The sequence below is a fragment of the Pygocentrus nattereri genome, chromosome 23 (assembly GCF_015220715.1).
Source record: "Pygocentrus nattereri isolate fPygNat1 chromosome 23, fPygNat1.pri, whole genome shotgun sequence".
In the NCBI taxonomy this organism is placed as follows: Eukaryota; Metazoa; Chordata; class Actinopteri; order Characiformes; family Serrasalmidae; genus Pygocentrus; species Pygocentrus nattereri.
In genome coordinates, this window is record NC_051233.1 from 7332345 (window position 1) to 7459844 (window position 127500).

The window sequence follows — 127500 nt, forward strand, 5'->3', positions numbered from 1 at the left end:
ATGACCTGACTGAGTGGTTCTGATTGAAATAGAGTTATTCATAGTGTTCCTGCCTTCGTTCCACTCAGCACATTCTCAACTGTATGAAGCCATCAAGCAGCTGGTGTCAATCTTGCATTAAAGCCTCTACATGGCTTTCAGATTGACTCCATGGCTGTTAGGTGGGGTTAAGAGAAAAGCACTTCAGTGGGGCAAATTTGTTTGACTGTTCCATCACGTTTATGAGGAAGATTTATTGGATTCATTGGAATTATCTCCAAGAATGACTTCTAAATTATGACTTTTATACTTAAGTGAAGGTAGTAATACCCTACATCTGTATTTCTTAAGTATCAAAATAAAAGAATTTCTCGGATTTCTCAAAAATTCCTCAGATTATTCAGTGATTGAGCTGTCTGAGTCTTTCAGAGTGGTTTGGTGTGAAATGGTTCAGATTTCTTTACAGGGGTGGTGATAGGCAGCAGGGGTTGCCATGACTACAATGCATATAGCTATTTTATTTACTGTCCAAAACCAGCAGTGAACCCGCACGTGTTTTCTGAGGTTTATATACGTTTACACAAAGGTAGTAAACTGTCACCGAGGTGAGACTCTCAAGAGTACGTCTCAGTACCTTTAGTCAGGGAACATAACTGTATCATAATCTACTGAAATGATATTTTCTAAGTTGTATTGACTCCAAACACCTTATGAAAAGATACAAATATGTACTTTTCACCTAGAAAAAACTTATTTAAGGTTCACAACTGGGCCTTAAAACCACTGCTGTACCTTGGAGGAAACATTTACATTGTTTGTGCCTTGATGAAGAAAAAGTTTACCTCTACAGAACCTTTTTTTCTAAGAGTGGATGGAATGTTGAAGATGATAAAATAGTGGAAAATCTGAAAAACTGATGCTTTCTTGTGGGACACACAATGACCTGCATGTATCCCTCCACCTTGAATGGATTTTGAGAATATAGTCATATGAAAAAGTTTGAACACCTCCAGTCAAATGATGAGTATTGCTGATTTATATATATATATATATATATATATATATATATATATATATATATATATATATATATATATATATATATATATAATATATATGGAGCCTATCCAAGCAGTCATTGGGTAGAATATATATATATATATATATAGTGCTAACATTTTGATGTGATTCTCCCCTTGTTTTCAATCAACAAATCATCATTTGACCATGAATCATCTCATAACCATCACATAATGAGAAAAGTTACATATGTTACTTGCATTAAACCTCTTAAAATTCCCAGGAGCTGCTGACAGGTCCAGCAATACTTTTCCTTACTTCTGTAACTTTAAGGGTGTCACGCATTGGCCTCATCGATTGAACTCCAACTCCCAGAATGCTCTGGGAGATCCTGTGACTCTGGACTCAGGCTCATGGTCCTATCAGCGCTCACAGTCCGCAGACTTTTAATTGATGCCACCTGTGCCTCATTATAGCACAGAGTACAAAAGCCTGGCCGTGACAGTCAGTCAGTGCGAGGTATTGTTTTCTTTGGAACTTACTGAGTGTGTTCTCCCTGTTATCTTATGTTTGACCATGATTTTGACCTTTTGGATTTGTGTTTTTGACTACATCTTTTGCATCTCCCTTTTTGGTACTTTTGCTGGTTGACTGGATTCATTTTTGGACATTTGGCCTGAACTTGGACTACTCCTTTGTGTTTTGCCCCTTTTTGTTGCCTTGGCTGCTAAGTTGACGATTAAACCGTCTAACCTCTCATCCGCTAGCGTCTGGGTTTCTGTCAGTTCGCAACAAAGGGGCCCTTATGATGGAAATAATAGGTTAATGTGGTTTATAAACATATAGAATCCATACATTATATATATGGTAATTTAGATGCAAAAATGACCTTGGTTAAATTCATTATTTTTGTAATATTATAAAAACCAACTCATTTACATTTGCCCCCAAATCCAGCCTACAGCAGATTAGCCCCACCTGACTCACTTCAGATGAAGTGTTTCAGCCTAATGTGCTTTCTGAATGAGGCACAATACAGGGCACCCAATCACAACATAGCTCATTTGCATATATCAGTTTTTAAAAGCAAAGTAACAAAAACATTTGTTTAATGAGTGAAAAATGAACTGTGACTGTTTTTGTTGTGTTAATAGAGCCATGTGTAGTAGTTTTGTCGGAGGCGTGGCTAACGGCGCTAACCCCGGACACGGTCGTCACGCTGGACGGCTTCCAACTCATATGTGTGGACAGGACAACGGAGAGCGGGAAGAGGAAAGGAGGTGGGCTGGCAGTATTTGTGAATGATAGATGGTGTAAACCCAAGCACATCACTATTAAAGAGCAAACCTGCTGTAAGGACATCGAGCTGTTAGCCGTGAGCAGGAGACCCCTGTACTTGCCGATGGAATATTTGCATGTAATCGCGGTAACTACGTATGTCCCCCCCTTCGCCAACGCTGAGACTGCCTGTGAGATCCTGCACTCATCTGTGAGCAGACTGCAGACACAGCACCCACAAGCCCTCCTTCTCATCTCCAGGGACTTCAACCACACTTCTCCGTCCTCCGCTCTGTCCACCTTCACCCAATATGTAACCTGCCACACCAGAGACAATAAAATACTGGACCTATTTTATGCCAACACAAAGGACTCATCACCCCTCCCTCCCCTGGGAAGATCTGATCACAACCTGGTTCATCTCCTGAATGTGCACAAACCTCTTGTACAGAGGGAACCAGCAGTCACCCGCACAGTAAAGAAATAGTCTGAGGAAACTGAAGAGGCTCTGAAGGACTGTTTTAGCGCAACAGTGTGGGAAGTGCTGTGTGATCATGAAGAGGAGGACATAGACAGCCTCACATACTGCATAACGGACTATGTGAACTTCTGCGTGGTGAATACTGTACCCACCAAGACTGTACGGTGTTTCTCTAACAGCAAGCTGTGGAGTAACCCTTACATAAAGGCTCTTCTGAAGGAGAAAAAGAGGGCCTTTAGATTAGGGGACAAGGAGGAGCTGAAAGCTGTGCAGAAGGAGCTGAGGAGGAAGATGGAAAGCTAGCTATAGGAGGAAGATGGAGGAACAGCTACAGCAGAATAATGTCAGCGGAGTCTGGAAAGGCCTTAAAGCAATCTCCGGCCACAAGAAGCCTGACTCTCAAGCAGTAGGGGACCAAAAGTGGGTGAACGATCTCAATCTGTTTTTCAATAGGTTTGATCACTCACCCTCCCCTCCCACTACACCGACATCTCTGCTGAAACCCTCCTGTCTGGCACTTCCAGCATGCTGCTCTACCCCATCTCTCACACCCACCCCCAGCCCCACAACTTTCAGCTCCCACCCACCCCCCACTGCTTCTTCTGCTGGTTGCCATAACCCTCAGTTCACACATTCCAACACTCAGCACCCCCCGCCAGTCTGACCTTCACAATGGCCCAGGTGAGAAATGAGCTCAGGAAGATCAAGGCGAGGAAGGCTACAGGGCCGGATGGCATCAGTGCCAGGCTCCTCAAGTCCTGCGCAGATCAGCTGTTTGGGATAGTGGAGCACATTTTCAACCCAAGCCTGAAGCTGGGGAGAGTACCACAACTGTGGAAAACATCTTGTGTGGTGCCACTGCCGAAAACACAGCACCCAAAGGACCTCAGCAGCTACAGGCCGGTGGCACTGACATCACACCTGATGAAGACACTGGAGAGCCTGGTCTTTAGACAATTCCGCCCTATGGTGAGCTGTGGAATCACCTACAGATCAACGCGGGGAAGACCAAAGAACTGGTGATGGATTTCCGCAGGCGCACACATCCCCCTCCAGCAGTGAACATCCAGGAAACGGACATTGAAAGAATGGACTCTTATAGGTACCTGGGTATGCACCTTACCTATAAACTGGACTGGTCAGACAACACTGCTGCACTTTACAGGAAAGGACAGAGCAGACTCTAAATGCTCAGGAGACTGAGGTCATTTGCAGTGCAGGGGCCACTCCTGAGGACCTTTTTTGACACATTGGTGGCATCAGCCATCTTCTATGGAGTGGTCTGCTGGGGCAGCAGCATCTCCACTGCAAACAGGAAGAAACTGGACAAACTGATCAGGAGGGCCGGGGAACTCCTCTAGTCCCAGTGCAGGCAGTGGGAGAAAGGAGGATGCTGAACAAGCTAGCATCCATGCTGGAGAACTACTCCCACCCCATGCGTGAGACTCTGGCAGCACTGGGCAGTTCCTTCAGTGACCGGCTCCTTCACCCCAAGTGTGTGAAGGAGCACTATAGCAGGTCCTTCCTTCCTGCTGTTGTGAGACTGTTCAAACAGCACTCCTCCCAGTAGACCACACACATGCAATATACACACATACAATATACACACACAATATACACTTATACTCAGAATGCAAATATTTTTCATTATGCAATATGTTTATAAGTGCAATACAGATCTTATGCAACTCTCTTTTTTAAATTCTTATTCTTATTTTGTTGTAAATAGAGATTTAACATTAATATTATTTTTTATAATGTTTATAATGTTTATACTGTTTCCCGTTCTATTACTGAGTGCCTTACTTCTATTACTCTGCTGCTGTAATACTGTGAATTTCCCCGCTGTGGGACTAATAATGGATCTCTTACCTTATCTTCGGTGCCCTTGGCCAGGTGTTTTGTTGATTGTGAAAATAAGTATACATCCACTACATGATGCAAATTTAAAAGCATAGTTATTGTTTGTTTGCCGAGTTTCACATTTTGCTTCAAAAATTAAACATAAAATGTGGCCCGTGTACAAAATAGCACATGATTTTTTTCCTCCAATACGTTAAGACTCATAAAATGAATAGAATTTATGAACTAAAACTCATTTCCAGTCATAAAACCAAGAAAGCATCATTTCATCAGGGTCACAGATGTTGCATATGAGTGCACACACAAATTGAAATGAAAGAACCTCAAATAAAACAATAAAATACAAGAAAAATGTTGGACCTGTGCTGGATAGCGTTCACAAACCCGTTAAAGCCACCGCAGACAGTTTGCATTGTAGATAGATGGATAGAAAGTTAGATACTTTATTGATCCCGAAGGAAATTTAGCAAGTTAGTAGATGTAGTTATTCAATAATAAGCCTGAGCCTAAGCATGTGATAAGACTTTGTTAAAGGGGTTAAAATGCTTTCACTTGCCAAAATATTACCTTTTATTCACCAATGCATGCTGTTCTATTGCTGGTTGATTGTTCAGTGAATAAATTCAGACTCCTCTTCATTGGATTGTCGGAATGTGAGTTGTTAAAGAAAGACACAGTGAGGAAGAACCAGAAATGTACTGCATGCAGAGCTGCTTTCTGTGTGTATTTTACATCCCAACTGCTTCATTTTCCAACTCTTAGAGGAGAAGTTTCTCCTTTGCTCCTGCTTGAGTGAGTTTCCTTGGAAGTACATGCTGTTCTGCTGGAGTTTGCCGCTGCACACTGTGTATCAGTGGCAGAAAGCTGTAAAGTCTGCACGTCTGCTCGGCTGTCTGTCTGTCCGTCTCATCGCGAAGCATGGCGGTTTTACAGTAGCTGGTGTTGAGGATTGTGCGCAGAAGCTTTTTTCCTTCAGAGTTCCTCTGATGTTCCTCGTCTCTGAAGTCAGTCTCCCACCGGCTTAGACAAACACACACCCCGCTGCGCGAGGCCGCTGTGAAAGCGTCTGCGTTCAACACGCTTCTCGCTCACTTACACTGCATATCTATATCAAGCTGTGGATTAAGATTCATTAGCGGGGTATCTCCAAAGTTTGGGATGCCGTTTCCTCTATGAACATCTGAAGTGCGGATGAGAGAGGGCGTCTCTGAGCCGCCTTTGCGAGTCAAGTACAGCATGTTCAGTTTGGAACGGAGCAGATTTCTTGTTCTAGCATCACTAAGCTTATTAATTTCATACTGGATGATTTTTTGCTCGGAAACATCTGGAATAAGCACTTGACACAAGAGGAGCGTTTTTTGTAGACGAGTGGTAAAAATAATACAGAGACAGAACAAATATAGTATAGTATATAGTCATATTATAATCATTTATACTACCACTATAGTAATGCTGTTGTCAGAAGAGAACCTTGTATCTCCATTTTTGTCATTTTTCAGTTTTTGACATAATTTAAAAAAAGGCCTGTTGTTCTTTATATTGTGTGTAAATTTCTTGATGAAATTTGAACAGGCAAAAATAAATGGCTTAGATAAACCTCTGGTTCCATTGACTTCTCCAGTAAAGTTACCATTTATAAGATACTGGGTTTTCTTCCAACAACAGCGATATATTTTTCTGATTATTGTTCTTATTTTTCAGCCTCATTTTTGCCCACTAACTTGTCACAAAGTTTCCAAGATATGGACACTGTTCCAACTCATCTATGATCAGTCTGATTGAGCATGGTGTGCTTTCAAGGTCTAAAATACAGGGGCTCCTGCCTGTGGACCAAGTAAATCTCACAAAATCAAATTGTGCACCCTATTTATCATTTGAGATATCACCCACCATCCATAACCTAACGACCACTTGGGATATCCTAACAACCATTTAGCCACATCTTAGCAACCACTTGAGATACCACAGCAACTTCATAGCAAGACCATAGCAACCACCTAGAAATACATACACCTATGACCACTTCACGACAGCTGAACTCTGCATGGAAAAACCCATGGGCTGTTAATGGAATAATCTTTGACTCTCATGCTGTTCACATGGACCACCAAACATACGGCCTGGCAACTTATGTTCTTAACTAGAAATAGGCTGGTCATTTATTGGCGGAACACTTACTTGGTTATTATAAATAATAAATTATTTTCTAAAAACCTTGTGTATTTTATCGTACTTTGTTAGCCACTGATTTATATAAGCAATAAGCCACTTGAAGCAGTGCATTACAGTGGTTTTATCACAAAGAAGGGAGCTTTATACCGCTTCATATTGTGCCTAACAACACCCTACCTATGTAAATAATTTAAACACCATATTTAATAGAAACACTACAAAGACAACATATCAAATGTTGAAACTGAGAAAATTTATTAAAAATAACATTGAAAAATATATGCCAATTTTTAATTTGATGCCAACAACACGTATCCAAAAATTTGGGATGGGGCGCAACAGCAGGCTTGTGAAGTTGTGTAATGTTAAAAAAAGCACCTGGTGGTTGATTGGCAACATGACTGGGTATAAAAAGGGCATCTCAAAATCTTTCAGAAGTAAAGAAGAGGAGGGGTTCACCAGTCTGTGAAAGACTGCATGGACAAGTAGTGCAACAATTTAAGAATAACATTTCTCAATGTAAAATAGCAAAGAAATTTTGCTTTTCATCATATACAGCACATACTATCATTAAAAGAAAAATCTATCTATATAAGGGACAAGGACAAAAACCAGTATTTGCTGGCCATGACCTTTGAACCCTCAGACCCTGCAATAAAAACAGACATCACTGCATGGGCTCAGAAACACTTCTGAAAAACACTGTCTGTGAAAACAGTTCGTTGCTGCATCCACAAATGCAAGTTAAAACTCTTAAAAGCAAAGAAGAATCTGTACATAACCAGGATCCAGAAACACTGCCACCTTCTCTGGGCCCAAAGTCATTTAAAATGGATTGAGAGGAAGTGGAGAAGTGGCCTGCGGTCTGCCAGATTGACATTCTTTTTCAGAGAAGGCCTTGCATATTTCAGCAACACAGCGTCAAACCACATTCTGCATGTATTAGAACAACATGGCTCCATATAAAAGAGTCTGGGTGCTAAACTGGCCTGCCTGCAGTCCACACCTGTAACCACTGCGAACATTTGGAAAGTTATGAAATAAAAAATACAATAAAGGAGACCCTGAACTGGTGAGCAGCTGAAATCCTATATCAAACAAGAATGAGAAAACATTTCACTTTCAAAACAACAGTAATTGGTCCTCCTTTGTTCCCAAACACTTGAACACAATGAAACACAGGGGTAAACAGGCCACTGTCCCAACTTTTTTGGAACAGCTTCTTGGCATCAAATTCAAAATGGGCATATTTTTGATATGTTGTCTTTGTAGTATTTTTGTTTAAAAATATGGTTTACATGATTTGCACACCATTGTATTCTATTTTTATTTACGTTCTGCACAGCGTCCCAACTTTTTTGGAAATGGGATGAATGATCTGTTTCTAGGCTTTGATATGGTCTTATAAGTCTAACCCTCATCTTAAACTCAGTAACCGAAATGCTAAAATGAATTGGTTTTGCCTACATTTTTAAAAACAAAAACAAGTAGCATGAGCCGAAATCTCCTTATAAAGCACGTTTGTTTTCTGGTTTAATAGAGTCAGACCTGAAAATGGAAAGACATTTTCATGCTCACTAAATGAGCTAACAATTTGTCTGTAGCTCTGACTCGGTTTGACGCACTCAGATATTTTCATCATGGCTCAGTAGAAGATAACATCACTTCCCTCTTTTCTCCGGCAGTCTCTCATTTGCCATCCATACATGATGTAAAACCGTATGGGACATCATGCATACATCTCCAATAAAGATCAGCTTTGGAGACACATTTCCTTTACTGTACAGCACACTTTGGGGACGCATTGCGTTTAGTGATTTTCCATCAGCAGAAGCTTTAACAGTTTAGCTGTAGTTGTAGTAATCCAAGGACAATGCTGTCATTAAAAATTTCCCCCAGCTGCTTAATGCAGTCACTGACAAAGACAGCTATACCTGCACCATGGAGCATCAACTATTCATGACATTACTCCTCAGAGAGTATAACCCATACAAAGACGTGACGTGATTTACAGTCAGTGGGAAATATTTTGTCATGATTAATTCCATCAATTTTCATTCTGTTTGTCTCTTTTCTGTAGCTACACTTTGGAAGCAGCCCATATCCTACACTATACTAATATTTTATGATTTTCCCTGATGTTCGGTCATGATGTTTCTGTCATAATTCATTTCATCTGACCTCTCTTTAACCCTTAGATTTAAGACAAGGTGTTTTGATAAGACTGACCTCTGTTCTGACTGGCTGACCTAAAGTGCCTAAGGAAGTGTCCTTATGACTTTAGTGTGATTGGGCAGAGCCAAAATACTATAGACTGAATTGGTGGATACAGTTATATTCAATAGTTTGAATAGCAATGAATATGTTTTTAAATAGTGGCATAACATTAGCACAGGCCACATTTTATGTTGTTTATTGTTTTTCCCCCAATACATTTCAGCCAAAAATAGTAATTATAGAGGATGTGTGAACCTATTTGGGTCATCCTGCAGAAACGATTACTTTTTTATCTATCCAGAGGAGTCACTGGTGTTACTGATCGTCATTGGTGTTACACGTAAGAAAGGTAACGCCAGAGACATTTTTAATGAAAAAGGCATTTTACACAATGGTGGCTACAGAGCATCAAACCACACGTTGTCAGCCATGAAATGTCCATTTGTGTCCAAATGTCCATTTAATCCATTTGTGTTCGATTTTTTCACAATTATCTAGGAATAAAATGGATCACACCAGTGACTTCAGCTAAGAGAGATTCATATGATAATCACGAGCTAAATGAGAAAATCTCTGATAACTGAAAAGACTCAGTGGACTCACCATGTGCTTTTCTTCATATATTTTCAGAAAACAGGTTAAATGAAGTCGTGATGTCATCAGTGTGACTTTTATTTCAAAATACGAGATTTTTTTGTTAGGCAGTAACACCAGTGACTCCACTCCTGAGGACCACAACTTTCATTACATATTTTATATGGTGTTTCTTTTCTTTATGTCATTTAAATCATATATTGCATGGTCATATTTAGATTATTGCTGTTAAAATCACAGAAAAAACATGTTTTTTACCTCAAAATATGGCCTCGCCCTTTACACATGACTGTGAGGATGAGCACTTCTGTAGTGCTTGAAATGCTTGAAAATGATTGATTTATGAACCAATATTGCTAAGTTGCAGCTCAAGAAGGTGTAAATGTTAGCTCATTGTTTTATTTTAAAATAAAGAACATGTTTTTCAAGTGTAATATATCTGTAAATGCTAGCGACACATAAATGGACTTTTCAAAAAAATAAGTCATTTGACTGTCCAGCTTTAAGATAGATGCTACTCTTTTGAGCTATGCTAGCACAATCTTTCCCCATGTTTATGGATAAAAACACATCATACACTGTCACAAACCACATAATCAAGTCAAGTAGAGATTACCAAACTACTTTACACAGTTTGAGGCGAGTATGCACAGTTTTCACAACACTAGCGCTATGCTAGAAGCTAGCTAGTCTTCATTACTAGCCACATTAGCCTCGTAGCTCCAGTGCAAAAGGGAAGAGAAAAACTTTGTGACTTGGCTGATTCACTGTATTCAGGCTAAAGGCGACAATTGTGTAAATTAGATTTTCCGTGACAGTGTGAAGCCGGTGGTGACGCACACGCCTGGGCGCAGCGCCCTAGGAGGCAGGTAGCGCTATAGCACTTTAGCAGCAGCTAGTGTCTCAGCAGGGTGCAGTCAAGCAGGCCTTCGAGCACAATCTCAGGAGAACTCATGATATCATTTGAGCTTTCCTCTGGGCTCACACACACGGGCAAACATCTGCACTGACACAGCAGACAAAACACACTCTCGAAGACCAGGACAGAAGCAAACACAACTAGAAGAGCACACTGCGCCACCAGCAGCCATCTGGAAAGACAGCAGCGCTGTGGAGAACGCTCGACAATTGTAGTGGCAGTCTTTATTATTTTCAGGTCATATGCAAGTGCAACACGGTTTGATGTGCTCAGTGGTGAACTGTGACTGTTAAAACTGGGCCATGGTAGTCAAAACTTGATCAAAAACAAGATGCATGATGTTTTTGTGGTAACATGTGGATGGTCCACTGTAGATGCTTTGTAAATGCTCAGTATATCATTAAGTAAAATTCAACTAAATATCTATTAAATGCAACTGAACTTTAAGTTGAGTGTTATTTGGAGGATCCACTATAGATGCTCACTCTGGTTATAAGTAACATTAAACTAAATATCCATTAAACGCAACTGAACTGCATGTTCAGTATGAAAGAGTTTATTATATCTATCCCTAAACCAAAACCTAACCCTAACCTTAACCTCAAGGCTAAACTTACACCTACTCCTAACCCTAACCTTAACCATAATGTTGTTGATAATCAACTGAACATCACCGTAGTTTTTAGTTTTTAAGTATCCAGTACATTGAAGGATTTTTGAGCATGAGCTCCCTGTTTATGGTTTTGCCACAGCATCTCAATAGGATTCAAGGCAGGACTTTGACTCCAAATACCTTCATTTTATTTCTTTTGAGCCTTTCAGAGGTGGACTTGTTTGTGTGTTTCAGATCATTTAGCTTTAGGTCACAAACTGACGGGCAGACATTCTCCTTCGGGATTTTCTGATAGGAGCAGAATTCGTGGTTCCATCAGTTATAACAAGTCATCCTGAAGATGCAAAACAGCCCCAGTCCGTTGCACTACCACCACCATGCTTCACTGTTTGTATGATGTTTTTAAGGTGGAATGCAGTTTAGCTTCACTCCATATGTAATGGGACACTTCTTCCAAAAAGTTCCAGTTTTGACTCGTCAGTCCGCAGAATATTATCTCAAAACTCTTGGGGGTCATCTAGATGTTTTTTGACCAATGCAAGACAGGGCTTAGTTTTCTCTTTAGGCAGCAGTGGTTTGTGACAAATATGCAAAAATAGAAGAATTTGGGACACCGTACATGTAGTTTGGCTGGGGGTCTTCAAACTTTTGCATATGTCTGCATTTTTCCTTTGTCTTTGTTTTATTTTGTACTGCAAAAAACAATATCTGAGCAAGTGACGTTTTATATCTAGTCAATATGTCTAATATTTCTCATTTTGAGATTGATGGAAGGCTATTTAAAGATGATCTAACTTGTTTCTAGATATTTTACTGTAATTTTATCTTGCGAAAGTGTCTTCTATTGGCAAATCATTGGGCTTGTTTTAAGAAATAATTCAGATAATTCTGCTTCTTTCAAGAAATAATATTTGAGTAAAACTACCTTATAATTGAGTAAGACAGGATCAAGAATTCTGTGAACTTTCTTTCAATTTCTTTAAAAAAGCTAAACATGAATACAAGCTGTAAACAAAATGTTAAATAATCTTATTATAGTCTTATTTCATGATGAAAAATATGAGCTATATTGACTAGATTTAAGATGTATTCACCACTCCATTCCTAACAACTACCTGAAACGACTGCCTAAATTAAGGCTTGTATTCACAGTCATTGATGTATCTAGAACGTCCAGAAGGCCTACTGCCAAACCTGGTCCTATTTTAAATCGAAACATGAGTGGTTGATTCCTTGGTCAGTTCCTAAGTATTAATTAAATACAAGAAGGATGATGATTTAATTACAGATATAGTTTTTTTCTTTTATTTCACAGAAATCAATAGTCCTCTCTGGAGGCCAAGAAGCCCCTGAGGGTCTTAAGTGTGTGCTCCAAGGCAGGCAGTGATATGGAAAGCCCTTCACGGGAGAAAACACTCCATAAAAATGAATGCCATGGTGGTCTTATCAATTATGTCTGCAAACAGTGATTAACCATTGATTTTATTAATGAGCAATTTGTGGCAAAATATGTTATTGCAGGGAACGCTGATGGATGGCCATGTGGTTGCAGCATAAAATCATAATCCTGTATTGACTGAAATATCCTGAGGGTTAATGTAAAGAATGAATGCAGCAACATTTCAAAGAGCAGCAAAAAAAAAAACCAAGTAATTCCACTAATAAGCTTAGATCTGTACGTGCATTAATGTGGAAAATGTACTAATTAGGCAGAAGCAATTAGAGACTGGATAAGCCTCTTCGCAGTACAGCCATTCTGAAGGGTTCAACATCATGTCTGCTGTTAGTTACATCTGAAAACAAAGGACTGTATTCAATTCAAACCACCTTTACATTCATTTTGTAACGTTCTGGATTACATGTGCCATTAAAAGTGAATGCACAGAGGAAAGTGAAATTCATTTGCTCACCACACGGGGGCAGAAAAAATCACTCATACTTTGCAAAGAATTTTTCCACAGGAGTGCTGATCTACAGTCATACCTTTCTTCATATCCTGACGAAGGCTGTTTTGCATGACCTCCAAACATTATTCTTCAAGCTCTAAACATGACTTATATCTACAGTGTAGACGGCGCACTGCAAAATATCTTGGCAAAGCTTCTTAAATGCAGTTAATATCTAATATTTCTTATTCTAAGAATATTATACTGAGATTAAGCCATTGGCATTGACATTATTCAAGATAAATACATTTTTACTTAGGTAAAGTAAAGTTATATGATCCCACTGCACTGGCAGGTCATTTTACTTGCATAAAACATTATTTCTTAATACAAGTTAAACTATTTTTGAAATCAGATCATTTCACTGGATAAAATCACCTAAAAGAAGTTGAAATGTCTAGAAATAGGTTAAATATTCATATAGTATTCTTAGAACAAACTCTTAATGAGAAATACTATACGCATTGCATGCATTTAGGATGTTTTCAGATGCCAGTATATTGTTGAAGCTCAGTTTATTCCGAATTTATGTAAACTTTTATTTCTTTGAGGATTTTCAAATTATGCTTTAACTGTTATGTATATTTAAAAGGATAATAATCTACTTTTTTTCAGTTTCACTTGCATTTGGTTCATAAATACCCAAGTCTCATCTAATATCAATAAGTGCCTACACTGCAATATATCATATACAAGCAAACATCTTCAATCTAGTCTAAATACATAAACATTTCTCATGATGAGAATGTTGTAATATATATATATATATATATATATATATATATATATATATATATATATATATATATATGTACAGCTATTTAAAATATTACTATTAATTTGTACTTGTTTAAGTCATTTTGTCCAGTGTGTTATCTACCAGTAGAATATGACAAATAATGACAAATATTAGACACAATATATGGCCAAAAGTATGTGGACAGTTTCAGTCACACTCATTGCTAGCAGGTGTTTAAAATCAAGCATACAGCCATGCAGCCTCCACAGATGAACATTGCCAGCAGTGCCACAAGTCAGTTTTTCAAATTTCTGTCCTGCTAGATCTGCCCTAGCCGACTGTAAGTGCTATTGTGAAATGAAAGCATTCACGAAGCAGTTGACCACACAAGCTCACAGAATGGGGCTCCCAGTACTGACACAAACTATGAGTAAAAATCACATCATCTGTTGAATCACCCACTATAGAGTTTCAAACTGCCTCTGGAAGCAACACCAGCACAAGAACTGTGAGTTGGGAGTTTCATGAAATTGATCACTATGTGCAGTGCCCAGTGTCGACTGGAGTAGTGTAAAGCCACTGGGCTCTAGTGCCAACAGTAAGGTTCGGTGCAGGAGAGATAATGTTGGCAAAGGGGTGACCAACTCCTTAATAATGCCCAAGGTTTTGGAATGTGATGTCCAGCAAGCACACGTACAGTGTTGTGTAAAAGTATTTGCACCTCACCTGATTTCTTATTTTTTTGCTAATTTATCACAGTTAAAATTTTCAGATCATCCAACTAATTTTGAGGTAAGTTAAAGATAACATGAGTAAACACAAAATGTAGCTTTTAAGTGATCGTTCTGTTTATCAAAGATAAACATTTATCTAAAACCTATTTCACCTATGTGAAAAATTACCCTCTAAACCTAATAACTTGTTGTACCACTCTTGCCAGTAACAACTGCAATCAAACGATTGCAATAACTAGCAGTGAGTCTTTGACATCATTATTTCATTAGAGCTACATTAGAGGGTTTTCAAGCTTGACCTGACTGTTTAAGGTCTTGAGATGAGATTTGAATCGGCCACTCTAAAACCTTAATTTTGTTTCTTTTGAGTCATTCAGAAGTGGACTTGTGTGCTTTGGTCATTGTCTTGCTGCATAACCCAAATGCGCTTGAGCTTCAGATCACGGACAGACAGACATTCTCCCTCTGGATTTTCTGATGGAGAGCAGAATTCATGGTTTCATTAACTATGACAAGTCAAGAAAATTTTGAGTCTTTCCTATTGTGAAATCATGTACAGTGACCTTAGCTGAGGCAAGTGAGGCCTTCAGTTTTTTAAAAATTCTTCTGTGACCTCTTGGGTTCTTCTGTGACCTCCTGGGTTCTTCTGTGACCTATTAGATGAGTCGACGATGTGCTCTTGGTGAAATGTTGGTAGGTTGGCCATTCCTGTGAATGTTCACAATTTTTCCAAGTTTTCTCCATATATGGATAATGTGTGGTCAGATAACATGGTCAGCCTTATTAATTTGACTTTTGATCTTCTAGCTGCTTCACACTGCCAGACAGGTTCTATTTAAGTGATGTTTTATTTAAGTGATGTAAGTATGTAATACTTAATGATTGGTCACTCTTCTCACTTGGGAGTTTTAGCATTTTATTTGTTCTGATGTTGACAGATGCTGAATGGCCTAAAAAGTTCTAGGGAACATTCTTTCATTCTGGTTTGCGTGTGTGTGTGTGTGTGTGTGTGTGTGTGTGTGTTTTTTTACTTATTCATTTATTTTTACCAGGTACCTTGTACCCATTAAGTTGCTTGTTCGACCATGTTCATTTCTACTTATTATTCCAATGATGGAACAATGCTTTAACTGACGTATGGGTTTAGGCAACTCTAGCCACTTTGGCATATCTACATCCTGTATATGTCCAGCACAATCAGCAGACAGACTTTTATCATCCAGCTGTCTATGTTTTAATTCCTACTTTTGTAAATTTCATCTATGATTACAATTCCAATATACGGCGCCGCCCGGTGAAGGGTGGCTTCTTTTTCTGAGTCTTGGCTCCTGTCAAGGTTTATTCCTCTCACTATCTTTGGGACTTTTTCCCTGATACTGTCACCCCTCCTCATCAGCAGTGTGGTTTCTGTGAGGCGGCTTTGTTTGAATGTCTATTGTAAAATAGAGGAAAACAAATATATTGTAATGCAAGTAAAATAAATGGAAATTGAATGGATTCATAAATATGGGCCTGATTTAGTAGACCCTGAGCTCATAATCAGCAGAGTGATCTGAAGCCAGTCGTAGAGAACGATTGTGTCACACAGTTACAATGACAAAATAAAAGTACAGGCAGTACTGTTTGATAGAAACAGTTATTATAACTAGCTTTGCCTCAGAAACTGCTAACATAAGGGCGAAATCAGTGCTGATCAAATGCTTAGAGGCAGTGTTACTGAAAGATGTACATACTTTGTAATGTGTTCAGAATTTAATATGTAGTAAACCTTAACTGGAGATAATTCAGCATCGATTCTGCAATCTTAGGCTCATGTATATTTGATCATAATCATATTCAATAAAATATGTGTTGTTGGTTGTTACAGTGCACTAATATAAGCCTTGCATGACAACTGACATATAGGTGGCTTTTTCAATTTTATGTCCTTTAACCTCAGCAACAGTTATGATGAAGCCTTTACAGATGGCTACATAAGTTTATCTCATGCTATTGTTAAATATTAAAACTGAAATCTGCTCAGAAACTCAATAATTCAGTAAATTTTCCTTCAGAAGTTGGGTAAATTGACCAGGAGGATGAATTGATGACAACTAGAATAGTGCATTTCCTGAAGAAAATTCAGATTGCATCATTGCTAAGGTGTTGAAAGGCAGTTGCTATGGTAAAAGTGTTGGTGGCTAAGGTGTTGCTAAAGGTTTACCGTGCTGTATAGGTGTTTAATGAGTGGTGATTACTAAATGGTGGCTATGTCTTGTTAAAAATGTATGGGAGTCTATGGGAGGAAAGAGGAATAATAAAACAACACATAGAGGCCTGCTGCTGCTGGCTTGAGCTTGAAGACTATCCCTTAGTAACATGCTGTCTATTGGCAGTTGGGCAAAGGTACTAATAGTGCTTTGGTGTGGGTGAAAATAAATAGGACTCTATAGGAGGAACGAGGCAGGAAAATGTCACATAGAAGGGTGGAAGTCCGTATGGCTTTGAATTAGAGGTTGGAGACCTGTCCTGAGTAAATACATGTGCTCTGGTGGCTGTCTAGAAAAAGAAAGATCAGAGCTTTGCTAGGGGCAAAAATCAATGGGAGTCTACGGGAGGAACAAGGGATGAAAAGTAGACACATAGGGGAGTACAGGTCAGTATGGCGATCCAGTAGAGTTTCAGGACCTGACCTGAGTGAGTACATGCACTTTGGTGGCTGTTGGGCAAAGAAATAATTGAGCTTGCGTGTGGGCAAAAATGAATGGGAGTCTATGAGAGAAACGAGTGATAAGAAAAAATTATGAGTGCAGGTCAGAATAACATGGACAACAAAATTGGGGGTCTGCTCTGAAATAATAATAATAATACTATTTTTATTTATATAGCACTTTTCATGCATTTTCATGGCAGCTCAAAGTGCTTTACAGACAGGTGATAAAACATAGTTATAGAAGAGATCACTAGGATTTAATTAGAATCAGTAGAAAATGAAAAAAGATGAAATTACAAGATAAACACCACATGACATTCAGTTTTAATTAAATGCTCAGGTAAAGAGATAAGTTTTAGGTGCTGCTTACAAGTGAGCACTGAGCTTGACTGTCTATTAAAAACTGCGATTGAGTTCCCCAGTTTAGAAGCATAAGAGCATAATATGCTAGAAGTATAATAGCATAAAAGCATAATAGCATAAAAGTATAGACAAAACAAAGCTTTTCGGTTGAGCAGAAGTACAGTAGATGGACATTCAATTGTTACCCCATTCATTTCTATGGGAAAAAAATCTGCAATTAAAAAAGATTGTTGAAGAAGTGTACGTCAGATCAAAAAGCTGTATACAAACATACCATTCCCAATCATGCCGAACATTCCAAAGTTGGAACAGTGATGATAACTTAAAAACTGGGGGACGAGTTCAAGGACAAAAATATGACTGAAAAATAATAATTACAAAAAGAAGAAGAAGAATATAAATCATCTCCATAAGCTCCATTTTAAAAATATGGTTTGGTGGATTAGACTTTACTTGCCCTAATACAAGCCCTGCAAATTGTCCTTTTAACACAAAATTAATTTCCAAAAATTAAACAACATGCAGATAAAACACACACACACACACATTTTCTAAGCCGCTTCCCCCTCAGGGTTGCTGGGTGGGTGCTGGAGCAGATAAACCAGTGACTGGTAAATCCACTTTGGCAAAAACAGTACCATGAATATTATTAAATGTTTTAACTTATCACCTTCATTGTTTTTTTAATATGCAATATGCTATCAACAGAATAAAATCTGATAATAAAAGCAGAATAAAATCTGATACCTTCCTTTTCTTTTTTGTTTTTACAATGTGAAAAAATCAGCTGCTACCTTCATTATGGCAACATTTCATAATGAATGGATTAATAGAAACCTTCTGAAATGACCAAGAATTGACCTAGAAGTCTTGTTACACTTAAAAGTTAAGATTTTTTCCCTCATGTCTAAATAAGTTTCCTGGAGATTCAACATTAAAAAAGTATGCAATGTTCTCTGGGCCAAGGAGGAAAGAGACCATACAGATTCTTACCAGCATAAAGTTCAAAATCCATGATCTGTCATGTTTGGCAGCAGGGTGTGCATGGACTATGAAAGCACTGAAGATATAAACACATTTTGCTTATTTCAACATGACAATGACAAGAACCTTTCTGCACTTGTTACACCAGCATGGCCTCATAATCAGCGAGTGTGGGTGCTAGACGGGCCAGTCTACAGTACAGACCTTTTGTGTGGAAGCTCAAAATGTGACAATGATGTACAGTTGCACAACTGAAGACTTTCAAAACTGGATCAATCAGTGTCTCCAGTTGGTGTTGTTAAAAGGAAAGGTGATGCAACACGGTGGTAAAACATGCTCCTGTCCTGTTGTGGAATATTTTGAAAACATTGAATTAGGAATGGCCATGTACTAACAATAAACACAATTAAGTTCATAAGATAAAAACATCAAATATCTTGTCAAACAGAAATTACTAATCACTGCTTTGTATCTTTATTAGTATTTCACATACAGTCCCAACTTCTTCGAAACTGAGGTTTTTAGAATGACCCAACAGTGTCTAAAACAACAGCTAAATATCACAAAATGATAGCCTCTAGCCCCTCTATGTGCATTTGGCTATAGGCCTACATGCCCCGGCCTTTCTGACACTCTATATGCGTGTGAAAGAGGTGTTCTGTCACTCATGGCTGTACTGGGACCTCTGATTTCTGTCTTTTCACCTCTAGAGGAAACCTTAAGCTGCAGTTGGTGGAAATTTTACAGCGATAATGAGCAGATTAAGTGACAGGCCATCCAACTTTCTTTATTTATTTAGGTGGTTATTTAGTTGTTATATACTAGGCATCCTCCTACAGCACTCTGAGCAGTGCTGTCAATGACTATCTAGGATTTAAGGTCATGCTCCCACCTTCTCATTGTAATCACAGGCCAGATGCCTTCAAAATGACAAGATGTACTTTCCAGCAGCTCTGGTGATGTGGTAGGGGAATGACTGCACTGTCTGGCAGAACACTAGCTCATTTAGGCCTGAAGGGCAACTTACAGGCAAAAAGTGAAGGCCTGTAGAAGCACTCACAAATTGGTGGTGTAAAGACCTCTTACTTCTGGTATGTGGCGACATCACTGGAAAATTGAAATAAGTAATATTGTATTTTGATGGTCTCGTATAAATGATCTACAGATGCTTAAATTTTTAACAAACTCTCTGGTGATACTCAGTTGATTATCAACAAATTATGGTTAGGGTTAAGGCCATTGCACAGCGCAGTGCATAGAGTGCTGCTATAGGATGCAGGCCCAAAAAGGCCAAGTTCAAGATCATTTTTACACACATATAAATTAAATGAAAGAAAGTGTCAGCATCACTTACTATGCTTGGTATCAGTTTACTACCTCTTCACAGACATGAAGATATAAGATGAAAAAGGCTAGTACAGAAACGTTAGCTGAGGTGACTTACTGTTAGTATTTGTCTGTTTATCTGAAAGACTGACTGGCCCCTGATGTGTGAATTTGTTATTAAATGACCTTTATTAGTCCCACAACAGGGAAATTTCACCTCCAAACACTAGAGGGCACACAGCGAGCACACTTGCCCAGAGTTTTGTGTAGCCCTATCCACAGCACCCAGGGAGCAGTTGGGGGTTAGGTGTCTTGCTCAAGGACACTTCAGTCACATGCTGTCAGCTCAGGGGATCGAACCAGTGATCTTGCAGTCACAGGGCTGGTTCCCTGTGACTGCAAGACCACAGAAAGCCACAGTAGTTTGCTTTCTGTGATCTCAATATGGCTTTAATGCAAAATGCTGGCTAGCACAGTGTGACATGCTTAGAAATGTAATGGTGCTCGGACTCATGGAATGCCGGTGCACATTGCTGTACTGTGTTGGCACTGGTGCATGTACCTCCATTGAAAAAAAGTGTTTTTGCATTTTTGGATGCTGCCCCGCCTTCTAATGCATCCTGCACTTGCAAAAGAGGGTGGTAAAATTTACCCCACATTTTAGCTCAGAAGGTATTGTAGCAGGACAACAGAGCAGCAGCAATGAAAATGCTGGACTATGTGCAGAAATGTACCACTTTTCATTCCCTTTCCCAGGAATTGGACTGTCAACAGGAAGGCTGATGTCTCACTATTCATCACCTTAAATGCTACAGCTTGTACAGGCACCAGAATGTAACTGCACCGTTTAAGATGGAACAGAAAATTCACAAAACAAGCAGGTGAATAAGAAGCCAACTTCAGCTCTCACATCTTTAACAGGATCCCAGACAACTTTGATACCAATTTGTTAGTTTGCTCTACACATTTCACTCCAGACGGCCAGGGCCCACCAAATTTTTTTGCACATTTCTATAAACTAAGAATAGCTTAACCAGTTTGCAAGTCCACGTAAGTACTGAATAATACGCCTTCAATTTTAAAGTGTTAAGTAGCCGCCATTCTGTGTGATTTCATGCACGTTTTGATGTCAAATCTAGATCATCTTAAATTGAAAGTTTCATAATGTGCTAACAGCTGTATTTTACTTTGTGCTGTTGTCAAGATCAAAAGCAAGTAGCTAGTATAGGTCACGTTAGCTACTAGAAAGCTCCAGCTAGCACTGCTGACTAGTGCTGACACGAGGGTTCATTTTATTTTCCTATTTCGATATGTTGCTTCTATATGAGCCATTGTGATGCCTCACTGTAAACCAGCCAGTCGCAGAGATCATCAGATTATTCATGAGCCTGTTTCACTCTAGGGCCAAATCATACGGTTGTAAATGGGCATTGTGAATTTCCCCGCTGTGGGACTAATAAAGGATTATCTTATCTTATCTTATCTTAAAACTGAATATGGGCACTTTGCCCTGACCAGTCACAGATCTTCTGTGTAGATATCACAGAACAAAGCACAAATCTGAATAAATGCATTCTATGGCACGTCTAAGGAGAGAAGGTTTAGGTTTAGGGTTAGACTGAACAGAGTCTCCTGCATTCAACTTCATGTTCAGTTGTGTTTAGTTGGCATTTACTTAAATTGATTTTAAAGACAGACTATATATCTGTGAAGCATCCATGGTAGACTATAAAAATGAAGGAAATGAAAGACATTTTCTGGCAGTTTTCAACATTTTTCAACTTTCTTCAAGTGCATTATCCATTGAAAACAATAGATAATTTCAGTGAATTTCCCAGTTTTATATAAAGGACAGAAAAACTAAAAAAAATTTTGACATGAAATTGTTATAGGAAAAGTCATTGGGCAGTTGCTGGCAAAAGAAAAATTATTGCAGTTTTTTTTTTGCATAATAACAAACAGCTTTGTCGCTGGAAACACCTGATCAGTGTATTAATAGATTAATCCAATTAAAGTATAATCAACATACAAGGCCTGGAAGCTGCTTTTCTTGGATTAAGAGCCAGAATTCTCAGTTAAATCACCAGAACAGGCACTTGAATGCAATCTGTTGAGTTATAGTACTTTTTTGAATGCATTTTTGTATTAGCAATGAATACAAAGCTCACAAGCAACCAGAGACCAAAAGCCAATCAAAAGTGATCCTAGTCAACCTCGTTAATGTTGTTAAAGCTACCTCCTTGCAAATTATGCTTTTGCTGTTGATGTGAGTGAATAAATTACCATTAATATGTTTTAATGACTCATTTTAATTGTTAATTAAAGTCACATGTTTTTAAAACAATTCCAAGACTAATTAACTCTGAGGGGCTGGAAACTGTCTTTCAATGAACATGTTGATTATAACTTGCTCTTTCCGAAGGTATCAAGTCATTCATGACACATACTGTATATGAGCAATATGTGAAAATGTAACAGTGAGCTGAAACCTTTATTAGTTGTTGTTTTAAAAGTAATTAGCACAGACCAAACTGGCAAAAAAGAGAATGCTGCTATAAGTAATACATATCAAAATAGGAGAGATCCAATATGTTAAAATATAATACAGATGTAAAACCTTTATTAGTTATTGTTTTAAGACTAATTAGGCCAGACCTTGTTCTTTCCTAGTACTATTTCAAGGCAATTTTTAAGACTTCATCCAAATTTTAAAGCCTCAATATCTTAGAAACTAATAAAGCTACAAGCTGAACATTTTGCACATTATCTGCTTTTTGAAAATGGTGACATTATAGGGTTAACATTTGCATACCTGATGCAATTTTCCTTTGTTGAGCATTCAGAGCTCTTAATATGTGGCTAATGGCTGGGTTGTTTCTGTGTGCTCAGCAATTTGGGGTGATTTGATGACTGATAATGTTTATAATTCAATCTGGCTTTAAATGTCTCAGTATGTGCTAATGTCCTAGTAAAGATATAAAAATATATATATAATTAAAACGCAGACTTACTTTGCTCTGCTTTAAGCTTTAGCTCAGCTATAGCTGCTTTTCTCGCATCTCTGGCAGGAAACTTTTCCGCAAAAGTAGAACCGTTTCTTGTAAAATGCCTCTCAACATTTTTACAAGGCTAAACTCATCTTCTTTAGCTTCTTGTTAAAATTTTCCCATTGCCTAAATTTTATATCTGCCGTCAGAAAGCATTTTTTATGCTTTAACTTGTCTTTATTAAAGAAATAATAAATGAATAAGCAATTATATGATATTATATTATGTACAAAATTGAGGTGAGATGACCCCTATTTTTGTTTGGACTGAGTTGAACTGAACTCTTTTTTCATGCTTTTATGCTTTAATTTCTGTCTATTAAATAAACAATAAATGAATAAGCAATTATATTATATTATATTATATTATATTATATTATATTATATTATATTATATTATATTATATTATGTAAAACATTGAGGTAAGATGACCCCTATTTTTGTTTGTAACTGTAAAATTTAGATTTTTATTCTGACTGTATATTGTTTTCTGTTTATAATGAATTAATCAGTGTATACGTACAATTTTTATGTATGTTTAATGATTTTTTTCACTCATTTGTTAAGATCCACATTTCCCCCCCAAGCTGATGGATGATGAGTAGTTTCTGTATATAATTCTTCATTTTTCTACTGTTGCAAAACAGTACATCATTCATTTATACATATTCCTGCATCAGCATTCAATCATTTCACTGTGAATGAAAGTTCCATATATAGGCTGAATTAAAAAATATATATGTATGTATATTCTTAGTTTGGTACTATAACTGTGTTCTCTCCATTTCCATATGAACGCAATTTTAGCCAACAGTGGCTTCATTTCAGAGGCCATTACATTGTCCTATAGTATATTCTCCTTACTGCAGAGATGGTACTGATCTCCTGCTGGCTGAGCTGTGCTGAACCACATCACTGTATGTCCTCTCTGATCAATACACCCTGTGCAATATATCACAACAATTACTGTAATGGCATTTTACTTTACATTATAATATTGATGCAACTCAGAGTCAGTTTATGTCTATAATATGTGCTTTTAGTTTACCTTATACCACTCAGTGCTTGCTATCTTGTAAATACAGCAAATCTGTCTCATGTCATGTAAATTTGTAAATAGATATACTTTTATTTTATAACTCTTGTACTTTAACTAGTAGTTAACAAGTTGCAGTTGTAGTTAACAAGTTTAACTTTAACTTGCTACTCTTGCTACTGCAATTTCCCTCCAGAATCAATAAAGTTCTATCTATCTATCTATCTATCTATCTATCTATCTATCTATCTATCTATCTATCTATCTATCTATCTATCTATCTAGCTAGCTAGCTAGCTAGCTATCTATCTATCTATCTAAATGGCATCTTTGATTAACTTAATGAAATACTTAGTTCCTTTTTTCTCTTTTAAATTTAATGAAAGTTTTAAAAACATAAACATTCTTTGAAGACACCCAAACACACAGGACAGATATGGCATTTAGTAAAAGTGGTCACAGTCTGCAGAGTAAAGTCACTAGTGTTAAATAAACTCCTGCTGTGAGATTGTTTTGGAGTAAAAAAACATTTTATTTTGAATTCTACAGGATTAAATTCAACACTGGTGATTTTACTTGGAATGCTCCAAAGAAATTATTAGAAATGGGGATATACAATACAAAATCTGAGTTGATATAGAAGAGAGCTAATATAACACAAAAAGAGATACACATCAGATTTTTGTGAACACAATAAACATAAACACTGAGGTTGTATCCACATGTAACCAGATATTGTGGAAAACATACTTTTTTGACCTCTTGTCTACATTAAATTGGCATTTTCAGTCACTGAACACGTCTTTTGAAAATTGGGTGGAGATTTTTGAAAGCTCAGTTGGACTCATGATGGACAAAATGCAACTTTTTAAAAATGCTGACATCATTCATGCTGCTGTTTTCATTTATTGAACATTCAGAACTCTTAATATGTGGCTAATGGTGAGGTTGTTTCTGTGTGCTCAGCAATTTGGAGTGATTTGGTGATTGATATTGTTCATTTGGCTTCACTTGGCTTTATGTATTTGGGTTCATTGTTTTTTTAAAGGGGGTGTCAAATGAATTGCAAACATTTAGAAAATCTCAGTGATTATGAGATATATAATTTAATGATCATTAACCAGATTCAGTAAAGAAAAAAACTCTAAAGTTCAAATTGAGTGAATAGAAACAGCAGTGGGTGGAGCCACAGCAACATAAACACCTCAAGGCAGCATGTGCTAGGCTTCCTTACACTTTAAAGCTTTTATTTTCTGGCAGGAATCTGTGTCAAATATTGAGCTATAGAGGTCTGATGGCCTGCCAGTCAAAGCCATGATTTTTTTAGTAAATCTCGGCTTCAGCTTCACTGTGCACTCTGTATTTTGTCCAATATTCATGCTCAAAGTATTCTATTTGAGGCATTTGACTTCAAATTTTGTGGGGTATTTTCAGCCTCCACTGGGCTGGATTGATCATCTGAGTGTATTTGAGTACTTTTTTTTTAAATTCTTTGTTGCATGTGTGGATGGAGGGATTTTCTAAAATGCTCTTTTTATAATGTAGGGGAAAAAAATCAGTTTTTTACAACGTCTGGGTTTTTGTAGATGAGGCCTCAGAGTATTGCACAAATGCTCAAGTGGCATTTTCCTTCATTCTGACTCTCCATAAAAACCCTTTTTTTGATCGTTCTGCCTCTTTCACAAGTTCATACACTCACATAAACACAAATACACATCAAACAAACAATAGTTTTCAAATACATCAAACAAATTCACATGAAACTGTTTCCTTAACTGCTGCAAAACATGTTACATAAAGAGAAGATACTTGGTTCAGGTTCTTAACTGACCTGATCTCTTAATGCACATCTTTATGAAGCCTTAATCAAATTGGGGAAAATAACAAAGTCAAACACAAAAATTCTTCACATCACCGCTGTCTTGAGAAAACGTAACTTTTTAACGTCATAATTTAGAAATGCCAGCTGCCATTTACGTTTACATTTCAGGTTGAAAGGACAAATTCAAACTTTGTGAAACGTGTTACATTATTTGTTACCTTAACAAATCTGTGAAGTTCCATTCCTGACAATTTTTTAAAACAGTGACATAACAGGCCAATTTATTATTGAATATTGGGCTAACACGCATGGTTTATTACTTTTTAGAGAGCAAACGTCTGAAAAAGGTGCCAAAGAAAGGCCCAATAAAAAAGAACAAATCTTACATTTATACATACAATTTAGAACAGGTTCACTGATGCGGTACAACCGCTTACAAACCTCTACGTCATTTACATTTCGAAGTCCGGCTTACAAACACAACATTGCTTTAATTAATATGAACATAATCAGGAGGGTTATGACAATAGTAATGAAGTAACATAACATTATAACAGTAACCAGGATAGTTTAACAGTAACCAAGAAGACTATTTAAAAAATAAAAAAATCTAAACAAAATCTAATCTTATTCATTGGTCTTGGATGTTTGGTTCCAGAAACCTTCAAGGAATACTTCAGCGTTTTTCAGTCAAAACAACTATTAAGTAAAAGTTATTCATTTTTCAGGAGATGTTTCTGAAGAAGTTAGATATAAGATAATCAACAAGCTACAGAGAAAGCAGCACTCCTAACAATCACCTGGAAGACCTGGTAGACACCAACGCTGAAAATCAAACTGTTTCAGATCTGAAAACATGAACAGGTGTTTCTGTCCATCCTTCCACTGTGAGAAGACGTCAAAATCACTAAATGTGTTTAACTACTTCAGAAAATGATCAACCAACTTCTAAGACTGAACTTTGGAGGTGTGTCTGCAGATTTTGTGAGAAATTTTTGCTTAGTGAGGCTTCTGTGTAATTTCCTGTTAATGTTTTTGCTTTTTTTCTGAAGAAAAAATATGAATAACTTGTATTTAATATGACAGCTGGGATAGGCTCCAGCACCCCACTGCCATCCAGAAGGGTAAGCTTTTTAGAAGATATGTGTGTGTGTGTGTGTGTGTGTGTGTGTGTGTGTGTGTGTGTGTGTGTGTGTGTGTGTGTGTGTGTGTGTGTGTGTTTAATAGCCATTTTGACTGGAAATGAAATGTGAACAGTGGACTTTCTTTTGTACAGTACTGTCTCAGCTTCATGTGTATTGTTTGGCAAGTTACCACAAATAATAAGTCCGACACATTTCCCGGTAGCCAGAAAAGCACCGCTCAAAATAGAGTTATAATATAAACCAATGAGCAGTTTCTGGATTCTGTTATTAAGCACAAATGCAAACGTATCATTTTGTAGAACATTTATTATGAATTCATCAAAAGGAATTTGTAAATGAAGCTGTAAGTCTATATAATTGCCCAGTTCTTTCCGAGGGGGAACTAGTTTTGTGGTCATTTGTATTAAAAGTGGTTTGCAAGTGAGTTGACTTCATCTGATCACTAAGGACAATGCAAAACCTGAGAGCAAGCAAAGTAACCGGAACTACTTTTTAAATTGCTATAGATTACATTTTTTTTTAAATAGATAGAATTCAACAAATGCCCATTGGCTTCTACTCTACATTTCAAGTCAAGCCCTCAGTACAAGGAAACACTTCGAAATGACTGTCCTTGGAAAGTGACCATGCAATACGGATGAGGCTGAGGGAGATTAGGCTGAAAAACGCTGGGATATTCCTGTAATCAAGGTTTTACAGATGCATATCTCGTTCTTTGGTACTAAGCAAAGTCAAACTTTACAGTGATTTACAGTAGGACAGCTATTGCAACACAGTGGCACAACTCCTGTAGCAAAACATTTCACAGAAAACAGTAAGAAAAGGAAAAAATATTAGAAGCTACTTCGTTTTTATCTTTATTTCACTAGATCAACCCACTGTCAAGCAGACATGTAACAATCTACATAAATTAAGAGGTAGCCTTTTCCCAAAGTTTTTCTTCAGTGTGAGAGGCAGCCTTTGTGGTCAATTTTACAAAAACAATGCACCAGAACCAGACAAGTTTAGGTGTGTTAGGATATTTTTGGTTGATTTGTAACCCTTTCTGATCTGCTACTTGAATGGAAGTGTGGAACGGAATAAGCTGCCCCCTGCATGTGACCTCAGACATGTTGGCTTTTGCTTTCTAGTGCTGTAATTGGTGGTGACAGAGGGGCAAAACGGTCCGGTTTTTAAGGCTCCCCCGAGTCGACCTCGAAGTTCTTTTTTTTTCTTTTCGTGGAATCTTATTGTGCCTCCGTCCAAGAGGCACAATCTGTTGAAAAGAATGCGACGAATTTCCTGTTAGTTCTTGGGGGATATGCTTTGTTTTTCCTGTCTCGGGGAGCCGAGGTTTTTTCCTTTTTTTTTTCTTGCTGACTTCCTGTCGCTGGGTGGCTGGAGAGGTGGGAGTTAAAGGTCCTAGTTCAGGGTTAGCCCTGCTGCCCCCCACCCCAAAACCCCCACCCCTGGGTTGCTACAGTGTTTGGTAGAGAGAGAGAAGGACGATGTTAGTGTCCCTCTCTGGATGGACTGGCGAATGGATGGAAGGTTGGGGCAGTAGAGCAGATGAGTTGGGTGGCTCAGTTTAGGCCATGCTGCTGGTGGGTGTACTCTGGGTGCTGCCCATGCTGCCATTGGCGCTGCTGTTCTCGGAGGGAGAGGGGTTAGTTGGCACTGGCCGACGCTTGGCCAGAAAACATGGACATCCTGAGGAGGGAGAGAAAAGAAAGAGAGGCAAGAAGAGAGAAGAATAAACAAATAAATTCTATTTGCTTCAGCATTATTTGTACAGCACGTTTCATGCATCATTAAAGACCTGTACACTGACAATCTCAAATTTGCTTGATATTTTTTAGGAAATAATGCCACAGGCAGCGAGAACAATTTTAGCTTGTATCATCATTCATTTCAGAGATTTCAAGACCTTAAAAAGTGTATATTTTTATCTCAAACAGTGAAAAAGTCGCAATTTTTAAAAGGTCATAACTTTTGTGCTGTTGATGTTAGATCCCAGATTTTTTTTTAATATTCTTTGGTTTATGATGTTTTTAAGAAAATACAGAAATGGATGAATTTTTTTTTTTTTGGTGCGCAAGACAAACATTTGCCATGGTCATAAAATGGTCACTGAGCCACAAAAGCAATTATAATGCTAATTAATTGCATAATTTCCCACATTTTTACCAAGGCATACAAAATCAAACTTGCAGAAGTTTTGCAAGTTAAAACACAACAAAGAATAATCCCTGACAATTTCATGCATCTAACATCAGTATTTCAAAAGTTATGACTCCTCGAAATTGTCATCTATCCTTCAGACAAAAATTAAGGCCACAGACACTTAAAGCATTTATATCTTAGAAACTAAAGAAGATATAAGCCTAATATTTTGCTTACAATGTAATGCATACAAATAAATGATTTCATGAAAATATTAAGCCAACTGGTCAAGGTGAGTCACGAGTATTTTCTTAAATGTAGTTATTTAGGGTAATTTTTTTTATTTCATTTCTTTTTCATATGAGCACTGAGAGCACTGTAAAAAAGAAATAAAATACAAACTTTGTGATGGACATCTGTATATTTGTTACTTAAAAAATACAAAAAGACCTGAAAACGAATAGCTCTGCAGGCGACACAAGCCTGAGAGGAGCAGAGCACAAAACAAAAAAAACATTTGCTGTACAGTTTCCTCGCAAAACAGATGCTATCCTTCGGAAAAACCCCATATATGTGGTGTTAACTGCTACGGTCATGGTCCATCCTGCCCTGTGTCATTCTGTACCTGAGAGAAGGGTCCCTGTAGAGCCTATACCCAGAGCAGCAGGATATCCTGAAACATGCAAATGCACAAGTTATAATTACAAAAACATAATGCTTCCAATTACACTCTCACTCACTCGTCTATTTAGTGTAAAAAGTGGTCTTTGATAGAGAATAACCAGCAGGGTTCAGCACTGCCTGATAATTGAATAAAGAAAAATATTTACATAATTCTGTCATAAAATTACAATTTATATCAAATTCTGCACTGAAAATGTAATGTAATGAATGGAATTGATGTATAAACATCATCTCAACAGAATAAAGCACTTTATATCACATCAACATCTTTTCTTCTTTTCTCCTTTTTTCACAACTTCCAATGAATTATTTGAAATCTGTGTTAAAGAGTAGAATCAATATATACATAAACAGGCTTATTGAAATCTTTGAACACCCCCAGTCAAATCACATGTTGTGTTGATTTCCAATGTGACACGTCCTCTACAGAGAACACACTAAAATATGGAATTGATCTGTAAATTTAAATGTACATTTTTGGCAAAAGTGTATATAAAATTTCTATATATATTTGCATAGTTTAACGTATTGGGGGGAAAAATGTGTACATTAAATGTGCCATTATCCCCCCAATGTATTAAATGTGTCATTTAAAATTTAACAGAAATTTAACAGAAAATATTTGACTTAGGACACAAACATTGGCACACTCCTTTATCTGCAGCATTTTCTTCTGATTTTCATTGAAAACTTTTGAATGCTAGTGTACTAGCATATAATGCAATATATGTTGATGTAATATACGCTATTCATGTGGAAATGATGTACATGTTCGAATCAAGTAAATTTAATGCAGGACTTTTTTCAGAACTCAGTTACTGAGTTGCTGCTCATTGGTGCTGGATCTTCTGATAGGAGCAAAAATGGCTTTTTCAGTGTAAAGGATAAAAGGAGAGAAACAATGACAGAAGCAGCAAGTTTTTGTCTACACAGTCTATTTTTGAACAAATGAAAAATGAAGCAGGCCATCGTTTAAAAATGTTTACTTTTACTTAACTGTTTCATCTTATTTCTAGTGGCAAATCATCTCGAGGCTTGTTTAGGTCACCTTCGCCGCACTTTAGGCCTCTTCCCTCATAAGCTAAAGGAGCAGAGATGACGCCTGCTCAAACACTCTACCAAACATGGCTTTTTATCACATATCCATTACTATAAACATGCTGCACTGGCGTCAGCTGCTGATCAAACATGGGATGTTACCTGTTCGGATTTTGATGAACCAGAGGGTGCCGATGAGCAGGACTCCGATGAGAAATCCTCCAAAAGCGATGCCCAGGACAGACGGGAGGCCAAACTCCAAGCACAAATCTGGAACATCGGGTGAATTACTTATTTCAGAATTATTATTTATATGTCACAGCATGTTTTTAATATCTGTATTTTATCTGGTTTCTACATATGACCCCTCTGGCAATCCTTTTAATGGCCATTTCAGTGCATTTCATCTCTTTTTAACTACATCCATGTACCACTTCATCCCATTTGAACAAATTCCAGCAAACAAAATATTGTATAAGGTTATGAATATATAGGGGTGTACAGTATCCCCAGTGAAAAGCATAATTTGTGTGTGTGTGTGTGTGTGTGTGTGTGTGTGTGTATGTGTTTTAGCCAAGTCTACGATATGCTACACATTTAAAAATGTGTTAAAAACAAAGTTTTAATGCTCATTATTTAATATTCCATGCATGCGTATTCAAATGCAGCCAAATGCAGCCAGTTTGCCAACTATACCTAAACAAATAGTCCAATATATTTGATACATCGTAACTTAAATACATAAAAAAATAACCATAGTAACCAACTAGTCTACTCTCAGTTTCTCAGTTAGAAAATAATCATCCTAGTTATTCATTCTGCCATTGGACAATGTATAACAATAACACCACAGGGTGAAAAAGCAAACTTCTACTTATTATTTTTAACAGTTGTAAAGTTCATAATAGGGGATACAGTAAAAAAAGTCTGACTGGTGGTTGCATTACTTCTACAGTTATTTACTGAACCACATTAACAGTAAATAACAGTTGTAGAAGGTGATTACAGTCACATGCGCCACAAGATTACTGTGATTTAGCTGTTATTCTGCTATATACGTACATTAATGAACTGTTATTAAAATACAGTACATCTCCTGTATTTTTACAGATCAACTGTAAAAGTAAGCAACTTAGCAAAAAAAGCAAACTTAACAAAAAAGGGTTTTACCAGAATTTCTTTTACATCAAATATGCATTTTTTTTAATTTTGCAAATAATTTAATTTTGCTTATACAGGCATATGCAAAACTTTGGGTGCCCTTGGTCAAATGGCATGAAAATAAGTGAACACGTCCTCTACAGAGAATACACCTCTGCACATTTCAGTGCTCAGTTACTGTTTATTTGCTGAATTTAACATAGTGGGGGTAAAAAAAACACAAAATGTAGCCTGTGCAAAAGTTTGGGCACAATTTATATTTTGTGTTTTTTTCCAAACATGTTACTAATAAAAATACCATGTTTAAGTTTGTCATCTGTTAACTTCTTTTTACTTTTTAGACCAAACATGTTCTTTGTCCAAGAGTCTTTAAACATTTGCATTTAACCACAGCTGGTAAATACAGTGGGTTGCAAAAGTATTCGGCCCCCTTGAACTTTTCAACCTTTTGCCACATTTCAGGCTTCAAACATAAAGATATGAAATTGTAATTTTTTGTGAAGAATCAACAACAAGTGGGACACAATTGTGAAGTGGAACGAAATTTATTGGATATTTTAAACTTTTTTTAGAAATAAAAAACTGAAAAGTGGGGCGTGCAATATTATTCGGCCCCTTTACTTTCAGTGCAGCAAACTCACTCCAGAAGTTCAGTGAGGATCTCTGAATGATCCAATGTTGACCTAAATGACTGATGATGATAAATAGAATCCACCTGTGTGTAATCAAGTCTCCGTATAAATGCACCTGCTCTGTGATAGTCTCAGAGTTCTGTTTAAAGCGCAGAGAGCATCATGAAGACCAAGGAACACACCAGGCAGGTCCGAGATACTGTTGTGGAGAGGTTTAAAGCCGGATTTGGATAGAAAAAGATTTCCCAAGCTTTAAACATCTCAAGGAGCACTGTGCAAACGATCATATTGAAATGGAAGGAGCATCAGACCACTGCAAATCTACCAAGACCCGGCCGTCCCTCTAGACTTTCAGCTCAAACAAGGAGAAGACTGATCATAGATGCAGCCAAGAGGCCCATGATCACTCTGGATGAACTGCAGAGATCTACAGCTGAGGTGGGAGACTTTGTCCATAGGACAACGATCAGTGGTACACTGCACAAATCTGGGCTTTATGGAAGAGTGGCAAGAAAAAGCCATTTCTCAAAGATATCCATAAAAAGTCTCATTTAATGTTTGCCACAAGCCACCTGGGAGACACACCAAACATGTGGAAGAAGGTGCTCTGGTCAGATGAAACCAAAATCGAACTTATGTTTGGCGTAAAAGCAATACAGCTCATCACCCTGAACACACCATCCCCACTGTCAAACATGGTGGTGGCAGCATCATGGTTTGGGCCTGCTTTTCTTCAGCAGGGACAGGGAAGATGGTTAATATTGATGGGAAGATGGATGGAGCCAAATACAGGACCATTCTGGAAGAAAACCTGTTGGAGTCTGCAAAAGACCTGAGACTGGGACGGAGATTTATCTTCCAACAAGACAATGATCCAAAACATAAAGCAACATCTACAATGGAATGGTTCACAAATAAACGTATCCAGGTGTTAGAATGGCCAAGTCAAAGTCCAGACCTGAATCCAATCGAGAATCTGTGGAAAGAGCTGAAAACTGCTGTTCACAAACGCTCTCCATCCAACTTCACTGAGCTCGAGCTGTTTTGCAAGGAAGAATGGGCAAAAATTTCAGTCTCTCGATGTGCAAGACTGACAGAGACGTACCCCAAGCCACTTGCAGCTGTAATCACAGCAAAAGGTGGCGCTACAAAGTATTAAAGCAAGGGGGCTGAATAATATTGCACGCCCCACTTTTCAGTTTTTTATTTCTAAAAAAAGTTTAAAATATCCAACAAATTTCGTTCCACTTCACGATTGTGTCCCACTTGTTGTTGACTCTTCACAAAAAATGTCAATTTCATATCTTTATGTTTGAAGCCTGAAATGTGGCAAAAGGTTGAAAAGTTCAAGGGGGCTGAATACTTTTGCAACCCACTGTACATAGAGATTAAGGGTAAATGTTAGTGACACAGTATTGATATTTATTTTGAAATATTAGCATTGCAATGTTAGCAAACTCGACATCGGACTGAAAAGAAAATCAGCGACACTGCCCATCTTTACAGAGAGAGGACAGTCATACAGGACACCGGGGACCACAGTCCTCTCTACTGGCTCTCCTGACTGATCTCTTTCCTTTTCGTACTCTGCAGAAGACACAATGAGGAGGAAAGTGATGGTGATAGTGTTTTGGTTTTTTTGTTTTTTGCATGGCTGCAGTCGCATCTGCCTCACTACGATAGAGTGACTAATTGCACTTCGACTCAGAACAATGAAGATCCAAATGTTTACCTAAAACATGTCTCGTACACTGGAGAATGGCTCCCAGGGGCTTAGAGAAGACTTTGCTTTCCGTGCCTTGTATCAGGTCAGCTTTTCTGTACAACAACCCCCACCCCACCTCTCCACCCCCCAACAGCCCTTTCTTTCCTTTCTTTCCCCCTCAATATGGCGAAAATGTCTTCATGAGACATTGCAGTTGTTTGTGCTTCGAAAAGTCAAAGCTGAGCAAACAGAGGCAGGAAGTGCTGGAGCAGGTGGCTGGGGGGAGATGAACTCCATGTCCCAACAGCCCCTCCAAACAGGATGGACAGCCCTGGAGAAGGCAGTTCCTGCCATAAAAAACATAGCAAAGCCAAAGAACGTAAGACACCTAGCATGTCTTGGCCAACAGCATTTGTGTTGTTTTGGCTGATTTAATTCCATTTTAGCTGAACTATGGCTTCAAGAGTAAAACTAAAATATGCATATCCTTGAAGGTGCAACGTGTGGCCTCAAGTGCTGAGAATTGGACACCAATTGCAACCAACTAAACACCCCTTCCTTTCCAAGCGTGTAGTGGAACCCACAGTGGTTTACGTGTTTTCTGCTGTCACCTGTCCTGGTTCTGTTTTGCTTCTTTCACCCTCCCTCACTTTTTTTTCTTGTGCTAAATACCCTAAATTTGCCCAAATCCGGGTTCTCAGAGTTCTCACAATACAGAATGTTTAACCAGCACGACAAGCAACCACTGATTCCTCCTCTTTCTACGTCTTCCAACCGGGGCTAAAGCGTCAAATTCAAGCTGCCAGTTCAAAGTAAAAATGCAAAAGGTGCCACAGTTTGGTTTGTCCATTCAAAGCCACCATAGAAACATGGTGACACAGCATGTTGGAAAAGGACCTGCTCCCCATGTAGATATGAAGGGCTCCTTCTGAGCTAATGAAAACACAATGATTTGTAGTTACGGGTCACTATACACTAATGAGAACATGGATTTGTATCCACTATAATCCATTTTTGCTAATAGAACCACCTTAAATCTTACCCAATGCACCTAAAGATCAAAGAGCAGACTTTTTTAATTCTTTGGTGCTTCACATGTCCTGTGATATCCTTTGGTTAGTTTAGTGTAGTGGGTAACACCTACTATGCTGTAGACTGGGGTTCAATTCCCACCTGGGAAAACACCCTACACTATACCAATAAGAGTCCTTGGGCAAGACTCCTAACACTACCTTCACCTACCTCTGTAAAAATGATCAAATTGTAAGTCGCTCTGGATAAGAGAGTCTGCCAAATGCCGTAAATGTAAATAGCCTAATAAGTAATAGTGCAGAAACCATATAAAGTATTCTACAGCAAAATCAAAAAGCACTAGCAATATTTTGGAAGAAATCCTTGCATTTCCATTTTTGACGTTTTTCACTTTTATGACATAGTTTGAAAATGCCTGTTACCCTTTACATCGTATGTAAATTTCATGTTGAATGGATTAAAAGAAACAGTCCAAAATGACTTGGAATAATATCTGGTTCCACTGACGTACATTAAAAGTAAACTATGTTTTTTCTTTCTCCTGTAAAGTTACCATTTGTGAGATACCAGGTTTTGTTCCAACAACAGTGATTTAATCACAAAAACTGGTGTTAACATGGTTCTGTAAGCTACTAATAAGGACAACTGTGTAAACTTTACTTTTCACCAACTTATGACGTGCGTTTTTCTGACCAAAGAGTTCAAGTCTGCATTATAAAAGAACAGTCTGAATTGAACAAGAGAGCAGCAGCTAAAGAGCCTCCAGTTATATGTACATTATGGATATCACAGAAATGCTCAGTGTAAATGATGCATTTTATCAGACTCATTCCAGTGATTGGATCACCCTTCAGATCCTGAGAGCTTTCACTGGACTGGGAAATCTGCTGTTAGCTACAGCATCAGTGAGTTGGAATTACTTTACAGGAAACTCAAACTTCACTCTCTGATGTCACTTTCCTTTTTTTAGTTAAGTTTTAAAATGATTTTTAGCATGTTTTAGTTACTGTTTAATTTTTATAGTTCTATTTTTATTCATAGTGTGTGTGAATGTATATGTCTGTCTGCATGTCTGCGATAGACTGGTGACCTGTCCAGGGTATATCCTGCCTTCCACACCACGACTGCTGGGATAGGCTCCCGCTCCCCCATGACCCAGAAGGATAAGCGGCATAGAACGTGTGTGTGCATTTTTATTCATTTTAATATTGCCAAACTATTGTTTTAAATTGTTCATTACTTTACTTAGTTCATTAATTATATTTTATTTACCCATTTTTATCTTATTTACTACATTGTTGTCATTTTTGGTTTATTGATTTATTTTTTATTTACTACTATGATTTTTATTACTTTTAGCATTTGTTATGTTTCTGAATCCCTGATTTCTGTATTGGTTCTGCCACATTGTAAATGAGGGTCCTCCCCAATGTACTCCAAGTTTAAATGAAGATTGATTGATTGATTGATTGATTGATTGATTGATTGATTGATTGATTGATGTCCTCTGTTGTCAGAAAGTGAATAACAAAAGGCGCGGCGAGTCTCGTCCATTCGTGATTCAAATGTAGCGCCGAAGTGATGAATCCACATCCTCCAGTGAGGCTAAAATTGAGAATGTAGCAGGAAAAAATAAGCCGTGAGCCAAGATGAGAGGTTTTGTGAGCGTAGCAAAAACACGACCCCGTGTCAGGCTTCTTTTCCTTTGCATTTCTTTTTTTTATATAGTGCAAAGTGAAATATAATGGGCTTCCCTCCTGGCTGAGGAATGCGTGGCTCATTCCTGACTCATCTGCCCGGGGACTCTCTTCCCCCTTTGAAGACCAACACCTTCCCCTCTTTGTGCGTGGCGGACAATAGCGGCCATTGCCCCGTGTTTGGACGGCCACGCGCGCCGGACCTTGGACACAATAAATCCCCCACTGGCTCATTATTTCTGATTGCGGCCACAAGGTCAGTTAACAGGCCTTCCTATGAACCTTTCCCCCTCTGCTCCCCCCCCCCCACATCCTGACCTCATCTCCATGACCACTGTTTACGTCAGTAGCTACAGCGAGCACGAGCCTCGGCCGGACCTGCATGGAATACTTCAGTCTGGAGAGTTGAGCCAATCGAGGTCCAAGACAATGAGGTGTCATCCTGTTGTCTGGGGTCGCAACAAGTGCAGTTGTTCTTTTTCGTGATCTCATTGTATTGTCATGGTGTCTTGCAGCTTATCTGCAAACGCCTCTGGAAATGTTTGCTGTCTAAAGTTTCCTTCTTTAGTTTTGCACTGGAGCTACAAGGCTAATGTAGCTAAGTAATGGAAACTAATACTCCACCAATTAGCATGGTGCTAACTGCATTTCTATATCACATACTCGTCTCCAACTGTGTCAAGTTGTTAAGTAATATTAAATAGACTTGCTTATGCGGTTTCTGGCACGAGTGATGGGAGGTATGGTTGGAATTTAATATCATTGTATTAGTCATATTTCTGCTGTCAGTATATATAACGATACATAGATTCTTACAAATAAAACCAATTTAGGTGCTTCAATAAACCTATTTTTGAAGGTAAGCAGTGGTTTATTATTCTGAGATGTCCCTTCAGTTTTCAATAAGAATCACTTTTAATAACCAAAGTATTTCTGAAAAAACAATATATAGATTAGAAGATTAGGTTCTCCTTCTCCTGTAAAGTGACCATTTTGGAGATACAAGGTTTTCTTCCAACAACAGCGATATATAATTATAATATAAATATGATAGTAAAACAAGTAATAAGTCATTTGATTGAGGGTATTCAAACTTTTGCATACGACTATATATGCATTACTTTCTGTAGCACAAAATAATGGTATCTGAGCAAGTGAAAGTGTCTTAAACGTACCTTATATAACTAACTTTTCTTAGAATATGGAGAGTTGTATGAATAATAAAAAAATATTTAAGCTGTTTGCAGAGATTATGATTAATATATAAAACATGATTCTGTCCAGTTCAGTGATCTCCCACTAATGCTTAAGGGAAGTAAACACATCTGCCAGTGCAGTTCAGTCATTTTACTGGACAATATCACTTTATATGAGTAAGGATATATAGCAATATGTAGCAAGATCGAATAATTTAAAACTGTCATATGGAAGATTTTACCAAGTTGGCTCTGGCATTTTTTTCCTCTTGGGCTTCTGGATGCGGACAGCTATGGCATTGCTGGGATTCAAACTCACAACCTCCTGATGTTGGGATGAATTATTAGTCAGCTGCACCACATCAGACTATGCCATACAGACAAAGACACAAAACCTGAGTTGCTTCATGTGTTCCTGAGTGGTGCAGTTGGCTAAGCCATCACCCCCGACAGGAGGTTGTGAGTTTGAGTCCCAGCAATACCACAGCCATTCATAAGTGTGTACCCAAGAGGAAAAACGTCTAGCAGGATTGTGTGATGGAAAGAGTCCTGGCTAAAAAATGAATAGAACTTTTGACTCAACTAAGAAATTTGAGTTGTGTGAATTCTACCAAGTTGGCTCAATGTCCTAAGAGTTCTAAACACATTTACTGAACTGAATTTTGACTAAAATCCTTCTCCTTCGATTGCTCCCAAAACCTTACCTATATATATTTTATTAAAATAAATGAAAAATGATTAGAGTTTTTAAACACAACTGTCACTGCTGGACTGAGAACAGTCTACCAACCAAAATATCCTATGGGCAGGGTCCTGTGACCACTGATGAAGGACTTGAGGATGACCAACGCAGACTGTGCAGCAGCAGATGAGCTGTCGTCTCTGACTTTACATCTACAAGGTGGACTGACATGGTAGGAGTGTCTAATAGAGTGGTCAGGGAGTGGACACAGTGTTTATAAACTCCAGCAGCACTGCTGTGTCTGATCCACTCAGACAACACACATGAACACGCCACCACCATGTCAGTGTTACTGCTGAGAATGACCCACCACCCAAATAATACCTGCCCTGTGGGGATCCTGACCATTGAATAACTGCGTGAAAAGAGGCTAAAAAAGTATGAAGACCAAGGAAAAGTATTCCATGAAAGATTAAGAACCGTAGAAATCTACTCACTGTTTGGTGGACGGTACGTCTGGGTGACTTGCACATCCGTCCTTACCAGCACAGGCGGTGTGCACAACTGAAAAACAAACAGATGAATAAATGAATGGTGGTGAATAATTAGCTAAGAACATACATTAGTTTCTATGAGAATGTGTGTTCTGAATGGGAATAAATTAATGCTTCTTAATTCGGTTTTATCAGGCCAAACAGCCGACATGATTAGTCTAAATTTTTCATTATTCCGCTCTGCAGAGACACGCGTTTGCCCCTGACTGGTCAGTGGGCAACCATAATTCTTGTATAATGGCCACTGATTAATGACCACTGGCTTGTTAATGACATGCACATTAGTAAATTTGCTCTTGGAGGCCCCGAGCACACTTGGGCCATTTAGAAATTTAGAGTCCTGTGGAAAAAGTTGCTTAGAAAGAAATTTTTGCTCTACAAATAGTCAGATTGATCTTTCTAGATAATGTGATAATGTGGCTGAAAGTAGGTGCAGATAAAGCACCGCAGAAACAGTCAGCACTCTAAAACTGTGGGCTATTTCTTACAGAGGTCGACTCAACACTGGAAAAATGAGAAGTCTGCTCAACTTCAAATGACATAGCAACTGATTACATGGCTTTGAGTTGGAAGTCTGAGTTCACACAACTCAAACTTCTTAGTTGAGTCAAAAACTCTCCCAGCTACTGTTTCTAGGTCTGTATCTCAGTTAGACAAAACTGAACCTGTGTTTTTTTTACTCATTCACCCCACTAGCTGGAACTCCTCCTAACACACAGTCCCATTTGGCATTTCTTTCCTCTTGGGCTTCTGGATGCGGACAGCTACGGCATTGCTGGGATTCAAACTCACAACCTCCTGACGTTGGGATGAATTATTAGACGGCTGCACCACATCAGACTCTGCCATACTTTAAAATTAAAATAACAACGACACAAAACCTGAGTTGCTTCATGTGTTCCTGAGTGGTGCAGTTGGCTAAGCCATCACCCCCAACAGGAGGTTGTGAGTTTGAGTCCCAGCAATACCATAGCCATTCATAAGTGTGTACCCAAGAGGAAAAATGTCTAGCAGGATTGTGTGATGGAAAGTTCTGGTTGGTAGGGAAGTTGAGTATAAAAAACAAGTTCATTTACCAAAGTGAGATGCAGAACTAAAAACTGAATAGAACTTTTGACTCAACTAAGAAATTTGAGTTATGTGAACTCAAGAAAAGCCATGAACCCAGTATCATGTTGAGTTGAGCTCATTTTTAACAGCGAACTAAGGCCTTGTTTGTTGTGTTTGTTTGTCTGTTTGTCTTTTCTCTGTTATTTTCCCCAGTAGCTCATGAAAAAATGTTTCTTATGACAGATTTTTGGTACCACATAGCAATAAGCAAATAGTTTAAATGTGAATTATTAATGTAATTAGTTCATTAGGATCATGCCTTCAAATAACTATGACAGCTCTGACAGAAAATTAAATATGGCAACAGTGATCTGTTGTTTGCCAAATAGCAGGCCTTCATAATCTTACTCCATCAGTCAGTATTAAATCTGTCGTCATCATCACATATTTTTATCCTTTAAATATAAAAAATTTTAAATCCTTTAAATGCATTTATAATACAGTTTCGGGGGTAAGGACCTAATTACCCATTAATAAACTAACTTTAAAGCATGCATACACCCTTTATAAGGGCAGCCTTGTTGTATTAGTACAGGTTGGTGATTAAGATCAGTCACCAAAATTTGTTACATTTATAGACCACAGTTGTACAGAATAAAATATATAAAGCACAGATAAAAAGACATCCATGCTTGAATGTGCTAAAAGAAATATATGAATAAACAAACTAGTCAGTTTTAATACGTTTTACGCTGTTACATTATTTGTTGTTTTATTATATTTTGTTGTTTTAACATGCATGTAAGTGCATTAAATTGTTAATGATTAGTTACATTCATGGATTTTTGTCTTTAACGAAGCAAAATGTATAACATAATTCATTTTTCTTCTATCGGTCTTCATTGTTATCTTGATGTAACAGATGAATAAATCAATGAAAAGCATTTCCATAGCAATATGAAAAGCATGCTGAATATGTACGCACGCTCGCTCATTGCGTCCAGTATTAAAGGCAGCATGCTCCATATGCTAATCTGTTTTACTGACCAAATTGGACATGGAGACTCACTGACTACCCTGGGGTGGATTTGAATCAGTTAAAGTGCCTAAAACTAAAATAGAATGCTCTTTATTTTGTTATTATGATGATTTTGCATGCTTTTTGAATTTGTCAGCCATCAGTGTTCTTTGCCTACAATACCCAGCATGCACTCCATAAATATGTCATTGCCCAGAGCCATAAAGAAATGCCCTGTTGTGTTTAGAGGCTAATCCTTCTCATTAGCACATTAACATTTTCAACAACTGTCACAATTGGCCCCTCCCAGTCGCAGTCCTATCCATGTGTTTGTGTTGTGTTTTGGTCTAGTCAACCTGTTTTCTTTGTTTTGGTTCTTAGTCCAGCCCCCTTGTTTAGTGATTGTTTCCACCTGTTTTCCGCCTGTCCCTCGTTATCCTTGTTTGTATTTATGCCCTGTGTTTGCCCCTTGTGTTTGTTGGTCTTTGTGCTGTTTGTTTGATTTGTTTGATGTGCTGTCTGTATGTTTAATGCTCGATCTGTTTTAAGTGTATTGTTTAAACTCTGTGTTCATCATGTCTGTCCCGCGATGTTGGCTGTACGAACTCTGTTCTGAAAACTGTTCTGACTACGACCCTGGATTTGCCCAAAATAAAACTCGCTTGTCTCAGCATATGTGTCTGCCTCCTCGCTCCACGTTACAACAACCTGCCCTCATTTATCCGTCCCAAAGTGCTTATCCTAGGGTTTCAGTCACATGATGTTTCTGTTGTTTCCATATTTGGGACCGAATTTCTGCTCCGCACAAATGCAACTGGAGGTGAAAGTTGGCTAAAATCATTTCATCTTACTTTAGAAGAGAAAAAACGTCTTGACAAAGTCATTAAAACAGGCTGCGATCCTTATACAGTTTCCCTCCTGAACTCCTGATCCCACTTAAACTGGTGGAAAGCTACCTGAGATTTCTATATATCTCAAACACAACCCCTCTCCCTGTTCTGAAGAGTCTCTCAGAGCATTTAAAAGCACAGAAGCCCACTGTTTCTTCACGTCTGGGTGGGTAAAGGGTCCCATGGTGTTGCATAAAGAGGAGAAAGAACTCTGTGATCATAGGAGGGTAACAACATGAGCTAATTAACACAGATGTGAACAATGTTGCCTTTAGAGAACTTTAGCTAATGTTAATAGCCGAGAGATAAACAGTCGTCCCCCTAACGGTGCTGCAAACAGCCGGTATAACTTTACTCTCGGTTTCTGGAGATTTAAATGACATTTGAATGAAACATGAACATTAAATATAAGACTGAATGTTGTGGGTCGGAAAACTACATTGTGATTCGACATATGTGATAACTGTGGCGTCCCTAGTTGAAATACCTGATATTATTAGCTAAAAATTCCTTTCTTGAGCTGAACAAGGCGTGAACAGCAGAGACAAATGCTAAACTATTGAAGGCATTGCACCACACAGTCACTCCCTGATTCGGTCCTCAAATTGGCGGCAACTGTACAGTGTGATGTCATGCGTAACTCAAGAATAATCTCAGTCTCAGGACTACCGAGAGTGGCACTACTGTAGGAGGTATCTAATGTGTAGACAACTAGATGTTGTCCAGTGTGTCTTAGGCTTGTTCCACTAAACGCTGTAGTTGGTGCCACTGACACTTAAGTTCCTCTTGCTCTTCTTGATCTTTAGATGCATGCTTAGCCCAGGAACCTGTTCTAGATCTACCAAAACATCCTGTCGTTGCTCATTTTATATGGTGTCAAAAGCAACTTACAGACTTGTGTGTAAAGCAGCGCACGACCCTGCACTCTAGATCCCAACTGTTGGAGGGCAGATCATCGAACACATCGAAGGAGAAGCTGAACCTGGCACTGTTGCTGCAGTCGTTAGGGCTGCAGGGCTCGTGTTTAAAGGGCATTCTCCATTCCACTGTCTGCAAGCCTTTAGCGTGCACAGAACACTCCTGTACTTCGATCCTCATGTTCAGAGATCCATGGACATGACTGGAGATCTGTCACAGATAAAAGAGCAGAGAAAGTGATTGATACAACTCTTCATCATCATCATTAACCACTTAATCCAGACAGGGTCAGTTGGGAGAGCAGAGAATCCCAGACAACCCTGCCCCCCTCACAACTTCCTCCAGCTCATTCCAGCCACTCCCAGGCCAATTTAGAGATATAATCCCTACAGCAGGTCCTAGGATGATCCAGAGGTCTTCAGTAAGCTGTGCCTGGTAAACCCTCTGGTTTAGTTTTTGCCATACGTTTTTACCTGCCCATACCTTTTTCATAACATGGCAGTGTTTATTATTTTTTATACATAAAAAATGTTAAAAAGTCAGAAAGGAAGACTCACAGTTGAATGTATATGTAATATTATAGCTAACAATTGCATTTAAATCTGTAGCGCAATCTATCTGAATGGATGGGCCCACTTTATAGTAATGTCTCTAATAACTGCGTAGTTACACATGAATAACATTCAAAAACATGGTAACTACTGATGATTTAGTCAATGTTACAGATGGATTACAGAAGTACAGCCTATGTAATTACACAAGTGTATCAACTTCAGTTTTGCATCATGTAATTACACAAGTGCATCAGCTACACAGGAACTTTCCTGTAGTGCAGTATTAAACATACTTTATAATAAGTGGACAGGTCCTGTGCAGTTGTTATGTAGGTACTGTGTAATAAAGGAGTGGTAATATAGACATTGTTTGGGGTTTAATGCAACACATTTAATTAATGACATAGAAATGATATATTAATATAAGGGGTCATCTGCTGTTCTGTCACATCATGTCACATTAACTTAACAACAGTTAAGTTAAGTTACCAACCGGGGAATTCCACCTCCGCATTTAACCGATCCGTGAAGTGAAACACCACATACACACTAGTGAACACATACACTAGGGGGCAGTGAGCACACACTTGCCCGGAGCAATGAGCAGCCCTATCCACGGCGCCCCGGGGAGCAGTTGGGGGTTAGGTGTCTTGCTCAAGGACACCTCAGTCATGGACTGTCGGCCCTGGGGATCGAACCGGCGACCTTCTGAATGAGCTGAAACTGGTTATAGTGTCACAGAACTAGCAACAAAAATGCTGGCTAAATGTTAGGAAAGCTGATACAGTGTAATGACTAATAGTAAGTTCTTATATATTTGTTTTTACTGCTGGAAAAATAAACCTCTGGAAAAAAATGCACTGCATTTATGCTATTAACCTTGTGTAATTACATGTATAGGCTGTTACAACCATTAAGATACACTCGTGTAATTACTTAAGCTGCACTTCTGCAAATCCATCTGTAACAGTGACTAATTAGTAGTCACATTGTTGTTGCATATGTTGTTCACATGTAACTACACAGTTATTAGAGACACTTAATATAAAGTTGGACTGAATAGAATAGTAAACCAACGCTAAAAACTTTGGCTTTTAAGGAATAAAACTTGGCTTTTAAGGAATAAAATCTTGAGAATAAAAGACAAATTGGTATAAAAAATTTTTAAAAAGTACACTTACGCCTGGTGACCTCTGGTTCCTATCACCACCACTGTAAACAAGCTCTACATTGGACTGTTTCTGATGCAGAATGTTTTTTAAAAATCAGTCCGTTAAAACTGCTTTACCTTAGCATAGATCTTCCATTTGGACTGTACTTGGGTGCCGGGGGCCATTGATGATGCGTAGCCCGAAGAGTTAAACAGCTCCATGTACATTCCAGAAGACTGTGTCGTGCTTTTCATTGGAGGGCTGTCTGTAACTAGAAAGAGAGGCAAAATAAACTCATTAAAAATGTGATCAAAAATCATGTTGTCTTTTCTTTCCCAGTGCTTCTGGAATATTTTCATATGCTGAAAAGTGATGAATTAACTTGATGCAAATGTATACATCATTACATGAATTTAACATATATCAGCACAATTGTGTCTTATTTACACTTAGAAGCATGGAATTTGACCATACGATTGTTTTTGAACTACGCAAATTTAATGCATTACGTTTTCCAGTCTACTGTTTATGAGTGGTGACAGAAACTGCAATGCTGGATCTTTGAATGAACTTAATATTCCACAGTCCAGATATAAAGAACTTCCAACAGATCAGCTTGTATAACCTCCATATAAAAGGAATGACCAATAGAATGGGACACACATGACCCTGCCCAATGCCAAGCGTGATCTAGAGGGGTACCCAAACCCCCACCCCCCCACCCTCACCGCTGCCAGCTTTGGGCTGTGGAGCAGTAAGCAGTGGAACTGCATTCTCTAGAGTGATAGAACTCCATCAAATATCATTGGGAAGAATTTAAGTGATCCTGAACTGATCAGTGAAGATCGGTACCTGACCTCACTAATGCTCAATTAAATCCTCACAGCAATGTTTGAACATCTAGTAGAGCCTTGGCAGTAGAGTAGAGGCTGTTACTGCAGCCAAATGGGGGCAAACGGTCCAGAAATGCTGGAAAAGCAGGTGCCTACAGACTTTTGGATGCATAGTGTATCAGTGTCAATTTAGTGAGGAACTTGTTGAGGTGTATCACCTTACACAGAGCTATCATTTCTGTTTTAGCTAGCTGTATTTCAAAAGGGAAGAGAATCAGTGGTGTATTACCTGCAGGGTGCTCTCTCAGGGCAATGCTCACTTTGATTTCTGGGCTGTTGACGTGAATTTCTGTGTAGCTGGTGAAGAATGTGACATTGTAATACGTGAATGCTTGCTGCTTGATCTCCCTTGCATCGTCCGAGATGTTCCTTATTGGTCCTGCCCTCATATTGTTGATGTCTACAGGGTTGTTGGACTGGACAAAAGGAAATTCAGAACACATAACTGTCATCAGTCATGGTAATAAGACTAATAATGTAGTAAGTAGTGCCCCACACTCCCTCAAAAACTCGTCAAAAATTAATATGAATGTCTGAGTTGATAACGTCTGTTCATCCATCTATCCATAGCAGAGCTTCTACTCTGTCATCTATCCATCCATTCATCCAGAACAAAGCCTGTTTTCTTCCATCTATCATCCATCTAGAGTAGACCCTCCATTCTTCAATCCATACATCCATATTACAGCTTTTACATTCCATCCATACATCCACCCAGAGTAGAGTCCATCCATCCATCCATCCATCCATCCATCCATCTATTCATTCATCAATTTATAGTAGGGCCATCCATCAATCCATCCATCCAGAGTGGAACTCTACTCTTCCATTCAGTGCCAGTTTAAGGCAGAGTGACCCCGCCATGAAAACTCCATCTTCACTCACCAGCAAAACGGCATCCTTAGCTTTGATTTTCCACGTGGTTCCAATGGGACCCCTCAGAACCAGTTTAACTTTAGAAGGGTCAACATCCACTGTTACAGTACTGAAAAACAATCCCAGTCGCCACAAAAGCTCCATTATACTGTGTAAACGTTACATAGACTAATAGAAACTTTGAAAAGCAAACTTTTCAAATCCTTGTTTATACACTGCTATACAGAAAAGGTCACAGGTCACGTTTTTCATTTCCAGTCAAAAAAAAGACATTAACTACAAGTTACGTATTTCATTAAGTACTAGTTACAGATATTTCTGAGAATATGAGATACAAGATAAATCTAAAATAATTATCAGCAGCAGCAGCAGCAGCCTATCCCAACGTCTACTGGGCAGAAGGCAGTATAAACCCTAGACAGGTTGGACAGTCACATACATTCACATCGAGTTTAGTATCTCCAATAAGACTGACTGCATGTCTTTGGATTGTGGGGGGAAATTCAACCAACTTCTAAGACTGAACTTTGAAGGTGTGTCTGCAGATTTTGTTCAGAAGCTGAAAGTGAGTCTCTTGAAAAGAATGGAAGCTGTAATGAAAGTAAAGAGTGACACACTAAACACGATGTTACATTCGGTTGTTGAGGTGTCTGTGTAATGTTCTGTTACATGTGTTGTCTGCTTTTTCACTGATTTGCCCATTTTGACTGGAAATAGAAGTGTGGCCCAGTATCAGTAATAACAGTGGGGGGGTCTTCTTCTGCTTAAATATGAGCGTGTATATATATATATATATATATATATATATATATATATATATATATATATATACACACACCTTTATTTATTTATTTATTTATTTATTTATCAACCTCCTTGCTATGGTAAATATGTACTGATCATAGTCATAAAGGGTCAGCTTTTTCTAGTTGACTCACCCAATGCTAACATTGTCGGGAATATTGATAATATGCAGCTCGTCCAGAGAACTGTCGAAAAAGCAAGATTTAACTGCTATATTTTTAGATCCCACTTTGAAAAAGGTCTTCTGCTTTGGGTATTCCAGTCTCAGTCGGCAAACACTGGGCATTTCCGGCACTGAAAAACAGAGCATGAGGTTTAGCTCATAATACAAACTTGGACACATTTATTAAGAGCCAAAATTATGGGAAACGTGAAATATGATTATGTACTTTTTTTCATATATTTATAAATGTACTGTTCACTCCACTGTCTGTAAAATCTACATATGGAAACAAAGCAGCCTGTTGTCACAAAAACCTACACATATGGCTATTCAGCCTACAGCAGTTCAGCCCAACCGTTCATGCTGAAGTTATATGAAGTATCAGTAGAGATCAGTACAGATTTGCATACATTAACATTAAAGCAATAGTTACAAGTTGCCTTTTTAAATGCTGAGGGGTAAAGAGAGGTGGGTAATGTTGTACAATACAGATGTGCCTTTACCTGTGTTTTTGGTCACTGTGAGGTTCACTACATCTTGAAGTGTGGTGAATGATGTGACCCCTCCAAACATTTTTACTGCCCAGTCGAGGAGTTCGCTTCCCTTTAAAGCTGGTGCTGTCTGGGTAGCTCCCGGATAAAGGGTTAAATGAGTCCCATTTGTCACCTGCAAATTAGATGAGGGTTTTTATATTAAAGACTTAATCTTTATAAGAATAATGATAACTAGACTTTGTAGCTTAATGTGCTTAATAAGGGGTAAAATACAAAAGACAAAATATCGCTGCTGTCAGAAGAAAACCATTTTGTCGTTTTTCAGTTTTTGGCATAATATGAAAAAGCCTGTTGGTCTTTACATTGTGTGTAAATTTCATGAAGAATGGACCAAAAGAAATGGTCCAAAATGACTAGGAAAGACGTCTGGTTCTATTGACTTACGTTGAAAGTAAAGTAGATTTTTTCCTTCTCCTGTAAAATGACCATTTTGGAGATACGAGGTTTTTTTCCAACAACAGTGATATATAAGATCACAAGAATATTAAAGCAAATGTACCCATCCATCCATCCATCCATCCATCCATCCATCCATCCATCCATCTATCCATCTATTTATAGATGTTTGGTCAGCTATCATGACCAGCTTGGTCATCCTCACTGACCTGCCACTTTATTCTTGTTTACCAGCTTGGCCATGGAAATGATGCTGGTTAACCAGTTTGGTCATGATGATCATCCAACTTAGGGATGCTGGTTAACCAGCTTGGCCATGCTGGTCGTTCTTGCTTATGCTGATTAGGTTGACCAGTTAAACCTTCCTCATTGCTCTGCTTGGTTACTCTTGTTGACCAGCTTGGTCATGCTGGTTGTCCAGCATGGTCGTGGCCATTGACCTGCTTGGTCTTGCTCGCCTAGCTGGTTGACCTGCTTGATCTTGCTTGTTGACCATCTCAGTCATGCTGATTATACTGGTTAACCAATTTGGTCACAATGATTATGCTAGTTGACCAGCTTGGTAATGCTGGTTAACTAGTTTGGTCATGCTTACTTATGCTGATCTTACAGGTTGACCAGTAAAACCTTCCAACTCAAGAGACAAACACACCTTTTGGCTAGTCTAGCTAGATGTCCAGCTTGTCAACTGCTGTGACCAGCTTAGACCATCTGAAACCTGCTACTAGCAAAAGCTTTGGAATTTTCAGCAGGAATAAAATGACAAAAAAAGGAAAAAATGGGCAATAAAGAGGTAATCATAACAAAAGTTTTAAAAAAATGGTTAATGTCTGGTCACTTTAATGATTCACATCCATTGCAATTGTTCTTAGAACATTCTGACCTCTCGTGGTACATTCATGATTCTATTCATTCATGCTTTGAGGATTACATAATGACCAAACTTCCTCTGTGCTGCCCAGAAGCTGTCTCGTTTACTGTAAAGAAAAAAAGGAATCGTATATGAAGAGATTTGCTTCACATTTGCCCGCTGCACTGGTCAGCCTCTCTCTTTCATTTATTCCTGTCTCTGTCGGTCTGCGAATTTGGTCGTTTGAAACTGAATGTTTATTATTGTCCAGTGTCCACGCGCTGGTTGCCCAACCCCTCTGGTGCCACAGTCTTTCCTTCACTTCCTGACTAGGGACGGGAAATGGGACCTTTTTAACTGTGTGCGTCAGTTCAAGCGGCTGGAATCTGACTCCATGTGGGGATAAATATATACATACACTGTCTACACTAGCCTGACCACCGCAGACAGAAAAACAGACAAGAGATAAAGACGTTCAGAGATTATGTCATGCTGCACTGAAGCCGAGTCCAACCAGGAAAACCAATGGCAATGCAGAAAGTGGCTATTTCTGCTTCTTAATCTGCATGTCTCCTTTAATGAGGTGACCTCTTAGCCACTGCATTCATTCTGACATGAAGAATGTGATTTTACGAAGCTGAAGTTTTGTAGATTTTTATATCGCTGTTGTCGGAAGAGAACCTTGTATCTCCATTTTTTTTTTTCGTTTTTCAGTTTTTGACATCATTTGAAAACTCCCCCTTACAGTGTGTGTAAATTTCATGACAATTGGACCAAAAGAAACAACCAAAAATGAAAAACCTCTGAAAACCTTGGAAAAACCTCTGGTTCCATTGACTTACATTTAAATTGAAGTAGGTTTTTTCTGCTCCTGTAAAGTTCTCATTTTGGAGATACGAGGTTTTAATCTGACAACAGTGATATTTTTGTGCTACTATTTTGAGAACACATGAATAAGAATAGACTTCACCCTTCAGTGGCCTTTTCGACAATGAAGCTAAAGCTAACCCAACCTATGTAACCTGGGCTAGTTAGCTCATTCTCTAGCACTACCAGCATTACAACCTAACTTTTAGCATGTTGCCTGTTTGATTCCAAGCACAGAAGTATAACAGGAAGATGCCAAACGTTAGTAGGTTGTTCACAGATGTGACCAGGTTGGTCATACACTGCCTCTCTGGTCATCCAACTAAGAGTTATCAATAATAATAACTAGATTAAGTGACCCTTATTAGTCCCACAATGGGGAAATTTCACCTCCGCATTTAACCCATCCGTGAAGTGAAACACCACATACACACTAGTGAGCAGACACACACTAGGGGGCAGTGAGCACACTTGCCCGGAGTGGTGGGCAGCCCAATCCGCAGCACCCGGGGAGCAGTTGGGGGTTAGGTGTCTCGCTCAAGGACACCTCAGTCATGTGCTGTCGGCTCTGGGGATCGAACCAGCAACCTTCCGCTCACCAGCCTAACCTCCAGCCCACGACTGCCCCAAATGCAATTAGACGATATGTATGGGAAAACATCCAAAACGGTGGGCACAAGTAGATCAGGGACCAGGATCGTTAGTTGACTGATTTGCATACTGTGACGTTTCATGGTACTTTGGTACGAGGACAAGTCATCCACATCTATAGCAGAGTTGAACCAGAGGGTGTGCTGCAGAGACATTTTGACATTTTTCCAATTTGGAAAGATGTGATCACATTTGAAGCTAGGTTGGTGTATATGTTATTACAGAGCAATGCACTTCAGCTATTCATGAAAAAAAGGATGTTCTAGTTCTTAAATATGAGAATGTATGACAGGTTAAATTGCTTCAAAAATCACAACTCACTATTTGATTTTTCAAACTTTTATGGCTACTTGAAAAAATCTAACTCGGCTCTAACATGAAGTAAAAAGTTCAACTTACAACTAAATACACTGGCAAGTGAAATTATCTTAAACTTATTCTATATATCCAATATTTCTCATGTAGAGAAATTTTGCTGTGAGAGTGTTATAAGATTATTTTACTTATTTATGGACCGTTTTGCTTAAGTCAGTAATCTCACAGTACTGGCTGATAATTTTGCATGTATGAAGTGAAACTGCATTAAGCAAAATGTTCTGGCAATACAGTGAAATCATTTGAATTACTCACTTAAAACAACTAAAACATCTAGGAATAAGTATCATAAGCTTACAACAAGCTCAATGTCACACTAGTTTTTGCAGCGTATGTGAAAACACTTCATATTTACTACAATGAGTGCAGAGAGTTTCTTAACTCATTTCATCAGGGTAATCAATAAGCTTTACGAAACCAGATCACTGTTAATCAGTAGATGTAGACAGGTTTGGTTTTCACTGTGAGTGAAGCAGTCATCTTTGATTGATGTGTTCTTTTCATGTGGTTTTTTGGTGGATGGAGAAAGAAAGACAGGAAGCTGTGTGGACAAGCACTGTAACAAATCACAATGAAACACAAGTAGGGGGGTGCAGAGAGGAGCGGAGGGGGTGATGGAGGGATGGGGAGAACGGAGGAGCCTGTCTGACAGGCGTTTGTCTCTGCAGATATCAAAACGAAAAGCAGGAAGGGTCCCGGCCCGAGGTGGCCCGATCCCAAACACATTCCGATTAGACTTCCTTCCCCGCTGCGTGACTCAGTGAAGAGAAGCTAGCCAACTTTAGCCTTTCAGCACAGCGCTGCCATTAACCTGGCCAAGACCTTTCAGCATTAACATAGTCCAGACCAGCTGAAGACTCCATCATATCACTATTATAACCCAGCAAAGGGAAGAAACCTGATTAAACTGACAGCACTGAGCAAAGGATGCTTAGACAGCAAAGCAAGCCCTGATTAAACGAAGGGTCAGGCTTTTTGGAACGTCGCTCCAGTCGGCTGTCTGTACATCCTGCGTGCCCTGCATCCTGGAAGGCATAAAGCACAGGTCAAGCCTTCAGTAAAAAAAAAGTGCATGGAAACTGACAATAAAAGGTGGGGACCAGGTGGCCAAAGCAGCTTCCTAGAGCAGCTAGTTAGGCCTAAAATGAGCATTTAATATGCTATTTGATAGAGTACAGCATCATGTCCTTCAGCCTCAGAATTGAAGATTTTGTACCATTTTCATGTTCTGGCTCATCAATGTTCTCTCAATACAGTACCCAGTATGCTTCACAACCACTGGGAATCCCTAGAAGCCGCTAAGCCAAATGCTAATAAATAAGTCATTCTGTGGAAACATCAATTATTGTATTACACTTGCAAAACATCTTAGGGTTACAATTGATTTATATGTTAAAATGAAACAATAAGTTAGCAATATTGGTTTTCAAATCAATTATATAGAATTCCAGGCACCACTATAATCTATAAGCTATACATAACCATGAAAGATATGATATAAATGACATAAAGAATATAAACACCAAATAAATATTATAAAATTTAGAGTGAAAGTTGTGGTCCCCAGGAGTCGTGTCACTGGTGTTACAGTGTGACAAAAAATCTCTTATTTTGAAATATAAATCACACTGGTGACATCACCTGACTTCCTTTTACCTGTTCTCTGAGGATCTAGAAAGAAAAGCACATGGAGAGTCCACTGTGTCTTTTTTTAGCCTTAGAAATTCTCACTTAGCTCATGATTTCATGTGAGGCTTTTAGGTGAAGTCACTGGTATGACCAACTAGTGTGAAAATATGTCATTTAAATGGATTAAATGACATTTTAGTAGAGATTCCATGATTCACAACACATAGTTTGATGCTCTGTAGCAGCAATTTGGTAAAATGCCTTTTTCATTGAAAATGTCAGTGTTACTGTCTCTGGTGTTGCCTTTCTGATGTGTAACACCAATGGCGATCAGTAACACCAGCGACTCCTAGGGAGAGATAAACATGCGGACGTTTCGGTAAAATAACCCTAAAACACCTGCTCAATACACTCTCTTCTTCAAGGGTTCTTTAGCAAGAAAATGGTTCTAGATATGACATGAACACTCAGGAAATGCTTTGCATGATTAAAGGATTTTTTGCATCGTGAAAGGGTTCTATGTAATTAATCATGCAGGGTTAATCATGAAGGGTTCTTTAAAAATCCATGGTTCCATATAGAATAAATTTCACTCTTCTTAAAAGTGTATGATATATATATACATATCACTGTTGTTGGATTAAAACCTTGTATCTCCAAAATACAGGAGAAGGAAAAAACATACTCTACTGTTAATGAAAGTCAATAGAACCAGACGTCTGTCCAAGTAATTTTGGGCCATTTCTTTTGGTCCATTCACCATGAAATTTACACACAATTTAAAGGACAACAGGTGTTTTTAAATGATGTTTAAATTATGTCAAAAACAGAAAAATGGCTAAACTAGATATAAAAGGTTTTGGTCTGATTTCCAACATGTGATACATGCATGTATGGCCATATACCAGAGTTCTGTATAGGTATAGCTGTCAATTGTGATTGGTTGGTACACTTTTTTTTTCATATTAAGAATAAACAGAGACTTCTTTCCAAGCAGTTAGGATGAGTCAAGGACACCCACTGGCTTTTTCTTCCCTATATTGAATAATATATATATATATATATATATATATATATATATAGAACCTTTTCACCATATGGAAAAATACCCTTAAGCAACTAGAGATTCTTAAGGTTCTGAATGTTCAAATCTCTTGCTGTGTCAGTGTATGTTCCCTGCTGGGTTTCTGTGAAAAGAGAGCGAACAGACAATCCGTTAGGAGTGGACTCAGATGGAATCAAGCTGGTGTTCTGGCTTGTTTCGGACTGGATCTTGTCTGCAGAAATGGATGGCCAAGGCTTTGTATAAGGTTGCACAAGTTCAGGCTTGAAAGGCCATAACTCAGTGCAGTTTAGTGTTTACCCTGATTCTACACCTCAGACTGAACTCATCAAGGCCTTTCAGGGGCACCAAGCTTTTCAAAGGAATAACTGACCAAAAGCTTTAATACATTGTGCACGGTGGATGTTACATGAAAACTATGAATATACATGTCGGAAACAAAACCTCATGTCTCCAAAATAGTAACTTTACATGATAAAAGGGTTAAAGAACCTTTAACTCCATCATGAAGGAGTTCTTTGGATTGATGGAAAATGCACATGATTGTGATATAGACAGTTCTATATTGAACCACTTCCAAAAAGGTTCTATATAGAACCATCTATGGCACAATTTCCATCAAGCTGAACAACGCTTTTATGATGCAAAGGGTTTTTTGAGTGTCCATGGTTCAATACAGAGCCCTTTTCTTTACTTAAGAACCCTTGAAGCACCATGCTTTTAAGAGTGTACATTCTGGTTAAATGGGGAAACTCCTTAATTGACTTCATTCCTAAAACAAAACTCTGCCACTAACATTAGACATGTGTTATTGTTTCACATGTTATTCTTTTGGGTGGTTGTTTACTTCCCAGCATTTTCACATATGGGTACTCTCCACCATTTCAATATGTTCGCCCTCGTAATGCTCACTGAGGCCCGAGGCCGTACAAACAAGGTTAATTGGTTCTCCAAACAGGCCCCTGGGGGTTGCACAGCTGGAGTGAGGTAAGATTTGTCAAACAGCTGGCAGCAGCTCACATCTGGACATTTGTGTCTGTCTTCCCAAAAAAAGTACAGATCAAGTCTGTCCCTGCTTCTGTCACTGGAACAGCAATGCATGTGAATGCAGTTCTTTGGTCATCTTCCATAATTGAGCTGTTCATGCTCCACTCATGAATGCATTCTTCCATTTTCATAGCTGGTTCTCTGAGTGAAGGTATAGAACAAAGGTTCTCAAACCTGTCCCCAGTGTAAAAATCTATACTGTCTGGGGGTTCCTGAGAACTACGGCCATAGAACAACCACTTTTGTGGTACCTTAAAGCAACTTTGGCCAAGAACAAAGGTTCTCAAACCTGTCCCCAGTGTAAAAATCTATACTGTCTGGGGGTTCCTGAGAACTACGGCCATAGAACAACCACTTTTGTGGTACCTTAAAGCAACTTTGGTCACTACAGCCATGTTTGTGAGCGTGAAGAACCTTTGAATGGTTGACACCAAGTTTTCCTAGAACAGGGGTTGGCAACATGTGGCTCTGGAGCTGCCTGCAGCTGTTATACTGCCCTGTTGTGGCTCCATGGCAGAGACATTTAGGTAAAAATAAAATAATCCTCCTTTGCAGTAAAATAAAGCTCTGCTAATCGTTCAATACAGTTTAACAATAAATGATCTTAAACGCTGGAGCTGATTCAGAACTGCTAATTCACCCTTTAACCCTGAAAATTGACTTATTTGAGTTTATAATCACTCCAGCTGGTTTCCTGATACATTTCATCTGCAACAAGAAACTGTCAGACACTAAAAGGTCACGAGGCTGATGTCAGTTTCTCATTTGCCAACTTCTAGTTGGAATTTTCCCGTTCCACCTTAAATGGTGCAGCAGTTACATTCTGGCACCTCACCATTTAAGGTGGAGGTGGAGGAAATTCGAAAAAGAAGCTGGTAAATGAGAAGCGACTTCAGCCTCGTGACCTTTTAGTGTCTGACAGTTTCTTGTTGCAGATGAAATGTATCAGGAAACCAGCTGTTGAACGTTGAGAGACGTTTTACAAGAAATGGTTCCACTTTTGCGGAAAAGTTTCCTGCTGGAGATGCAAGAAAAGCAGCTATAGCTGAGCTAAAGCTTAAAGCAGAGCAAATTAAGTCTGCATTTTCATTTATGTCGTATTTTTTAGATTACACTAGGACATTAGCACATACTGAGACATATTTACATCCAAGATGGTAAAATGTAACAAAGTGTGAAAAAGTATGTAATAAAATGTAACATGTGACAAAGACAAAGGAACTGGTGGTGGACCTAAGGAGGGACCCCTGTGTGTGGACAGTGGACACTGTGGAGGATTACAAATATCTGGGAGCGTATACTGACAATAAACTGGACTGAGCTAAGAACACTGACGCCCTCTACAGGAAGGGCCAAAGTCGTCTCTATTTTCTGAGGCGCCTGAGGTCCTTCAGCATCTGCCGGACTTTGCTCAGGATCTTCTATGAGTCTGTGGTGGCGAGTGCTATCCTCTATGCTGTTGCATGCTGGGGAAGCAGGCTGAGGGTGGCAGATGCCAACAGACTCAACAAACTGATCCGCAAGGCCGGTGATGTTGTGGGTGTGGAGCTGGACTCGCTGATGGCCGTGTCAGAGAGGAGGACGCTGTCTAAGCTGCAGGACATTATGGACAATGCCCCCCCCACTCTACAACACAGTGATGAGACACAGGAGCTCATTCAGCGCAAGACTCATTCTGCCAAAATGACCACAGAGCACCACAGGAGGTCATTCTTACCTGTAGCCTTCAAACTCTATAACTCCTCCCTCAGTGTGTGATACTGCAGTTCCTCTGTGCAAAGCTCAATACCAAACTGTTCATATGTGTAATAATAATAATTGTGTGCAAAAACTCAGAGGTGCAATAATTTGAGCTGCCTTATACTAGATGTTTAATATTTATTATCACAGTCACTGCCACTTTATTATATTCACAAGAACTTAAATCTTGTGTACGTATTGCAAATTTCTATTTCTCTTTTGCTTTAAATTATTAAAGTATTTTATTATTTTATATAAATGGTTGCAACTGTAAAAACTGCAATTTCCCTCTGGGATCAATAAAGGATTCTGATTCTGACGTAATGCATTTAAAATGTGGCTCCCAAGGTGGTTTGGATTTGTTGGAAGGACAAAAAGGCTCTAAACGTTTGAGTTGCCCACGCCTGCCCTAAAATCTTTACATTATGTGGAGGTTCTTTAACCTTGAAAGAGTTTCTTTACACTCATACATCTCATTTACTAAAAACAGGATTCTCAAACCAGTCCTCAGGGTGGGATATGAGCCAGGTTGGAGCAAGAATATGGATCATCTAAGTGTCCCTGAGGTGAGGTGTGAGAACCACGGTTCTAAACAACCATCCACTGAATGGTGTTTTTCTTTTGTCTTTCTTTCCTGGCTGATGGAGTGAAAGTGTTTGATACCTACATAAAGGATTAGATTGGGTGCTTTCTGCTTGATGTGTACGTAGATATTTGGTGACACTGTGCTGGTGAAGATCAGGATGGCTGGAACTTCTGTAGCTATACTCATTATTACATGTCCATCAGCCTGTAAAGAAAAAGAAAGTAGACGTTAGCATATAATCTTTAAAAGTAGAGGTTCAACAACAGAAAAAATCATTCTTCCAGGGAGCAGAGGAAAAAATGCACTTTTCTCTTTCTCATTTTCTGGCAGTTGTTAGTGTGTATAGACCTAGTATCTCAAAATAATGACTTATTATTATGAAATAATGATTGAATGACAGTCATTTAGTACAACAACTTAGTTTCTTAAAATAGCAAGTCAAATTTCTGAGAAAAGAAATCATTTTTTTGTGAAAATTTCATTATTTCAAGAAAATCATTCAAGTCATTATATCACAATACAAAGTCAAAGATCTGAGAAGTCTTTATTTTCAGATAGTAAGAGACATTTTTGAGAAAAATAAGCAATTATTTTGAGAACATCAGCCTTTATTTTCAGAAATTGAGCCCAAATTTCGGTATACAGCTGCCAGAAAGAGAGACCACAGGCTTTAGTTTTTGGGCTTCCATAAAAATGATGTTGAAAGTTTACTTCTTAATTTTGCACGAGAGTTACGAGGCTAACAATTAGTGGAAGCTTCTAGCCAGTAAAAAGCCAAAAATGTACAGTTTTACCCTTTTATAAGGTAGGAAATTTTACTTTAGGTAGTAGCAAATTTTGTCTACATTTTTATAAACAACGCCCCATGTATGTCATGAAAAGAGTAGATTCCTGAAAGTGGTCTATGATGCACCTAAATATGTTACAGAATATACCACTGAACACATTTTACACTGTGTTAAAATTTCATAGTTGAATTATTTAATGTCCAATCAAAGTTTTTTCCATCTCTTCAAAGGTTACCATTTCAGACATTTAACATTTTGTAGCAACGTGTATCAGTTGTGCTGTTGTCAAAACTGCTAGAGCAGAGTCCGTGTGAAGACCGAGACTTTTAGTAGTTGAAGCAGAGTCAAGATTGGATGGATTATGGATTAGCACACACACACACACACACACACACACACACACACACGATCTATGTATATATGTGTATAATTACAACATTGATATATAGTCTAAGCCTTGAAGCCTGTGGTAGATATAATCACAAAGACAACTGCAGTATTCAAATCATGTAATGATGCAGAATCCAAATAACTATTCCTTAAACAAATGAATGAGCAGTGCATACAGTAGTTAAAACTGGGGCTAGCAAAGCAGGACTGCTTATTTCTCATGGATCACACAATGAAACGCAACAACCCGGCTGAGAAAACAAAGGAGTCTGAGAGATGTGCCGGACTGTTGTGGAGCAGATAAACATCAGAACAGGCCTTTTGCATTATGTTTACATCTCGGCCCAGGCAGCAACAGAGCATTTGCCGCAGTAACCAGCTGAAGTCCGAGGCCAGCCGGCAAACAAATTCCCACAGGCCCTTTTCCTGCGATTAGGAAGAAAAGAAAATCAACCACCATAAACAGTCAGGGTCCTCCTGTGACCGTGTTGTTGTTTTGCAGGCTAGCCGGGCAGACTGGCAGACGCGCTGTAGCGTGCAGCAAACTTAATCTCCACACACACGCGGACTAAGCCGCTCCGCTTCACTCCAGCTTTACCGTGCGGTACGTCTTACCTCAGACGGAGCCGCACTAAAAAGCTTGCTGTTGCTTCAGCATGTGCAGCATTTCCCATTAGCAGCACAGTGGGTGGCCAGCAAGACCTCCATGCTAATGTGCTTCTGCCAGGGAGGTACACAGCAAACGCACCAAGGTTAAGAGTCCATACGGGACTAAAAGTTCCCCTAAAGGTGTCATTTAAACCCTTTACACAATCTACATTGAATAACAAATGGCTTTTTATACCCAAGAAACCACTAAAAATGGCATCTCTACACCTTCAGCCACATGCAGATTGCTAAAACATATATGAATATGCATGATTATGCAAATTCGAAATGTCCCATCGTCCTTCTACCCTGGATTATGCTGTGCTATAGTGCGCTAAGGCAGTAATTACCAGAAGAAAATGTACAAAACGATCACTCTATGAACACAAGGACCACACAACTAGTGCTAAAATACATCCTTACTTATTTTCTCAGTGCAGTTTTTGTTGTGAAAATGCAGACTGATCAAGAATTTGACAAACGGCACAGCTGGATACGGTTAAATGTTGGCTCTCTTTAAAATCAGTTATTGCCTTTCTATAGGCAACATTTTAATTTGTACCTATTTGTAAATTACAAATCTATTATTTAGTTTCTGATAATGATTGAGTTATTAGTGAATTAATACTGAATTATTCAGCAACTATTCAAGGTATTCGATGTCTATAAGAAATCATTTATTAGTAGTATTTACTACGAATTATTCAGTAACTACTACGCATGTTTTAGTAAAATATTCAGATTTCACTATAAATTATTCAATCCATTCTGTAAATGTTTCAGTATCTGCTATGAGTTGTTCAGTAACTATTCAAGGTATTGTGTATATTCGATGAATTATGCAATATCTACTATAAATTATTCAGCATGTACTATGAATTAAGTACCTCCTATTAATGAATTAGTATGTACTATGAATTATTTATTATGTACTATAAATTATTGGGCTATCTACTATGAATTATTCAGTATCTATTATGAAATATTCAATATCTACTATAAAATACACAGCATCTACTATGAATTATTCATTATACACTGTAGATTATTTGGTATCTACTATGAATTATTCATTATCTACTATAAATTATGCATAAATTGTTCATTAGCTACTACAAATTATTTAGTATTTACAATGAATTGTACTATGAATTGAAAAAATGTGCATAAATGTGCTATAGATAGTTCCATATAGAACCTTTCTGAAGAGTTCTATATAGCACCCAAAAGGGTTCTTCTGTTGTTACAAGCTTGACACTGTAACAATAGAAGAACCCTTTTGGTTGCTATAGACAACAATCTACAGCACATAGGTCTGAAGTACCCTTTCATGATGCAAAGAACCCTTTAATCATGCAGAAGGTTCTTTGTTTGTTCATGGTTCTATATTGTAACAATAGCAGAACCCTTTCTGGTGCTAGATAGAATCATATACAACACACTCTCCATCAGTCTAAATACATTTCACCATGAAAGAAACATATTCATGTAAAGGGTTCTGAGTGTTCATGGTTCTACACATTACTTTTCATTACTTTACCTTTGAAGAGCCTTTTCAAAGTGTAGGTCAGGAGTGGTCGGCCACCTAAACTTATTTAGGCGTGAATAAGGCTCAACACAAGCTGCAAGCCAACAAGGCGGAGGTGGGTTTCTGATAAAGAGGCCGGCTTGTGTGATCTCAGATTCATTCGGAAGTGCTGTGAGGACGCTGCTAATGGTCACCACACTACAGTGCAATCTGAAAGAACAGGAGAGTGGCTCCAATGGCAAAATGCCACAGAGGAGTCATTTACAGAGCTCCACTGTCCCACTGGAAGCAGCTTCCACAGGAAAGCCAAGAGGCAGCTAGCTGGAATGCCACATCGACCTTCAACCACCATCACCATCATCGCTCAGGCGTAATCGTTCACACTGCTCCCGTCGCCTCTAGACATAATCTTAGGATTTAATGCTTTAGAAGTCACAGCTGTAAAGCGTGCTGCACTTTCATATGAATTCCACTGAATCATAGCTCACTGAAACAAGCAGAGAAACTGGTACAATGTGCACATTGTAAAGTTTCAATTAATATCAGATTTGCGTCTGTAAGTAAAAGAGGAAATAGTTTATTATGGTTTGAAGTTGATGACTTTTGACATCATAACAAAGCCAGACCACATCACCTCAAGTAAACAGTAAAGCGGAGAGAAATGATCCAGAGTGATGTTCTGCGCAGAGATGATTTGAAAATGTGGTGCTAATTGTCATAGCAGCACCTCAGGCTTCAGCGATATGTAATCATTATCACTGTTTTATATCACAGAAGGCTGTAATATGCTAATTGAGAACTCTAACAGTTCCTTTTTTAGCAGGTGCTGTGAGTAGCCTGACTTTTCAATTAGTTTGTTCTGAGTGTGTTAATGAACGAAGGCAGGCGCATGATCTAAAGCAGTGGTTTTCAACCCATGGGCTGCAGCGCCCTGTGGGCCGTGGCGGTACTGCAAGGGGGTCAATGACGGCTTTTTAAAAAATTAATAAATAAAAATAAAAACATCACCACATTATAGATATTAAACCAATCATTACGAATATGCAGGTTTACAAAAGTAAAACGTCAAGAAAACTGGAAGGAGAATGTTCATGAACACACTTTGTTATCTTCACATAGACATTGCCCAGGTGGTTGCTAAAGTGTTGCTAAGCTGTTGCTATGGTATCTACAGTGGGTACTAGGGTGTTGCTAAGCCATTGCAGTGGTCTCCCAGGTGGTTGCTAAGGTGCTGCTAGGCCATTGCTATGGTACATAGCATAGATGTTTGCTAAGGTGTTGTTGGGTGTTTGCTACGTTACCCTGGGTGGTTGCTAAGGGCTGTTGCTATGGTATCGTAAGTGGTTGCTAAAGTGTTGCTAGGCAGTTGCTACAGTATATGAGGTGGTTACTAAAGCAGTGCATGGTTCTTACGATGGTATCTACAATGGTTACTAGGATGTTGCTAGGCCACTGCAATGGTATCCCAGGTGGTTGCTAAGGTGTTGCTCTGGCATTGGTATGGTATATCAGGTGATTGCTGAGGTGTTGTTAGGTGTTTGCTAGGTTACCCTGGGTGGTTGCTTAGGGTTATTATTATGGTATCATAGGTAGTTTGGTATCATAATCCCAGGTGAATGCCAAAGTCTTCCTAAGTAGCTTCTGTGGCATCCACAGTGGTTGCTAAGGTGTTGGTATATGCCCTTTCTATTTTATTTTAAGTGATTGCCAAGTGAGGCTAGGCTGTTGCTATGGTATCCCAAGTGGTTGTTAAGGTATTGCTATGCCTTTACTGTGTTGTCCTAATTGATTGCCAAGTGAGGCTAGCCTGCTGATATGGTATCCCATGTGGTTGTTAAGTTATTGCTATGCCTTTACTGTGTTATCCTAATTGGTTGCCAAGGTGTCACTAGGCTGTTGCTATAGTATCCCATGTGGTTCCTAAGGTACTGCTAGGCTGTTGCTGTGTTATCCTAGGTGGTTGCTACTGTATTGCTAGGCCATTGCTACGGCATCCCAGGCATTTCTATGATATCACTAAGCTATTCAATTGAAATATTACATCAAAGCAACCATAACAACTCTAGAGGAGAAGATAAGGAAAGCAAAATAATAGAAATACATCTTCTGCACAGAGATCATTTCAGTGTATGGTGTTAATTGTTATAGCAACATCTCAGGCTGCAGCAATATGTTATCACTATCACCACATATCACAGAAGGCTGTAATATGCTAATTGAGAATTCTAACAGATCGTTATAGCACCTGTTAGCAGTTCTGACTTTAGAAACCAATTTTAATAAATTTTCTCTGGGAAACAGTCTGACACAAACTATAAAATATCTACATTTAGAGTAAATAATTTAATTCAATTTGTATTTATTCTGTATGAGAATGTCAACATTCTGTATATGTATTCAACCTGGCCACAGGAGCAATGAAAGAGAGTATTCGTGGGCCCAACATACAGCCAGAGATCACCCTTCATTTGTTTAATTTCCAGTCAAAATGCATATTAAGTATATTACTTGTTTTTCAGCATCAGAAATAAACAGAAAACCCACAGAAGCTTCAACAACTCCATAAAATATCATATTTTTCCTGTCTCTTTTTATTACAGCTCCCACTCTCATTAGGAGACTATCTTTCAGTTCCTCGAGTAAATCTGTGGACACACCTCCAAAGTTCAGACTTAGAAGCTGGTTGATCATTTTCTGAAGTAATCAAACACATTCAGTGATGCTGAGGTCTGGACTCTGGGGTGGTCAGGCCATGTTCAGCTGCTTTGTTGGATGTGGCCGTCTCCTTTTCTCAGTGAGGTTCTTCTTGAACAGTTACACATCCTTTCAGACCCATAGCGCTGAGTTGTCTTCTCACAATGGAAGGATGGACAGAAGCACCTGTGGATGTTTTCAGATCTGAAGCAACTTGATTTTCTCCTCTCTCTCAAAGATGAAAAGTACTATTTATTTAAGGAGGACAGTTTTGGTGGTCTTCCAGGTCTTGCACAGTTGTTTTTCACTTATTTCCCTTTGATATCCCCCTTTCTTATGCAAGTAGATTATCTTATATTTAATCTTCTCAGAAATATCTCTTGAAAAATGAACGCCTTGTAGATCATGGCTGACTAGAAATGTAATAAGTGAGTGCTCTCTGACTCTTGTACACTCTTGTACCACAAAGCACAGAACCTCGCCAGCTGTATTCAGACTGTATCACAGCAAACAGAAGTCAAAGCTGTGAACTGCAGCTGCTGGTAAAGCTGCCCTGACGTAGAGCCCAGCACTGAATAAGCAGCCTCAGATCCACAGCCACTGCTGCAATGACGACTGTCGGAGCTGTAACACAGTGAGCCATTCCACATCCAACAATCCAATCTAACAACTCAATTTCTTCGAGAACACTCACTAGATAATCCCACAGCCCAACAACAAGAGCAAAGGGGGCTTTGGTGTCACTCTCCTGTGGCGAACCTATTGACAAGAGCGGAGCGTGGCCATATTCTCTTATATAACAGCACATCAGCACAATGGGAGAGGGAGAGGTATGAATTTTTCATGGAAGAATAACCACAGCTTCAGTTCATTCTGTGTCCCTTTACAGCACTTGGAGAAGGTGAGATGAGACGGGATGAGAGGATTGGGGGTTGGGGGGGTTGGGGGGTTTAGGCATTATAATATTGTTTCTGACTCCACTGAGGCTTGGGCCAGTTTTATAGAGACAGAAGGCGGATCTTTTCTGTTTGACTGAACTTAGTGACTCTAGTGACTTGTCTTATCTGGACAAGTTCTTTTACAAATGTGGCAGACACAGCTGTATTGTAGGCCTGATACTGTAGGCCTACTACACGCTTTCTGGCCGCTTTAATGGAAACACCTCCCTTGTGGCTTCACCTGCTGGTACAAGGTGGGCGTATCCAATAAAGTGGTCAGCAAGTGGAAATACAGGGGAAGCTTTCCAAAAAAAAGTAGACAGCAAATGGAAGTAGAAGGTAGGTGTTTCCAATTAAGTGGACAGTGAGTGGACGAACAAGGGAGGTGTTTCCACCAAATGGCCAGGGAATGGAAGTAGAAGGTTGGTGTTTTCAATAAAGTGGCCAGTAAGTGGAAGTAGAAGGTAGGTGTTACTAATAAAATGGCCACTGAGTGGAGACACAAGGTAGGTGCTTCCTTAAAAGTGGCCAGCAATGGACAAACAAGGTGGGTGTTTTCAATAAAGTGGTCAGAGAGTGAAAGTAGAGGGAAGGCGTTTTTAATAAAGTGGCCAGTAAGTGGAAGTACAAAGTAGGTGTTTCCAATAAAGTGGCCAGTAGTGAATGAACAAGGTAGGTGTTTCCAACAAAGTGGGCAGTGAGTGGAAGTAAAAAGTAGTTGTTTCCTATGAAGTGGCCAGTGAGTGGAAGAACAAGGGAGGTTTTTCCAGTAAAGTAGCCACTGAGTGAAAGTAGAAAGTCGGTGTTTCCAATAAAGTGGCCAGTATTTAAAAGTAGAAGGTCTGTGTTTCTAATAAAGTGGCCAGTAGCCAGTGAGTGGAAGTAGAAGGTGGGCCTTTCTAATAAAGTGGCCAGTGGCTGCCATACAGGGGCTGATAGGAAGGTCTACAGCACTAATTCATTATGAAGGTGGCTGAGATGTAAGCTTGTGCCAGAGTGTCCATCTGGACTGAATCAAATGAAGGCCATTCCAGCTTCTGAGACTATGGGCAGGCAGGGGAGGGGGGGAGGGGGGTGGTATCTGGTGAGACTTCATCCTGCCAAATCCACTCCTAATCTCCGCTAACCACAATGTAAACACTCCCACCTGGAAGACTCCTATGTAATCTTTCAGGACCCCGGCCAGGGCAGGATTTTGCACGGATCCCCCTCCAAATATTTGTCAGCCTCGGGTAGAGAACAAATTACACGCGCTAGGAGTAAAATTAAATTAATATCGGATGAAATATGCATTAGTTATAATGAAACCGAGCACTGTGTGTGCTAATGAGGTACGCCTCGGGTGGGGAAAAGGAACTAGTGACGACTGCAGGTAGAAAGAGTGAAATAATATTGAATAAATAAGCGAATTTATACATAATGTTTTTATTATTAATAAAAACTCATAAATGGTAAATAAATACATACATAAATTGCGAGTTAATATTTAAATGAATGCATACATAGCTTCAAAAATATAAACAATAAATAAATAAATAACATGTTTTCAAGCTATTATTACCAAAGTAGGACTTTTTTCCCTCTTATTTCTTACAATGGCCTCCTGCTCCACTTTACTGCACTTTGAACACTTAATAAGGAAAATGAATTCATTTAAAAATCTAATTACGACAGACAGAGAGGAGTTGAAAGCGGATTTTTTTTTCTTTTTTCTGACTGATAATCCTCCCTTCTGTCCTGTTAGCTTTCTCTCCTCGCTGTTTCGTCTGAGCAGGAGCAGACTGCTGGAGAGTGGAGGGGAAGACTTTCCCTTTTTTTTTCAGGCCTTTTATATTACATTGATTTCACTGCTGCTGGCTGGTGCATGCTGGAGCCCACCACTGAGCTAATAAAGGCTCGCCACAGTCAGCCCCACAGCGCCGCACGCTCCACACATGCTCTCCCTGCACACTCCGCACATACACAGCAACAACTGGGGCAGCAGTGGTTTGCCATCAACAGGTCATTAGAAACGCTTGCTGGGGCAGCAGGTGGGAGATAAGAGCAGCAGATGCTGCAGGAGAATTTGAGCACATAGACAACTGAAATACAAACATATGATATGATGGTAATTAACTGGTATGCTCTGATCAGAAACGCGAGGGAAATGGAAAGTCAAAGAAAACGGAATTTCTTGTGATTGCACTGGTGAATCAATTCCCAGGTGGTTACTAGAGTGTTGCTAACTGGTTGCTATGGTATGTCTGGTGGTTGCTAGGCGGTTGTTAAATTATTATTATATAGATTATATTTAGATTATTTGCTTGGGTGTTGCTAGATGGTTGCAAGGGTGTTACAAGTGATTAATAGGGTGATGCTAGGAGGTTGCTATGACATCCCAGGTGGTTGCTGGGGTGTTTTTAGGTGGTTGCTGTGGTATCCTAGGTGTTTCCTAGTGGTTGTTATGGTACCCAAAGTAGTTGCTAAGGTGAGGTTAGGTGGTGTCTATGGAGTTCAAAGTGTGTTGCTAGGTGGTTGATATGTATTTCCCATAGTTGATACATAGTTGTTGTGGTGTTCCAGGTGATTGCTAAGACGTTGCTAACCAAATGCCATGGTATCTCTGGTGCTTACTAGATGGTGGCAAGAGTGTAACAGGTGTTTGCTAGGGTGTTGCTTGAAGGTTGCTACGGCACCCCAAGTAGTTTTTAGGCTGTTTGTAGATGGTTGCTGTGGTATCCCAGGTGTTTCTTAGTGTTTGCTATGGTATCTCTGGTAATTTTTAATGTTGCTGCCAGGTGGATGCTATGGTACAAGTAGTTGCTAGAGTTATAGTATTCGATGTGGTTGCTATGGTATCTCTAGTGGTTGATAAGGTCTTGCTAGGTGATTGTTATGGTATCTCTGAATGTGTTCAGGATGGTGAGAAGAAGAAAATGCTAAACCAGCTTCTAAGACTGAACTTTGGAAGTGTGGAAAAAAAATATCCCTGCAAATTAAATAAGTGAACACATCCAGTTACTGTTCATTACAACATAAAATGAAGCCTTTGCAAAGGTTATGGTACATTTTCTGATTCATAATTTTATGTTCTACTTTTTCCCAATGTGTTAAACTCAATGTGTAGATAAATATCACTTGTACACTAAACTCGAAAAATGCTATTGCTCTCCATAAAGGTAATTTATTTTCATATTTTAAGATGATGATAGACATACATTCAGTCATATGAGTTCCACACGATTGACCGTTACAGTTTATTACCAGCGTGTGCTCATAATAATGGAGATTTTTGTGCACCAACATTCAGCAAAGCCAACATTTGGAATTGCACAGGCCGTCTGATCTGTGTTGGACAGTACATGACGGCTGCTCGGTTTGATGCCTGGTCAAATGGTCCCAAAGGTCCCTCTGTTTTTGATAGCTGGCATTTTTTATTTCAAACTGTTCGTCTGTGAGCACTCACAGTTATCTCCGAGCTGGAGGCCGGCTTACATTTAATTAGTCTCGTAGGAGGCGGGCTGTCAGACATGCCCACAAGTACAAAGCCCGAAATATAAAAATATAAATATATAAATAAAAACCACATACTTCTTAGAGACTGCTTTTACTTTGCCCATTTAATCAGGAAGCATATACTTGTGCATAAAGAAGAGCACAAAGAGAATATTAGAAGTACAGCTTGAGGTAATGGAAGACAAGTCCATTCAGCCTTCAGCAAATTACTCTACTATTACAGCAGAATCGTGAACTCTGTCAATGTGAAAATGATGCTAATTAGAAGGACTATATTTGCTACAGCTAAAGAGACTTTAATGAGGGCTAGTAAGGATGATGCTGGATTTGAAAAGCTCCAAACATCATGACATGATATTGGGAAAATGTCTCTCACTAACATTAATAATAGGCCTATCATATGAACAGGACCACTGAAGGAACAGTTTGGTCAAAAATGTACAAATTCACAAATGTACTGTTATGTAAAACTTTCATCTTAACCCCAAATGCAGAGTTTGGTGCCTGAAGTCTACTTCTTTGGTTTTGCACAAGGCTAATGTAGCTAAAACATATTGCGATTAGCAATGTACAGACTACATATCTAAAAATCTAAGGCTGCTTTCACATTACCAGGTTGAAGTGACACAAATCCAAGCTTTTGCCCTAATGTGATGCAGATCTGATGTCTTCAGATCAAATCTAATTTTTTCAAATCCCACATGAGCCACTTTCATATGTGGCCCTTTGTATCTGGTTCATGGCCATGTGACCTGAATGTGATGCTCAGATGTGCATTTTTTCTCCTGCACGTGCGCCATCATTCCGCATTACTCTGGCAGCAGCGCCAAACAAACGTTAAAGCCTGTAAACGGTGGAAAAGCAGCTCATCTCACCTTTTTCTCCTTCGTCTGGCTCTAATAATGAATCTGAGAGCTGATCAGAGTTAATGATCTTCTCAGCGAAGCTCGTTCTGCTTGTTAGTTTGTGCTGATGATGCAGTGATTCAGTCACATGACGTTACTGAGTAGGATGTGCGCATGTGGGTCATTTCAGGACGCCGGTTTGTTCACATTAATGAACAAACGTAAATGAGCGCGATCAATTTTGTCAGGGAGATCAATATGAGCAAAAAATCTGATTCAAGCAATGAGGCTTATAATGTGAATGTAGCCATAAACGTCTTTTAAACCATGGAGTGTTGTAAAGGAATCTCTACTAGACCTATTTTTGTGCTTTCAGACATTTTATCACGTGAAATTACTATAATGTATAAACAAGGACAAAAATGAAGTGCATGGCCAAAAACAACATTCTTTCCCTTAATTTGTGTCCATTTTAAAAAAGCTCAATCATGTTTTGAGGCAACACCTGAGTGAGTAGTCTGGAGAAATTCCAGTAAGCTGGTAACTGTTTGCTGTTAGCTAGTAAAACGTTATTTGTTAGTAATTTCCACAAATGAAAGAAAGTAATTTGCTGTGATTTATTAACGATGGGCCAAAAAATAAATTTCATATTAAAACAATAAAATATAAACTCCTTTTTGCCATTTATTTTTTCAAACATCTGCGCAAACATCTGTAATTTGTATGGTCTCCGAGCTGATGGGCAGGTAAACCTGGTTTTGAGGCGACAGTGTGGTGATTTCAACATGCAGTTACTGTGATGCTAATTGCCACTGTTTAAGCTTCCATGACTCTGTTAGCTACATTAGCTTCATAGGTTCAGTGCTAAACTACAGAAGCAATCTTCAGACACCACACATTTCTTGGCTGATTGCCAACACAATAAGGTAAGCCGTAAAAATTAGATTCGATTTTTAAATGAGATTCCAGGAAGATTCCAGGAAGATGTACAGTCATGCTCAAAAATAAAGTCGAAGGTGTGCTGCGTTATTGTGATGATTAATGAAGCAGTCAGGTTCCTGCATCTATATTTAATTCCCAATTTAAAAGGACAATCTGAAGTGGACGGAAACGGCCAAAACGGAAAGAACAAAAATCGAGTGAGGCCTTAGTGTTGTTTACAGAAAACAGCGCGGCCTACCTGGCCCAGCCCGACTCTACCTCACTGCACTCGGCTCGAACAATGCACCTCCTAGCGCCTGAGCATTCACCCTTGCTATTTTTGTTCCTGTGCTTTCAAGATACAATTGTTTTCCTTTTGCGCCATTTTTTTTTTTCGAGTGCACTTCTTTTTTTTTTTTTTTCAAGGTTTTGCTGATGCATAACGGTTTCCCGTTATTCTTTGCTTCTCCCTCCTCTAACCCAGGTCGGCTCCACTGTTCCAGTCTAGGCTCGTTGCCAGGGGCCCGAAAAAGCTGCCAGAGAGTGACATCAATGAAGGCTGGAAGCGCCGCCCTTTGAGCTCAGTCTAGCCTTAGGCCTCTTCCTCTCTGGCCCTTAGCAACCAAACAACGTACACAAGCAGCAACTAACTTTCTCTCGCTCTCTCACGCTCGCTCTCTTTCTCTCCCCGCACAAAACAATGCGGTGGCTTCCTCCCGTGCGCGCCAGACATACTTAATCGGTTTTTATTTAGGGCTCATGTTTAGGAGTTTACGCTGCCCGTCAGTTTGGAGACACTTGTTAATTACAAATCAGCGGATTACATTTGACAGACGAACCAGGTGCAGAAATCACATGTATATTATTGACAGTATTAGCGGCAGTGCTAGCTTGAGAGGAAAGCCAGTGTTCCCCTTGTTGTGATGTCAACACTCAAACCTTTCAGGCGTTTAAAAGGCTCGTATAATGAAAACTGCATTTTTCTCACTTACTCAAAATAGAAGTTTGATGTAAACACTGTTAAGGTCTCAAAACGTACAGTCCATATTAGTGGAAACTGCATTTTTAATTCCCTGTTTCTGTGATGTCACAAAAAAACAAGACATTTACATCTACCCACCTAGTCAGTCTTCAGCAATACATCTCTGCCAGCTCATGTTGAGGTTTAAAGAAGTGTTTCAGACTGAATTGCTTTTTTGGATGTGGTACAATGGAGGGCAGCCAATCAGTACACAGCTCATTTCCATATGTGAGCTAAAAGCATGGTAATCAAAATGGCCCGGGACGAACAAATGTTGACGAGAAAGTGAGTTTGATAAACTAAAGATACTTTGATTACCATGAAGCTAAATATATCCAACGAATAGCACATAACTGTTTTATGCTAACTAAACATACGCAGGCTTTTTTTTTTTTTTACTTTACTGATCCGTCCATATCCATGAATCCATTCTGTCTTAGCTACTGGTGCTATGCTGGACAAGCTTTACAGAATGTTGTCATCACAATATGAGTATCTTACATCAGTGTCATTAAATGAGTCATTCCATTTATATACAATGCTTATAGTTCTGCCTCGTACCCCATCTTACTCAGTACGATTCTGCAGACAAATATTTTTGGACACTCCTCTTATATTACCATCATACAATAATCTTAGCAACACATTAGCAATCACCTGCGACACTGTAGCGATGGCCTAGCAACCACCTGGAATACCATAGCAATGACTAAGCAACTCATTACTTTTACAGCATTTGGCTGTAATTTGTAATTATTTGATCATTTTACACAGGTAGGCTGAGGTGGTGTTATGAGTCTTACCCAAGGACTATTATTGGTATAGTGTAGGGGGCTTGAACCCCAGTCTACAGTGTAGAAGGCAGAGGTGTTAACCACTACACTATACCATCCAAACTCCTTAGCAACCACCTGGAATACCACAGCAATGACTTTGCCACACCTTAGCAACCACGAGCAATACGACAGCAACAGCTTAGTGACATCTTAAAAACCACCTGGTGCCATTGCAATGGCTTAGCAATACATTAGCAGCCACTTGGGATACCAATGTAATGGCCTAGCAACACCTTAGCAACCACCAGGAATAATAAAACACTTTAATAAGCACCTAGAAATACCATTGCAGCATCCTGGTATCATCTTAGAAACCACCTGGGATGACAAAGCAATGGCTTACAAACTCATTAACAACCACCTAGGATTACACAGCAATGGCCTAGCAACACCTTAGCAACCACCTGGGAGACGATAGTAATGGCTTAGAAAAATGTTAGCAACCACCTAGGACAACACAGTAATGATCTAGCAACACCTTGGCAACCACCTGGAAGTCCATAGTAATGACCTAACAGCACCTTAGCAGCCACCTGGGATACCATAGCAATGGCCTAGCAACACCTTAGCAACCACCTGGGTTCCATTAGGAGCAGCCTAGCAACAACTTAGCAACCACCTGGGATACATTAGGAACAGCCTAGCAACATCTTAGCAACCACCTGGAATAGAATAGCAACAGCCTAGTAATACCTTGGCAGTCACTTAGGACAACATATTAAAGGCATAGCATCACCTTAGCTACTGTCTAGTATAGTATAACAATGACTTAGCAAGTATATGTTAAATAAGATTTTTTTTTCGTGCAATTTTAAGCCGTCTTAAAATCAAACTTTCCCCTTATAGTTCTTAATATTGTCACTTATGGCAAAACATTGCACAAGTCACATATTCAGTGAATATCCTGCAGCATTGACCTTAAAACTCATCACTAAATCACTATATAACTAAATTTATGTTGAATGAATTTTTTGCCAGCGCTCTGGGAAGCTTGTCCTATCTAGCAACAGTTGCTTTTTGTGGGCAGAGCATAAACAGACCGACTGAAACATTCAAGTTTACTATCATTCCAGTTTGTGTTCATTAATGTCAAAGTGTCCCTAAACTAGGAAAGAAAAAAAAACATGCTTTTCTTTATCTCCTCCACACAAATATGAGGCCAGACTCCAGAACAACTGCTCTCTCTGTTCTACACGTCAGCTGACACAATGCAGGAGGCCTTGCTGTGCACTTGAACGTCATGACCGTTCTCCAGCCATCCACAAATACTGCCACAGTCACTGGGGAACAGGATACGCATGCACTCTGGAATGCCCATGGCTTCTTTTTTCTCCTCACGAGCCAAACTCTTTTGTGCTCCTGCGGCGTTTTCGTGTTTTTTTGTCTGGTGACCGGCGTCCGCTGCCAGGCTTTTTCTCTTAATGCCATTTCAGGCAGTTTTCATTTCCTTCTGACCCCCTGGAGAAAGAGCGTGAGTGGGGGAAAAAGCAGCAGTGTTCCTCTGGGTTTCCTCTGATGAATTCTGACCTACTCCGGCATCTCTCTCCGCTTTCTCAGTCGATCAGGGCGAAGAAGAGCATCTACAGATAAATTAAGATGCTAAAATCCCCAAATTACCTCATTTTAAAGGACCCATATCATAGAAAAACAAAACTGTGTTGCGGTGGAACTGCTCTGGAGTGATGGACTCATAGAAAGTAATACATTTAAAGTAAAATAGTAAAATATGTGGGTTTTTTTCTTATATTATATTATATATACATGAATTTCCATAATTTATAATAAACGGATAGATTAAGATCCTAATATTCACCTACCGCCCCATTTTAAAGGGCCCATATCACGGAAAACCAAATTTGTGTTGCTTTTTTTCAAATAAAGGAGGCTGAAGTTATATGTAAACATTATTAGTGCGTTCCAATCGGAAAGCTGCTGTCTAAGTAAAGGCAGCATTTGCACACTCCCGAGACAAGTGCTGCCCCATTCGGAAGGCAGCATAAGGCAGCGGCCTTCTAAGGTGCCTTATTTTGACCAAATCTGAAAGCAGCATCACATGTATTCTTGCCGGTGAAGGCAACCCCACAGTACTCTTCACCTGCTGAGAGTTCCCAGAGCCGGTTTATGAGTTCTACACGTTCTCTAAAGATCCATCGCTCCGGTCTGATCAACATGGTGAACAAAGCGGCCGCTTTTTGCCAGTTGAGGAGTTTACAGATGTAAGTTATTTCTTCATTTCTGTCTTTACTGTTTAGATTAACTGTTTTATGTGTGTAAAGTATTGACCATATTTGTGTTTGTAGATCTCTAGAAATTGTTCCTGTGGTGAAATTCTGGCAGTTTGCTTGTCTAAGCAGGTTCATTAAGGTGCATGAGGACAGAATGAATTGAAATGATTCATAAATTAATAGTCACGATTGTCTGTATTTATCTGGGCTGCTGAGTCGAGTATGTAATGATAGATATGACTCTTTAAATCTTCCTGTTCTTCATATATACATTTCCACAACAGTGTCGATGCAGGAAAACAGCTGCTGCAGATTGAGAGCCGTCCGTTTACGCCGAGATGATCCACCGTTAGTTGGAGGTGAGTGTAAGCTAACGAGCCGCTGCGAGTAAACAGATAAAACGTCAACAGCGCAGTGAACGTTATGACCAACTAAGGTTCCTTTTTGCTGTCCAACAAGAGAGCTGCCTTTGAAGGAACACACTATATATCCCAGTCCATTTTGAATTTTGTGATGTCACAAAAACAACACATTTACAAACAGTATGTCTGCTAATTTAGTCCATAGCAGTTTAACACCACCCATTTAGTCTTAAGATGTGTTCCAGCTCCGAGTGCTTTCTGAACAAAGGACACAGGACAACCAATCTGAGAAGAGTCTATTTGCATATGTCTTAAAGGCACAGTAACTAAAACAGCGCGTTTAATGCTAAGAGAGTTATGTGAAATGAATTAAGGTCATTTCAGTAAGCCTGCTGGCATGCTTTGGGAATAGTGCTGTGGCTCCCCACAGAGATACACTTTCTCTTTCTCACCCGCCCACGGTAACCTGAATCACCTCAGGGAGCCGTTTGCCGCTCAGCTACATCCGGCAGGCGCTGGGGCTTGCAGCGCCGGTCAGTCGAGATGTCCCGAGCGTTTGCATTGGGCCACATGGGACAGCTAACACTGCTGGTCATCTGGTATCAATCTTAACTCTAGAGAGCTTTGAGAAAACAAAGTCTGCCCCTCAGGAATGGCGCAGTCTAAGCAAACATTTGCAGAGACAGTTTGTTTAGACACTCGGATCGTGGGTATTAGTTTTGGGAATTTTGTGAAGAGTTGTGATAAAACGGCTCAGAAATGCAAAACACAGTTACGCTCCAAAAATGATCTGAGCTGACGAATTTCACAAAACAGTATTTTCCTAGCTAAACAGATCTACACAGATATTTCAAAGTCAGTGCATAAGTCAGTGTTTGAAACGTAAACAGAGTCATTCAGAGTGGTTTAATGCCAAATGGTTCGTTATAGGGACTCCGATTTCTTCACAGTGGTGGAAATGGGACACAAATATCTGTCTACAACATAAATATAGACATTTTATTTACTATCCAAAAGCACCAGTGAACCTACACGAGTCTTCTGAGCTTTTATATGGAATGTTGATGAAATAATACGTTTTCTTTGCAAGTTTACCCGGCATGCACCCCTTCATCATTACTGTCTTCAAAAAAGAGTTTTAAAAAGTCTGAAAACTATTGCATAAAAATAATGTGTCAGACATCAGGCAGTGAATTCATAACCATTTCATGTGATAACTTTCTTTGAGGGAGCTTTTAGAGGTGGACGTCTGGTTCCTATCACCACCACTGTGAACAGTTCTGACTCAGTAGGTTTTCTAGAACAGAGCATTTCACAACCCTGTTACTACTGGATAGGTCTTATGACTTAAGTTACAGAGTTTTATAGAGAACTCCTTTGTGGAATTATGTGTATGAGATCAGTATTAATATAGAAACTTAATTTAGACACTTGCATATAAATAAACATATATACTCTTCCTAGGAGCATTTTCTGTGTAGGAGGAAAGTAAAAACTTACAAATATATTTCCAAAAGTTTGTAGACACCATTTTTTTCTGAAATAAACACTATTAATAGGGTGTTTCCCCCCCCTATTAGTTTATACTAGATGTTGGATTTATGCTGCGAGGATTTGATCTAGCATTAGTGAGGTCAGGTACTGATCAGGTCAGTTTTGGATCATTTCAACTCATCCCAAAGGTATTGGATGGAGCTCCATCCCTCCAGAGAAAGCAGTTCCCCTCTAGACCATGCTTGGCATCAGGGATGGGCTCATGTCCAGGTGCTACAGCGCATCCTATTCTATTGTTCAGTGCCTTTTCCATGGAGATAATGTCTGTGTCCATAAAGTAGCTGATATGACTAACTGCAAGCACTGTCTGGATACTTTTGGATATGCATAATTAAGCTTAAACAAACAGACAGAATAAAGATTTTCTCACCAAACTAATGTTAACCTGTGATTAAAGCAAGCATCAGCTAGATCAGTAAAACTCCCAGCACTGGGCTGTGGAGCAGTGGAACTGCTCTGGAGTGATGGAGCTCCATCTAATACCCAAAGGTCCCCAACTTTTCGTGATTCACAACTTATTATTGATGCAGAACTAATAGAAATTACTACTTGCTTTCAAAGTATATATATTGCTTCAAAGTATACATATTGCTGTTGTCAGAACCTTGTATCTCTAAAATTGTAACTTTACAGGAGAAGGAAAAGACATTTACTTTTAATGTAAGTCAATGGAACCAGACTTTTTAACAAGTAAGTTTCGTCCATTTCTTTTGGTCCTTTCTTCATGAAATTTACACCTAATATAAAGGATAAAAGACATTTTCAAATCGTGTAAAAAACTGAAAAACTGCAAAAATTAAAAGATTTTTTTTCTGACAGCAGTGTTATATATATATATATATATATAAACTGTGTGATGACATTTGAGTGTTATATATGTATGTATGTGTATATATACACTATACTATATGTGTATACATATACTGTGTGATGACATTTGACCAGGGTCACCCAAACTTTTGCATGCGGCTGCATATATCCTTTCTATAAGCTTCTTCTTTAGAAGGTATTAATATTTCACCTTATATTACCCATATTGAAAAACGTAAGTAGGCTCACATGAACTGGCTGATCAGAGAGGTCCATATTAGTCTAAGAGAGGATCATATTTGTTGCAAATTCATTCATCATCAACAAAACTAACTGACCTTCTCATTAGCTGTGTTTCCATTCTCCTCTGTGGTTGTAATAGTGGACGTGGCATCAGAACAGAACAAACTGCACTTGTTTTAAGTTGGCGTGACTTACGGCATGACTGAAGCCCTTAATGTTAACAGTACCAGTGTTTACTGAGGCTGGCATAGCTCACTGTTTCGCAACTCTTGCATGCTTTCTAATCTTGCATGCTTTCCTTGCTGTGACGCATTCAGTTCAGCTCATGAAGTGCTGAGCTGATGATTTGAGCCATATGTTGGGAAAACACTGAAGTGAGCAGTAGACCAAAAAGTGGAGTTAGGAACGCTACATTCAACAGACTTTACTTGTTTCTTTAAACAGCTGACCACTGAACCTGAACATGGACGTGAAAAGGCATTTTCTAATTTACATTACTGACATTCAATGAGAACAACAGTGTCTGCATGTTCCAACCAATGAGTGTATATATCATATATATTATATTTACAGTTAATGGTTCAGCTCTTCTATGATTGTAGGCTCTCACTCTTGATCATACAACTCATGGTTTCTTGTTACAATGGAGCCTCTTGAGGGAAACTGGAGCTCCATCAAGCTGTTGCTTTTGTCAGTTTGCTGCTCATTTATTTATCCATAGTTCTACTGCCAGCACTGTCCACTTTAGGTGCTGAAAGTATTCATTTATATGCTGTATGTGAGTGAGAGGCCTACAGCCTCAGCCTGCATTACAACGGATGTTTTAAAGGGTCAAGCTAAGAAGATGCACTAATTTCTCTTTGTTTTTCGCTCTAGTGGTCATACATGTGGCCAAGTCTGTCACAATCATAAAATTTTAGCTGAGGATGAACTGCCAAATAAATGACTGAAATTGATAAGTGAAAAGTGTGTTCATTGCATCTATTCATCTACTGTAGAACAAGCCTAAAGTGGCTAAATTGTGTGACCCGCTATTATTATTACTAGTAATAGTAGTAGTGGTAGTAGTAGTGTTGCTAATACTATTACTATTACATTCCACTTGCTATTATGGCCTTCCTCATTGTCCAGTGTAGTCTACTAAAGGTGCTGAAGGTATCGCTTCAAAAGCAGTTTAATAGCTGAAATTGAATGATAGACAGATGGTTTGAAGCACCAAATTAACTTCACTTGGACAGCCCTAATTTCAACACATCCCATTTATTCTATTTATATGGGAAACACAGACAGACTTACTGGTTGCGTGTACTGCAGGTTGATAATATGCACTTCTTCTTTGTTCTCTGTGGAAAAGCTTGACCAGCACCCTTCCGCTAAGGCCTCCACAGTGATCGTATTTTGGGTCCCATAAATGTCATCTAGTTTACATATCGAATAGGTATCTGAAAAGAAAAAGAAGGGTTATGTAATATTCCACAAAGACGGACAAAAACAGAATTTTGGCTTTTAGCTGGCTGCCATTTCATTTTTAGCTATGCCAATGCCTTTTTCGTCACTTGAATAGAAAACAGCACGTCAGAAACTACACATGCAAGTATGTTTGACATTACTTAACTACCCGACACAGTTTGAGGCAAGTGCTAGATGTTTTTATTTCATTATGTATACAAGGATAACTTCTTTACTTGTTAGCTGCATTAGCCTAGTAGCTCCAGCACAAGACATAAAAAGCAAACTTCAGACACCAAAGATGCTGGCTGACCATCTACTTTTGAGGTAGTGGGGAATTCTGTATTTATTTTGTTGGTCAAACTATCACTAAAAAGATTAACAGTGCTTAGTCACTGGAAAAGAAATGAGGAATTCTGTACTTTCCCAAGGCTGGGAAGTGTCAGGTGCTGAGCAATGACTGAGCAAAGTCCACACAAGGCAAGAGGTAAACAGGTCATTAGTGGCACGTTTACAGCAGTATATCCACTCTCAGAAAGAGAGAGTAGACGCGAGGTCTGCTGATTTAATAGAAACTCAGGAAAAGTGTCTAATAAATAATCTCCAATAAATACCGACCTCAGACTGTTAAGACGCAAGCGTCTCACATTGTTTTGAAATCTGAGAGTCGTCAAAATCATTTATTTTCTTTATCTGTGTCTTTATTCGGTGCCCCCAGTGAACTATCCCTGTCAGTGGCCAATAAATATTACTCAGAAGTAAACCGCGTCCTTCCTCAGGAAAAAGGGTCAGGTGTCATTTCCTAGCCAATCAGCAGTGGGCTCAGTTCTTGGGCCTGGTTGAAAGATGGAGGGTTTGATTGGCTAGTTATCCCTAACCCATGGCACCAGCAGGCAGGCGGTGTTATTGTTCTTGGTCTTGGCCTGGACCTGCTGCTGACCAGGCTCGGACCGATGCTCAGACTGTCTGTCTCCCAGACTCTGATTTGTCTATTTTTCTTTCTGTCTGTCTATAAATAGTCAAAGTTGTCTTTACTTCTTCACTATAATGGTTATGCAAGTCCCAGACCTGCTACGATCATGAAATTTTAGCTGATCTTAGCTGAATAATTGCAATTAATAATAAATATCAATACTTCTTCTATAAAGAATAATGAAAATTTGGGGTAAAAAAAAAATATATAAACCAAAAAAAATTACATTATGGAATGTGATGCTTTCTTGGTGGGATTTCCAGCACTGTGGGAGCTGGTCACAGGTTGGAGAACCACAGAGAGTCAGTCCTGCAACAGAGGAGGTGCCCAAAACCCTCTTAGAACCCAAGCTGACCCATAAGCTCTGTTATAGAGACAAAACTGGGCCTCATCTTGAAGAGTGGAGGGTGCAATACAAAATGCAATTATTATACACAGTAACTATGAGGGCACTTGTGCGATCTGAGGGCAAAGTGGAGGCTCAAATCTGCTGAGAAGCCTGCTTACACTGGAGAAATCTGCAGGCTACCTTTATTCGTAGGCTACATCTGTGTCTTGTTTTGAAGCCCCGCCTCGTCGTCATGGTTTCCAACTGCATCCTGTTTACTTTGTATATACCTATATGTCCTTTGCTTCCGTTTGTTCTTTTGCTCTATAGTTAGTCGGGTTTCCTTTTAGCATTGTGTTTTCAGGTCTTAAGTTCTTCCTCTCTTTCAACTCTTTACTCTCCTATGTGTTCTTAAGGTTTTTCAAGCCTTCATGTTTAGACCTCTTCTGTTTCTGCCCTGCCTTTGTCATATGAGTAGCACTGCAGTCATAATAATTGATAAGATAAGATAACATATACTATAGAAAAAAATAAATAAACAAGGCGTCCGTTAGCAGAAAAATATAAAAAATAAAAATAGAATTAAGAAACTATATAAATTTACAGTTTACACATGCAGTTGTATGGATATTGCACATTTCTGAGCAGGTAATGACTGGATTTCGCACAGAAATTGTAGATATTGCACAGTAATGATTACAGATATTGCACAGAACTTGTGTATTGCACTTGTACCAATCTATCAGCAGCAGATATTGCACATTAATTAGAGGTAGGATAAGACACCGGTCTATGTGGTGTGTTTGTGATAGAGTGAGGTGTGAATCCATAGTGTGCTTAAGACAGATGGGAGTGTCTGAGTCTCTGCTTGGGGAGGTTTTGATTGTATAACTGGTGAACACATAAATAAAAGAACTTGTTACACTGTGCTCATACAGTTCAGTTCTCCAGAGAGGAAGTTCTCCAGAGGGTTTCGGGGCCTTCAGGGAAGGCCTAACAAATTTAGTTAATTTGTACTTAATTGAATCATTGTGCTTGCTGTATTTAATCCCTGCAAGTATTGTAGCATTATTCTTATGTCATTGTTAGATTTTGGTTAGAAAGAAAAATGGCCAATTCTTGAAATGCCCAATGAAATATTGTCCAATCAGGGCCTTTTGTCTGTCGTATCTAGGTAGGTAAAGCCAAGTGAGCTCTCCCACAGGTTAGGACTTCAGGAGGTGGACTAAAGGCTTTACATGTTAGATTAACTACAACATTAACAACATAATTAGGAAGTGACATGTACAATTTCATGGCCTTCTGAAAGTTCGAGATAGGTCACTGACTGTGAGTATGAGCCACAGTTTACCAAGTTTCAGTTAGTTGCCAGGAATGGAAAACAGTGGTGGCAGCTCTATGCCAGGACTCCTTACTCAAACTGATGAATAAAAGCTCCTTTAAATATCTGACCTGGTACAGTTGACAATTAGCCTACTTGGCACACCCTGACTCATTTACAGATCTGTTGATACTGTTTATTAATGACCACTGCCCCCAGTAATTAAATTCAGAATAGTTTAAAAAGCTCAAATACACGTTAAAGACTGTTACAAAAACCAGCAAGACGTCTGCATGAGCGGCCAAAGAAACCCACAAATGTGAGTATTTTCTCCATTAAAAAATTACAGTAACTGTCGTATCTTAGTTTAATGTCGTTTCAATGTATTATGGTCACTTTTTTCATAACAAGCACAGAAAATCGCTAATAGCATGCTAATGTCTCAGTAGCTAGCTGGCTAACTTTCTAATTCCACCTTAAATAGTCCTGAAGCGCTAGAATGTAATTGGTGCACCATTTAAGGTGGAACGGGAAAATTCGAGCAAGAAGCTGTCAAATAGTTTCAACTTCGTATCACCAAAGAATTAGTGGTGGGTGATAATAAATAATTGTCGTACAGTGAGGAGCTGAACTTTACCCTTCTCTGCCGTCACTGAAGACGGGCCGGGTCGCCTACAGAGCACACTCAGAAACAAGGAGTAGAGGTAAAAAGAAGAAATGGGATTGGGCCCAAAACTTTCATGCAAACTAGTGGGAGTGAAAAGACTGAAAGTAGGTGGATGCCAGCCATGCAGTGGCTTTCTTGGCTACAGAGTCTTTTTACATTTCCATTTCTATTCATGGCATTTATCCAGCGCGACATGCTTTTTTTCAAGTATATCTTGTAGGTAAGAAGTCAGTCGAGAAGCAAACGCGTGCTGAATCACTTCCACAAGTCATGGGCTAATTAAGCGTAAAGTCACACTAAGCACTAAGTCAGAAGTTAGTGAGCTTTGGCAGAAGTTCACTCTCTCCCAGCTTCCACAGAGCAGAGAAGGATGAAGCAACAGGAAGCAGCCGTGTTTGAATGGACAACAGGAAACACTATGTTTAGAAAGACGGCCTGATGATGGCGGTGGTCATGGCAGAGGCTCGGCCGTGACGCACTCGCTCGCTCCGCAGGCGGCACACTTACTGTTTTTTATCCCCAACAGAGCGCTTTATATGTCCTTATAAAATCAGCTCGCATCCTGAAGACAGGAAACAGCTTTCATGTCAAGCTGCAATGCTAACAAAACCAGAAGTCAGCTTTATTTCCCCTGTAAAGGTCTCCAGGTAGCAGTGGGGGGTGTGCTGAAAAGATGAGCCCTATGGCGTCGCTCTCAACAGAAAATAAGCCGGGCGTGAAGTGGAATTCCACTGATTTTCAAAGATTAAAAAAATTAATTGGATAAGAGGTGAACAAAGTCATTCAGAGCGGTTTAATGTCCAAACTGTTCACAGTCGTGGAGGATAGGGACCAGACGTCCAGCTCTAAAAGCTCCCTCACTACATGAAATGGTTATGATACACCGTCTAATCCCTGAGACATTGCTTAATGATAGATCTGACATTTTAAACCCTTTTAACAGCAGAAGGGTGCAGGCAAGGCACTGTGAGCCAAACTAGTGCTCAAAAAAACATGTTTTTTTAGATTTATCACTGTTTTACCATCATCAATATTCACTGGTAGTTTTGAATAGTAAGTTTTTGTTTTTTTTGTATTATTGGGGTTTAATACAGTTTTAATATAAAAAGTCCTTTACTAAAGCCTGAGTAATTGAAGAAAGAATATAGAAAGGGTGAAAAATGGCCATATAGAACTAAATATGACTGTTATTCACACATAAAACCACACAAATGTTATAAGTGGGCCTTTATTTTATATTGTTTATTATAGTATTACAATGGAATGCAGTCATTTCAACTCCATTTCACAGTAGTGGAATGGAACTGACCACACTGTACGTTGGCGTGGGTGTAATCGTTCAGCATTTAGCAATCCCTTCATGACTCACTCACTTTGTTCACCCCTTTGGCCGCAATAGAGACTCCCTTATGAGTGTGTGTTTTGGCTCGGATAAAGGTCTTGGGGTCAAACAGGAAAATGAGACACACTCACGCACACGCGTACACGCTCCGAAAAAAAGCAGGCCTGCCGAAAAAGCCCCTGTAATGTGTGTATGATGTATGGAGACAGCTATGTTTTTATCTCTGCTCTGACAGTGAAAAATCGAGCAGTGCATCCGAGACCGAGTGGAAGCGGTCAGCAGCTCTTTGCATGGGAAAGAATCGTTGAGGCTGCTGATAAAGTAGATAGAGTACAGCTAGCAGGGCTTATAGCTCATTTAACACAGAACCGTTTAGTGAGAGCGTTTAGTGACATCGGCATTTCCTGGGTCAGCTTCACCGGTCAGCGCAAACACAACTAAAGTCCTCAGTGGCTGATGGCGGTGACTGATAGATGTGACAGAGCCGAAATCTCTGTGAAATTCCTCCAGAGTGTGAGATAAGTCTGTCGGAGCTGAGGGCTGGGCGATAGAAATGGACTTTGATATCACAATATTGTCTAAACGTGGGACAAGAACGATATCACAACCAAATTAATATCAATAGTTATTGGTCATTCAACAGAAACATCCACATTTTTATCTTTTCAAAGGAGACACTGGGTTTACTAATCGTCATTGGTGTTACGCATGAGAAAGGTTACACCAGAGACATGAATGAAAAATGCGTTTTACAAAAACGGCTCCTACAGGGCTTCAAACCCGTTGTCATATGTATGTAGTTTAATCCATTTATAGTCCATTTTTACCCAACTACGTAAGAAAAAAGCAGGTCACACCAGTGACTTCGGCTAAAAGCTTCATACGAAATCATGAGCTAAATAACAAAATCTCCAGAAAATAGGTAAAAGGAAGTCAAGTGATGTCATCAGTGTGATTTTAAGGTTTTTGTGTGTGTGTGTGTGTGTGTGTGTGTGTGTGTGTGTGTGTGTGTGTGTGTGTGTGTGTGGGTGTGTGTGTGTGTGTGTGTGTGTGAGCTTCATGATGCAATAACAAGGTCAGTAGCACATATTTGTAATCTATTAATAAGAATAAGGTTATAATTTTGTTTATTTATTTGAAAAATAAAAGTACATATAACGTGTTGTATGTATATTTATGGTACTGGCCCTTTAAAGAGTCCCTGGTTTTTTGCAAGGCTAATCATGATTGAAGCACCTGTCAGCTGCGTGTGGCAGATGCTTTTTTGGAAAAAAGTGTTACATTAGCGGTTCCACTGACATCAATGCTCTGAGTGTGTTGACCATCCTGTTAGTCCAAGCTCCTGGGACAGCCATGGCAGCTCCTCATTAGGGCTTTAAGGCGGCACCATATTAATAATTTCACGCTCGTCAGACAGACATCAGAGCACATATGGTGAAACTGTGAGGCACGCTGTGACGCTGTAGATAAATACGCTGCTCTGTAGTCACATATCAGAACAGAAGTGCTTTGAACAAAACACTTTGTTACACAGAATCACTTCTTGTTTTCAGAGTGTTGTCAGGACATTGCAGAGGTCAGCATGAAAGAAGGAAAAATTGACTAAGCCCATCTAAATCTCAAAGCGCTTCCAGTTACAAGGTAATGTTTTCACAAAAGTGTCCTGAACTGGCAGCAAAGGACTACATCCTGGAAGCGGCGATTTCCTTTATTGAGTCTCCTCAGAAAGTCAGAGGTTGCTGACCACTCCTTAGGCTGAACGGCTGCCCAAGTTGGTCAGCTATTGTTTCCTCTTCATAAATATCGTTATTGGCAGCACACTGATAAAAGGCTTAACGAAGCCACACAGGTTCACAGCTATCGACTTTAAAGAGCGGTTTGGTTAAAACGCTAATGTTGCTAAATTGAATGAAACCACATAGACAGCAGTTAGCATTATGCTAGTGAACTCATGCTTCTCGGGGAGCTCACACTGAGTTTAGGGAAGTGCACAAGTACTCGAGTACTCGGTTAACTGCTCGAGGTGCCAGTATTGGAAAACTAAAATCTATTGATTACCGAAACTGAGGTCCCACTCTATAGTAACTGTCTCTAATAACTGTGTAGTTACATGTGAATAACATATGCAACAACAATGTAACTACTAATGACTTGGTCACTGTTACAGATGGAATACAGACGGACATCTGATGTAATTACATGGGTATAAACTGCAGTTTTGCCTCATGTAATTACATACATGTTAATAATTGCAACCGCCTTTTCTCTCTTATTTTATTGTGTAATTACACAAGGGTAATAAAATACATGTAATTACATTTGTAACCACACTATCAAAAAATAAACTTGTGTAATTACATGAGGCAAAACTGAAGTTGATATGCATGTGTAATTACATGGGCTTTACTTCTGTAATCCATCTGTAACATTGGCTAAATCATCAGTAGTTCGTGTTGTTGCACATGGTATTCATGTGTAACTACACAGCTGTTAGAGACAATATAAAGTGGGACTGAAACTGAACTTCAGGATGCATTCAAAAATGATGGACAAAGTTCTGTTACATTTAATTTCAGAATTTATGTTTTTGTAATAGCAACAATACAAGGCAATAATCACTGTGTTGGGAAAGATGAAAATTTCAACAGCTTGCTAAATAAAGTTAAGTAATAAAAGTTGTAAAATTAGAAAACATCATACTTCATAATTTCTCGAAAGTATTTAAAGGGATTCCATTATAACCAAAACTTTTTTTTTGGAATATGTAAAGTATGTGGGTGGGGCTTTTAGAACTCCAATCTGAAGTTTCTCCAGCAGTGTGCACTATTAACATGAAAGTCACTCTAATTTGCATCAAGAAACAGCTACAAACCCAAATCAGCAGGATCTAATAACAACCACGAACCCACACCATCAGGATTTAACAACAGCATCAAACCCACACCAGCAGGATCTAATAACAGCCATTAATCCACACCAGCAGGATGTAACAACAGCATCAAACCCACACCAGCAGGATCTAATAACAGCCATGAATCCACACCAGCAGGATCTAACAACGGCCACAAACCCACACCAGCAGGATCTAGCAAAAGCCACAAACCCACATCCGCAGGATCTAACAACAGCCACAAACCCACACCCACAGGATCTAACAATAGCATCAAACCCACACCCGCAGGATCTAACAACAGCCACGAACCCACACCAGCAGGATCTAACAACAGTCATGAACCCACCCCAGCAGGATCTAACAACGGCCACAAACCCACCCCAGCAGGATCTAACAACGGCCACAAACCCACACCAGCAGGATGTAACAAAAGCCACAAACCCACACCCGCAGGATCTAACAACGGCATCAAACCCACACCAGCAGGATCTAACAACAGCCACAAACCCACACTAGCAGGATCTAACAACAGCCATGAACCCACACCAGCAGGATCTAACAACAGCCACAAACCCACACCCGCAGGACCTAACAACAGCCACGAACCCACACCAGCAGGATCTAACAACAGCCATGAACCCACCCCAGCAAGATCTAACAACAGCCACAAACCCACACCAGCAGGATCTAACAACAGCCACGAACCCACACCAACAGGACCTAACAACAGCCACGAACCCACCCCAGAAGGATCTAACAACGGCCACAAACCCACACCAGCAGGATCTAACAACAGCATCAAACCCACACCCACAGGATCTAACAACGGCCACAAACCCACACCAACAGGATCTAACAACAGCCACGAACCCACACCAACAGGATCTAACAACAGCCACGAACCCACACCAGCAGGATCTAACAACAGCCACAAACCCACACCAGCAGGATCTAACAACAGACACGAACCCACACCAACCCCTCTTTGTTTAAGTGAATTTTTTTAAACTTTACCTTTACTTAAGATGTTGAGTTACTCAGATATAATATTGTAATTTCCTTTAAAGAATTAAATTAAATCAGTTAATGCTGATAAGAGATCTGTTTAATCTTTGGCTATTTTCAGACAGTTTTTTTTCACAAGTGTCACTTTTTACTGGATACTTTTAATCAGAGAATGACAGACAAGACAGGCTAACAGTTTGGTGAAATAGCACTTATTAATTTAAAAGGATTCTACAATGTAATAGTTTAGCTTGGTCATTGGGTAGAAGGGACATGGGGAGAACACACAAACTCCACACAGAAAGGACCCTGGTCGCCCCGCTGGGGAATCAAACCCAGGCTCTTCTTGCTGTGAGGTGACAGCACGACCCACTGTGCCACCATGCTGCCTGTTTTGTGCCAATTAGTTGTATATTTTCAAATATATTCTTTTTTCTTGCTGCTATTCATATGCTATTATTTTTTTAATAATCTCGTAACCAGTGATTTCACCTAAAAGAGTGAGCTTCTGGCCTTACGTTAATTTCCACCGATGTACTTTTTTTGCCTAGGCCATGGTTAACCGGATGGTTCATCACCTCTTGATGTACATGAATGAAAACAGCTCATTCAATTTTAGCCACATTATCATGTTTAGTTAATCATCTTCTGCAAATGAATACAAACTATGCCCTGCTAAAAAAACATAAAACGCTATTAGTATTCAAACCTAATAGTTTTGCTTTCTAATAGGAATTGGCTTCATGGTTTCCACCTCTTTCCTGTAGAAACCCTTAAATCCCATTAGGAAACCATCAAACACGTTTAGAATCAGTTCTTGATCACCTGTTAAACCACTAGGATCTTTACATTGTGATTTCAACCTATAAAAAAAACAAAATACATCACAAAACCACGAGGAACCAAAAGAAGTGACCTTAAGCCATTTTCTTTAGCCTTTACAGCAAGACATTTTAGAAAGCACATTGTTTTGTCTTCCCCTGATAGACCTACACATAAAATATTCCCAAACACAGGGAATATTACAAATGCAGGGAAGTTTCCTAATTGTCTGTTTGGTACATTCATCAATTTGCATAGCATAGCTTGTGTCCATAAGTCACGCGCAACATTCTGGTTTATTAAAGATAAGCCTCATTAGTTATGCATCATCAGGCTGGAGTGATGAGTAAATTATGTGAGCTGGTGTAGGAATGAATGTTCGCTAACCACACTGCACTTCTTTTCTCTCTCTTATTCAACTCATCTACATATATCAGCCTTAAAGGCATAATAACAAAAACGGACGTTTAATACTAAGACGGTTTGGATTTTTCATCCATGAAATAATTCATTGAATTATTGAAAAAAAACAATTTCATTGACTGTGTAATTACATCGACAACTGATTAGACTCCAAATGGTTAACAGTAAATTCGACCAATTTTTACAATTTCTGCATGATTAAATGGTTAAGATGTAAATAAAGTCTTTCAGAGTGGTTGGGATAAAATGTTAGAGAAACTTACATTGTGCATTGTGCAATTACATTATATATATAGGCCTTTGTGAAGACCTTTGTGAGGCAAAATATTCCCTAAAAATTACTTATTGTTTCAGATTTTTCACTATTTTACCAACTAAAATTCCATGTAAAACTGTAGGTAAATATGTAGGTTCGCTGGTGGGTTTGGATAGTAAATAAAATGTCCATATTTGTCTTGATGGTGACCCCTGGTTCCTATCGCCACCAAGGAATCTGAACCATTTCATACCAAACCACTCTGAATCACTCTGTTTACACGTCAACCACTGAATTATGCAGAAATCAGCGGAATTCCCCTTTAATGTTCCTGATAGAGTTATGTTTGGACGCGTTAGGGGGTTCAATGGGAGGAGGGAGTGGGGGGGTGGGGTGAAGGAGGCCGGCCTGAGCTCCACACACACCTATTGTCCCAAAGCTTCCGTGGCTGCCGACTGAGGCCTAACCATCCACAGGAAGACAAACAAGTTCTTATCAGCGGCCTGCAGAGGCCTGCGCTGTCCCCTGGCCTCTAACCTCTACTGCTGCCTCTACACCGCCTGATCAAAAACCTCTACAGCACCTAGGATCGTCTGTATCATGGTCAGCTTACTGGCCAGTTTTAAGACTAGACACTAAGAGTATAAAAATATATAAATCTGAAGGTGGTCATTCCTCTGCATCGATTTCGGAATGTCAGTAAAGCAATAAGCTATTTGTGGCTGTGTGTTATAGTGATTTTATCTAATGTGACTAAAACCATCATAACGGCTTCGAGTGGATTATTGCTTTTATAAAACGGCAGCAACAAGACACAGTGTGACAAAATATATCAGTTAAATTTATTAGTAATAATGTGCTTGTATCACCTTTCAATGTGGCTCAGCCAGTCAGATTTAAGAATCGGTCAGCACATTACGTTTACCATTACTATATCATTCCGTTGTGAAGCAGTAATAATAGTCACTTTAACTTAACCTACTGTTTACCACACTTTATTCCAAGCAGTTCAATTAAAATTCAGTAATTGTTTACATTATCTATTCACTATTTTTTAGCTGAAGTAAAACATCTGTGCTATCTGACCTGAAACAATGTGTATTGTTTTTTAATATGTAGATTCCAGTAGTGTGTAAATAGATCCTCCGCTCAAATTAGCTAAATTATTACAATATTACGAACCAAATTGTACTAAAACAAAAAAATCAAAGATGCAATTTGTGGTGAAATATGAAATTTTGATTCTTTTAGTGATAATTGTTTATTTGTGTAAGAACTAAAATAGAATCGCTCTGAGGTCAGAGACTAACATCCTCATTCCAAACTGAATGAACTGAATGAAGTGAATGGTACAACCAAATTAAATGGTGGTAAGATTGAGATTTTATGATGCATTTCTTACTCAACATCAAGCAATCATTGTGAGATCAGAGACTAACACCTCAAATCTTACTATTAGAAGTACTACAAATTATTCAGTACCTACTATGAGTTACTCAGTACCTACATTGAATTATTCAGTAACTACTGAACTGTATTACATTACAACTAGATTCTTCTAAAACTAGTACACTTTGTTTAATAACTACTATGAATTATTCAGCACATACTTAAAATAATTCAGTATCTAATATTAATTGTTCAGTACCTAGTACGAACAATTTAGTATCTACTATGAATTACTCAGTATCTACTATGAATTATTCAGTATCTAATATGAATTATCCCATACCTACTATGAATTATTCAATATCTACTATGCATTATTCAATAACTACTGTGAGTTGTTCTGTAACTGCTCTGAATTACTATCAATACCTACTGTAAATTATTCAGTACATACCATGAATTATTGAATAACTACTAAACTACATTACATTACAACTACATACAGCTGTACTCCTCTGTAACTAGTATACATAATTCAATAACTACTGTGAATTATTTAGTATCTACTGTGAATATTTCAGTATCTACTAAGAATTATTTTATAGCTACTTTGAATTTTTCAACAACTACTGTAAGTTATTCATCATGTACTATGAAACTCATGTGTAGGTTCTGTAGTTATGAGTGTGAGGTACTCAAATGTGGATCCACATACAGACCCTCAGAGTTTAAGGAGTTAATCTGCCCTTCCTGAGCTGAAGTGGGTGTGTTAGAGCAGGAAAAATCCTGTAGGGTCAGGAGATTCTCTGATCTATGTCCTGATCAGAGAAATGGTCAGTTTAAATACAGATTAAACCACGTCAGTTTTCTCCAGACCACCCCCCACCCCACCACCCCAACTAAAGCAGTCTGATGGTTCAGTCCAGACGGCTGGAGACAGGCCGGGTCTCAGAGCGTCTGTTTAAACCTCCGGGAGCCGACTCGCCGCCGACACACAGCGGAAATAAACAGCGCGACGGCTCCACTCCAAAACACTCTACACACACACACACACACACATGCGCACAGTCCAACACATACCGATAAAAATATGTTGACATACAGACCTATGTAAAAGTTAGAGACCACCTTACATGTATTTAATGTTCTATCAAAACAGCCACTGAGTTTGAGTTACTTATTTCAGAGCCTCAGAAATAACAGCAAATTATATTTAACAGAAGTAAAACTTGGGCTATTCCACTCTGCCTTTATTACAGCTTCAGTTCTTTTCCTTGCTTTAATTTCAGCTTTTAAAGAAGCATACAGGAATGTTTTTCCGCACATTCAAGATCAATCTTGGAAGTAATGATTCATCCTTTCAGACCTATAGCGCTGAGTGGTCTTCTCACAGTGGAAGGATGGAGAGAAACACCTGTGGATGTTTCCAGACCTGAAGCAGCTTGATTTGTTTTAGGGCCACTGTAAAAAAACCTTTTAAGATAAAGTTAAATATTCTGGGAATAAAGTTGTATTTTTCAGACTAAAATTTCAATTAAAAATTCATATTTGGAAAATACAATCATAATATCTCCACAATTTTGAGAATAAAGTCATAATAATTTAAAAAGTCACAATATTCTGAGAATTAAGTCAAAATATTTTGAGAATAAAGTTGAAATATATCAAGTAAAAACTTAATATTTTGAGACGTTTTCTAGAATAAAGCCATAAAATTTCAAGAAAGTCTTAATATTTTGAAAATAAAATCATAATATCTCAATAGTAAAGTTGTAATATTTTGAGAATAAAGTCATGAAGTTACATGAATAAATTTCAAATAATTTTTTTTTTAACAGTGTCCCGAAAACATCATCAGAATTTTCTCCTCTCCCTCACAGACGAAAGCTTTCAGTGCTGCTTTTCTGGTGGGGGCAGTTTTGGTGTCTACCAGGTCTTCCAGGTGGCTGTTAGGAGTCACATTTTCTCTGTAGCTTTTAATCAGTTTTTGAACTCAAGTTTGGAAACTCACTTATTTTCTTTTGACTTTCTCCTTCCTTATGCAAGTGGATTATTTTACATCTAATCTTCTCAGAAACATTTATAACGTGCCTAATGACCATTTTGTAGTCTCAGTGATCTGGATATACAGATAAAATATATATCTATATATATTTATGCATTGGTGCGCTCATTAAAACAGAGCAAGATCAGGATTTCCAGTGTGCAGGTGCTCCTCAAGGCCACAATGATTTCTGTTTTTCAAACCAATGACATCACCATCCGTGTTTGTGCTGAAAAAGCAGATCACACGGCTGTTTAGTTGGGCTTTATTTTATAAATCGGCATTGAAGCTAAAGTGACATTTCCTGCACAAAACACATGCTGCGTCTGCTGGGACTTCAGCTGAATACTTTTGTTTTTTTTCCCTCCTTTTTTCTGCTTCACGACTAAAGCGTAGGTAAATATACCCTCAGGGAGATGGATTATACCTGATTTCTGTGTAAACTGCAGTGTTTTACTATTAAAAACATCTTCAATCTAGATTTAGCGTAATCCAGGTCTGGGAAACTGGCCTTGTTTGTGTTTAAATATATGTTTAAAGTAACACAACATTCACAATTGAAGTAAATTTTTAAGTCCGCCTTGTAATTGTCATGGCATGGTTTCATGAGGTCATAATTCCTGCATTGCTTGTAGCTTGCTTTCATTTTTAATTTAACCCTTTATTTTATTACACTATATTTTATTTTATGTATTTAAACTGTGCAAAAATGTAGTTATTCACTAAGTTAATTGTTACGTTTTGGTTGGAAAAGGAAAAGCATTACATTCTTGAACCATTCAACAGAAGTTTATCCAATCAGGATTGTTTTTTCTGCGGATTCTAGGTAGATACAGCCAAGATACTTCAGGGGCTGAACTGAAGGCCTTACAGGTTATATAAACTACCATCATAACCAGACAAATCAAGTCATGTTCTGAGACCAATTTTATATCTTCACTCTAGTCCATCTCGAAGTTCTACATACATTACTGACTATGAATACAAGCCATAGCCTAAGCAGTGTTTCAGTTGGTTGTTAGGAATCTCTACACCAACACTCTTTACTGAAGGACTCACTGTAAAACTGATACATACAAGCTCAAATATATGCTATTATCTGTTACAAGCCTCAAATAAAACATCAAATGTATTTAACAAGCTTTAACTGTATGCATTTAAGCTGGAAGGGCTATAAAATGTGCATGATGTGAATCACTGTTAGCATGGCGCTAACATACTACTATAATTCCATAGGGGTGCTAACAGAAAGTAGCGTTGTCATACAGTTTTGACATATATGGCACAAATCTAACTGAAGGCATGTCTACATTGTTACTAGAGTTTCTTTATTGTTTGTTCTGTTTTCTATTGGTTTTATTAACAGCATATTCAATTTTCTCTTTTCATGCATTGTTTATTTATTGTCTTGTTTGAATACCTTTGTAAAGCAATTTGTGCTACATAAATGTGCTTTATAAATAATGCTTTCATTATTATTGTGAAAAGTAAGTGTGTTTATTTAAAAATACAAACAATCCTATAAAAATAACGTCGAACAGGGCCAAGTTTTGTATTTCTGCACACGTCGCTGTCGTCCTTCAAGCGTGCGGCGAGCTTTTTAAAACGATGACAGATCAGCAGAAGCTGTGGAACAACAGCGTGAACAGAACTCCAGCTATTTACAAATGAATTAGCGAGTGATGAGCTGTTCCTGACGCGAGGCGCAGAGAGCCCATCTATCTTCCCTGCATTAATTAGCACCACGGCTCACGGAGGAAAAGATTCATTTAGCCCGGTCCGCTAAGCAGATGGAAACAGCCTGAGTCTCTGCGCTCGCCGGCCACTCCCAATCATTCAAATCTGATGTACCTTCACGCAACATATGTTTCAGACAGAATCAACACAGTCTACCACTGCCATACCACCAGACCGCCGATGACTCTGACTTACAGCAAGACTTATGCGTATGTGAGCCCAGAATGATCCCAGCAAGAAATGATGACTGCGCTTTGTGGTGAGTTTTATAAAATGCAGAGTTAGGCTACCACACCTTAGCCTTGTCCGAGTAGATTTAAAGTGATATTTTGGCTAAAAACCTAGTTTTTACAGTTTTTCTTCCTTATCTCAAGCATATCTGATAAGCTAGGACATGCCTGGCATCTGAATCTGATTATTTAGCACTGCAGCTGTAAGAAATGGGATTTTCTATAGATGGTGCAAACCATGTGGAGTTGTTCAGTAATCTGAAATATACTTGTTTATGTGGTTTCTGACGCTGGATAGCATGCTAATATCGAAAAACATGGACAAAAAGTCCATTAACATAGCTAACAGCAGCGATTGCAAAGCCTGGATTCTGTCTGGCCTTTTATATGAATCCATTTTTGTTCATTTTATCTGAGTCCAGAGCGTCTTCAAGCTTGTAATGGCGCGTCAGCATGTTTGTCCATGTTAAGGAACGAGAAAAGCGCATACTGGTCACAAATAATGATAGTTTTCCAATAAATTAACCAGCTAAGTGTTAAATGATAGTAATAAACTATTTTCAGAAAATGCTCACTGGAAATTTTTAAAAGCACTTATTTGGGAAAAAAAGCCGGGTGTCCCCAAACTTCTGGCAGGCAGCATACGTCTCCATGATGTGGAGAGTGGATAATGACCACGGGGGCCCAGATTGAGCTCAGCCGGTCAGCGATAAGGCAGCCTCACGCCAGGCCTTATCAGCGCAGGCGGCGGCCGCTGGCACGGTCAGTACGAGCTGTGGGCTGGTGACAGCGGATTGGAGAGTTATCGCGGCCGGCCGCTAATGAGCCATTCAGGCTCAAGCAACTGTCGGCTGGCTGGGGGGTCTGGAGACACTACCCCAGGGAGAAAAAGAGAGAGAGAGCGAAAGAGAAATAAGCAATGCAGCCAGTCTCGGCCCAAAGCCCTCACGTCATTCTTTTACGCATGTTTATTTTTTCCAGGAACTGGTTCAGATGGCGGCCAGACGGCTCCCCCAGCGCGCCCCCCCACACGGCACATTGTTAAGGTGAATATGATCTTCAAGCTTTCACACTAATGACATAGATTTAATAAAGCTAATGCTGAAGAGACTGTCCTGCTGAGATCGTTAGCAGTACAGTAATGAAATTAGTAAAATATTTAGAGAAAGGTACACGGTCGTGTGGCTTTTAAAGACTTCTATCTTTTTCCCTTGATATTAGCATAAACTGGGCATAGATTAGCCACCATCATATGTTCAGGAGGTAATGTTAGTTACCTTGCTAATACTTTTGCTGTGAATGCATGTCACATTTACCAGTGGGAAACTCAGATTTGTAAATGAGCCCTAAGTTTCTGAGTCTGGGGTGTCTCAACAAAACAGCAATGATAGCTGCTGATAAACTGGCTGTATTGCAGTTTTTAACCACAATCTTAACACTGCGGGCTAAAACCATCCACACATGGAAATACAGATATAAGAATTAGAGTTTAATTTAACTGGCTTGCCAACTGTGTTTGCACACTGTGGAATTAGACCTCGGCATTTAACCCACCCGTGCAGTGAAACACCCACATATATATTTTTATTTTATTTTTATTCATTCTATCTATATAGTTGCATAGAGTATTTATTTATGTGGACTTAATTTTGCATGCCTAGTACTACTTGTTTTTATGTTGCACCTTCATGCCGAAGCAAATTCCTAGTCTGTGAATCCTGTTCATTGACAATGGCAATAAAACTTCTTCTGATTCTGATTCTGATGCACACTAGTGAACACACCAGAGGTGGACGAGGTACACAAATCACATACTTGAGTTAAAGTAGAGATACCCAAGGTAAAATATTGCTCCAGTTAAAGTAGAAGTCCTTACTCTAGACCTCCACTTGAGTAAAAGTACAAAAGTATTTGCCTTCAAATGGACTTAAGTTTAAAGTAAAAGTACTAAAAGAGTAATTCTGGCTCTGATCTGGTCCTGTTATCATTTTTATAACCAGACTGGCTTCATGAACTCATTTCAGGTGAAAGTCCTCCAGCGTCTCTCTTGGTAAACCAGTCTTTTAATAGAACGTCATTAATTAGTGACACTGACGTCTATTAAAATGATCAGAAGCACAAAACACTGAAGGTAAACAGTTTCCATCAGGGAGAACCGAGTGGCTCTGAAATCACTTTTACACACAAGCAAAGTTTCAGTTTCAGATTTATTTACAACTTAGTTCCAAGTTTAAGTTGAATAAAAACTGGCTTTAAACTCAGGATCACAGATGAGCTCCTTTACTATGTTGATCTGTAGGCGTCTGTTCATAAACATAAACCAGCCCAAACTCATTTACTATAAAATGAAATGGTGTTTGTAGAAATTCAGAAAAAAAGAAACAGGCCAGTCACGACTGCATGTGTGGACATATTTCTATATTCTGGTCTATTTACACAAAGTTAGTTCATCATTTAGGGACGTATGTGCTCCCAAATTTTTACGCTGCTGCACTGATGTTGAACCGTGTGCTGCACTGGGTCGGTATGACCAACAGGTCAAAACAAGCTCAGAACAAAGTGACCGCTGGGCCCTGATTGGTGCTCTGGCTTTGCGCTTCTTTTGTTCTGACATGTTATGTTTTTATACACACAGAAACCAAAAGGAACGACAGATTTCTCAAAATGCAGTGGAATAAAAAGTAAAAGATTAGACTCTGAAATGTAGTGGAGTGAAATGAAAAAGTCGCCCAAAATGGAAAAACTTAAGTACAGATACACTAAAAAACTACTTAAGTACAGAAACTAATTACATTTACTTAGTTACTGTCCACCACTGGAACACACACACTAGGGGCAGTGAGCAGCCCTATCCATGGCACCTGAGGAGCAAATGGGGGTTAGGAGCCTTGCTCAAGGGCACTTCAATCATGGACCATCAGCCAAGGGGATCAAATCGGTGACTATCCGGTCACACGGCTGGTCCCCTAACCTCCAGCCCATGAGTGCCCATATATATATATATATATGTGGCTCTTGCTCATCCCTCCTGGACAAAAAAAACATTAAAAGTGTCTGTTGGTTCTTAGTGGTGTCTAAAAGTCAGTAATGGTATTAGAGTTGACAACAAAGCACTTTTGTAAGCCATTGTTGATAAGATGTTCTGCTAAATTCTGTAAATGTAAATGCATTATAAACAAATTGTTTCCTATGAGAAATAAATCGTCACTGTCCAAAGAAAAACTAGTATCTTCAAAATAGTAACTTTACAGGAGAGGGAAAAAACACTCCTACGCATCAACGTAAGTTAATGTAAACAGATTCTATTCCAAGTGATGTTTGAGCATTTCTATTGGTCCATTCATCATGAAATGTTTAAACAACTTAATGCTGGTGTGTTGAAATGACATATAAAGATAGAAATCAACAAAAATGGAGATACATGGTTTTCTTTGGACCGCGATGAAATATTTCAGGTTGAACCGACAATAAAAATCAAACCACCTTGAGAGCCACAACATTTTATGACCATTTGACCATCTTGGCTGTAAATATACTTTGCTCTGCTTTAAGCTTTTGCTCAGCTATAGCTGCTTTTCTCACATCTCCAGCAGGAAACCTTTCCTCAAAAGTAGAACAGTTTCTTGAAAATTCACTCAATGTTTGCATTTTGCGAGGCTGAAGTCGCTTCTTGTTCGAAATTTCCCGTTCCACCTTAAATGATTCCTGAGGCGCCAAAATGTAACCGCTGCACCATTTAAGGTGGGACCAGAAAAACGAACAAGAAGCCGACTTTAGCCTCACGACATTTTAGTGCTTGACAGTTTCTCGTTGCAGATTAAACTGGAGTGATTATAAACACAAATAAGTCAGTTTGTCTCCAGTTTATCAATATTCATCTTAAATCTTTCTCTTTGTCTTTTGGTTAGTTTTAGGTAGGTGAGACTGTTGTCTGATCAAGGAGATAAGGGAGGCATGTTGGTCATTTGAATTGCTCTCTGCAGTGTTTTACACTTCCAAAACGATTTGAAAACATCTTTCTGTCATGACGTCGTTTTTTCCATGTGTTTATTTATTCCTGCAGTTTGCAGGGTCATGCGTTTGATAAGAGGACAAGACTGTGATCTTTTTCATCACTACGGAATTTACACTGAGAATTCACACCACTTATCTGTGGTCGGACTGATATAATGTCATATCTGATGCTTCATGAAGGTAAATAAGTTTTCTACTGATCTGATTCTGCATCCATGTAGAATTCTTGCAAAACAGCTCTCACCAAACACCTGGATTAAAAACACGGCAGATGTTGTATGTTAATGTGAGTTTAGTGGAATAAAACATTCTCAAGCCGAGGCAGTTTAAGACTGGAGTGCCTATAATAAGAGTCCTAATTAAAATAAGACAGTGCTTATGATTAGGGGAAAGTAGAGAGAGAATTAAAGCGCGAGTGTCTGCGAGCGGCTCCTTTGATCTTTCTCTCTCCGCTTAAGTACGAGCGTCTTGTTAACACGTTACATCAGGGGAAATTACACTCAAGTGGAAAATTCCACTGAGTAGTAATGCGAACAAAGAATGGAGTGTTAATTCCACCCACTTTAATATTTGTAGAACGATACATTCTTTTAACTCCATATTGTGGGACTGTAAATGGTAGATACTGAATAATTCATAGTGGATACTTAAAAATTACTAGTAGATGCTGAATAATTCATTGTGGATACTCCAAAATCCAGAGTAGTTGCAAAATGATTCATAGTGTTTACTTAATAATTTATAGGAGTTAATGAATACTTAGTAGATACTGAACAGTTCATGGTTGATACTGAGTAATTCATACTACTTACTGAATAATTCATGGTGGATACCGAATATTTCATAGCGGAGACTGAATAATTCCTCATCATTACTGAATAATTCATAGTGGATACTGAGTAATTCATAGTAGTTACTGTATAATTCATCATAGTTACTGACTAAGTCATCATAAGTACTTAATAATTCATAGTGGGTACTGAATAATTCATGGTGGATACTGAATAATTTGTGGTGGATGCTGTATAATTAATCATAATTACTGAATAATTTATAGTGAATAAAAAATAATTCACGGTGGATACTAATCAATTTATAGTGGATACTGAACGATTCATAGTGAATACTGAATAATATATAGTGAATACTGAATAATCCATAGTGGGCACTGAAAAATCCATCATAGTTACTGAATATTTGATAATGGTTAATGTAAGATGTTTATGTAATCTTAATCATTTTTATAATGAATTTTATAGTGAGTAATGATCCTGTGCCCCGAGACTAACATATGCAAATTCCCTCTGTTCTGATTGGCTGCCTTATATCATGCCTCATTCAAAACGCAGTCTGTAATGAAACACCATTTATAATGTCAATGTGAGTAGGCGGAGCTAAGCTTGTCTAGGATGAACTTGCAAATGTGGGTAAATACGATGGTCTTTGTGATGTCACAAAGGCATTGAATTCAAAGCAGCCTGGTTTCCATATATACTGTATGTATGAATGAATATAATTTAGTGTTTACATCCCATTTCAGACTCTAATCCTTCTCTCAGCAAGGCAAATTCAGCTTTCCATGACTCAGGTCCTTTAAGGGTTAATCACATCTGCACCTACAGCAGAAAAGTTTCCGTCAACCTGCACAGAAACTTCTCAACCTGCTAGCGAGAAAAACACCACAAAGTGGCACTGAGGACCAGGAGGAAATAATGCACAAACAGAGTCAGCTGAACGGCTCAGAAAGCAGAAAGGAGGAGGAAAAAAGAGAATGGCGGTGGAAGAGGCGGCGGGCTGGAGGGGGAGAGGGATTGTTAATTGCGATTTTGAGATAGAAATCGGTCTCCAGTCGCGTCACTGGGTCTCCCTGCCACCCTGTCTGGCTCATTTCATTGCGGGGAAGTGCCTTATTTGTCCTCTACACGCCATATTTAACACAGGGGGGATTTTTTTCCTCTCTTCCAGCCTCTGCTTTTTGTTTTTTTTCCTCTGCTTTTTCTCTTTTTTCCCCTATCTGAAGAAATGTCCATCATCCCTTAGGCTCTTTATTTCCCTCAGGGTCTTTATTTCCCTCTCTATTTCCACTCTATCGCTCCTTCTCTCTTGGCAGGGCTCCTTCAGAGCGGTAAACTGGTGCCATAGCCAGGCTGGTGGGTTTCAGTCGTTATGTAATAGCCCCCCTCTCTGTCTTTTCCTCAGGATATCAGTCCCTGTGGTTTCCCTCCAGGCTCAGCTACAAGCCCCCAACTGCTAGCTTTACCTCTGTCTCTCTCAATCTATCTCACTCACTCACATAGACTCACTCTCTGCATCTTTCTGGCGGCCTTTCACTCTCAGGGTGGGTGATGTGATGATACATTGTTATTATTGTGATAAATTATGGCACGATATTTTTTTACGTTTTAAGTATACGTTGGGGATGATCAGAACACTGAGCAAATGGATGGGTCATAAAAATACTTAGACCAATTATAGAGTCTATAAAAAAGAACAGCCAGTGTAACTGATTGGATAGCAGCCTGTTATGAGATCATCTTATTTTATTCCTTTATTTTTACCAGTTGTTTGACTTTTTTCCTCCTGTTCTGTCCTAAATCATTTAAATCCCTTTTAAATGTGGCGCTGCTCTGCTGCCGGTGCATTTTGTCTCTTCCAACTTATTCACACCAAAGGAACAGTATCATCTACAGTGCTGTGCAAAAGTCAGAGGCCCTTCATTTATTTCATTTCCAGTTGTTTTTCAGGAAATATTTCTGAGAAGATTCGATATAAGATGATCCTCTTGTGTGAGGAAGGAGAAAGTCAGAGTTCCCAAAACTGGAGTTTAAAAAGAGAGAAAATGGGGTGCCTAACAACCACCTGGAAGACCTGACAGACAACAAAGCTGTAATAAAGGTGAAGAATGACACACTGAACACTCAAACATCTGGTATTAGAATTAGTGGTTGATGCTTCTGTGTATTTTTATGTTAAAAATATTTTTTTTCCTGAGGCAAAAAAGGATGAAATGAATAACTTGTGCTTAGCAAGGGTTTTGACTGGATTAAATAAATAAATAAATAAATAAATAAAGGGTGGCCTTGGACTTTTGCACAGTACTGCATACTGTATATATATAATATACTGTAAATATATGTGGCTGTGGCTTTTCAGCAATAACTTGTGTTCTCTCTCTTATTTTTCATTAAAATGATTAAAAGCTACCGCTGACAGTGGCAGAGCATCATGGGGTTTTAGAGGCTTAATGGATATGGCCTTCACTCTAGGACCTGGAGGGCTGCAGGTTCAAATCGCAGTCACTCCCTTCATCTGTGGTTTAGACACAGAAGCTTTATACTAGTCATACTGAAGAGCACATCAGTATTTTAACCCTGTAAACTCTAAACTCTGGATCCACACGTTGGCTCTTCACATATTTGTTACATAATACTTCACAATACTTAATAATACATAGTAGATACTAAGTATTTCTCATTAGAAACAGAGTACCTCATATTAGTTATTCAATATTTCATAGTACGCCATGAGTAATTTAGTATTAAAGTGGTAGTTACCGAATATTTCAAAGTAGTTACAAGATAAATGATCAATTTTAGTACCTAATTCATATTAATTTCTCAGCAATTCTTAGCAAATACTTAATAATTCATACCACTGAGTATTTTAAATCTTATTACCTTGATAAGTCATGATGGTTACTGAGCATTTCATTGTAATTACTGGGTAAAAAATCTTCATATATTAGCAAGTGAAGAATAATACTGGGTTTCAAGAGGCTAAAAAAGTCCATGCAGCACAATACAACAAAGATATAAAGATACTTCAAGAAATTTCATCATGTGCGATATGAATAGTGACATATACTTATTTTTTTAGTTTTGCAAACACAATGGAAAGGAGAAAATGCATCAACAAAACAGTAGCACCACATATCGGGTTCCCATCCAATCAGCTACTATTGGTAACTATGCAGTTTATTCAGTTATGCTGAACAACAACTGGCTGTTGTTTACAGGCTCTGCAGAAGGCCTAAATCTGTCTTTTCTTTGTTCATTGTTCTAGATACTGATCGTACCCATCATATACTCATAAAAGAGTATTTTGTAAGAACAACGATGACATATCATCATAACTACTTGCTGCTCAGCAGAAGTATTGCATTCCCTGACCATTAAACCCATCAATCTGCTGTAATAGCCCTACATCTACACTGCAGTGGTAAAGACCAGAGGCAGGACTCAGGAAAGCTCTCTGCATAAAAACCTTACGAAGGTTCTTAAGACAAAACACTATGAAGTTCATAGGAATGTTCATAACGCAATTCTCAAAAATGTTCTTAAAACAATCTTAACTAGTATTAAGATTTTCTTATTATTAAGATTTTCTTAAGATCTTATGTGTGCATTGCTGCATTTTAACCATAAATGAGCCGTGATACATTTTAAATTTGAATGAACTTTGGTTTCTGTTATTTAGTTTAATGAAATCAGAGGAGAAAAATGGAGGAAAAACATCAAAACAAGCGTTCAAAAAATTTGCGAACAAGAACAGCAGCAGATTGGTTGGTTTAATGGTCAGTTTATGCAATACTTTTGCTGGGCAGCAAGTAGTTATTATGATAGCATGTGTCATCATTCTTTTTATATGATAGGTATAATCAGTGAGGCTATTGTAAGGTTAAGAAAACATTTAAGAACACAATATTCTAAAGAATGACACTTGTTCTTAAAATTACTCTTAAGAAAATAGAAAATAAGATCATTCTTAAGAAGTTATTTCAAGACTACCAATTTCTAGTGACTTTTTTCTTAAGAATGAAGTTGAGAAAAAACACATTTGAGAAGATTTTTCATGAATCCGGCCCCAGATGCCTAATTTTACTATCAGCCTCAGAGACCGACTCACATCAACTGCCACTTCAACCCTTATCGAACACCTGCAGCACCTGAACAGCTCCAGTAAATCAAGGCAATCATACCAGTCACCAACTAGCACCGTAGCTACAAACATGAAAGTAATGCATCACAATAAGTGGCTGTTTCACCTACGCAAAAAAAAGAGTAGCAACATACAATGTTCCAGTTTGGCCCGCAGTCAAGAATTCCACATAAATGCAGCAAGATGCACACCCACTGTTGAAAGAATGGACTGTTCTTTCAGCCAGGAGAGGTATTAATAACAACATCGGTTTCCTCATATTGAGCACAATTTCCTATGTTATATTCCTTCTTGCAAGGACAAAACTCACACGCAAATATCATTAAACATGCATCAAAGACCTGTCTGTCAAAATGTAAGATGCTTGTGATGATAATAAGCAATATAAAGAAGAAAACAGACCGATTTTCTTCAATGTCTGTCACATCATCTATAAAATTAGTTCCTATTAGGGTCATTCCACAGAAACGTCCACTTGTTGTATCTCTCCATAGGAGTCACTGGTGTTGCTGATCGTCAATGGTGTTACACATAAGAAAGGTAACGCCAGAGACAGAAACACCAGTGACGTTATCAATAGAAAATGCATTGTACAAAACGGCTGCTACAGAGCATCAAACCACACATTGTCAATCATGGAAATTCACAGAAATATGCTTAATTTAATCCATTTGTATTCTATATTTTCACAATTACCTCAGAATAAAGTCGGTCACACCAGTGACTTCAACTAAAAGCTTCACATGAAATTATGAGCTAAATGAGAAAATGTCTGATAACTGAAAAGACACGGTGGACTCACCATGTAAACAGGTAAGAGAGTCGAGTGATGTCATCAGTGTGATTTATATTTCAAAATAAGAGCTTTTTTGTTATGCAGTAACACCAGTGACATGACTCCTGGGGACCCCAACTTTTATTATACATTTTATAATATTTATTTGTCGTTTGTTTTCTTTATGTCTTTCAACTCATATTATAACATGGTCATGTTTAGATTATTGTAGTTAAAGTCCAGCACATCCAGCAAAACATGGCCCCACCCTTTACGCATGACTGTGAGAACAAGCACTTCTGTGGTGCCTGGAATTCTATATCATTGGTTTAAAACCAATATTGATGAACTGATGGATGAAGAAGGAGTGATTGTTAAAAGAAATCATAGTTTTATTTTAAAATATAAATAAATTGTAACCCTATCATGTTTTTTCAAGTGTAATATGTCTGTAAATGCTAGGGACACAAAAATAGGCGTTTCTGTAGAATGACCCATTAGAGTCATGCAGGTCCGTTAAATAAATGAATTTGCATTTAAAAAAACAAGACTGGTCACAAATGATAATATATTTGCCCAACGGCCTATTAGAGAACTGGATTTTGCATCTTTTTGGAGTAAAAAATCATAATTTCTCATTTCTAGACTAAGAACCATTCAGCAAAGTGTACTGAACTATAACTGTAGCAACCTATCAAAACTTCCAGAAAGTGAGGTGATCAACTTTTTTTGCCTTTCCAGAAAAGTGTGTCGATTAGTCGCAGTGATAAACATGCTGATATGTTTTTGTTATCAAGTTCACAGTACTTGTGTCCAAGTATATCATGGCCATTGTCAGTAGTTAAATAGAAATTCCACTGATTCTTCAAAAAGCTTCAGAACCGCTTGATTAAATGTTTAAGATGTAAACAGAGTCATTCAGAGTGGTTTGGTGTGAAACGCTCTGTCCTAGACAAACTTAGAGAGTCAGAATTGTTAACAGTGGTGGTGATAGGAACCAGACGTCCACCTCTAAAAGCTCTCTCACAGAAAGTTCTTAAACAAAATGGTTATGAATTCACTGCCTGATCTCTTAATACATTACTGTATGATAGTTTGTGATACAATTTTGGCTTAAAATGTGCTTTAGTCCATTTATTTTACTGTATTATTGGGGTACATGCAGAGTGTTGTGAGGCGAAATAGTCCCCAAAGAAAGCTTACCTTTTCAGATTTTCCACTATTTTCCCATCATCAACATTCCATATAAAACATCATATATACTCCTAAGACAAGTGTAGGTTCACTGGTGGTTTTGGACAGTAAATAAAATATTATATTCTATAATAATATAGATCATGTCTATATTACTGTGTTGTAGTCATGGTGACCCCATGGTGACCCCATGGTGGTTCCTATCACCACCACTATAGAAATCTGAACCACTCTGTTTACACCTCAACCCCTGAGTTAAACAGAAATGTTGAAAAATCAGTGGAATTCTCTGTCAAGGACGCTGAACAACAGTGTGCTTCAATACAAATGGAGCATCATAAGTCCTTTTTAGTGCAATGTAGTTTTTGCAGTAGTTTGTAAATGTGATACTGCTATTAGTTGTGCAGTTCCAACATATTAAACATCAGAAAAAGTGAAATATCCTGATACAAACTGTGTATCATAATATTATATTTCTGCTATATTACCGTCCCATCAACCTGTTTTGCTTTTACAGCCTTTGGTGAGTTCATTTGGTTAGATTTACACATTTCTATAGTGTAACATGCAGTGTAACAGAGTGAACAAGCCTTCTTGAGAAGGGTGCTATGTAATATGGATATCAATATATAAGTGCAATGCAGCAAATGTCTCAAAACAAAGGAAAATCTGCATAAATATGCATTAATACACAAATCATTACATTTAGCTGCAGTGGACAGCGTTTCCACTCTTACATCATCGGCCTTCCTTAAAGCAGTTAAGCATGTATTTGGGCCAAAGTTGGATCTGTTACCTCCTACAATAAGAGCACATTTGCACTGATCTACATGTGTCCCAATACTTTGGCAGGATAACAGTCTACAGGACAACAATGTGCAGTGCATTCAAAATGCCAAATGACTTAATGACTTGCATATGTGAACAGAGAGAGAGAGAGAGAGAGAGAGAGATAGAGAGAGACACGTTTTAATCACGAACATATATATTTGCACCATATAATGTTTGCAAAATTCCAGACGGTGCAATTCATACTGTTTTCCAGGGCTTTGTTAATAGGTATAGGCATGCTTTTACAGTAGGCCTCTGTATAACCCAATAAAGACCCATCAGAGAGCATAACACACACAAAAAGAAGAAGCTTCCAGCACTTTTGCAAAGAAAAGAAGCAGATTCAGCAGATTGTAAAGTATAAAACTATGAGACTAAGTGAACAGATATTCCGTATTGATTTGTTTGTTTAATCTAGCTTTGGCAAGATTGGATAAACATCAAAAGTGAATGAAGATATGAAAGTGGTGTCACGTATATCTGTATCATTTCTAAGGTACATGCTTTATTGATTTATGCAAAATCAAAAGTCTCCCCTACAGAGAACACACTTGCAAACGTTCTAGCAATTTCCTATTTTCAGTTTTATTTTTTTTTTCGCAGTATGCTAAACTCAGCACAGAGACAGAACTTGTGCATGAACTTTTGCAACGTGTTCACTTATTTTCACTCCGAAAAATCAGCAAAACGTCATCTTACCAGGGCGCCAAAACTTTTGCACACGACTATAAACACGCCTTCTGAAGTCCCCGTCTAACACATGGGAATATGTTAACACCCGTTTTGGCAGCATGGACCGTTTATCCTCACGCACCAACCCTAATGCGGTGGTGTGCAAAAGTTTTGGCGCCCCCAGCCAATGCATTAACTACATGAAACAAACAGAAGGTGCTCACTAAATTTAAGTTCATATTTAAGTTCAATTGTTTTCAGATAGAAAATCAACAAAATGTGTCATTGGACTGGGGGTGTTCACACTTTTGCATACCATTGTTACTATGTCATTCTTTTTTGTCTTTCTTTGTGCTGGACAAATGCCCGGTCTGGCACTGTGTGACAGCTCTCACGTTATTGCACTGACATGCACAGTCAGTCTAAAGTCCCCAGTCAGGGAATACAGAGCGCAGCACATCGAGTCAGTTCATATGCCATCTAAAGTAAGTTAGTGCCGAGCTCTGATATTGCAGTTCTGAAGTGTCTTACTGCAAATTTTCATCCCACATCAGCAAAAAAAGTGTTAGCACTTAAAGCAAGAAGGAGGAAAATCATACACTGCATTTACATCAATGAGCAAATAAAGTGACATCATTTTGGCACAAACAGCACTAAAAGTGAGTCCAACTGAAAGACGACAACTAAATCGATTATTTAATTCATGTGTCCATGTTTGACTCAGCACTTTGTTCTTCAGAAAGAAGCAATAAAGTGGGTTAGCACTAAAAAAGACAAGTAGAAAGCAGTACTGAACTGAATTTACATGAATGAGCAAATATAGTGAAGCCAAAAATGAGTCAACCTGAAAGACGATAACTATGTCCATTATTTATATTGTGTCTCCACTTTTGAATCAGCATCTTATGTTCTTTAGAAAAAGGCAATAAAATAACCTTCTCTTTCTTTTGGGTTCCATAAGGAAATGAGCTGTTTGAAGCTCTAAAACCATCCACTGAAAGGATACCAAAGAACACTGTCTGGCGCCTTTACTGTACCAGCTAGAACATCAAGGAAAACTCCTTTTGATTGTGTCTGAAACTCAAACGCTAACAGGTGGGGTTGTTACCTGAGGTTGCGGCGCTGAGGCACGTCAGTAAAGCCAGGAACGCAGTGATGCTCTCCATTTTCTCCAGCGTATCCCTCTGCGGTGAAGGTTTCTCCTCGGTAGCCGGCACTTGTGGACAGCGTGGGCTCTGGCGCAGTGGCAGGATGGGGAGGTGCGTGTGTGTGAGCTTGTATTTCAGCTGAGCTGAGTGCTCTAGTCCAGCCTTGACACTTCCTGGCGGTGCTGAGAAGGAGGCGGGCGTTAGCAGTAAACTCTCATGGGCCTCGTTTCAACTAAAGATCATGGAAGTTGCCTCTTTTTGGGCCATTACGCTTCTGAAAAAACTCTTTGGAACGACTGATTGGTGGACATTCCTGCTGACTGCTGCTGGCCAGAGAAAGGCTGAGGGGACCCCGGGTCATGACTTTGGCTATTCTTTCATTACAGAGTTCAAGTGTTTACTGATAAACAAGAATAGCTTCATGGCTTTTTTATGCTTTACAATAATGTTCTGCTTTAATGTTGAACTAATGGAGTCACTCACACTTGGTTATTATATAAACTGATTTAAAGATATGCTTTTTTTGCAAAGTATATCAAATTTTTTTGAATTAGTATCTCAGAATAATGACTTATTTTCTAAAAAATGCTGATGATTAGGTTGAAATAAGGGTTTATTATGCCAAAATAATGACTTACTTTTTAAAGTTATTTGAAAATGGTCACGAGTATCCAAATCATTTTAAGTCATAAAATAAGGCATTTTTCAAGACATTATTTATAAGTATTAAGTCAAAATAAAAGACATCATGTCAATAAAGTCACACCTTCAAAATACTGTCAATATAGTAGCATAGTAAATCATTATTCTGAGTTATTAAGTCATTATTTAGACATAGTACATCATTATTTTGACATGGTAAGTCATTATTTAGCAACATTAAGTCATTTGGGCAGAGCAAGTCATTGGTTTGAGTTACTAAGTCATTATTTGAACATAGAAGGATATTATTTTAAGATATAAGATTATATTATTATCTCTGGCAGGAATGGGCTTCTATATGTTTCCATCCTTTATTAATGTAATTTTAATTCTTCTCCCTTTTATGTCTTTGGATGGTCAGCTATCAATCCAGTGGTCATGGAGTGAACAGAGCTAAAGCTTTGTCCAGCTGCTGTTACTTCCCATTCATTCAGTAGCTGAGCAGAAACATTAATGCGACAGGCATTTTATTTGGCTTATTTAGAAATGAAAACTCCTGTCTGTCTTTATCTGGAAGGGGCACATCACAAACATAACGACCAAATATGAAACTGTCCTTTCATACCGACCGCTAGATTTTCTCTACACTCGTCCCTTATGGACGGACAGATTTGGTTCCGAGTGGTTTGGTTCAGACGTTCAGAGTGGTTTGGGGTGAAATGCTCTGTTCCAGAGAAGTGTACTGAGTCAGAACTGTTCCCAGTGGTGGTGATAGGAACCAGACGTTATGAATGCACTGCCTGATGACTGGGACACTGCTTTACTACAATTTTGAGAAGCTCTAAGCTGAACATGTATATTTTTTTTTAATCCGGTCATGGTGGAGGGATACATGCAGGGTGCTGTGAGGCAAAATAGCCCCAGATTTCAGATTTTCCACTGTTTTGCCATCATTAACATTTCATATAAAACTCAGAAGACACATGTAGGTTCACTGGTGGTTTTGGATGGTAAATAAAATGCCTATATTTGTGTTGTAGCCATGGTGACCCCTGGTTCCTATCACCACCACTGTAAACACATCTGCACCATTTCATACCAAACCCATCCGGATGACTCTGTTTACATCTCCAACTCTAAATTATACTGAGAATTTTCAAAACATTGGTGGAATTTCCTTTCAAAAGGCAGCTGAATGATGGCCAAAGTTTCTAATTCATCAGCTCAACACATGACAGTGATTATATGTGTGGTCAGTTCAGTAAAGCTGCTGTTGTAGCCTCAGCTGTAAAGCAGACTTTACAGCTCACTTCTCTCTGCCTCGCTCACGCATTACATAATAAACGCGTACAGTTATAAAAACATCCATACAAGGTCCGAAAACTGCCCCTAACACAACGATATCACAGCGTCCACTCTGAGAACTGAAGTCCAGCTGGGCAGTCCGGTCAGAGAGGCGCTCACATGAGAACAAAGTGAAAGCAGATCTCGACCAAAGACCAGACCAAAGGCTGTTAGCGCAATGAGCGGCTCTTCACTGGAACTCCGCTCGTTTTATTAAAGAAGTATAAACTCACCTTCTGACGCTGAGAAGCTCTTTCCCTCTACTTTAGTTTCCCACCACCAGCCGCGCCGTCCGCTTGCGCTATTCTTTTCCCACCCGTATTACGACAGGCCCCGCCCTCCTGCGCTGCGATTGGCTAGAAGTTCGTCATCAGAAGCGATGTGGAGCTATAAACATACAGCCCTATGAATTATTATATAATTATATTCACAGTCAATTTAGATTCATCTTGTAAAACGAGTCATTTTCACAGTAATGTGATGATCCATCATTTTAAAATGACAGTATCTCACAAAAGCTTACCCCTTACATTTTTGCAAATATTTTATTATATCTTTTCATGGGGCCACACTATAGAAACGAGCCTTGGATATGATTTAAAGTAGTCAGGGTGCAGCTTGTATAACAGTATAAATTTACTGTCCTCTAAAAAGAACTCAACACACAGCCACTAATGTCCAAATAGCTGGCAACACAAGTGAGGACACCTCACAGTGAACATGTCTAAATTGTGCCCAACTGTGTCGTTGTCCCTCCCTGGTCATGTGACCCGTTAGAGTTACAAGGTTCCAGGTGTGAATGGGGAGCAGGGCTGTTAAATTTGGTGTTTTGGTACAATTCGCTCATATAGTTCCCACTGGCAAAGAACTCTCTGAGGATGTGAGAAATAAAATTGTTGCTCTCCATAAAGATGGCCTAGGGTATAAGAAGATATAGCACAGTGGCCATACAGTGGTTTTCCAGGACAGGTTCCACTCAGAATAGGTCTCGCCAGGGTCGAACAAAGAAGTGGTGTCCACGTGTTCAGCGTCACATCCAGAGGTTGGCTTCAAAAAGTAGATGCATGAGTGCTGCCAGCAGAGGTTGAAGAAGTTGGAGGTCAGCCTGTCAGTGCTCAGACCATCCACCGCACAATGCATCAACACGGTCTGCATGGCCATCATCCCAGAAAGAAGCCTCTTCTGAAGCTGACGCACAAGAAAGCCCGCAAACAGTTTGCTGAAGACAAGCAGTCCAAGAATATGGATTACTGGAACCATGTCCTGTGGTCTGACGAGACCAAGATAAACTTGTTTGGCTCAGATGGTGTCCAGCATGTGTAGTGGAGTTGCATGACTGCTGCTGGCACTAGGTAGCTGCGGTTCATTGAGGGAAACATGAATTCCATCATGTACTGTGACGTTCTGAAGCAGACTATGATCCCCTCTCTTCGGAAACTGCACCAACTCAATAATGACCCCAAACACACCTCCAAGATGATACCTGCCTCGCTGAAGGTAAAGGTGATGGATTGGCTGAGCATGTCTCCAAACCTAAACCCAATTGAACACCTGTGGGGTGTCCTCAAGCAGAAGGAGGAGGAGCCTAAGGTGTCTAACATCCAGCAGCTCTGTGATGTCATCATGGAGGAGTGGAAGAGGATTCCAATATCAACCTGTGCAGCTCTGGTGAATTCCATGCCCAAGAGGGTGAAGGCAGTGCTAGATAATAATGGTGGTCACACAAAATATTGACACTTTGAGCACAATTTGGACACGTTCACTGTGAGGTGTCCTCACTTGTGTTGACAGCTATTTAGACATTAATGGCTGTGTGATGAGGACAGTAATTCTGTACTGCTACACAATCTGTACACTGACTACTTTAAGTTATATCCAAGTTTCATTTTAATAGTCATTTGAGCTGTGAACTACTAGCTGGTCACAGACTGGAACTTTGAACCTAGCATGCTGACCAAACTGCTTTTAGATGACGTACTAGCTAAATAGAATCTAGAATTATGAACAACTAGCTAAATGTCTTCTAAAATTATATACTACTAGCATTTAAGAACAATTAATTACCAGCCAATCATATTCTAGAATGATTACATACCAGCCCACCACATTCTAGAGCATTTAACTACTAATTAACCATATTCTAGATCAAATAACTGCTAGCCAACCACATTGTAGATTAATTGTATACAAGCCAACCACACCATAGGACAATTAACTACTAACTAACCACATTCTAGATCAATTAACTACCAGGTATACACATTCTAGTGAACTACCAGCCAATCGCGTTCTAGAATAATAAACTATCATATCAACCAATTGCATTGTAGAACAATTATTTATTAACCAATCACATTCTAGCTCAATTAACTACCAGCCAACCCAATTCTAGAAAAATAAGCGATCAGCCAACTGCATTCTAGAACAATTAGTTATTAACAGCCACATTCTAGATCAATTAATGACCAACCAACCACATTCTAGAATGATAAACAATCAGCCAAATGCATTCTAGAACAATTAGTTATTAACAGCCACATTCTAGATCAATTAATGACCAGCCAACCACATTCTAGAATGATAAGCAATCAGCCAACTGCATTCTAGAACAATGAACTACCAAATAATCATATTCCAGAACTATGGGCTACTGGCTAATCCTACCACAGGAGGGGCAGGTTTTGCCCTAATTTTGTTGGGAAAAAAATAACATGGTGTTGAAAGGGCAGCACAGACAAACGTCCGTTCGAAAACAGGAGGAAAAAAAATGCGGCTCCACAAGAGTGAAATTCATTTCCTCGCTCTTTGCTGTGGACTAAAAATAAGTTTTAGCTCTTAGTGCTCTTCGTTTCATTGTTGTCTGGCGGCTGGGAAACTTAGTCAAGGGAGAATAATGTAGGCTAATTGTTCATTTCACGAAGTGATCGTGTGTGTGGTGGTTCTCTCAGGCTGAACATCTAACAAACTGCTTTTAAGCCCCAACAAGAGCGTTGTTTTTAGAGGGGTCTTTTTTCCATCTTCATGTTAGGAGACCAAAGACAAGTGTGCAGGGACTGCATTCACTGTTCACTACATTAATCAAAAAAGAGAAATAAGGAGGGCCAGCATGCAAAAAGGACAAATATATATATGTTTGGCATTTCCTCAAGAGGTCCATGCTGCAGATGGACAATCATCACGCAGGCCAGAGCATGTGAGGAAGTGTGCACGTAGCCTGCACTGCAGTGGGGATCATGACCCCCAAACTACACCCCCAGGACCCCAGCAGGCATCAGTAACAGGAAGCGATCCTCTGTGTGGGTGTCCGTGGATCCCTGACTTCAATACATTGAAACAGAAAGGAAGGAGGTTTGGGTTGGTATGTTTGGTCGGCGCTTCGAGCCACGTGCTCCTACTGTGCTGGACAGTTTGGCTTTTTTCCTGCAACTGTTCTGCTCAGAGCAATGACTCATATATTCAGCTTTTTGTTTCTGGTCTTTGGTCAGGAAGGATTTCATGGACAGAGGAGGATGTCACTCTATACCGTCTATATGATGTGTGGTTCGCAATGAATGAATTGACTTGACACGGTGACCCAGTCAATAATGGACAAAACAACAAAATGTCAGTGTTGAATTAAAAAAGATGTCCAATCTTGAACTTATTGATATATATTCAGTTAGTTGGGATGATGTGCAAAATGTAAATAAAAAACAAAATGAAATTATGTGCAAATAATTTAAATATTACAGTAAATACATACATATTTTAATGTTTTCTGAAAAATATTTACCCATTTTGAATTTAATGGCAGAAACACATTTCAAAAAAGTTGGGACATGCTGGTAAAGTTGTGCAATGCTGAAGAAATACCTTGTGGTCAATTGGCAACAGGTCAGTAACTTGACTGGGCATGAGTTGAGTATTGAGTAAGGATCCCAGAGAGGCTGAGTCCTTCAGAAGTAGAGATGGGGAGGGGTTCACCACTCTGTGAAAGACTGGGTGAGCAAATAGTGTAACAAGGCAAGAATAACGTTTCTCAATATGAAATAGCAAATGAGAAATCTCTGTACACAAGGGACAAGGCCAAAACTAGTATTTACTGGCAATGATCTTTGGGCCCTCAGGGGCGACATATGTTGCCATTCATATGACGCCTTTTTCAGGAAAGGCCTTGATTATTTCAGCAAGACAGTGTCAAACCACCTTCTGCATGTATTACAGCAGCATGGCTGCCGTATTAAAAGAGTGCTAAACTGGCCTGCCTGTAGTCCAGACCTGTCACCACTGAAAACATTTTGCTGACTATGAAAAGAAAAATTATGACAAAGGAGACTCTGAACTGATGAACAGCTGAAATTCTATATCAACCAAGAACAGGAAAACATTTCACTTTCAAAGCTACAGCAGTTGGTCTACTCAGTTCCAAAATGCTTGCAGTCAAAAGAAGAGGTGGTGAAACACAGCAGTAAACATGCTTCCGTCCCAGCTTCTTTGGAACATGTTGTTGGCATCAAATTCAAATTGGGCATATATATTTTTCAAAAAACAATAACATTTCTCAGTTTCAACATTTGATATGGTGTCTTTTTAGTATTTTCCTTTAAAAATATGCTTTACATGATTTGCATATCATTACATCTTATTTTTATTTACATTCTGCACAGCATCCCAACTTTTTTGGAAAAGGGGTTGTATTTTGTGCAAATGTTGTAACATATGCATTTGAGCATGGCAAACGTTTGATGTTAACTTTCATTTAGTAATATTATAGATTTCTGCGGTTGTGGGCAAAAGTTTGGGCACCCCAGTCAAACTCCACATTGTGTTGATTTACTGCAAATACATGAACACATCCTACATTTACATCGTTTGCATCTTGATGAACAAAAAAAGGTATTTGCACCAGTGCCTTTTTATCTGTCTGTGTAGGTTATTCAAGGACGAAAATAAACAATCATAACAGCCCTGATGTTGAATGGAACAAAATCTCCTTTCTTACAGAAAACTTCTAAAAACAAAGCTTTCTAAGTGGTTCTTGTCTTGGGCTCTCTTTATTGTGTAAATCCTTTAATTAGCAGAACCTTTATATTATGTGGAGGTTCTTTTCACTCATGCATCTCAAATAGAAAAACATTTTTTCAGAAAAACGTCCACTGTAAGGTCCTTAATGGAACCAAAAGTGGTTCTTCTACAGCACCTCTTGTCACTGTACTGAGAGAAATGAAAGTGTATTGTTAGTGGGGCAGGTACTGGTGGTGGGATAAAAATCAACGTGATCTTAAATCATCTTGGAGAGAGACGACGCTGCAGGGGAAACAGAGGTCTATAGAGAACGCAAAATGTGTGCAATATCACTTTTGCAGCTATGAAGATGGCTTCTTGACACAAAACCGCAGTAAAACACAGCAAGCAAAGCATAATCTATCCCATTCAGGTGATATACTGTCTAATTTGATTTCTTTGAGAGCACATTCAAAAGATTTGCACACTGCTATATGACATGATGAGCCTTTATACATCTGCAGTTGTGATGCTCTGAAAATGTTATTTTAATACTTCTCCAGAAAACTTTTATGGTATTTTTATGGTACATACATCATACCTTGTGTTTCCACTGGCCACTTTATTAGAAACATCTACCATGTACTTCCACTCACTGGCCACTTTATCAGAAACCCCTATCTTGTACTTATGCATACTAGTCACTTTATTAGAGACATCTACCTTGTACTTCCTGTACGTGGCCACTTTATCAGAAACCCCTACCTTGTACTTCTGCATACTAGTCACTTTATTACAATATAACATAAAATATGGTACAATTATGTTCCCTGACTAAAGGTACTGAGATGTACCCTTGAGGGTACCACCCTAGTGACGTGAGGCGTACCATTCCAGTGGCTGTTTAGTACCTTTTTTCTAAGAGTGTACAAATGATTTTCTATGGACTATTTGATGATTATTTGATTAATCAGGGTTTTTAAAGAAGGTCAAACCATAAAAACTCACCTTTAAAATACTTAAGTAGAGAACTGAGCATACACCATGTAGACAGAAGTATGTGGACATTAAATCACAAGGTAGATGTTTCCAATAAAGTGACCAGTGGGTGGATGTACTATATAGGTGTTTCTAATAAAGTGGGTGAAAAGTGAGTGGAAGTACAAGGTAGGGCTTGTTGGACATCACTTTCCAAAACCATGTGCATTTATATGGATTTTTCCAGTGGCGGTGCACTTTACACCATTCCAGCCATGGCTTGGCACTGCACACAGTGATCTTAGGCTCGTGCACAGCAGCTCAGCCATGGAAACCCATTATATGAAGCTCCTGACACACATTATAGAGTCTGACACAACGTTACTGGAGGTTGACACGCTTGAAGGAGATTGCTAAATGCTAATTCTGTTACAGGGGAGAGAGCACAATTACACTGTCATGACCTCCCAGTTACGGATGGCTGGGGCAACACTGATCAGACACAACAGTGCTGCTGAAGTTTTTAAACACCTCAGTGTCACTGCTGGACTGAGAATAGTCCTCTAACCAAAAATAGTGTCCTGTAGGCAGTGTCCTGTTACCACTGATGAAGGACTAGAGGATGACCAACACAAACTGTGCAGAAGAGCCATCATCTCTGACTCTACATCTACAAGTTGGACTGACAAGGTAGGAGTGTCTAATAGAGTGGAAAGTGAGTGGACGCAGTGTTTAAAACCTCCAGCAGCACTGCTGTGTCTGATCCACTCGCACTAGTGCAACACACACTAACACACCACCACCACAGTTCCACCACCCAAATAGTACCTGCTCTGTGAGGGTCCAAGTGGGTCCTGTCCACTGAAGAACAGAGTGAAAGAGGGTAACAAAGTATCAGAGAAACAGATGGACTACAGTCTGTAACTGTAGAACTACAAAGTGCAGCTATACAGTAAGTGGAGCTGATAAAATGGACAATGAGCGTAGAAACAAGGAGGTGGTCACAATGTTGTGCCTGATTGGTGTGTATTTTAATAGAATATTTTACTTATTTATTTGTTTATTTTAAATTGAGCAAAGACGTAGAAACTGTGCACTAAATAAGTGTAGAAAAATACCATATTTAAGTTTGTTTCCTCAGAGCGATGTTCATTAAAGAGTTGTCCGTCCATGAAGAACCTTTCAGTGAGAGGCTCTTTAAAGAAGTCAGCTGAAAAGTTCTTAATTGAAGCAAAGGTGGTTGGAACGTTTTTGGCACCTCTGCCAGACGCTCTGAGTTCTATTCGCCTGACTCTTCCTAATCAAGCTTCCGAGGCACGCATCCTGAGCTGCTTCTAAGAACGATCTCTTCTTCCTTTTCCTCGTCAGAGTCGTCCAGGTCACGGCTCCTTGGAGGATAATCCGGATACCTGTTGGAAAGTGTTTTTCAGCTCAGGAGGAAGCATCCTACATGAGGCATCAGGCACAGGAAAGCTGATGATTTGAAGAGAGCATTTCCAATAACACCAAGTCTGTTTTGATTTGTGTCTAGTTTCTCTGTCTGTGTTTTTGAAGCTAGGTAGTAAACAGTGACATCCTGGCCTTCGGAGGAGGCTGAAAAGCTCCTGTTGAAGCTACTAGACGTGTTTGATCGCCTGGTGAGTGGACTCGGTGAACTTATGACCTGTGACTTTGATGTGAGGCATGTTTATTTTGCTCCTTTTTCATCTGTTCCATCTGTCTGGTAAACAGCACTTAGAGGTAGCAAAAAAAATAGAATAGAAGGGAAACGCTGACTACATTGTTTTGTCTGATGACCAGGAATGTAACTGATGTTCAACATTCTGACGCTTTTTTAACGTCACCGGCGTCCTGTCTCACATCCTGCTGCCTTTGAGCCCTTCCTTCCACTAGAGGGCAGTAATGCTCAGCTTCAGTCTTTATTCTGTGAGATTTTTGTTCTTATTTATCACAAAGAACTTTATTTATGGTCAAAGAACTTACAGCAGATGGACTGCCAAACAGGCCTGCAGGACACGTGCAAAGGCCTTGGCCACCAGGCAACCGTCAACCAACAGAGCTTCATTATAGACTAGTCAATAACATTAATGTAAGACGTAAATAAGGTCATTGCGAGTGGTTTGGTGTGAAGTGCTCTTCTAGAGATTCTTTCTTTTGATTGTACAGTAGTTTTGAAAAAGCTTTGACTGAAAACAGATTTGTGGTGGAGGGGTACATGCAGGCCGTTGTGAGGCAAAATAGTACCCAAAGAAAACTTACTTTTTCAGATTATCCACTGTTTTACCATCAACATTCCATATAAAAGCTCAGAAGACTTGTGTAGGTTCACTGGTGGTTTTGGTTGTGGTTGTAGTCATGGCGACCCCTGGTTCCTATCACTACCACTATAAAGACACCTCTCTACAGTCTCTAAGAGTCCCTACAATCAACCATTTCACCATCAAACCACTCTGAATGTCTCTGTTTACATCTCAAACACTGAATTATGCTGGAATTTTTAAAAATCATTGGAATTCTAAAATTCCTTTAGTTTTAAAATTCCTTTTAGTTTTAGTTAAAATTCCTTAAGTCTTCTACAGGGAACAAACTTGGCATTTATTTTCCAAATTTTAGTGCAAAATATCTGTTTTGGTGTTTGTTTACGAAGTTTAGCAATACTAGAAAGAAAATGTGGAAATAGTGCCATGACAAAGGCCACACCGCATGTTAGATTTATTTTGTGTGTCCTCTGTGGGGGATGTGTTAACTCGTTCACACTTCGAAAACCAACAAAACATGGAATTTGGCCAGGTGTGCCCAAACTTTTGCATCAAACTATTAGTTTCTATTTCCTATCAGAAAAAATTTGAACTGCTTATATTTTCATTTAGACCCTCAAAGAACAAAGTTAGAAGTGGGTTTTCTAGTGCAGAGCAGTTAATGTGTAGCTAAAAATAAGCTAACATTGTCAACTCTGTTGATGACCATTCACTGTTAATTTGCTGTTAGCAACATTAGCATTTCTGACTTGCCAGTTGCTTTTTAGCTCAGATAAACAACATTCAGGACATTTAAGGGAATTACCTTTGAGATTCTGTGCTATAATAAAGGTTCTATCTCTGTGCTTGCTACATTTAAAGGAATACCTCAATCGAGCACGCTAGCAATAAATGAAAACTGGCACCCACTCTAGTTACTAGTCGTTTTCATGATGCTAACCTGCTGCCATGATGCTAATAAGTGGCATGATACTAACGGTTGACAATGAATGAAAACTTGCGAGCCACTACTTAGCATGAAGTCATTTGTGTGGTTCTAACTGCTGACATGATGCTAAATGGTATTAACGTGACAAACAGTGGATAAAAGCTGGTAGTCACAAGTTAGCACGATGCCATTTTTTATGATGCTAACTGCTAGCATGATACTAACTGGTGGCATGATGCTAATTGCTAACAGTGAATGAAAACTGCTAGCCACTACTTAACATAAGGTCACTTGCGTGATGCTCATTGATGGCGTGATAGTAAAGTGGCTAACAATGAATAAAAATTGGTAGCCACTTGTTAGCATGATGAGATTTGCATAATGTTAACTGGTGGCATGATCCTGATTGTTGGTAATAACTGAAAACCGGTAGCCGTTAGATAACATGAAGTCATTTGTATGACGCTTATGGATGTATATTTGTTTTCATTCATTGCTAGCAATGTTAGTTAACAGAACTGTACCTTGATGATCACGAAAGATGTTCACTCTTGGGGGGGAAAAGGTTTTAATGAAAGGGTGGAGCAATGTGTGGTCATACAAAACAACCTGTTGGAGCAAAACCAAACTACACAAGATGTAAGAGATGATAACAGGTAGGCACTGCAGCCAAGTGCCTTGAATATAAAAAGTTTCTGGAGGTAAAAATGATGATACTGTGTCCAGTGACAATCACGTAAAATATTAAATTAAGGCAACCCCATCAGGAAGTTTACAACTGCAGTACATTTGATGTTGCTGTTTTCACTGTGTTTGTTGGCATTTGCTGTTGCTGTTTTTGGGGGCTTAAGATGGAAATAAAGACCGAAACAAAAGTTCATCCAGTCATGTTCTCTTTACTTGAGGGCATCAATAGCCTTAGAAACTTCTGCGAATACGTCATCCACAGCAAGCTCAGAGTTAATCTGAAACAAGAAACAGAAAGCAGGTATACGTATTAATGCATTAATGCACAATTGGCCCCTCCCAGTTATCCATGTGCTTTTGTTTACTTGTCCTTGTCCATGTGCTTTCTTGATTTTGATTCTTCCCTGTCCTGCCCCCTTGTTTCTTGACTCCGCCCCTGATTGTAACCACCTGTGTTTGCCACCTGTGTCTTGTTGTCCCTCGTCATCCCTGTTGTATTTAAGCCCTGTGTTTTCCCATGTTAGGTTGCTGGCCCTTGTTTGTAGTGTATGCTTTGGATTTTGTTGTTTAGCATCATTCTTCCGGTCTCCGTGTTTCATGTGTTCACTGTGTTCATTTTTTGTTATGCCTGTCCCTCCTGTTCTCCGTGTTGGCTCATTGACCTTGGACTGTCTTGACCCTGAATATGGATTTGGATGGCCCGTAATAAATCTCGCATGTGCGTCCGCCTCCTCATCGCTCCCAAATGTTACAGCATGAATCAACATGGTAAATTTTCATGCCACCAATTTTACAGCCCTACTCTGTAAATACTAACTGTTCTCTGCATTAAAAACCCAAAACTATTTTAGAGTGATATTTTAGTGAAATCAAATTATCAGTTTTTCCTTCTTTAGACTTAAAACATCTAACATCCGTTTGCCTTGTGGTGCTACACCTTACATATGTTTATTTGGTTGAAACAAATGATTAAACATTTCATTTTGTGAACAAATCTTTGCCAAATATATCAGCAGTGACTGTTTCGGTAGTGACAACTATAGCTATCCAGTATATAACTAGCAAACACAGCTTTGAACACACATAAAATCATCCGATTTTTCATTAAAACACAAAAAAAAAATACTTTTGATTTAAATAAAATTTAAATTATATATTTATAGTTATATTTGTGTTGTAGTCATGCCGACCCCTGGTTCATATCACCACGACTGTAAATAAGTCACGTGTAATGACTCTCTGAATGATTCTGTTTACATCACAAACTGAATTATGCATCCACCAAAACTTGGTGGAATTCCCCTTTAACAACCTAGCAGTCTGCCATTTGTAGCTGTTTGCTGACCTTCCTGACGATGCCGCGGCCCTCGTAGAAGGCGATGACGGGCTCTGTGGCTTTGTAGTAAAGGTCCAGACGCTTCTTGATGGTCTCCTCGTTGTCGTCGGCGCGGCCGCTGGTCTCTCCGCGCTTCATCAGTCTCGACACCATGGTCTCAGACTTGGCGTCGATGTACAGCAGCAGACTGGGAGCACCGATCTAAACACAGACAGGTCACTCAGGTCAGGGAACAGATGGCATAGTTATACTATCAAAAACAGTCAAATCAGCATAATGATTTTTATTCAGTGTTTCACACACTGTGCTGTCTTAAAGCCAGTCAAACAGGACTAACGATGCTGTCTTTGAAGTGTGTTTCACTATGCACTTACTACATAGCTGCACTTTGTAGTTCTACAGTTACAGACTGTAGTCCATCTGTTTCTCTGATACTTTGTTAGCCCCCTTTTACCCTGTTCCTCAGTGGTCAGGACCCCCATGGACCCTCACAGAGCAGGTACTATTTGGGTGGTGGATCATTCTCAGCACTGCAGTAACACTGATGTGGTGGTGGTGTGTCTGTGTGTGTTGTGCTGGTCTGAGTGGATCAGATTCAGTGCTGCTGGAGTTTTTAAACACTGTGTCCACTCACTGTCCACTCTATTACACACTCCTACCTTGTCAGTGCACCTTGTAGATGTAAAGTCAGAGACGATGGCTCATCTGCCACTGCGCAGTTTGTGTTGGTCATCCTCTAGCCCTTCATCAGTGGTCACAGGACGCTGCTGGCTGGATGTTTTTAGTTGGTGGACTATTCTCAGTAACCAGCAGTAACGCTGAAGTGTTTACAAACTCCAGCAGCACTGCTGTGTCTGATCCACTCAGATGAGCACAACACACACTAACACATCACCATCAGTGTTATTGCAGTGGTGAGAACGATGCACCACCCAAATAGTACCTGCTCAGGGTCTGGGGCTAACGAAGTATCAGAGAAACAGATGGACTACAGTCTGTAACTGTAGAACTACAAAGTGCAGCTATACAGTAAGTGGAGCTGATAAAATGGACAATGAGCACAGAAACAAAGAGTTGGTTGAAGTGTTATACCTGATCGGTGTGTATGTTTTCAACAAGGGCATTATGATGTAGTTTAGCACAATAATGATAACACACTGTCACACTGACCACTATTTGTCATGGTGGAATTGTTGCTCTCTCACCTTCTTCTCAAACTCCTCGCCCTGTTTGACCTCGCGGGGGTAGCCGTCGATGAGGTAGCCCTTGGAGACATCGGCCTTGGCGATCATGGCATCCTTGATCATGTCCAGCACAGTGTCCTGTATGAAGAGACGCATTCTGTCATGCTCCGTAATGTTCATATGATCAACACAGTCCCTCTGACAGTCTCTAATACACTACAGGAAGCGTAGGGGGCGATATGGCTTCTACTGTTTCATTTAAAAAGCTCTATAATGTTCATATGATCCATACAGTCACTCTGACAGACTGTAATACACTACAGGAAGCGTAGGGGGCGATACGGTTTCTACTGCTTCATTTAAAAAGCTCTATAATGTTCATATGATCCACACAGTCCCTCTGACAGTCTCTAATACACTACAGGAAGCGTAGGGGGCGATATGGCTTCTACTGTTTCATTTAAAAAGCCTCTATAATGTTCATATGATCCACACAGTCCCTCTGACAGTCTCTAATACACTACAGGAAGCATAGGGGGCGATATGGCTTCTATTGTTTCATTTAAAAAGCTCTATAATGTTCATATGATCCTCACAGTCCCTCTGACAGACTGTAATACACTACAGGAAGCGTAGGGGGCGATATGGCTTCTACTGTTTCATTTAAAAAGCCTCTAGAATGTTCATATGATCCACACAGTCACTCCGACAGACTGTAATACACTACAGAAAGTGTAGGGGGCGATATGGCTTGTATTTGCAAAAAAGAAGCATGTTTGCATTGGTTTTATGTAGGAGAAAAGGGGTAAACAAAGGAATTCTCTGAGATTTCTTGGAGACACAAAAGAAAAGAACAGTGAACGTTTCTCACCAGAGGCACCAGCTCGCCCTTCTGCATGATAGCCTGGAGCTGCTTCCCCCTCTCAGAGCCAGAGGCCACCTCAGCACGAAGCAGGTCACCTGAGGACAGGTGAGTGTAGCCATATTTGGCCACAACCTTCTCACACTGGGTACCCTTACCAGAGCCGGGCCCACCTGAGGAGGACAGGGAGGACAGGTTTGTTTAAGAGGGGAATGAAGTGAACTATGTTAGATCGTGTAAGGCCAACAGCGTTCAGTGTGACACCAATACCATAAATATGTCAATAATAATTGGCCAACTGGTAACCCTTTACTGTAGGGTGCTATTCATAAGGCTACATGACACCTACATAAGCTTGTCTTGATAGCTGACATAACCCTACATAAATGCTTATTACAATAGACTTCATCTCTCATAAACGCTACTTTAGCTATCTAGCTGAACTAGTTTGTGCTTAATTTAACATGAAGGGTTATCAATCATCAAATCATGGGTAGAAACCATTAAATCTGAGCTTGACCAATGTTTTTCCCCCAGGAGTTTATATTATTAATCTACTGTACTAAGTCATGAGTGTAAAATGCATATCACTGTTGTCGGATCAAAACCTCCCATCTCCACAATGGTAACTTTACAGGAGAAGGAAAAAACATACTCTACTTTTAATGTAAGTCAATGGAACCAGAGTTTTTGTCATGTCATTTTGGGCTGGTTCTTCTGCTCCATTCATCATGAAATTTGCACACAATGTAAAGTATGACAGGTAATTTCAAATCATTTCATAAACTGAAAAACGACAAAAATGGAGATACAAGGTTTTGTCCCGACAACAGCGATTATATAACAATATAAGGAGTCCAGTGAATAAAAAGACAGTAAATAAGTAGACCTCCATGTCAACCATACAGTATTGCCACTGCCCACAGCAATTTAACCTCTTAAAATCCCTGGTTTGTTACATACCTAGGCATATTATTCAGTGACTACAGGGACTTTTAATGCAAACAGGTTGAACTATTCTTTTAAAAAGTTTTAAAAAGTATGTAATACAATTTTGGGACCTGGCTATGTACAAGTTTAAAGGGCCTGCTTTAAGGGAAAAAAAAGTTTTAATATATAAAATAGTTTTGCGCAATATGTAAACAATGTTACAGTCCATGCAGTCCAAACATGGAAACTAAGCTCCAAAAAACAGCCTGTTTTGAATTCATTGTTTTTGTGATGTCACAAAATCCAACACATTTACATATATCCACCTATTCTATTTACAGCAGTTTAGCTCCACCCATTCACACCGAAGTTGTGTTAAGGGGTGTTTTAGCCTAAACTGCTTTCTGAATGAGACACAAAACAGGCCAGCCAATCGGAACAGCACACATTTACATATATCAGTCTTAAAGGCACAGTATCAAAAACAGCCTGATTAATAAAGATTACTCAGAATAAATTATAATAACTATCCCTGTTTAAATGAATTATAACAATCATATAATTACATAGCAATCATCATTTATATAGAAATATTATAATAATATAACACATTACATAATTATTGAATTACATTACTATATTATAGCTATATTAATTATAACTATCCCAGTACAAATTAATTATAATAAGTATTCTTATTTAAATGAATCAGGATAAATTATAATTAATGGGATAAAGAGAAGCTGGAAAAGAGATAGAAATGGCTTATCGAACTTAAAGTACAATAAAGTAGGACATGGACTCTTTAATATCAGGACACATCACTTATGTTTAATATTTATAATGTACTTCTTGATATTGAGGCATGTGTTCTATGGTGGATGTAAGCTGAGCTAAAACACAATTGCCTGTTATTATTATATACGGTTTAGGCCTGTTATTAGGCTGAATCTGATCAGCTAGACTCCACTATTGTAACATGATGAATACAAAAGCAGCCAAACGGGTGGAGCTCCTTCTACAGGCTGATAACAATCAGAGCTGCTTTAGCTTAAAAAAAAAACTCACCAACAACAAAGATGATCTTGGCGTCCTTAATTTTTTCTGGAAAAGAGAGCAAAGAAAGTCAGTAGCAGCTTAACTTTATAAGGCAGTGTGTGATCTAGACTTACCAAACCCACTCCAGCCTCCGCTAATCCTGTCCCATTCCTGCCTATTCCTCTACACATTCACCTCACTTAAGAAACCCAAACCATTCCTGCAGGTTTAAGCTACAGAGCTGTGTGCTGTTGTATCCTGATGTCTCTGTTTACCGTCCGGCCGTGTGCAGCGCCTACGTGACGTTGATGAGCAGCCCAGTCCCATTTCAGACCCTCAAAACAGCAGCAGCCTTATAAACAACTTCTGCTTCCAACTTTGTGGACATGTGAAACGTTGCCATGGCAGCGGTTACTAACTACATCACAATAAACACAACACTTGAACGTGAAGGCCTATTTGTTTATTCATTTATTCCTTATTTATTTATTCCTGACTTACTTCTTTTGTCAGTTTTTATTTATTTAAAATGCAAATGTATTATGTACAATTCATTTACGGCAGTGTCTTTTAACCCTGTGTGAACACAGCATTGGCTATGCAGTCTGGCCATTTGCAAGCTATTTGCTAGTAAACCACGTGACTAAAGCACATCAAATTGCTTATTTTTACATTTTCCATGAACAAAAATTGGGAGAAAGGAGTGCGGTCATACAGAGTATCATTAACCAGAAAATAAATGCACTTTTCCATTCTCTACTCAGTAAATCAATGCTGTCAGAACAAAACCTCGTATCTCCATTTTTGACGTTTTTCAGTTTTTGGCACAAATTGAAAATTCCTCTAGCTCTTCACATTGTGTGTAAATATAATGAGGACTGGACCAAAAGAAACAACCCAAAATTACTTGGAAAAATGTCTGGTTCCATTGACTTACACTAAAAGTAAAGCATGTTTTTCCCTTCTCCTGAAAAGTTACAATTTTGAGAGATACAAGGTTTTGTTCCGATAGCAGCAAAATATTACATGTAAAGCATGAGTCTAACAGTAACAGTTACTAAAGGTAAAGCAGTCTTATGTAGGACAGTAGAGCGATGGAAACTATGGGGTAGTGAATAACACCATTGCCACATGTTCGAGTCTGTGGTTTGATTCCACGTTAAGCCAAGAGGTGCAGGGCAACTTTAAATTAGTTTGAGCATTTTTAAATTATAATTCAACAGAGTTTCAGTCAATGATTATGTACTACTATGTTCATTATTATTTACTTAAATAAAAAAAGATTTCTTTTTCTGGAGAAAGTTGCAATTAAAATTAAAAGAATGGCCTAAAATAATGACAGCTAAGAAAAAAGGAGAATGATTTTGTTGCTGACATATAGGTTAATACTACTGAATATACTATTTATATATGTGTGTGTGTATATATGTGTGTGTGTGTGTGTGTGTGTGTGTGTGTGGTGTGTGTGTGTGTGTGTGTGTATGTTTATACAAATCTGTTGTCCTTTACATTGTGCGTAAATTTCATGATAAATGGACTAAAAGAAACAGCCCAAAATGACTTTAAAAATCGGGTTCCACTGATTTACATTAACAGTAAAGTATGTTTTTTTCTTCTCCTGTAAAGTTACCATTTTGGAGGTTTTCTTCCAAAAACAGACATATATTTTGACATAGCAGACGTTTGACATTTGTTATTTTACTAAGTGTGTTACATTCTGCAAATAAACAATAACTGTGCATCAAAATGTGCAGGTGTGTGTGTGTTTGTGTGTGTGTGTGTGTGTGTGTGTGTGTGTGTGTGTGTGTGTGTGTGTGTGTGTGTGTGTGTGTGTGTGTGTCTGTGTGTGTGTGTGTGTCTCTGTGCAGCATGTGTTCACTTATTTACTAAAACCTGCAATGTGGTTTAGATTCCTGGTGTTGTAATACAGTCTTCAGCCACATGAGGTCGCCAGAGAACACAGAATGAAATGCTGCTGTGCTGCGCTGACTTAGAAGCTACTAGCAATCAGCTATACAAACTTTAAGCTTCTCTAAAAGTCACCCTACTATGTTCTGCTTTCCCAGTGAGACATCTTGCTTTTGAAAGCCTGAAACAGACCTAAGCTAAAGTCGGCTGGAGACTAACATACAGTAGTTATTTAAAAAAATACATATACATACATTATATATATATATAGTGTATTACCTGCCATGCTGATCTGTTATGTTCTGGATATTCCTGTAGATGAGATAGAAGAAAATCATCAGCCAATAAATTCATTGCTGCACAGTGGTCAATCAGCTGCAGCCTATCTGTACTTTTTTTCCCAGACACAAAACACCAGGTTCAATTTTTCAATAAATTTTTTCCTGATTAGTACGATTGTTTACCGCCTCCTTGGCGCTGCAGCGTCACCTTCTGTGCAAACCCCAATAAAGCCGAGAGTGCATGTTTAACCATCTATAGCCATCTGCTGCTGAGAGCACCGCCGAGCCAGCTAAACAGATCTACTGTCCTCTCACACCTCCGCCGCTCTGATCACTCTCACACAGACAGGACTGACCACAGGACAGAAACTAACACACACACACACAATCTTGTTTCTGTCAACTGTGGGGCCTTTACATAGACGTGCATTCATTTCCTAAAGACTTACTCAAAGCTTAATCAGAACTACTACTAGCCTAACCTTAACCTTACCCTTGCCTAAAAATGCAATGGTTTACATTGTGGGAACCACTTTTTGGTCCCCACAAGAAAGAAATATCGCCACAACCTGAGTGTATGAACAGGTTTTGGTTCCCATGATGTGGCATAAACCCAGCCACATGCACACAGACAGAAAGCTCTGTACAATGACTGTAATGTGTTTGACTCACTGCAGACTGATAAACAATGATCTTTAAAGTCAAAGCAGGAGCTGCACATGTGGAACAGAATTTCACACAGTTCACCAGCATAGATGGACAGATGGACAGAAAGGTCAACAGATCCATAGACAGATGGATGGATAAATGGATAGATTTACAGA

General features: G+C 39.0%; 2 protein-coding genes across 3 annotated transcripts in view; both read right to left on the reverse strand.

The window, feature by feature from the left end:
* Positions 1–24358: 24358 nt before the first annotated feature.
* eng (endoglin) lies at positions 24359–109609 on the reverse strand. The gene is made up of 14 exons (XM_017702892.2): positions 109537–109609; positions 107278–107499; positions 78163–78308; positions 57650–57772; positions 48314–48476; positions 47782–47941; positions 46853–46952; positions 46197–46383; positions 45212–45345; positions 43343–43579; positions 39437–39503; positions 30997–31104; positions 29738–29785; positions 24359–28659 (listed from the first exon to the last, which is right to left on the reverse strand). Exons 2-14 carry the CDS (start codon positions 107333–107335, stop codon positions 28538–28540), a joined length of 1653 nt encoding a protein of 550 aa, XP_017558381.1. The 5' UTR covers positions 107336–107499; positions 109537–109609; the 3' UTR covers positions 24359–28537.
* A 9389-nt stretch (positions 109610–118998) lies between these two features.
* Positions 118999–127500, reverse strand: part of ak1 (adenylate kinase 1) — an 18829-nt gene continuing 10327 nt past the window's right edge. For both annotated transcript variants that reach the window (XM_017702893.2, XM_017702894.1), the window contains exons 2-7: positions 126675–126707; positions 124518–124553; positions 122529–122692; positions 121679–121795; positions 120483–120674; positions 118999–119415 (exon numbers count right to left, since the gene is read on the reverse strand). In XM_017702893.2, the coding sequence (XP_017558382.1) occupies positions 119347–119415; positions 120483–120674; positions 121679–121795; positions 122529–122692; positions 124518–124553; positions 126675–126681 (585 nt within the window). In that variant the 5' untranslated portion in view covers positions 126682–126707 and the 3' untranslated portion in view covers positions 118999–119346. The remainder of the gene's footprint in view (positions 119416–120482; positions 120675–121678; positions 121796–122528; positions 122693–124517; positions 124554–126674; positions 126708–127500) is intronic.

What these genes read in the sequence shown, in the direction of transcription:
- eng (XM_017702892.2), bottom strand. Translation starts at nt 107,335, where the DNA reads ATGGAGAGCATCACTGCGTTCCTGGCTTTACTGACGTGCCTCAGCGCC. An exon ending in ACCTGCAGTACACGCAACCA is followed by an intron (nt 57,773 to 78,162) that starts GTAAGTCTGTCT and finishes TTTTCTTTACAG; the next exon opens with GCTGATGGACATGTAATAAT. An exon ending in CACCCAATCTAATCCTTTAT is followed by an intron (nt 48,477 to 57,649) that starts GTAGGTATCAAA and finishes TCTAATTTGCAG; the next exon opens with GTGACAAATGGGACTCATTT.